General features: G+C 42.2%; 3 protein-coding genes and 1 long non-coding RNA gene across 8 annotated transcripts; 3 read left to right on the forward strand and 1 right to left on the reverse strand.

Moving 5' to 3' along the window:
* Positions 1-7,802: 7,802 nt before the first annotated feature.
* On the forward strand, positions 7,803-8,988 carry LOC311020779. The gene is made up of 2 exons (XR_014597937.1): positions 7,803-7,898; positions 8,712-8,988. It is a non-coding gene; the product is annotated as an uncharacterized lncRNA (long non-coding RNA).
* Positions 8,989-12,687: 3,699 nt separating this feature from the next.
* On the forward strand, positions 12,688-70,195 carry hspa12a (heat shock protein 12A). Of its 5 annotated transcripts, none has more exons than XM_084021638.1 (12): positions 12,688-12,929; positions 35,570-35,646; positions 36,515-36,642; positions 39,705-39,891; positions 42,221-42,325; positions 45,039-45,155; positions 48,029-48,209; positions 52,651-52,737; positions 56,047-56,151; positions 56,225-56,483; positions 59,292-59,395; positions 63,057-70,195. In XM_084021638.1, exons 1-12 carry the CDS (start codon positions 12,890-12,892, stop codon positions 63,686-63,688), a joined length of 2,022 nt encoding a protein of 673 aa, XP_083877764.1. In that variant the 5' UTR covers positions 12,688-12,889; the 3' UTR covers positions 63,689-70,195. The 5 variants fall into 5 exon arrangements, with proteins under 5 accessions (XP_083877764.1, XP_083877766.1, XP_083877765.1 ...); XM_084021640.1 differs by having other exon boundaries at positions 36,518-36,642; positions 48,029-48,200; XM_084021639.1 differs by having other exon boundaries at positions 12,689-12,929; positions 48,029-48,200.
* Positions 70,196-88,354: 18,159 nt separating this feature from the next.
* Positions 88,355-107,696, reverse strand: LOC311020737 (inactive pancreatic lipase-related protein 1-like; the record flags this gene model as incomplete). Its single annotated transcript, XM_084020942.1, has 11 exons — positions 88,355-88,424; positions 90,911-91,078; positions 94,063-94,177; positions 94,927-95,056; positions 97,761-97,879; positions 103,057-103,173; positions 103,472-103,591; positions 105,371-105,479; positions 105,991-106,125; positions 107,123-107,242; positions 107,514-107,696. 11 exons carry the CDS (start codon positions 107,694-107,696, stop codon positions 88,355-88,357), a joined length of 1,386 nt encoding a protein of 461 aa, XP_083877068.1.
* A 19,482-nt stretch (positions 107,697-127,178) lies between these two features.
* Positions 127,179-130,282, forward strand: LOC311020738 (uncharacterized protein; the record flags this gene model as incomplete). Its single annotated transcript, XM_084020943.1, has 5 exons — positions 127,179-127,246; positions 127,841-128,050; positions 128,200-128,301; positions 129,786-129,881; positions 129,969-130,282. Exons 1-5 carry the CDS (start codon positions 127,183-127,185, stop codon positions 130,280-130,282), a joined length of 786 nt encoding a protein of 261 aa, XP_083877069.1. The 5' UTR covers positions 127,179-127,182.
* Positions 130,283-144,179: the final 13,897 nt, after the last annotated feature.

Raw genomic sequence — 144,179 nt, forward strand, 5'->3', positions numbered from 1 at the left:
GACAGGTCCATGCGAGGGCAGTCTTTCCCTGGGATGAAGAGGAGTTCTGTTTTATTCAGGTTAAGCTTGAGGTGATGTGCAGTTGTCCAGACAGAGATGTCAGCCAGACAGTCCGAGATGCGAGTTGCAATGTGAGTGTCAGAGGACGGGGGAAAAGAGAGGAACAGCTGGGTGTCATCTGCGTAGCAATGGTAGGAGAATCCATACGATGTGATAACAGAACCTAGTGATCTGGTGTATAGTGAGAACAGAAGCGGTCCTAATACTGAGCCTTGAGGGACACCCGTGTCCAGAGAACAGGGTTTGGACATAGAGCTATTCCATGTGACCTGAAAGGTGCGATTTGTCAGGTATGATGTAAACCAGGTGAGAGCAGAGTCAGTTATGCCAAGTTCAGCCAGAGTGGAGAGGAGGATTTGGTGGTTGACTGTGTCGAATGCAGCAGATAGGTCGAGGAGAATGAGAACGGAGGAGTGGGATGAGGCTCTGGCGTCTCGCAGGGACTCGGTCACTATGAGGAGGGCCGTCTCAGTGGAGTGAGCAGTCCTGAATCCTGATTGATTAGGGTCTAGGAGGTTGTTCTGCGAGAGATAGGATGACAGTTGGTTGTAGGCGGCACGTTCCAAGGTTTTAGAGAGGAATGAAAGAAGAGATACATGTCTGTAGCTTTGGATGTCAGTAGCGTCTAGGGTGGGTTTTTTAAGGAGAGGCTTCACGGTAGCTGTCTTAAAATCCCCCTGAATGACACCTGAGGTGAGGGAGGAGTTGATCAGGGTGGTGAGGAATGGCAAGATGTCGTGTGAGATGTCCTGGAGAAGAGAGGAGGGAATCGGGTCGAGGGAGCAGGTGGTGGCACGGTTAGATGTAACAAGTGCGTGAACGTCTTCAGAGGTGAGGGGGGTAAAGCTGGTAAGACCATCCGAGTTGAGAGTTGGGGGAGATGTCTTCTGGGAGGGAATAGGCGTGAATGAGGAGCTGATGTCATTTACTTTCTTGGTAAAGTAAGTTGCAAAGTCATCGGCAGTAAGGGAGGACGGGGGGGGGGGGGGGGGGATAGGAGGGGTGAGGAGGGAGGAGAACACGGAGAAGAGTTTCCTGGGGTTGGAGGCAGAAGAGTTGATCTTTGCCAGGTAGAAGGCAGATTTAGCTGCCGAAACAGTTGAGGTGAAGTCAGAGAGGAGGTGGTGGTAGTGAGCAAGGTCCTCGTGCTGGCCCGATTTCTTCCATTTTCTCTCTGACGCTCGCAACAATGATCTGTTGGTTCGCAGAGGTTCAGACAGCCAGGGAGGGGAGGGAGATGATCGCGCAGGTCGTGAGATTGGGGGACAGAGAGTGTCCAAAGAAGAGGAGAGTGAGGACATCAGGATGGAGGAGGCTTCCTCAGTAGGCATTAAGGAGAACTGTTCTGAGGATGGTAGCGAGGAGATAACAGTTGAGGAGAGAGCGGAGGGAGTGAGGGATTTCAGGTTGTGGCGGCTGGTAACCATTCGTGGCGTAGAGGGGAGGGATGTGGTGGGCTCCATGGGGAGGGAGAAAGTCACAAAGTGGTGGTCGGACACGGTGAGCGGGGTAACAGAGAGTGCCGAGATGCCACAGGATCTTGTGAAGACAAGGTCAAGTTGGTTCCCGGCCCGGTGAGTTGGTGGAGAGTGTAAGGTCAAATGCGGAAAAAAGGCAATGAATTCAGATGAGTGCAGCTTTCCCGAGTGGATGTTGAAGTCACCGAGGACGACGAGTGGTGTGCCATCATCAGGGGAGCAGCTCAGGAGGGCATCCATCTCATCCAAAAAGTCACAGAGAGGACCGGGTGGGCGATAGATCACTATGATGTTGAGTTTGAAAGGAAGGGTGACAGAGACGGCGTGGAATTCAAGTGTAGATCGGGGTAGGTGGTCCAGAGGAAGGACCTGGTAGGACCATTTGGGTGAGATGAGGAGTCCAGTTCCTCCTCCTCGCCCTGTTCGTCTTGGGGAGTGTGAAAACGAGTAGGCAGTTGAAAGGGCAGCTGGAGTGGCAGTGTTTTCTGGGGTGATCCAGGTCTCCGTGAGGGCCAGGAAGTGGAGAGACTGCAGGGAAGCATAGGCTGAAATGGTGTCCGCCTTCTTGACTGCAGACTGGCAGTTCCACAGCCCCCCTAGTAATTCAAGTTCCTTACCGGTGGAGAATGGTGGGTAGCAGAGATTGGATGGGTTACAGCCTCGAGTGAAGGGTCTTCGGTAAAATCTTCTCCAGTGTGATGTCCTGACTGGGATAAGACACATGGCTGCGAGGGGGGGAGATGTTATGCCTACCTCAGTGGGCTTCCTCGATGGACTCCCACAGGTAGACTCCCTTGTCTTCGTTCTGATGGCCAGACGCTGCAGCTGACGCTGTAGTGACAGCCTTTTAAGTGCTCAGTTTACCGCAAGTACTGAGTGTGACCCCTCCCTCCAATCAAGTCTATTCACTACAGCTGAGCTGGCTGATTACTCACTTAGCATAGACAGTTTCACTAGAATTTCAACAACAAGCTATCAACACAAGACTAAATGTTACAACTAGCTTTACTCACACAATGCCTAAACCCTAATCTACAATTAGTTTCTGACTTACCAACAAGAGACAAAGCAGCTTCCTTCCTTTCTCCAGACAAAATGTGGTTTGAAGGAGATTCACTGGCAGTCCTTTAAGTTCTGAGTGTGACCCCTCCCTCCAATCAAGTCTATTCACTACAGCTGAGCTGGCTCAAACTAGTTGATTACTCACTTAGCAGAGACAGTTTCACTAGAATTTCAACAACAAGCTATCAACACAAGACTAAATGTTACAACTAGCTTTACTCACACAATGCCTAAACCCAAATCTACAATTAGTTTCTGACTTACCAACAAGAGACAAAGCAGCTTCCTTCCTTTCTCCAGACAAAATGTGGTTTGAAGGAGATTCACTGGCAGTCCTTTAAGTTCTGAGTGTGACCCCTCCCTCCAATCAAGTCTATTCACTACAGCTGAGCTGGCTCAAACTAGTTGATTACTCACTTAGCATAGACAGTTTCACTAGAATTTCAACAACAAGCTATCAACACAAGACTAAATGTTACAACTAGCTTTACTCACACAATGCCTAAACCCAAATCTACAATTAGTTTCTGACTTACCAACAAGAGACAAAGCAGCTTCCTTCCTTTCTCCAGAAACTTCTTCAAAGTTTTTCTGAAGAGCAGCCACAAGGTTGTTGTGATCTTCGTCCTGCATCTTCAGCTGGGCCACATGGTTGTTCTGGGATTGTTCCAGCTGTTGGAGAAGCAATGACTTCTCCTGAAAGCGGAGACTCTGAGTTTCAAGCAGATCTTTGGATTCTTTCAGATCTGCTGTTATCCTGCTGGTCTCCACTTTCTGCTGCTCCAGCTGGGCTTGATGGATCTTTGTAGCCTCCTCCTGTTGTGTTTGAAGAGAGGCTACAATCTTCAGCTGGGCGTGGTACTTGTCCTGTGCTTCTTTCAGTGTTGCAGTGAGGGATGACTTCTCCTCCTGACACTACAGCTGCAGCTCTTCTGACTTTTTTAGGTCCGCTGCAATCCTGCTGGTCTCTGCTGCCTGTACATCAATCTGGAATGAGAAGGAGGATCTCTCCTCGATCGCCTGGAGACCTTCTGTCCTTAGCTTATGCACTGCTTTCAGCAGATCAGCAAAGAGCTGACCAATAGCCTCTGTGTGTTCACTGGCCGTACAGTAGTCTCTGACAGACTCCATGTCCTCTTCACTGGGGCTTTTTGGTTGACTTTGTGCCTCTTTCAGGGCCTCTGCCAACCGGCAGGCCTCTGTCTGGCATCTCTCCAGTGTCTTCTTCATCTCAATCTCCTCTTGTTGCAGAGAAGAAATGACGCCGACGTGGAAAAGATGGCATTGGCCGGCCTCTTCCAGCCAGTCTGTGAGGAACGATGTCTCCTGCTGCCAGAGGACATGTTCGGAGTTCAGCTCCTGCTCCGCTTTCTGCAGAACATACGTGAGATTTTTGATGTTCTCCTCATGGTCGGTGATGATTCCCTGAGCTGTATTCAGCTTGGCTTTTAAGTCACTTATCTCCATTTGCATCTGTCTGTCATTGTTGTAATCTTGGTACTTATGAAGCACATGCTGCAGCACAACTTCATCGACTTCAAGAAGAACTCTCCCTTCTGTTTTGCTGAAGATGAGTCTTGCGTTGTCGTCCAAAGATAGTATTTGTTCCTCCAATGAACTGTGATAGAAGCTCATTGGGGTGTCACGTTCAATATCTTCCATCTCTGTGTCACACTGAACCTCGGTGTCCTTGTTCTGGTAGTTGCTCTGTGCACTTTCCATCAACACAACTTTGTCTCTGAAGTAAATTGGCTTCTGACTGTAAGTTGTATAAAAAACAACGTGGGCACTTCTACTTATAGACGTCCTCCGTGAGGAGGGTGACGGTGAGGAGGGTGACGTGAGGAGGGTGACGATGAGGAGGGTGACGATGAGGAGGGTGACGGTGAGGAAGGTGACGGTGAGGAGGGAGACGGTGAGGAGGGTGACGTGAGAAGGGAGACGGTGAGGAGGGTGACGGTGAGGGAAGAAAATTGACAAATTGTTTACCCGTACACAAATCAGATGGAAAGTGTGAAGTTGTTAATTTGCAGACGACACTACCCACTGTCATCAGCCTGACTACAAAAAGGAAATTAAAAGGGAACAAGCTACTCCTCAGTGTCAGTAAAACCAATGAGCTGAGTTTTAGACACACACCCTTTCTACAGCAATAGAGCTGAGTTCAAGTGAGCAGTTTTACATTTCTAGGTATCAGCATCACAAACAAACATGGTCATCACACATTATGTTCATAAACAGCTGTATTTCTAAAGGAACCATTTGAAGGTTAAGTTTTCCAGTGGAGGAAGAAAGAAAGCGTTCGGACTGGAAACATTACAACCTATCATGGGATGTTCACAGTCCAGGACAGGAGGGCTCTACAAACCATGAGAACATCACTGGTACCATCTACCAGCATCAGTGATATTGGTGACGAGAGGTGGCTGCGAAAAAAAAAAAAAAGGATATAAGAGTTTAACTCAATTGTTTACACACTCAGCTTGCAGTTCTAAATCACAAATATTTTTCAAACACTACACACCATTCTCATTTTGCCCAGTCTGTACGAATACAATCTCTTGTATTCACATGGATTGGCCTGCAATTCAAACTGCCAAGTTGAAATGTCCTACTATCCGTCTCAAACACATGCTGTTCAAATTAGCAATCAAACTTCGGCAATGAAAGGGCCACAGATGAGCTGCTCTGTATTGGAGCAATGGATGCCAACACACATACCTTCTTTGTAGTGGATTCAAGTCCTCAACAACATTAATCTGCTTTTAATACCAAGTATATTGTATAGTCATTGAAAAAACAACACATAAAAACAATTAATTTTTTCCACTTTTTACTTCAAAAATATGAATTACAAAATAAATATATGCAATCATTTGACTGAAAGAGAAGGAACAGAATTACTAATTTATTCACATTATTTTTAATAGCATCATGCTAAATCAAAGCCAACATTTCAGCTTATGCTTTCATCGAGGGCCAAACAGGAATATTGGGTTGAAAACCACGTTTCATTCATTTTTAAACGTCAGTAAAAATGCCCCGGGCAGTCATCTGTATCGCCTGTATTGTTCCATGTGTTTTACACATCGAGGCACAATCTTGTTAAATAAAAACACACAAATCCAGTCAAGAGAAACTATACTATATACTTATAAAAGGTAGCTGGATGACGTTTTCACGCATTCATAGAGAAATTTCACAGACATTCCACATGAAATAGGACCTATTATGCTTTTCTGCCTTTCCCACCTCCTTTATATCATTTTTCTACTTCACTCTTCACTCGTCTCCAAAGTTGCGATGCCTAAAGTCTCAATTGAAATATTGCCCTTTCTTGCATAAAATTGATTTCACCAAGTTACAAATCTACATATCTGCCCAGCCGCCAGTTTGATTCACCCTCAAACAAAGCTAGTGAAAGCGGAGCTGACCTGGCTATTTGGGAGGGAGGGGCAGGAGCGCAAGTTTCAGAGAGAGGGTGAGAAGAGCTGCTACACCACAGCCAAATAATAAACATGTTCTATTAGGAACCTGAATTACAAGTATGAATCAGATGAAAGAACATAATCGTCCTCTTTAAATTACCTCCATACATATTAAAGTCCCAGTCAGCAACATTTGTTTGATCATATTCACTGAAGCCGACACTATGCTCCGATAGAACAACATAAATCATCTGGTTTTAGGAAAAAAAGAGCACCTCTACGTGCACGTAGAGCCTGTTGTTAGTTTTGCAAAAATCGACATTGCCCACACTGTAACAAATTTCACTGTAAAATAACAGTAAATTACTGGCAGCAGGGACGCCAGTAATTTACTGTTATTTTTTACAATGCAACTACTGTTATTTACTTTAACAGTATATTACAGCACATGACAGTAGGATAACTGGGTTATGGTAATTTTACAGCGCATCTACCATTATTTATTTAACGGTATATTACCGTATATTGGATTACAGTACATGACAGTAGGATAACTCTGGGTTGTGGTTATTTTACAGTATATGCCAGTGTGTTATAAAATCTGCTATTTTTTCACCAATTTAAAAACAAAGTATGCAGGGCTTCTCCAATACCCAGCCCTACCACATTCATCCAGACAGACAGTCAACATCCAAAAGTCCTACAATAAACACACAGCTTGACTTTTCTTGTATTTTACTTGTCTTCTAGTGCTTAGAGCGGATCATAAACACATTCAGCAACAACATGCAGTTATCACTGTTCATCTGTGTGTGCTAACTGAAGAAAAGTAGCAGGAAAAGCTGAGGACACGGACCTCTCACTTGAATAAAAATGCAGACTATAAGTAATACGTTCGGGAACCCTGGTATAGAACACAAGAGAATATACATTCCATAACATTGCTGTAGTTTATTACAAACAAACAAGTATTTTGCATGTGAACAATGAAAAGTGAATGTGGAGTACTTGACTGGTCTCGTCAGTCACCGATGATGAGTGCCTGGAAAAAAAAAAAAAAAGGAATATATAAAATTAGCAACACAACGTACCTGGTCAAATTTAAAAATAATAGACTAATGGAGGGATTGTAGGTCCTTACTCTGTCCCTTTGGAAAGTCCTCTCGTCCCTTCACGTTTGTGGTTGCACAGTCAGTTCTATAAAAGCACAAGTTAACACAAGTGAGTTATATCTTCACAAAATTGCCGATTAACTTTAATAACAGAACAATCTCTAAGATGTCATTTCAACAAATGCCTGTTCAAGTTAAACTCTCGCCAATAAGCAACCTAGACTTTTTTGTGAATGTATACGAGTCAAACCTTCATGTAAATGCATAATTACGACGAAAGAGTCACTTTTAAGATTTACCGTTTCGTTTTGTGCAAAGGCCCTCTTATGCTAGTGTGGCAGGTCGAGGGTTGCTCTGCTCCACGCCCACTCAATCAGCACCACCGGTGCTTGATTGCGCATTGGTGCCACCTGTTGAATTACTGCGCTCCCTCGGGGCGCACTCTCTCTCTGGCGTTCACCTGGAAGGGCTCTGTTTGGCGTGCTCCGTTGGTTTGCCGTGCTCCGGTTTGCTTGGCGTGCTCCGGTTTGCTTGGTGTGTTTGGCGTGTTTCCTATGTGGTCATTCTCAAGGTAAGCGTGGGTGCTGCTACTTCATGCAACTTTATGGCACAGTATGGTGTGATAGCTGCCGGGATGTGTCACTTTCAGTGTCGTTGGCCATGCTGGTTGGGTTGCAGCATTGTGAGGAGTTGGCGTCTGCTCTCTGTTGTCACTGCAGACTGACTGGTTCTGGGGTGCTCAAGCTCTCTTCGTTCGGGTAAGTGTGCTCCCTTATTAATCTCTGTTGGCTGTAGTAGCCTTATGCTAAAAGCTGTTTGCCCTCTGCTCTCTGTCCTGCTGTAGCTGTTGAAGCCACAGCGGTTCCTCTGTTTCTCCTCCTGCACTCTGTGTGAGGCTGCACTGCACTGCCAGTGACGTGCACCACAGCGGCTATCCAAACGTAAACCATTCACGGCCTCCAGCCCTGGTGCAGTCGCTCCGTCTTCTGCTCCGTCTTCTGCTCCGTCTTCGACGACGTCCTTTTCTCACAGTCCACTGTGAGCTCCCGTTGCGGCTGTTGTCCAGGCAGCGCCGGATTCTCATCCTCACCACAACTTTTGTTTTGATTAATTTAGTTTGTTTATTTGTCTGGGTTAATTATTTAATTTGCTACTTATTTGGGTTTGTTTATGGTTTGAATTATTTTGTTTTTTTTTATTAGTTTCTTTGTGGGTTCGGGTCTTTGTGGGCCAGCTGTTTAAAACATTTTTTTTGTTTCTTGATAAATTTATTTCCTTTCTGAGTTAACAGTCTATCTTTAATTTGATTATTTAGTTACTTAGCTGTGGGGTTGTCAGTATAGCCGGGCCTATCACTACGCCTGGTCCCACCCACAGCTGAATTGTTGTTTCTTTTCAAGTAAATTTGATTATTTGTATTTAGGTTAAAATATTTATCTTTTCTGTTGGTGTGCGTGGGTGTGAGTGTTGTGTGTGTGGTTTAGTATAGGCCTTCTGTTTTAATCTTTGCTGCCTGTACAGTCGAACCTTTGAGTGTCCCTCCGCATAATTTTGTTTTCTTTTCTTTTCAGGACAGGAGTTGGTGCAGTGTGCGGCAGACTTCCCTGGTGGTGGTCCCATCTCACATCCCTTAATTTGTTTTGCTGTGGCACGTGGTGATTTGGTTTGTAGTATTTCTTTTTGTGGTTTGATTTGCTTTAGTCTGCCCGCCCCACTAACGTTAATCCTGTTCCTGTTTTGTTTAGTTTGTTTACTGCGATATAGCCGACACTCAGGTTGTAAAAGACATATGTGCTCATTTTTACCCTAGTAAATTATTGTTAAATAAAAACAATTGTATTTTTGGAAGTCCGTCTCTTGTCCTCTCTATAAATTGGTGTAACGAATCTGTGTGACCTACTGTAGTAGCCCCAGTACAGGGTTTGAGTGTATTTCCTGGGGCGCAATTCCCCAGGTGGCGTTGTTGGACAACTTCCCCCTTCCCCCACGTTCCGCCACACTAGCATCAAAATTGCTATTTTATAAACACTAAGAAGGCTCAACACAACATGACACTTTGCTCGTAGTATCACCAGGGTCTCTACACATGCAATGAGAACATTGTTTGTGTACACAGAGTTTACTAAAAATAAGGTTTTTAAACTGCTCACAACACCTGGCTAATGACCATGGCTAATTGAGGTCAAGCTAGCTACAGAGCTTGCTTCACTTAGCTCTTTAGCAACCTGAACTAATGAAACAGACCTAATGAAACATCTGAAATGTCAACAGTTCAATAATCATGCAGATAAAACAACACTGGACACTATCAATTTTGGGAGAAAAGCATAACTTTACTTTACCTGCTCTGGTGAACACATGGACTGGACTTGAGAAGGGCACATGTCTCCTTGACAGAAAATACTGTTTCATGCTGTTAAATTACATTTTCTTATTTTTTTTTACTGAGCATTAACTGTTAATTTACATGTAAGCATGAATATTTAACAGTGTTTTACTATTATTTACAGTAAATACAGTAAGATACTGTTGTAATCCACAGTCAATTTGTAGCAATTCAGTATAAATACTGTTTTATGCTGTTAAATTTCAGGTATCTGTTATTGTTAAATGACTGATTTAACTGTTAATTTACATGCGAGGGATGAATATTTAACAGTATTTTACAATTATTACAAAATACAGTAGGATACTGTTGTAAATCCATCGTAAATTTACAGCAATTCGTTACAGTGCAGATCATCCTGTCCAATCAGCACGCAGGACTGTGTTCGTGCACACACAGAGCCCCTCCCCCCTCGGGTCATTCCTCTATCACAGGGGGGAGGCGGAGGGAAGTAGCAACAAGCTTCTAATTCCTCGGTTAAAAACTGAAACGAGGAGGTCCAAAACAACCACCAGAAATCAGCTCTTAAACAGCCTCAGTCCACCATTGGAAATGTGAAACTGGCCCTAAATTAACTGATCTGAAGTAAGTATTTCTCTTGTTTCTTGTGTTGCTGATCTTGACCAAATACAACTAACTACCAGATCTGGAGTAGCCACAGGGGTGGCCAATGAGATTTCAGGGGTAAGCCCCTGCTCTAGACATCAGGACACGCAGGGCACGCAGGTGACCTGTAAAACACTGTTAGAGTATCAGGAGCAAATGTAATGTCCCTGAAGAGGGATATGTGAAATAAAAAAAGAACAGACACAGTGTTGAATCCTTGCCAGCTTCATTAACAGTGAACGAAAAACATCATCTACACATATTACATTCACATGTATTCACGTCTTCATTAACACACAATAATGAACACAGAACATTGTATTCATAGTGCGCACACATACTCATATACTCCACATTAATAAATAGTACCAGTGAGTATACTGTACATGTTCTCTACACACACGCGCGCGCACCCAGTATTCTTTCTGACGTAACAGACTACTCCGCAAGCCACAGGTGGCTAGCTAGCTAGCTCATAACGTACGAGCAGCTACACGGGGACTTAACAACAAATTAACATGCAAAATAACATTCTCCACACGACTTCGCTTCACGTCAGGGTATACATACATTGTAATTCAAATACAGCACAACCACATTATGCAAACCGTGTTTGTCGTACCTGAAGAGGGATATGTGAAATAAAGAAGGAAAGACACGGTGTTGAATCCTTGCCAGCTTCATTCACAGTGAAGCATCGCGCGGCAAGGGCTCCCCCTTCAGGCCTGTAGACAAAACTAATCGATCATCGAACGCATATCCAAAGTGCCTAATCAATCATCGAACACACATCCAAAGTGCACTGTAATGACTTTTTAATCACTGTACACATGTTTTATCACCTCAAATTAATTGTAACTGTTTTTAACTCTTGAACACATCTTTATAACACCTCAAATACTTGTAATAATTCTTTCACTCTTTTTAATCAAATGTCACTAACATATTTATTAGTATTTATTCTGTTTTAATCACACAATTACCCACACATGAAATCACACTATCACACAACCACGTACAACAGCGCTATGTTCAAATGAAGCAGAAGCATGATCACAGTATAATATCAAGATGATTACAGTGAAAGGAAGAAAAGCTATAGTTTGCTACAACAGCATCACAAATGTGTAGTTATGGCAATAAATACGAGGAGTGTAAAATGTTAACAAATTTGTTTTATCAAGTTTGGAGGAAGAAAAGACGACAGAACATTTGACTTAAAACATTTAACTTTACATAAGAAGAGGACGAAGTCATGGTGAAGTCACCCTTTGGGTTGTAGACTGTGGTTTTGAAGCATTTTGGTCGTTACCCTCTTGTAATTTTAGCAACCAGTGAAGGAAGTGACCATATTTGGACTGTAGAGGAGCAACAGGTGGATCTGATGAACACAAGCACACTGCTCAGCCAGGCCTGAGCACGATGATGTCATCACGTCTCAATGCGACACACACATGGCTTTACGTAGTTCCCAAGAAGTGCGGTCATCACAATGGACAACAACATGGAGAATATGACAAGTCACGTCTAGGAAACTCTCAACCGCTGCATCAGAACATGTGAGTGGAGCGTGATCAAATGGGGAGCATTTTGTAGAGAGAGCAGAGCAGCATTTTTATTAGAACAAGATGGAGCGTTGCTGGTGTCCCAGTCCACTTTTGTTCCGGTATGTGTGAAGCATGAAAACAATGCCAATGGAAAATCAATTAGAATACTTTTTGATGGTGGACACATGAATTAAAGGCTGCTAGTGACATAGTAGTAAACAGCGATGATCGGGCAAACAAACACAGGACTTTCATCCACAAGACCGGTGTTCGTGTCCCATGTTGTTGTAACCGAACTAAGAGGTGTCCTAAACCGAAATGTGTGTCCTTTTTATAAACCTAACCAGGGATGTAATCCCTCAACCTGAGTTTTGTTGCCTAAATCCAACGTGCATTTGAAAGTGGTGCTGAGAGACACTCAAAGAAAGGGAAATTCATGTCGATCAATTAATCAATAGAATATATTTCGGGATTATTTCAAAAACTGCAGTGCTGTCTTCTGTGGTGCATGGTGGAGTTTAAAATGCAAAAGCTTAAGTGGAAATTCTCAAATGTAAAGCTTCAATTATCAAGATGAATGAAGAAAAGGGAAACATCAGATATGCAACTCAAAATGGGAAATGGGGAATCTTAAATGGAATTATTGGCATTTTTTTAATTAGATATTTTCCATTTTCAATTTCATTTATTTCAATGTCATTATACATTTGAAATCATCATTCTGTAATGGGCTTTTGTCACTTTCCTTTTTAAATTCAAGTATGGCCGGATTATTCTGAGAAGTGTTTTTGAATTGTATCTCTTTTACATGTTTGTTTTGGACTTTAACGTCAGTATTTCTTGGATTTTTTAAATGTAATTATGACCAAATGCAGCGCTGCATTGGGATTCCTGGCCAGGACAGTGAACGTGGTGGGAGGGGCGGTCAGCAGTCTGGGGTCCAACATCCTCTCCGCCTCAAACCCCCCCCCTTACTTCCAAAGCCTCCGGACCCCAAATCCTCTCCATGTGCTCTTTAACGCCCTTTCCATAGAGCAGGGAGCGGCGAGGCGAGGAGCAGCTGAAGGGAGACATCGAGCTCGCAGCGCGGAGGCGGATTTGGTGGAACTTGTTTGTGCCCTGGCCCGGTATTCTCCGTTAAAGCAGGAAGATTGCTTGGTGCAGCTGCATCGGTGAGAAGGCTCGGGAGGAGGTGAAACTGCGGGATACGATGAGCGAGAAAGAAACGGCGGCGGAGAAGATCATAACAGGTAAGCTGCCTTCTGCTCTCTCTCGTTATCTGTGATAGGAACCACCGCGGCTCTCTGGTGTTTCGGTGCGGTGAGATTAGTGCGCTCATTACCGGTGAATAACGGTGCTAACGCGGGGCGACGGGCTGCGCTGGTGGCTTTCCAAGGGCAGCCGCAGTGTGCAGGACCTCGCCTACCGGCCTGCACGCAGCGGCGCTCTCCGCAGCAACATGGCGACGCTGCAACTTTATTGCTTTGCCCCGCGCTCGCGTGTCCGGCTGGGCTCGGCTCGGCGGTGTTGCGGAGCAGATGTTCGGTTCTCCGGAACGGCGCAGAGTTTGGTCACGTGACGCACGTCCCACCGGAGTTCTGACTCAATGCAGCAAAAAAAAGTCTGCACCATGTCCTCAGGTAACGCAGTGAGCATCAACGCCCAGCCCGAGCCCGGCTCTGCTGGTCTGGGAACAGCACCGAGCCGCCTCTCATTAATACACGTAAAACCTTTGGATGTGCTGGCAGATAACTTTGATATCACTTTCTTCTGGATGACGAGCTCTAAAAGCATGAACGCGCATTATTCCTCGTCACCGTGTTCCAACGCTAAACAAAAGTCAGCGCTTTACGTTCTGCGGGTCATTTCTGTAGACCAGCCATTAGGTTCCAATGAGGCCCAAAGATTCCTGTCTGGCTGGTTTGCAGAGCTTTAGGAGGACTCGGTTTTGGCAAGGCTCCAGTGTTATGTAAGGGGACTGGGAGAGGGACTGCAGCCTGATGGGGTCCTGCAGGGATCAGAGCCAAACACTTTGTGTGACTTAAACCTCTGAATCCTGACTGTGCACTATTGAGTTTTTCTTGGTTGTCATTGCAGCATGTTATTTAAAAACATAATTGAAGTTGATAACTTGAAATTACTAATTACCGTAACAACATTTCACAGACAACAAAAGCTGACTTTCTTCATCCAGCTGGATCGGTAATAAATAAGCTTGACAACTGAAGAAGTGGATGTAGTCATGATGACGTTATAGGATTGTGGACTACGGTTCTAAAGCCTCAAGTTTGGCATTTTTGCCGTCGTCATCTTGGATTGGACCAGTGAAGGAAGTGACCATATTTGGACTGTGGAGGAGCAACGGGTGGATCTGATTAACACAAGCACCAGAGCAGCACCCTTACTGGATCTGGATCCATCTGGATTCTGGTGTGCAGCTGTTAACAAAGTTAGCTTCATAATTCAAGGTCAACTTTACAGCTCAGTGTTAAAGTCATCTTAGGGCCCTTCCATACAAAGACGTTTTTTGTGCATAAACGCAGAAGTCTTGTGCGTTTTGGCCGGCCGTCCATATGGATCCGGCGTTTTCGCGGCCTGAAAACGCACTTTTTTTAAACCAGCTCTCAGGGTGAAAAAGAAAAAAATGACACCCCTCCGTTTCGTGTTCTTTTTCATGTAGACGGCAAAAACTAATACGATGGCGTCATCGCCCCGCCCCTCGATCCTTGAGCCTGAGTTCTTCCCCCGCGACGTCTCGTAACAACAACAACAACGGCAGTCTACGTGCTTGAGATCCTGCTGCAGCAGATATTCTGCTTGTCTGTACAACGGCGTATCAGGGCCACTCTAACAAAAAACCGGAGCAGAGAGGGGGGCAATATTCCGGGACTTTTTTACGATGCTACCAAACAACCGCTAGCTAACTCCCCATGAATGTAGGCATTTATTTGTCTAATTAATCCATCCCAACGTGTGACAACGCCTCGTCAAGGTCCTTAGGGTGACGGCTGTTGATGCTTATTGTTGGTTTTACTGCTACGGGACAAATTGTCATCTTATGGGTGTTTATTGATCGGGTGGAGATTGGCCGTTCATCTTCTTGACCGGCAAACATCCGGTCAAGCTCCGTCTCTTCAGAGCGCCACATAAGGGCCTGGAATATGTACTACAGCGCACTGAGTCGTTTTCAGTGGATTCGTCTGGATGCAGATTTTCTTGAAACGACGCCAAGGCAAAACAGAGAAAAAAGTTTGTTCTTAGTAGCTAACTGTATTGGTAGCGTGGTAGCAACCTGTCAAACAAAGTGCATTATGGGGAACTGGCGGTTGAAGATGCTACTTTGCCTCCGTCTCCCCTGTTTCTGACCACGCTGGTCAAAAAGTCAATCTGAAATGGATTTCAAAGAACAACTGACAATGGAGTTAAATAAATGTATAAATAGAGTGCCACATTTATGTTCAATCAATTGATGAATTAAATTCAAATGAACCGATCATTATTATTGAACTGAAATAGATTTACAAGTTGAAACAACAACTTAAATGAATGCAGAAATCCAAATGCACCAAAGTAGGAGAAGGTTTACACAACAAGGGATGTTCTGTGACGTTAGAAGAACACATTTTATTTTTTCTATGTTCATTATTTCCCCAATTCTACAGCAGCCTATTCCTATTTTGTAACTTGGAAGAACACGTTTAAACAGATTGTTAATGTGGTTACTTGTGTTTAAAGGTAAACTTCAAAGTTGTAGTTTGATAAGTGATGAGCTGTGTTTTCTGGGATGTAATTGTCACTTAGTTGTGGAGGCAGAGTTTTTACATAATGCAAGATGAGCTAAGTAGATACAGTGGCACCATGTGTAGCCTGAAGATAGCTTAATGTTGCTCCTTGATGCGGTTTCTTTGACTGACTGGGATTATTCCCATGCGGCACAAATGCATCATCACCATGCAGACCACACATCTCCCCTGCAGTGAAAGCAAACTGCATTCATTGGCAGCAGGATGTTGCACACACTCACATGCCACATGCTATCTGCTGCAACGGCGAGCTTGACTGATCACATTATAGGCTTAACGTCATGAAAGTGTCCGTATCTAATATTATTTACTGGGGCAGTCAATAACCTCATTTCTGTTTGTTTTGTGTTTGAACTGCAGTATTTTGAATGATAAAATCTCCCTTTTGTTCCTGATGAGTTCATATTGATGTCAGACTGAATATGAAGCAAGTATGCCTTTAAATGTCAAACATTCAAAGGGTCAAACATGCGTGTTTGTTGTCCCACTTGTCCACTAAAAAGGATGTAGACTGTTGGAGCCATACTGGGAGCTTTTGGATTGAGATAAATTGAGCTATTTTGAGTAATGCTGTGTCCAACACAAACTGATTTATTGTACTCTCCTTGCATGCGAAGTGAGTGCAAAGATGCAAATTCAGTTAAAATATTTAGCCTGGATTTTTTTTTCAGGCTAAATATTAGTTTAGTTACTCTTCACTGACATTTCTAGACCATTTTGGAGTAGATGTCACGTTTCTGTATTGCATTGTGGTGGCAGAAAAATGGCAGAAACTGACGATTTCTTCAGCTTGTTGTGTCGTAGGATGGCAGATCAGGAAAGAAGATCTCTTTTATATATTTTATAAAATACTGTCATTGAAGACTCCCTTTGATGGTTGAAATCCTCCTGAATTCTGGTCTCTGCAGCTCATTTAATTAGTTTCTCCTGTTTATCACTGACAATCACAAATCAATGATGGAGTTAATAACCATAAAGTAGGCTTGGGCGGTAATACGGTAATACGGTAATACAGTATACCACGGGTCTTAAAAATAGCAACGGTATCAGTTTCAATGCCGTCATTAAAAAAATGCAATGCACTTATATAGGAGAGAGAGAGAGAGATGGCGAGTCGCGCACCGAGTGACCTGGTCTCAAAGAAGAACACGACTTCTGCAGTTTGGCAGTATTTTCGGGTTCCGACGAAGTAGAGCTTAGTTCGGGCCCAGAAAATCAAGCCCGACCCGAGCCTGTGCGCGTTCTGTCCGAACCCGGACCGACCCGACACATTAACTGTAATTAAGAGCCCGAGCCCGATTTCAACCCGACAATTATTTTTCATGCATGAGGCTGTTGTATGTGCATATCCATGGGAAGTGGGGGTGCGGCTGCACCACTACTCAGTCACTAAAATATACAAATAATTTTATAGGCTACGTTAGTGCCGCGATTAGGATATGACTGGACAAAGCCGACACGTATGTTATCGCCTCCTCCCACTAGTCACTTGAAATGATCCCGTACCTCTGACTTTCCTGATGACTTGCTCAACGTTAATTGTCCTGTTTTTAATTCATCCTTTATGTCTCCAAGTTCCATGTTGCACTTTAGCGCAACTCCTTTATTCTTTGATTTAGCTGCACAGAACGGAACCGTTATGAATGATGCGTGCGCAGTATGTGTAGCGTCTTTTTTTTTTACTTTGTGTAACTTTGTACACATTTCTTACGTAGACCTACTCTGATAAACATATAACCAATAATATTTAATGTTTATGCCTAGCCTTCTCCTCAGATTAGGGGAGAAGGCTAGGCATAAATGCAATGATAGAAAAAAAGAAAAAAGAACGAACGGGTGTAGGTGTCGGGCCTTTAACTGGTCTCTTTCTTCTTTCATTCTGTCAGAGAAACAGACTTTAACACAACGTGTTCTCTCAGTGGAAATGCTGCTCCTGATTCCAACTAAACAAAATGTTGCAGACCATACATTTCAGTGTCATGTAGACTGGAGTAATTCTGTGTGTAATGCCAAGGACAGTTGCTCAACGCTTGTTGCCATAGCAATACAAGGTCAAGACCTTCCTTTCATGTTGTTATATGAAGCTGACAGAAATGATCATCACTAATATAACTCATGCATTAAGGTATAACACACAGAGCGACACACAGAGAGACCTGCTGTTAGTGTGAGTAACGTTACATCCTGGTGCCAACACACAGCGAGACCTGTTGTTATAGTAACGTTACATCCTGGTACCCAACACACAGCGAGACCTGTTGTTATAGTAACGTTACATCCTGGTACCAACACACAGCGAGACCTGTTGTTATAGTAACGTTACATCCTGGTACCCAACACACAGAGAGACCTGTTGTTATAGTAACGTCACATCCTGGTACCCAACACACAGCGAGACCTGTTGTTATAGTAACGTTACATCCTGGTACCAACACACAGAGAGACCTGTTGTTATAGTAACGTTACATCCTGGTACCAACACACAGCGAGACCTGTTGTTATAGTAACGTTACATCCTGGTACCCAACACACAGAGAGACCTGTTGTTATAGTAACGTTACATCCTGGTACCCAACACACAGAGAGACCTGTTGTTAGTCTGAGTAATGTTACATCCTGGTACCCAACACACAGAGAGACCTGTTGTTATAGTAACGTTACATCCTGGTACCCAACACACAGAGAGACCTGTTGTTATAGTAATGTTACATCCTGGTACCCAACACACAGAGAGACCTGTTGTTATAGTAACGTTACATCCTGGTACCCAACACACAGAGAGACCTGTTGTTATAGTAATGTTACATCCTGGTACCCAACACACAGAGAGACCTGTTGTTATAGTAACGTAACGTTACATTCTGGTACCCAACACACAGAGAGACCTGTTGTTATAGTAACGTTACATCCTGGTACCCAACACACAGAGAGACCTGTTGTTATAGTAATGTTACATCCTGGTACCCAACACACAGAGAGACCTGTTGTTATAGTAACGTTACATCCTGGTACCCAACACACAGAGAGACCTGTTGTTATAGTAACGTTACATCCTGGTACCCAACACACAGAGAGACCTGTTGTTATAGTAACGTTACATCCTGGTACCCAACACACAGAGAGACCTGTTGTTATAGTAACGTTACATCCTGGTACCCAACACACAGAGAGACCTGTTGTTAGTGTGATTTTTTAAACCTAAATTATTTTATTTTAAAAAGCGGTATTTTAGCTATGATGCAGCCATAGTCACTACACTCTGGTCTTTATTTTATTTACTTTAAATGGACAGTGTATATATAGAGAGATATAGATAATTATTTTTTATATCGTATATATATTCTTATGTTTCTATTTGTCATGTAGTACAGAGTGTTTTTTGCTGACCCTGTGATGCTGTGTCAAAATAATTTCCCAGTCAGTAATTCTTTTCCATTCTATTCTATTCAGGGAACTATGACTTCATTATAATGCTGCTGATAGCTCCCAGCTTTTTGTGTCACGGTTATGTTGAAAGGTTCAATTCCACTTTAAGAGTTTGTGTTAGTCTAAACCTTTTGACACTTTTTAAACTGCAGACAAACATAAAATATACAATTCCAGTATCATTGTCTGTCTCCAGATTGTTAATTATCGGTATAGGCCCTGAAAAAGTAATATTCCTTGACCCCTACATTTGATATCTATATATATTGAGATCTATAAATAAGGTTTTGCTCTATTACAAAATGTGTTGATAATATTGTATCATATGAAACAAAGCAGGTTAACGAGATGGACTCTGTGTTTCTAGATGGGTTGGTGGGTTTAGTCCCCTCCCACTCTGGACAGTCTGCTCCTCCCACTCAGTACAGATATGGGGTTCATCGTGCCATCAAGTGTGACGGGCCGACCTAGAATGGAGGTCTTTTTTTTATTATTATTTTTTTTTTATATTATTTTATTCCCAATATGTAAATAGTACAAGGCTTCCTGATTGCTATTTAACAACATAAAATACAAATACAAATGAAGATTTTGAGGAAGCAAAATAATATTGAAGCACAGAAAAAAACATTTTTGAAACCAGCTCCAGTGTTTCCCCTAGAATTTTTTTCAGGCCCGGTGGTACCCACCGAAAAAACCCTAAACAGACGTGACGCGTGGGATGGTGTATTGGTGCAGTTGGATTAAGTCAGGTGGCACAGCAAACAGTCTGCAATTCTGCAATTATTATATTTGCATTCAACATTTTTGTTGAACCAGAGTGTATTCAAGGTTTTCAAGGATTCAAGGAGAGAGTGACTTATTAAGGTGCCGGTTGATGGAAATGATCCAAAATTAGGGGCCGGAAAAATATGGCTGGAATATAATGAGCATCACATTAATAGCTACAGATACTGTCAAACACTATAACGACATATGAGTGCATAATGTCTTATTTTATCAAGTAAAATATAAGTTATAGGTTTACTCAACAGCCTGATAGTTCATAGAAATTCAGGTAGAAATATGTTAACTCAGAGTTCACAGCTTATCAAAAACAATCCTTATTTTATCAACATAGGCTGCCTAAGGGCGCGATCAGTAGCGTGCCTCGGCATGATTGTCCCAGGGGGGTCCACCGCGGCTTTGCATTCACACTGCTCCAGCCCAAACGGGCTTTGGCCCGTTAGCCGGTTGTACGTCATCACGTCCTAATACTACACACACATGGCTTGATGTTGTTTCGAAGGAGCGCCGTCTCTGCATATATTCCTATTAAACACTTGACTTGACCTGCATCAACGCATGTGCGCACGAGCGGATCTGTGCGAGCAGGCAGCGCGAGCGCAGCCGATTTTGGACGGAGACACACAGCGGCATTTTTATTATAAATGTACCGGTCCGGTCCGGTTCCGGTCCCGCTCACACCACGAGTCTGAAGAGTGCAACAGCTTATCAAAATACAGTGTCAACTTTCCGAGTTTAGAAAGTAGGAAGCGACATCGTGGTGGTTTAACGAGGCAGAACGGCATCAGAACAACATCAAACTCATAAAGTAGCCTACACGAAGAAGAACGTAGCGGGAGCGCGCGGCGAGGATTGTTGTGGCCGCGCGTCTTGCGGAGCAAGTCTACTGTGCTGCGCGGAGGCGCTCCTAATGTAAATGATTATTGATTTATGAATGATTTTTTTTTGACAGGCCTGTACAATGGTAGGGGAAACACTGCAGCTCTCAGGGTGAAATAGAAAAAAACAGCAACCCTCCATTTCGTGTTCATTTTCATGTAGACGGCAGAAATGCATACACTGACGTCATCGCCCCGCTCCTCGACCCTTGAGCCCGACTCTTCCCCCACGACGTCTCGTAACAACAACAACGGCGGCCTACGTGCTCGTGAACGTGCTGCAGCAGATATTCTGCTCGTCTGTATGACGGCGTATCAGGGCCACTGTATGAAAAACAACAGAGCCGAGAGAGGGGGGCAATATCCCGGGAGAAAAGTCGCAGATATGCTACTTTATTACGATGCTAACAAACGACCGCTAGCTAACTTCCCATGAATGTAGGCATTTATTTGTCTAATTAATCCATCCCAACGTGTGACAACGCCTCGTCAAGGTCCTTAGGGTGACGGCTGTTGGTTTTATTTATACGGGCTAAATTGTCATCTTATGGATATTGATTGATCGGGTGGTCGGGTAGATAGTAGCTGTAGCTTTCACTTGTTACCATAGCAACGGCCGGTCAAGCTCCGTCTCTTCTTCTGCGTTTTTGGTGTATTTTTTGTAGCAGAAACAGCGCCACATAAGGGTCTGGAATATGTACTACAGCGCGCTGAGTCGTTTTCAGTGGATTCGTCTGGATGCAGATTTCCTTGAAACGACGCCAAGGAAAAATGGAGAAAAAAAGTTTGTTTTGGTACATGTGGACGGGGCCTGAGGGTCTGAGGTCTTTTGGAGGGCTGAAAGGGAGTGTGCAGTCACTGTCACTGGTGTGTCAAACTGAATGACTGAACTGAAGAAGGGTTAGAATGTGAACTGGTAACTTGTGAGAAGCTACTATGAGAAGCGTCTGTTCATGCAATGTTCAAGTCGGTCTCTCTCTCACTATCAAAATAAATCAGCAATGTCAAAAATAATCATTTAAAACAGATCTTGTGTGGTAAAACATGAGAAACGACACATTTTTCACCAACCGTAACATAAATGGAACCAAGTGGATCCATTCACTACCGACCCACGGTTTGCTCACCCACAATGCAGTGAGTGAATACGCTTCATACATACATTACCATGAAAAAGAACATCTTGTTTCAGCCCCTATGCTTTCATTAAAAGCTGTGATGAGCTAACGACTGCCCCAGCTGACCCAAACAAAGCCCAAACAGGATGATGAAATGGCTCCGAGTGTTGAGGGGAAAGCAGGAGGCCATTCAGCATTGTGTCATGTCTCAGACATGAACCATGTGGAGGAGGAGGTGATCTGTGGAGCAGTGGGAGGTACAGGATGGGGGAGGTGCTACTCACAGGACATCAGATATAGGAGCTGCTGAAGAGGGAGGGAGGGAGGAAACGGCACCCATTTAGAAAAGGAAAACAATGTTTAGAAGCCTAAATATTTTTAGTCTCATTCTGTGGACACATTAAATACTTCCTTCCTACCAACTTTATAGGTTTGGATCTTTGCACACGGCCTTCTGCAGTGAGGTGGTGAATGGTTTCATATGTTGCTGTGGCATGTCAAGTATGTAAATTAGCATTCTGTAGTGTTGGCTCTGTTGTAAAAATCAAAGTGGTGCATTCCTTCTGCTTCATCCCTGAAGCTTTCCCACATTCAATTTATATAAACTCCATATTTCTTCTTCTCCTATGCAGTGATTTGTTGCATGGCTGTGTTTCCTCCCCAAAGGTCTCTTGTTTACGTCACTAATGATTTAGTGAAGGTAAACGTAGAGTCTACACTAGTGTTGCACAGTATACCAATACTAGAGAGATACTACCGCAATACCCTGCCGTAACTAGAAGTATGGAGGCAACAAATTAAAGTGAAAATATTCAAGCAGAACACATAATCCACCAAAGAGCCTGTTTCTTCATCAACATCTCACAGAACGCCAAAGTGCTGCTTTACCAAACACGTCTTATTAAACTCTCTGGTTGCCTATATGAAGTTAACTATCACAGAAACCACAGACAGCCAAGTCTAGGGAACACCAGAGTACTGCACGTCATTTAAATATGAACATGTTTTTAAATATCAACTCTTTTAAGGGAGTTGTTAGAATTGTGTTTGAGCAGGAAAGTTCCATTTTGTCGTGTATTATTCCATACATTGCTGTGGTGGCGTATCAATATTGGTGTCCAGATATTAAAGAAGGGTATCATATCAAAGTCACAATTAGGGAAGTCCCAATCCGATATTTGGATCGGATCGGCCGCCGATATTAGCAAAAAATGCATATCGATAGCATATTCCAGTTTTTTCCCCCAAAATCCGGTCCGCGTTTTCCAGCACACCTAGCGCACACCTCGCGACCTGTCCAGCATCCCCTAAACAACAACAAGATGGACTTGTGTGCATGTCCAGTGTTTCCCCTACCATTGTACAGGCCATAAAATCAATATGCCAAAAATAAGCCACCTATCAATTCATTCATAAATCAATAAACATTTACATTAGGAGCGCCTCCGCGCAGCACAGTAGACTTGCTCCGCAAGACGTGCAGCCACAACAATCCTCGCCGCGCGCTCCCGCTACGTTCTTCTTCGTGTTCTCATGCGCTTGATGTTGTTCTGATGCCGTTCCGCCTCGTTAAACCACCACGATGTCGCTTTCTACTTTGAAACACGGAGTTGACACTGTATTTTGATAAGCTCTTGCACTCTTGGTGTGAGCGGAACCGGACCGGTACCGGAACCGGACCAGCTTCCGCGCTGCCTGCTCGCACAGATCCGCTCGTGCGCACATGCGCTGATGCAGGTCGAGTGTTGTCGATAAATATATGCACTCCTTCATAACAACATCAAGCCATTATGTGTAGTATTAGGACGTGATGACGTGTGTACGGGCTAAAGCCCGTTTGGGCTGGAGCAGTGTGAATGCAAAGCAAGGGACTGTTGAGTAAACCTATAACTTATATTTTACTTGATAAAATAAGACAATATATGCACTCATGTCGTTGTAGTGTTTTACAGTATCTGTAGCTATTAATGTGATGCTCATCATTTTCCAGCCATATTTTTCCAGACCCTAATTTTGGATCATTTCCATCAACCGGCATCTTTAATCTTTAATACATGCTTGGATCGGCCGGTATCGGTATCGGCCGATACTTAAAGCTACAATATCGGTATCGGATCGGAAGTGCAAAAAGCTGGATCGGGACATCCCTAGTCACAATTGTGGTATTTTCTTTTGGTAACACTACAAATACAGATGTTGGTATTGGTGAACTGGTCAGGCCATTCAGGACTTTCCCTCATAGACAAACACTGACAGCCAGTTTGCAGTATCCAGTCCCTCTGACCTCCATGTCATTGGGGAACAGGATGAAGTCCAGCACAGCTGACCGCACGAGCATGCGTTCACGTTCTTCAGCTCATGTGCAGATTCTGATCTGTATTGGAAAAAAAGCTACACACATCTCTCTCTATGAAAACACACACACACACACCAACGCGATGCAGACAAATGCAACCTTTGTTATTTGAGCAACATTCTCCTTCCCTGGTAGCAACATCTCTCCCAACCTGTCCAGGACCTGGGGTTGCTAAGTAGTGCAGTAAAATATATTGCAAGTTTAAACTTAAAAACGTGTTTTTTATGCAGTTGTATCTGTTTTGTCTAATAAGATAAAGATTCACTCGGGTCATCTCACTTACTGCATAAAACGTCAGACAAGCAGACAGACTGACCAACACCTTTGTTTCAACCAACTTCCTGTCAATCAGCTGATTTTATCCATGATGCATCAGAAAAAAACTCTGGACTGAAAATGTGTTTTAATTTGTATTTTCCATATTATGTTATATTAGTTAATATAATGAAAGATTGGGTTATACTATGATGTATTGATTTCAATGAGTGAAACGATCTACTGGCAGTATGTTGATATCACATTACGATGGTGTCACAGACGTGAAAAAAGAAAATATTTATTTTCAACTTAACACTTCCATTTCAAAGTAAAAGCTCCCTGGCATTTGTCCTTGGGCAGAACCCCTTCATTTGTTAATACAAGGCTTTATTCTGAAATATTTGCCGATTTGTAGGACAGTGTTGAGTCGATATGAATATTTACTTTTTTAAATATCTCCGATGTGTTCTACAGATACATACTTCAGAAATGTAGTAGTTTTGCTGGTTTGATATCAATATACTGTCAGGGACAAAAACTATTGTAAAAAGGCTTTTATTCTGAAATATTTGCAGGACTGTTATTGAAAATGCAGTGGCTTCATGAATGAAGAGAGACCCGGCTTTTAAGTGTGAATTGTTATAATCTAGAAAGGAGCACACATACGTCTAAACCCTTTTTAAAATACATGTAAATGAAATTATGATGAAATGAAATAAAAGATTCTGGTAATGAAAGGCAGTGTGGTCCGTGCCTTAGACAGCATTGGACTGCAACTCAGCCAGATACTGTAAGTGTTCCTAAAATATGAAGCTGCACTGTTGAGCTGAGAATACTTCCTCACTGCTGAATTATTCATCAGCTGTTTAAAAATGCAGAATCAGACCTGCTCCAACCGGCACGCACCACACCAAAGACCAGTGAAGCCAGACTACTACGCAGGATGATGCGTTGACACGGATGTCAACACAATGGCCGTCTATTCGTGTCCAGGCTAAAGAACAACTCTCCACTAATCAGCAACTGTTTGAACGCAGCTCAGTTTTTTCATTTCAGACAGGCAGGAAGGAAAGCCATTGTTCAGCAGAGAGGGTCCAAAAGGCCGGCCCTCTCCAGGAACTCACTGTCTGCCTGTCTCTCTGTCTCACTGTCTGCCTGTCTCTCTGTCTGCCTGCCTCTCTGTCTCACTGTCTGCCTGTCTCACTGTCTGCCTGTCTCTCTGTCTGCCTGTCTTCCTGTCTCCCTGTCTGCCTGTCTCTCCATCTCCCCATCTCTCTGTCTCTCCATCTCCCTGTCTCTCCATCTCCCCATTTCTCTGTCCCTCTGTCTCTCCATCTCTTCCCCTGTCTGCCTGTCTCCCTGTCTCTCCATCTCTCTGTCTCTCCATCTCTCTGTCTCTCCATCTCCCTGTCTCTCCATCTCCCCATTTCTCTGTCCCTCTGTCTCCCTGTCTCTCCATCTCCCCATTTCTCTGTCCCTCTGTCTCCCTGTCTCTCCATCTCCCCATTTCTCTGTCCCTCTGTCTCCCTGTCTGTCCATTTCTCCATCTCTCCATCTCCCTGTCTCTCTGTCTCCCTGTCTCTCCATCTCCCCATTTCTCTGTCCCTCTGTCTCTCCATCTCTCCCTGTCTCTGTCTGCCTGTCTCTCTCTCTCTCCATCTCTCCCTCTGTCTGTCTGTCTGTCTGTCTCTCTTCATTGTTTTAGATTGAAGGTCTTTGTTATAATGAAGAAAGCCCAGCTCCGTCTGTTTCATTCAAACTAACTTGAAGATAGTGTGTGTGGGGGAATGAATGAGGTCCAGTAGTGTTGTTGTCCCATGCTGAATCGATACCACGGTAAATATGTAAATACATATCTAAATACAGAAACAGGAAAAGTGAAGGAGTAATTAAGGGGGATTGAAAGGGTGGACACACAAACCAGGTCATCCTGGTCCAGGTCTTCCTTCTCCTCTCACTGCCTCCATGTTTGTTCATGTGATCTGACCTCAGGTCTGTTGGTTAGTGGTGCTGAGCTGTATCTAATTAGTGTCTTTGTATTGCTTGCAGCTTCCAGGTCTGTTTGCCGTCTGAGGAAACGTGTTTGCACAACGATTGTAAAAGGTTGGAACGTATGTCTGATGTCAGAAACACTGTGGAGTGTTTTGGTGCCAAGCACAACATGCGTTTGTATCTCTGGTGCCTTTATTTAAGGTTGCAGAAGTTATTCTATTAACTCTCAGTTCTATTCTATATACTTCTATTCTATTAACTCAGTTCTATTCTATACACTTCTATTCACTCTCAGTTCTATTCTATACACTTCTATTCTATTAACTCATTCTATTCTATATACTTCTATTCTATTAACTCAGTTCTATTCTATACACTTCTATTCTATTAACTCTGAGTTATATTCTATATACTTCTATTCTATTAACTCTCAGTTCTATTCTATACACGTGTATTCTATTCATTCTCAGTTCTATATACTTTCTTTTCTAATAGTTTCTGTTATATTCTTTGTACTTTCCATTCTATAAACTTTGTGTTTCATTCAGTATACGTTCTCTTTCGTTGTCTCTTCTTGTAACTATCCCAGCAGTGTTTCTGACTCTAGACTCTGACTCTAGACTCTGACTTTAGACTCTGACTCTAAACTCTGACTCGAGACTCTGACTCTAAACTCTGACTCTAGACTCTGACTCTAGACTCTGACTCTAAACTCTGACTCTAGACTCTGACTTTAGACTCTGACTCTAAACTCTGACTCTAGACTCTGACTCTAAACTCTGACTCTAGACTCTGACTCTAGACTCTGACTCTAAACTCTGACTCTAGACTCTGACTCTAGACTCTGACTCAAAACTCTGACTCAAAACTCTGACTCAAAACTCTGACTCTAGACTCTGGACTCTAAACTCTGACTCTGGATGGCTTGATGCAGAGCAGTTACAGATGTGCGAGCTGCTCCACCTCCTCCTTGCTGGTCCCTTCTGAGCTCTAGTAACTGCCAAGATTGTCATGAGCAGCTCACTCAAATCCAGGCTAGAAAACGTTGATTCATTGTGGAATGTGGACGGCCTTCTGTGGGTGTGAAGATAGCAGCGAACTGTGATCTGCTTGTGATTCCCGTAAAGGTCTGAGATGACAGAACACCAGCGTGTCTGGTCTTAAAGGCTGTGTAGGATGCTGGTGTCCTGCTGCCCCGATGTATGTCAGTGGAGAGTGTCCATCAGCCTCAGTCAGAGGGTTCATGTTGTCCTCCTAAACCAACATGGACCACATTTTTCCTTTAAGTCCCAGTAATCACTGTACTGGGATCAGTCTGACAAACATGCACACAGGAGCTTCATCATTTTCTTTGACCCAAACAGCTGTTTGCTTTTACTCCCCACACACACGGACAAAGTAATAACTAATGTTATAGTGTTTGTGGGTGCATTTGTGTCTACAGAATTAAAACATGTTTATGTCAGTGTCCTACCTGTTGACCTAACAAGAAAAGTTTAGTTTCCTTACGGGACGACAAAGAACAAACAAAGAGGTAATCGTAAATATCATCACATAAGGCTGTCCAGGTAGACGTGGAAGTGGAAATTGAGACTGATTTAAAAAAACTGGACTCAAAACACACACTTTTTAAAATGTATATATTAACCTTTAAGCAGGAAAACCTTATGATTCATTGTCATCTTATTTCATATCTGTTTTCCCTAAAAGGATGTTCACTAAAAAAGTCTTTATCATTAATATATTTGTCATCAATATCTATGCTGCAATAAAACTTTGTGTTGCTTAACTAAATGTTAAAGTGATTTCTGTTTGTTTAAGTTCCATGTTAAGAGATTTAATTTGAGTTTTGTATTGTGATGATTATGGGGATAATATCATGAATCACATTTATTTTGGCCAGTATAATGGTGACATTTTCATTTGGTCCCATGACGTAACCGTTACACCCCTAATAGAACGCTCGCCATTGTCTGCTGCATGAACTGGACGCTCCAAATGTGTAGTCCACAAAGCGACGGGGCGACGTCACCATGACTACCACTTCTTCTATACAGTCTGTGGTCCAGAGAAATCATTCTGGGAGTATCATGGTTAAACCATACGGAGCTGCTAACCCAGCTGAACCTACTCCATGAGAGTCACCTCCATCAGTGAGACCGTGACAACAAGGAGAATTGAACATAAAAATCATTACCTGTAAGGTATTGAGTGTCTGCAAGCTTTTACTCATTTAAATCAAAAAGTGTGTGTGTGTGTGTGTGTGTGTGTATGTGTGTTAGTGTGTGTGTGTTAGCGTGACTGTGTGTGTATGTGTGTTAGTGTGTGTGTGTGTGTGTGTGTGTGTGTGTGACTGTGTGTGTGTTAGCGTGCCTGTGTGTGTGTGTGTGTGTGTGTGTGTGTGTGTGTGTGTGTGTGTTAGCGTGCCTGTGTGTGTGTGTGTGTGTGTGTGTGTGTGTGTGTGTGTGTGTGTGTGTTAGCGCCTGTGTATGTGTTAGCGTGTGTGTCTGGGCCGATGGCCAACTGGCCAACTGGTCGGTCGGGCAGAGCGGTGGAGGCGGCCGGCTGCATGAATGGGAGCTCACATGGAAGAAGAAACGGCACATTCTCTCCTGACTGGTCGGCCTCATCAGTGTGGTCCTTTGATAGTCTGCTTTGTTTGCTGCAGGGACGGTAATGAGGCCTCTCGTCTGCTGTTGGAGGTAACGCTCGCTGCTTTACTTATCTCATCCCAGTCTTACACACCACGGGCTTCTGTTGTCTCTGCAGACATCCTCACACACAGTTTGATGAGTGAATTACTGCAGTGCTGCACGATGCTGGGAGGGAAACTTCTAGAAACAGACTCTCTCATCCACAGACAACATAACTGATGAAAAGAGAATTCCTAACTGACAGACACAATGTGTTCACGTTAGAGTGCAGTGATTGGCACTGACTGATTGTCCAATCAAGGAATCACTGACTGCTGTCGTCCTATGAGAAGGATGACGACACAAGCAGGAACGATCAGGAGTGTTCACTAGGGCCCCGTACACACGAAGCAAAACAAACTTTTTTTCTCTGTTTTGCCTTGGCGTCGTTTCAAGAAAATCTGCGTCCACACGAATCCACTGAAAACAACTCAGCGCGCTGTAGTACACATTCCAGGCCCTTATGCGGCGCTGTTTCTGCTACAAAAATGCAGAAGAAGAGACGGAGCTTGATCGGATGTTTGCCGTTGCTATGGCAACACGTGAGCGTTACGGCTAATCTCCGCCCGACCACCCGATCAATAAACACCCATAAGATGACAATTTGGCCCGTATAAATAAAACCAACAATAAGCACCAACAGCCGTCACCCTAAGGACCTTGACGAGGCGTTGTCACACGTTGGGATGGATTAATTAGACAAATAAATGCCTACATTCATGGGAAGTTAGCTAGCGGTCGATTGTTAGCATCGTAATAAAGTAGCATATCTCTGACTTTTTCCCGGAATATTGCCCCCCTCTCTCAGCTCCGTTTTTTTTCATACAGCGGCCCTGATACGCCGTCGTACAGACGAGCAGAATATCTGCTACGAGCACGGAGGCCGCCGTTGTTGTTGTTGTTGCGAGACGTCGCGGGGGAAGAAGTCAGGCTCGAGGGTCGAGGAGCGGGGCGATGACGTCAGCGTTTTCGTTTTCGCCGTCCACACGAAAACGATCACGAAACGGAGGGGTGCCGTTTTTTTCTTTTCCACCCTGAGAGCTGGTTTCAAAAAAGTGCGTTTTCACGCCGCGGAAACGCCGGATCCGTATGGACGGCAGGGCGAAACGCACAAGACTTCTGCGTTTATGCACTTAAAACGTTTTCGTGTGGACAGGCCCTAGGGCTGCACAATCACAAGCGAGTCAGCACTAGGGATGGGACGATCGCGATCGTGGTGAATTACCACTATCAGGACAAACATATTGTCAATGAGTGGCTTGAAAGCAGTCTAGATCAATGTCATGATGAGGAAGTGATAAATTATTTTAGATGTATGTATCTGTCATTTCTTTGCAGGAAAACCTTCTGAATTATGGTCATCTTATTAAGGACATTTTATTGTTTTCACTAAAGAGGATATTCAGGAGAAAAAGAAAGTGATACCAGCATGTTTTAGTGCCATTTTAAGGATAATAATGTGGATCGCAATGATTTGGTCCGGTATAATGGTGACATGAACATTTCATAACGTTGCATTCCTGGTAAGGAAGAGTTTTATTTTGATGCAAATATGTATACATTTGCAGGAATGTAGCCATAGTGACTACAGCGACTCAAGTATGGTGATGACATCATATCATGGCTAGTGACTTAATGGTGATTATATGGTATTGTGGAGCTTCTGGTGATTCACACTCCCTATGACTGAACTTTTTACTTTTATTTATCCATCCATCCATCCATCCATTGTCTACCGCTTATCCTGTATTCAGGGTCACAGGGGCGCTGGAGCCGATCCCAGCTGTCATTGGGTGAAGGCAGGGTTCACCCTGGACAGGTAACCAGTCCAACTTTTATTTATAAAATATTATTTATTTATTTATTGGGCCGTTTTGGCCTTTTATTTATAGAGAGAGAGTGTGTGTGTGTGTGTGTGTGTGGGGGGGGGGGGGGGGGGGGGGGGGGCAGACAGATGGGGACAGCATTGCAGAAAGGGCCACCGGGCTGATTCAAACCCCGGGCCGCTGCGGTGAGGTCACCTAAGCCTCGGTACGTGAGGTGCCAACTCTACCACATAGGGGGGCATATGACTGAACTTTGACCTGGATGTGGAAACCTGCTATTTTTACATTACATAAATAGTGAAATTCTACAGACAAGAAAAAGCTAAATGACCAAAAGTAGGGCTTTTATTGTGAAGTAGATACAGGAAACGCTATAAATGTTTTGCCAAGCTGTATTAGCTATATTATTTTAAATCAATATTGGTCTATACACAACATGATGTGGGCGTATATTTTGGAGGATATCCTGTAAATGGTGTTGAACGTGTACATGTGAATGGAAACATGGAGTCGGCCGAGAGGCGTAGACTTGGCTTTCTTTCACCAGTTCTGAAGTGTACAATGCTTTGTATTTCACTGCTGTCTGGGTCATGGTTACTGAGGGTTGCCGGTGACATGCTTCCTCCCTTGAGTGCAGGCTAAAAGCACGTATTGGATTAGCTGCTCTTTTCATCAGGCAGAGCCTTGGTGAAAGTGACCTCAGTCCAACAGATGCAACAATGTCACCAGGAAATTCTCCTTTATTGGCGTGACCCTTTTAAAACGCCAAGGCAGCTGTTTTCAGTCGTGCTTAGACTAATTGATTTTCTTAGTCAAGTGTCTGATCGTTTTCCTGACGTGCTCTCAGGCCTCGGGCCTCTTCGTAGCAGCCGTCTGAGGAAGAGATGGAATGCGAGGCCAACAGGAAGTCACTGCTCCTGCTGAGAGGAAAGTCTTGACATCTTTTTCAGCTGCGCAGTCAGAGCTGCAATGTCAACTGGAGTTCAGCCGACTTTCAGACGAATACAACATGTCCTGTTTGATTTCAATGCTGCATTTCTACTTCAGCCCAGGACCCCGGACGTCTCCATTTAATATCTGTTGAGTAGAAGTTACGCACTTCTGTTTTCTATAAACTGTAGTAGGGTTGTCACAATATGAGAATTTCAAACTCGATACAACACACGAAAATACTTGATAGCATTTTTAATACAATGGAGAAAAATGACAAAAAATGAAGAGGCAGAATTTCTTAAAAATAAAGATTAGAAGAACACGAACAACATCAGTAACAGCACTTTTTAAAAGTTAGCTGACAGTGCAAAACAACACAGTCACATAACTGTAGGGTTTATATATGACGACTATTTTCACATTCTCTGGTGGTTTGTTTTATTGTGTTATACAGCCTGGTGATTTCTGTGAACATGACCTGTTGAACTTTGGATTCAGTTGGTGAATAAGTTGCCTTGAATAAGGCTGCTCCCCCAGTTGTGTGTGGAGATTTTACGAATCTGACCAAATTTAGGTATTGCCATTCTCCAGCTGGCCATCCTCAAAATGCACCAGAATACAGGAAATCACATCTACCAAATTCAGAATTTTCGGGGGGAGGGCACACCACGACTCCCCTCCCCCATTTGCACCCATTTTTGCACAAATAGGGTGGGGAGTGGGGTCTTTATGCATCTATGCCCAGGGGGACAGTAGTTCATAATCCATCACTGTATTAAAGGTCCCATATTATACTGATTTTTATCAATTTCACACAGTTGTCAGAGGTACAACAACACTGTTTTTGATATGCATTGCCCCAAACCCATCCTGGTCCTGAATTTCAGCTGTCGAAAAGTTGCTCAAATGAGCTCTGCTGAGAACAGGCTGGTTCTGTGCCTGCACCTTTAAATGCTAATGAGCTCCGTCTCTCATCGCCTACTTGGACAAAGATGGAGACGATGCCCCTTACGCTAGCGGTAGCATGCGTCAATGTTTACGTGGATGTATCGCTATGGCTCCTTGATGCTTAGGCCTGGCTTGGAGTTGCAATTGCAAATTACTTTACAGTAAACCAGACTTAAAGCCGGGTATGTTAGTGGTTAGTCTAACTTTGCCAGCCCTGTCTCCACAGTAGAAGGGTCTGGTTCTCCACAGTAGAAGGGTCTGGTTCTCCACAGTAGAAGGGTCTGGTTCTCCACAGTAGAAGGGTCTGGTTCTCCAAAGTAGAAGGTACTGGTTCTCCACAGTAGAAGGGTCTGGCATCTCCACAGTAGAAGGGTCTGGTTCTCCACAGTAGAAGGGTCTGGTTCTCCAAAGTAGAAGGTACTGGTTCTCCACAGTAGAAGGGTCTGGCTATAGCTTGGAGATGTGATATACTGTATACAGTATATCACATCTCCAGGATCGGGGAATCAAATGCTCTGGCTAGTTTGTATTTCTTTCAACCAATCACAATGGTCGTGGGCGGTGCTAAGGAAGCCGCTGTGGTTCGGCAGCAAAATAGTGTCGGGAGGAAACTTGTTTGGATGGAATGTCGAGCGCCGTCATTAACATGTCTGATTCCCCACAAAAGAAAACTCTGCATAAAACCTTAAAACACGTATGTGACCAGTGTTTTCGTCGTACAGCAGTACTCTGCTCCACACTCTTGTGTTCCTCCTGGTTCCAACAAAACAAGATGACGAAGGCGAAATTCCAAGATGGCGACGTCACGACGACTACACCCAATTCTCCTAAATGCTTTACACGAGTGACTGCAAACTATTGATCGGTATGACTTCATCGCTCCGCAGGTTTTGTATTGACTTCAAAGATGAATTGAAAGAATCTCCCAGAAAAAGTAAACAGTAAACAGCCGGCGTTTGTGAATGCCGAGGTAAACAAGTAGAGTAACAAAGGAAGCCTTGGCCAATTGTCTGTGATGCATTTGGTATTAATTATGAGAAGATACACACAATCACTTTACTTCTTTAAGTAGACTTTTGATTTCACTGGCAGCAGTTGGGAATAAAAGTGAAGGTTGTGAAGGTGGCTTTGAGAGTGAGTGGAGAGACGGGCTGGAGGGCCCCGAGGTGTAGTCTAGCCACAGGTGGTCTGTAATTCTGCACCGTAATTGCATGGCAAAGTGTATTATGGGTCTTCAGACCATTCATCCGCTCCGTAGGGGTGGCACAGAAAAAGGGTGAGCGAGGCGGAAAAGTAGGATGGATAACATGACGCCCCGTCGTGAGATGATCCTGCCAGACACTTACGATACGTTGAGGGAGGATTATTATTGTGTGCGTTCAAAGAACACTTTCTGTGAAGGCTATTAAGCCGGACTAATGAAAATGATGGCAGCAAATGGGGAGACGGTCTCCAATTCAATTGAAATGTCATTGTGTTTTACAGACAGGTGCGACAGACCTCGTGTGCTGTTTGAATGGAGAATCGTATTTCCTCCCTTCAGGTTTCTGACCCCCCCCGCTGGAGGCAGAGACTGATTTTGTTCTGGTGCTCTTCTTCTGGTGTTCATTCGGACTCTTCTACCTGACAGCTGAGCAAACTCCATCCAATAATAAAAGCTAAGAGATGGACATTGAGAAATTTTATCAAATGATCATTCCCAAGGTCAAGACTGAACTTTGGCACACAAATACCACAAAGTGTAGCAGGGCTATGCAACTGAAAAATCAATGGCAGGGGTTCCAAAGTGGGGGTCGGGGGTCGCGAGATGCCAATGGGGGGGTCGTGAAATGATTTTCATGACTTTGACTGAGATGTTCTGCTGCTAACATGGAAATGAAAGTATTGTGTCAAAATGAAGTTTGCACATGACAGCAACAATGTTCACTCCTAAGTTCCATGGAGATGACTGACTGAGATATTCTGCTTTTATCTGATAGTAAACTGTTTATGTAAAATCATATCATGGTTGTCAGGGTTCTGTTCCTTTGTATTGTTGTTATGCCCGTGTTTGGATACGCCTATTAGTGGCGTGTTTCAGTCACCTCCAGGGATATTGGGGGTCTCCAGTCTCTGGCACTGTTATTTTGGGGGTCGCGGGCTGAAACGTTTGGGAACCCCTGAGCTAAGGGACCAAGATGTTATTCTCGACCCCTCTCTGACCGTTTTGTCTTTTTTTTTTATCAAAAGACGTATGCCATTTTTCATATAATTTATCTGAATGTATATATTTATATTAATATAGATATTCAGTGTCTTTCTGTTCTGGAAGCCTCTCTGGCTCCCTGCTGCAGTACCACTCCTCACTTGAACCGTGCTGTTTGACAAAAAAAGTCCTATTAAACGCTGTTTCATGTGATATCTGGTTGCAAATATGAATCAAAGACATGACATAAACTCAAGTATAGGGGACATCAGATTACTGCATTCCATGTACATTTTAATGAATACATTAAAATGATTCATTAATAGGAAAACAAATTTAGTTCCACTTTCTGTCATCTATTATTCAATCATTTGTCCTGCCATTTTAGTTTTTTGTCTTGGTATTGTTATGTTAGTATCGGTATGAAGATATTTAGGCAGGTATCAAAGTCACAGTTTGGGAAATATGACAACATTAGAAACTTTATTACACCTCGGTGCCGGCTACAACCGTGTCTGGGTTTTTGGGGTTTCCATTCTCATGAATACGATATCTCAGAGACGCCTGGAGGGAATATTGGCTTGTACTTGGCCCAGTAGGTAGCACAGTATCAGTAGGCCAAGCATGTAAATACATGAATGATGGGAGATCAAAAGTTAAAGGTGTGTGACTGTGTCTTCCTCCACAGATGCGATGGCTAACCCTTCTCCAGCAAAGAGCATGGGAGACCCTGGAATCACCCCCCTGTCTCCTTCACATACTCAGGTGAGTCTCTTCTCTTCTTGCCTGCTCGTACTCTGAGCCTGGGATGCCTTCTCATGCTGTGCTCACACCAAGTGTCAAGCAGATGTTTCATTCCTATTTGTATACAAAGTCAATGCAAAGACATAGATTCATAGAGCGGGATAGACTCAGATGAGGCGAATTACACCGAATTTTAGGAAGGTCTAGATAGTAGCTCCCATTAGTCCAGAGACCAGACCAGACTATGTGGAGAAACCAGAGACTGTCTGTGGTCAAAACAACAAGGTCTCTGCCGTATTTAAGTCTAGATGACCTTATTTGGAGTGTTGATGGAGCAGCAGCAATGTTAGCATAGCCTAGCACCCATCAACCAGACTCCATTCAGAAAACCAGCATTTTAAAAGTAGTTATCTTGTGTTCCTGCAGACAGACCTAACAAAGCATGACGTCACACTTTTTACGAATAAACATCAGTATGGAGTTATTTCAGCATCCTTTTAATATGTTTATTGATATTAAATCACAGCTGAATAGTCTTTCTGGTTCATCCAGCTGTGGTAAACCAGCTGAAGTGTCTTGCTACATCCAGTGAATCCAGCTTGGTGAAATTCACAAGCACGTTACATTGTGCTCGCTGTATATGCCCAACTCAGAGACACACCAATCAGCTCGTCGTGCTGACCTCACTCTGCATTATGTGCATAAGCATTTACGTTTCAGCTCTGCAGCACATGTAGAATCTGCTACCATTTCAATGTATTCTCCTTTACATCCTGTGTGACAGTGGCTACCCTGTCATGGATCTGGATCCATTGTTCTGACTGTTTATGAAGTGTCACACGTCCTCACACGTCCTAACGCTGTCCAACTGTGTGTTGTCTCCGTACAGCAGAACGACACAGACCAGGTCCCGTCTGGTCCGGCCTTCGTGGTGGTGGTAGCCATTGATTTTGGCACCACGTCCAGCGGTTATGCTTACGCCTTCAGTAAGGAGCCAGAGTGCATTCACACAATGAGGTAGGCCAGCACTGCAATGCAGGTGACGGTGTGGTTCTCTGGAGCTGCATCAGCATGTACTTTAACGAAGGTAGCCTACACAATATAAACATATAGATTTTTAAGCAAAATAGAACAGATTTGTTTTGAATCCACCCTGAAAACGTATGATCTAAATCAACTCCTTAACGTGAGGGGTCATCCAACATGAACACGTTCTGAGAAAGTTATCTTTTTTCACCAGAGAGATATCTGGATGGCTATATTTCTCTGTGGTTGAAGATGTTTTTTGAACTTCACTTGTAGCTCATATTGGTCATTAATATTCAGTGGAGGGAGAAGCTTTACGTGTTTAAGCTTCGAGTGATTTCAGAGAAACAACCAGCAGTCAGATACACAACACAAAACCATACACATTGTCACATAGTCCAACATTTTCTGCATGTTAATTGGTGTCAAACATGTTGCCATGTTATTACCCCGGCGACTGTAACTTCAATAAAATGCAACTTTTTTCTACCTTGTATACCTTTTAAAATGTTTAAATATAGCTTTTTTTACACATTTTCTTCCATTTAAACTTAAGACGGGTCACAAGAACTATTAAACATACTTTCAGATTTTTGATATATTTTACAGTTTCTGAATGATTGAAGTTTACATTTCATGCTGTGCATTTTCATAATGTTGAGTTCATAATGTATTAATTGCATTCACATACATTTTCTGCAGGAATTTCCTAGTTTATGTGTAAAACCAGGTTTATAATGTGTGGAACCTTTAGACATTGACAGGAAAAATAACTACACACAGTTTACATCGTCATATTGAAAATAATTGAATTCAAAGTAAAAATGAATCCCCCAGTCGGTCCACTCTGTGTTCACCACTGTGAGGGGAAGACTTTGAAACCACCTCTTCATCCTCAGATCCTCGGGGTCAGCTCAGTGTCTCTCATCACAGCCTTGTTTATATTCTATCAAAACAAACTATTTCTCTGTGGATTCGCTTTAAGGAGGACAGGCCTCACCGGGTCATTACCTCCAGCCATCAGATACTAGTGAATCACATATTTTCACTGAGTGCTACTAGATTTGCAGTGAAAACGGCTCCGGACCCCCCTGATTGTTTGGTTTGGACGAGCCCCTCCTCTCCTGGCATCCTTCCCCAAACAAAAGCTGCAGGTTTTCAGTTTCCAGTTTCGTCAGAGGGGAGTATGAGACATTCCTCGGCCTGCAGACTGAACATTAGCATTCATCAGCTGAGCTCATTAGCTGCGAGGGAAACAAATGGAGCAGGAATAAGTGCTGAGTGCTAACAGCTCCACAGATGCAGACACACACACTGAGTCTGTTAACCCTGAGAAGAAGGATTCACTGGGTTTGTCCTTCCAGGAAGAGAGTCAACTTAAAGGATCAGACCAGAGTCACTGCATGACATCGTCCATCGAGCACATCGGACTCCTAGCTAACATAAACCTCTACCGTGTTTCCCAGTGTTGCTTTATTTTCCTTAAACAGTATCTCATACAAGTGTGTTTATCTCACTGCTTCCTGGTTACAAAGTCCAATCAGAGCCAGAGATCTTTTGGCCAATGGGATGCAGCCGAGGAAACACGTTCCTTGAGCCGAGAGAACAGCTCGTTATTGAGGTTGACGTGCACTGAAATGAGACTCTTGAACTTAATATTAGCGGCTAGCTCCACCCGGGCCACTGACCTGAACTGGAAGCAGCCGGCATGAACAACAAGTGATGTAGTATCGGAGCTCCATTGATGAGTTATCTGAGTTAAATGAACTACGAAACTCAGACTTTCCATCTCAGGGTTGGTCAACTCAGAATGGATGGCAACTCTGAGTTGACCAACTCCGAGATGGGCAACTCTGAGTTTTGGGTTCCAGAACAGCAGTTCTGAATTTGTTCAATCAACTCTGAGTAGGTAAACTCAGGTGTTTATGTAGAAAACGAGGTCATCCTGAGAAAGTAGACCAACGTAACTGCATCAAAGTAGAGATGGTTGGCGTGGCAGACATTTACTGCCCGATCTAATGCATGAATGAAACAGCCCATTGATCTAAAGTTATTTTCACGTTCATAGTGTGATACTGTGGTGTAACGGTTAGCAACGCAGACTACAGTTCAGAAGACAGCGGTTTAACTCCCGTGGTTCACGAAGTAGCTGTATGTAGAAAAAACATTTTCATAAAGGTGTAATCACACAAAAAGAAAGTGGCTGCAGCTGAAAATTAAGCATGAGAATATTGCACAAATACGTAGACCAAGGCATATGGTTTTAATCAGATTTCACATATTAAACAGAGTAAATATAAGCGTCTATTTCAACACAGAAATGTCCTTAAACATTTCAGAAAATTTGTGTTCACAAAAAAATCTAAATAGCTCTGCAAAGAATCTGGTCGCGGGTTATGTCTGCGAAAATGCAGAATTAAAGGCTTCAAAACCGTAGTCCACAAACCAGTGGGTGATCTTACAATAACTACGTCCACTCCCACAGTATGTTTGAGATGAAACCTTTTTTTTATTCTTAAAATGAATAATAAATAATATGGGGATTGGCTAGATTCATTCCAGGGGCGAGGGGGCCAACAAATGTGTGATCCCCGTTCCATTTCACATCAGGCGCTCTTATTGCGATGGCCTCCATAATCCCATCATGCATCTCTCCCACAGAGACAACACTAATAATAGCTGACCTTCTTAGTCCAGAAATACTCTGGTAGCTCAATTAACCTACAAAAGAAGTTCATGTTAACTTGTACAGAATGTAATGGCTGGTTTGATCCTCCCACCTTTCTCTGTGCGTATAGCTGGATGGATCAGAACTGCATGTAAAATGGTAAATGGCCTCATTTATATAGCGCCTTTCTCCAAAGCGCTTTACCCCTTGTGCACATGATGGAATGTCAAAGAGTGGTTAAACAGAGGTTTTGTGTGCAAAATGATTTTACAGATGACATATTCAATATGTTTCAGAAAAAGTCCAAAAGTCCATATTTGTTTTATGTACATAATCAGAAATAGAGAATGTATGGAATATGTATTGATAAGTGACTTCCTCCCAGGCGTTGGGAGGGCGGGGACCCGGGCGTGTCCAATCAGAAGACTCCTACCACGATCCTGCTGACTCCAGACAGGAAGTTCCACAGTTTTGGCTACGCGGCACGTGACTTCTACCATGACCTGGACCCCAGCGAGTCCAAACAATGGCTCTACCTGGAAAAATTCAAAATGAAGCTCCACACCACTGCAGTAAGGACACAAAGACACTGTGACACACACACAAGCAGGTTACTCCTCTTGTTACGAAGCCAAGTAGCAAGAATCCCCATCCTCATCTGCCTGAGCTGATACTGCAGCACACTGCTGCCAGTCCTTTACTGCTGCCAGTCCTTTACTGCCCATAACTCTGTGCAGGAAATAGTAAATGGTCTGGGTGGTGATAACCATCAGCAGTATAACTCTGTGTCCTCTGTGGTGTTTTAATAGATGGATGGATACTTTATTTGTCCCTGGGGGGTGAACATGAATGCATCACATGCTACAAAGAATCATGCATTTCCAATTATATTAAATTACTTTATTTATTTATAGTGTCGTATCACGACAGAAGTCATCTCAGGACACTTGAGCAGGACTTGAACACGCTCAAGATTTAATACATTTTCAGAAATCTCGACCAGACCAGGATCTTGGGTCCCAGCTGCATTTGGTGTTGGTAGTAGTCAGTGTTGGGCAAGTTACTTCAAAAGCGTAATGCATTATTCATCACTTGTTACTGTCATTTCAAAGTAATTAGTTACATTACAATATTACTGTCTTTGAATTGTAAGGCATTACACTACTTTTACATTACTTTTGCATTCTCTTATCCCGTTATTCGTTTTAAAAACGCAAAATGACTCGTTAACTGATATTAGATATTGTGTTCATGAATGGGATTCGGGGATGAAATAACAGTGCCATTTTTCATTCCAGATTTGCCGTTCGTCTTTTTTATTCGACCAAAAGCGTTATGACGCGGACATAAAAGCGGTTCAAAACCGACGGGGAGAATCGGAGCCTCAGCCTCCTCGCGGCCGCCCCTCAGCTGTTGATCCTAGGTGTGCCGGGTCGGCTGCACTCTGACCCGCGCCGTGAGTCGGTGTCCAGCTCATGGAGCCTGCTAACAACAGGGATTAATTAACATAGTGTAGAGTTACACGGCCGGCTTTCACACTTTTCCAAAATTGGAGCGTATGCCCATCTCGCAATCGCGAATGTAGAGTCAATTGATTTCGGGTTTAAAATGCATTGTAACGCGCGTTGCTGAGATTTGTACCGAGTAAAATATTTCCATTTTTTTTTTTGTAATGCCTTACATTACCGCGTTACAGCAAAACGTAATGCATTACAGTAATGCATCACTTTTGTAACGCGTTACTCCCAACACTGGTAGTAGTATAGTATAGTAGTAGTAGCATTAACAGTCGTGGTAGTATTAACAGAAGCAATAGTATGAACAGTAGTAATGTCAACACAAGTGCTAACATAAGACTTGGAAGGTATAAGGGTGTCTGTTCAGCATGTAAGTGTGCAAATTCTCCAGTGGGTCCAATAGTCTGCTCATGTACTTGTACTTGTACTTGTAAAGCAATTCTGATACAACCACACCGATCCAAGTCAACGTGACATTAACGTCAACAAACATGTGAAATCATCATTTACCAGCAGCATTGTGGGTACCGTTTATTTGTCTGTGAATACATGCTACCAGACTCAAGCTAAGTCTCTGTCCTTCGGCCAGACAGCTGTTAATTAACGTGAAGTGAGTTAGCCCTGAAGTTAGCAACAACTAGCTGCTCCGGCTCAGGAACACTTAAGGTGGGCTGTCTTTTAAGGTGGACCAGCACTATTAGCTTTTCAAATTCTTCTTCTTCTTCTTCTTCTTCTTCTTCTTCTTCTTCTTCTTCTTCTTCTTCTTCTTCTTCTTCTTCTTCTTCTTCTTTAATATATCTTCAAACTGTGCAACTGCTCTGTGTAGTTTACTGTAACTCTGCTGTTTGAATCAAGAAGACACAGCGTTGAATGTTAAAACGTAACACGGCATCATGTTGTAGTTTGATTTGTTACAGACAGAAAGTGAGGATGATCTGATGAACACAAAACATGTTAAAAATGAGTATGCATCAGCTAGTACTGACATGTCAGTCTGAAGTGGTTGAAGGTGTGCATGTTAGTAGATAGTCCCCAGCAATGCACTTTCTGAGGATCGTTGTGAAACTGCAGTCATCAGCTGATTGAGGAAATGACTTAAGTAGAAAACAGAGGGTTTGGAGCTAAGAGCCACAGGCAGGTATTTTCATGGGCTTTGTAATGATAAATGAAATATCACCAAGACCATTAAGAACCATCCTCTGGTGACCATGAATATTTTATGACAGTCTGGCTGTTGAGACGCCCAACTGGCTGACTAAAGTCAACGGGACAAAAAGAATCTATCCAGCGTAATGTGTCACATCAGCAGTATGTCATATCCTCACATGACCTCATGACCTCTTGTATGTGGGCTCTAACGTTAACGTCTTCCACCCACAAACAGAACCTGTCCATCGACACGGACCTCCACGCAGCGAATGGGAAGCGAGTGAAAGCTCTGGATATCTTTGCATACGCGTTGGCTTTCTTTAAGGAGCAAGCACTAAAGGTACCACACCTCTATCAGCACTCTGTTGAATTACACACACAATGCATTCTTTATTTTGATCAGTTTATATCTACGCTCTGCAGAATTTGGGCTGAAGCTGATGCTCACTTTGTTCCAAATCCTTCTTTTTAAAGTGCTAGTGTTGAAACGGTGACGAGTGCAGGTGGTGCTGTGTGACATGATGAACACCACAGGGGAAGATAATGCATAAAAAAACACAGCAGGCAGCGTCGGAGTGCAGCTTTCTGCAGTGGTTACATTTGAGGTGTGGTCATGTGGTTCAGACAGACAGTGAGTAACGTAGGTCAGCGTGTCACAGCACTCTACTTACTGAGTGTTGCCCGATAAAATGATGTAAAACTATCGCGACACCCTGCTGTTGAAAACGGTCTGATACCTCGATGTATTAGCAGCGGTACTTTAGGTACCAAAAACATAGTCCAGGTCCAGGATTCAGCGAGCAGAGCTAACGAGAAGGATGGAGTCAACAAAGGATGCTGAAAGAATATTAAAGCAGGACCCGCCCGCTGGTGTCTATCAGCAGAACTCAATAACACCAAGAACAATGCAGCTCTATTTACCGACCACATGTTCTCAAAATAGACTCATCATCTTTTCTGAATCTGTCCAAGCGTCTCCTGTAATTCATCCAATTATTGAATTATTAGGAAAGGTGAGTTTACGTTTCATGTTCTGTCATCTATTATTCCATGACTTGTCCTGTCGTAGGATCGTTGCAGTAGTGGGATCCAGATATTAAGGCAGGGTATTGTATATCTTATCATAACTTAAGTCGCCACTGATGTGGCATGTTATAATATAATAATAAAAATAATAATAATAACTTTATTTATATAGCACCTTTAAAAACAACAGTTTACAAAGTGCTTTTCACAGCAGAATTTAAATATGGTCAGGCAGGTATACAAATACAACAAACACATCAGCAGATATAAGGTAAAAAGACACTAAAATAAAATAAATAAAAAGGTAAAACGGGCGACATCACATAAAAGCAAGTCTATAAAAGTGTGTTTTAAGAAGTGATTTTAAAGAAGTCACTGATTCAGCAAGCTGAAGCTCCTCGGGCAGGTGGTTCCAAAGTCGAGGGGTTCTGGTGGACAAGGGGTCCTGGTGGAGGAGGGATCCTGGTGGAGAAGGGGTCCTGGTGGATAAGGGGTCCTGGTGGAGAAAGGGTCCTGGTGGATAAGGGGTCCTGGTGGATAAGGGGTCCTGGTGGAGAAAGGGTCCTGGTGGATAAGGGATCCTGGTGGATAAGGGATCCTGGTGGAGAAGGCACGATCACCTCTGGTTTTGAGACTCAACTTTGGAACAGTAAGAAGGCTCCACTTGAGGATCTAAGGCAAACAGGGTGGTATGGGGTCAGCATTTCTAAAATCTAAATGTGTTTCATTGTGTTGTTGTGTTTTTGTGAATCTGTTATTGTGAATGTTTTTTATTGTGAATGTTTTTTATTGTGAATGTGTTATTGTGAATGTTTTTTATTGTGAATGTGTTATTGTGAATGTGTGTTATTGTGAATGTGTTATTGTGAATGTGTTATTGTGAATGTGTTTTATTGTGAATGTGTTATTGTGAATGTGTTATTGTGAATGTGTCTTATTGTGAATGTGTTATTGTGAATGTGTTATTGTGAATGTGTTATTGTGAATGTGTCTTATTGTGAATGTGTTATTGTGAATGTGTGTTATTGTGAATGTTTTTTATTGTGAATGTGTTATTGTGAATGTGTTATTGTGAATGTTTTTTATTGTGAATGTGTTATTGTGAATGTGTTATTGTGAATGTGTCTTATTGTGAATGTGTTATTGTGAATGTGTTATTGTGAATGTGTTATTGTGAATGTGTGTTATTGTGAATGTGTTATTGTGAATGTGTTATTGTGAATGTGTTTTATTGTGAATGTGTTATTGTGAATGTGTCTTATTGTGAATGTGTTATTGTGAATGTGTGTTATTGTGAATGTGTGTTATTGTGAATGTTTTTTATTGTGAATGTGTTATTGTGAATGTGTTATTGTGAATGTTTTTTATTGTGAATGTGTTATTGTGAATGTGTTATTGTGAATGTGTGTTATTGTGAATGTGTGTTATTGTGAATGTTTTTTATTGTGAATGTGTTATTGTGAATGTGTTATTGTGAATGTGTTATTGTGAATGTGTTATTGTGAATGTTTTTATTGTGAATGTGTTATTGTGAATGTGTTATTGTGAATGTGTGTTATTGTGAATGTGTTATTGTGAATGTGTTATTGTGAATGTTTTTTATTGTGAATGTGTTATTGTGAATGTGTTATTGTGAATGTGTTATTGTGAATGTGTTATTGTGAATGTTTTTTATTGTGAATGTGTTATTGTGAATGTGTTATTGTGAATGTGTTATTGTGAATGTGTTATTGTGAATGTGTTATTGTGAATGTGTTATTGTGAATGTGTTTTATTGTGAATGTGTTATTGTGAATGTTTTTTATTGTGAATGTGTTATTGTGAATGTGTTATTGTGAATGTGTTATTGTGAATGTGTTTTATTGTGAATGTGTTATTGTGAATGTGTGTTATTGTGAATGTGTTATTGTGAATGTGTTGTCGACAGAAGGAATGAACGTGAGTCGGTCATGTTTAACAGCAATGATCTGATCCACAGTGAGGAACTCAACCGCCCTGTTGGTTTGGTTTCACTTGTCGTCCTTTAGGAGCTGAGCGATCAGACAGGAAGTGAGTTTGACAACAACGACGTGAGATGGGTGATCACCGTTCCTGCCATTTGGAAAATGCCTGCAAAGCAGTTCATGAGGGAAGCTGCCTATAAGGTAGGCAGAGAAGCTTCATTCCATCTCCAGCCTGAACACGACTGGATTCCAAACCTGGAATGAATTCTTAATGATGAAATTCACCACAATAAATAATGGTTAACGGGAATAAATGCTCTGAATATCAATAAGCTGTCAAATAGTGAGACATAGATATTTTAATGTCTTCAGGACTCAGAGGAGTCATAGAGAGGCTCCCTTCGTATGCACCACCATGGGACCTTCATTTATAAGATATGTACAGTAGTCAACGGGGAGAGATGAATTATTTTCTGATCTGGTATGAATTGTACCATGAAATACACGTATGATGTTTGTTCATTTAAAAAACAAGTTTCCACGTCAAGAAAGCCACGTTTCTCACCTTGAAATAAGGTTCCTTGGAGGACACTGGAAGGGGCGGGGCTTAGCCTCTCTATATAGGACGATTTCCAATTGTGTGATAGTGGCCCTACAATAGATATGTTATGTTGGCTATTAAGGGACTATTGGTCACACAGGGATCGTTCTGTGAGGTTTTGGTCCCCTTAGTGTTAGTCGCTACCAAAGCACCTCGTTTCTTCTGCTGCTCTTTGTCTGATTGGTGATGTGACATTTATCGCTGCACTGTTGTCAATGGAAGGTCCTCACAAGCAGAGCACTTTACACGTGTGTGTGTGTGTGTGTGTGTGTGTGTTCGCCTGGGTGTGGCTGTCTGTGTGTGTGTGTGTGTGTGTCAGCGTGATTTCCCTATTGTGTATTATCACATATTAGTGTGAAGACTTGGTTTTATGTGGATAATCTGAGGGGGTAGGACCAGAAACGTTTTTAACTTCTTCCTTTCCCTTTTGAACATGAACTATATTATTGGAGTCATGTATTTATTGCTTAGGATTCTTTTTCTTTCCTTGTTACTGCTCATTTGCTCTATTTAGTTTATTTATTTATTATTTATTATTTTTAACATGTTCAATAAAGGTTAAAAAAATGTTGAGTTAAGGTTTGGGTTAGGTAGTGGTTCTGGTTCTGGTGAGTCTCCAGGAAAATTCATCAATATAATGTCCCCAATGAAAACAGGACAACCAACTGTGTGCACACTCAAAATCACGCTCCCACAAGGCAGCAACCTCAGGTTTTGAAAAGTGAAGCCAATGCCGAAATGCATTATGCTTGTATTCTCTCTAACGGCCATCAGGGGGCGATGACGACGAAAGCAGTCAGTGTGTTTAAATGGGTCTGTAAAATGTTTGTAGTTGGCAGACTCCATTCACAATTGGGTGAGAAACTAAAATGCTAATGCAAGAGTTCACTAAGGTTTAAGATCTTGAAAGAGATGTGAACTATACCCAGGGTGTAATGGTACAGAAAATTCACAGTTTGGTTGGTAGCTCAGTTTCTGGCATGGCATGATATTGATATCGATCCTGTCATCTAACTCCTGGAAAACAAGCAAATTAGTGCATTTCTTAAGATATTGAACAAGAAATGATTTCAAAGTATCATCATATGACATCATCCTTGTGTCCCGGTCACATGGCTGGTGTGCGAGCTAAACGAGGATGAGGAGGGAGGGAAGATGTAGACGAGGGCAGACACAGACCAGGAGGAGAGCTTATTAGCTGTTGGAGGCGGAGGGATGAGCTGACGGAGGAGGATGTGATTAAAACACAGTGGCCTCTGCAGTGACTCAGCATAAGGGAGAGTGGATCATTTGATTGGCCGCTCATGGACAACAGGAGGAGGGACGAACTACTGCTCCTCCTCTGATCACGTCATCGTTAGTTCTCCATGACACAACCCACATCCCTCTCTCTTCCTCTTACACAGGAGCTGTTCTGCTCTTCTGCTTTTTCTCTTTTCATTGGGGTGTTGGATAGTTTTTGTGCATGTTGAAGGTCTGCAAAGTTACAAAGTCCATGTAAAGGAAGGTACTCCCAGTCAGCCACCTCTGGTTAGGATAAGTGAAGCCAAACTGAAGTGCCTTAAACATGCATTTTCTCTAGTGGCCACCAGGGGTCCCCCAGACCTCTACGATAGTATAGCTCACATTAATCCAGAGACCAGACCAGACTATGTGGAGAAACCAGAGACTGTCTGTGGTCCCCCAGAGGTCTAGATAGTAGCTCAGATTAGTCCAGAGACCAGACCAGACTATGTGGAGAAACCAGAGACTGTCTGTGGTCCCCCAGAGGTCTAGATAGTAGCTCACATTAGTCCAGAGACCAGACCAGACTATGTTGAGAAACCAGAGACTGTCTGTGGTCCCCCAGAGGTCTAGATAGTAGCTCACATTAGTCCAGAGACCAGACCAGACTATGTTGAGAAACCAGAGACTGTCTGTGGTCCAAACAACAAGGTCTCTGCTGTATTTATGGCTAGATGACCTTATTTGGAGTGTTGATGGAGCAGCTACAATGTTAGCATAGCCTAGCACCCATCAAGCATTTTAAAAGTAGTTATCTTGTGTTCCTGCAGACAGACCTAACAAAGCATGACTTTACACTTTTTACTGATCACCATCATTATGGAGTTATTTCAGCATTCTTTTTGTCTGGTTATTGATATTAAATCACAGCTAAATCGTTTATTTTTTGGATTCGTTCAGCTGTGGTAAACCAGGCGTTCTGTTTGAAATTCTTGAAAACTTAAGCTCAAAAACTTCACAACATGTACAAAGCAGCAATAGTGGTTATTTCAGCCATGTTGGATGAAACCTGGTTGGTGTCTACATGGAGGGAGCCTCCTTGGTGGTGTTTGGTGAGAACATTAGCCTGCTTCATTATTGTGGACCTCTTAACCATTTCACCATTGTGGGAAAGAAGTAGATAACAGCACAATTTTACGTTGGAAGTTAAGAGTGTTGTTTCCTCTCCTTCCTCCCTTCTCTCGTCTAGTCCGGTCTGGTTCCCCGTGAAAACCCAGAGCAGCTGATCATCGCCTTAGAACCCGAGGCAGCGTCCATTTATTGCCGCAAGCTCCGCCTTCACCAGATGGTGGACCTGGGTGCCCGTGCCACCCACAACGGCTGCAGCCCCACCGACAACGTGGGGAGCGGAATGACCCAAGGTACGTCCCGTCAGCACTGACACCGCCATGCTTTCAGACGTTGTTCAGCTTCTTCATGAATCGCTCACATTTGTCCGTATCACTATGTATTTACAGTTTCTCTGTCAAGACGTCAGTACTAACATTGTAACATGCAGCTTTTTTCTCCTGTTGAATCTTGTTCCTTCCATAGTTTCACCAGGTAAACATGCTTCCTTTTCACTTCACACATTAAACGCATGACTTTGTATTTCTTTCTATCACTTGCTCTTGCTTCTTTCCAATACAAATAAGTAATATTGATTTTGAATGGGAAGTTCATCACTGTCCTCCCTGCTCACCGTTGAATACACATCATACAGTTTGCTTTTGTTTAATACAAGTTGAAAAAATGTACCCACATTAAAATTAATAATAATTGTATATAATTATAATTATTATTATTATTATTATTATTATTATTATTATTATTATTATTATTATTATTATTATTATTATTATCATTATTATATTGTTATTGTTATTATTATTATAATTATTTTATTAAAAGTATCTCAGTTAACAGATTACACACAAACTGGACTTGTGTTACTTAAACAAGGTTCAGCTTATTACCTGGTTATTTATAAACCATATTGCCTTCAGGGAATTTGAGTTTTCATGACTTATGGGGACATTATATTGATGAATTTCCTGGAGACTCCCCCTAACCAGAACTGCTACCTAACCCTAACATTAATCTTGCATTTCTTGTCATAACATAATTTCATTATGCATTTTTTGGTCATTATTCTTTAATACAAGAGAGCTTTTGAGACGTGAAGCAGCAACAGCAAATACCCACCTCTCCTCCCCCCCTCTTTAAAAGAAGAAAAGTCTTTCACTTGTATTTTGTTTTTGCTCATCACCACAATCAGAAAGGAGGATTCATAACTTTCCTTGTGTTCACTCGTCACATCATATGACAGCAGACACCTAAAAAATAAATCCCATTTATTGTTTCTTTTTTTTCTCATACCATCAGATATGAATTAGTGAATCTTATGGACATGTGTACTCACAAACTCAACAGATGTATGAAGACACGAGACAGAGACAAGAAAATTGACATTTTGTGTCCCTGGACACAAAACCAATAGATTGTTTCCTGACTATTTCATGAGCCTGGGCTGAATACTGAAACCCCCAGCGGCTGTGTGGCCTTGTTTGTCTTTGACTCATGGTGATGTCAGCAAACTCCAGCTCTAGATCCAGGGACAACAGAAAGAGCAGGGGACTTTTACATTTATTTTAGATTTGCAGCATCGCTGTCGTGGCTCGGAGCATGTCGGACACAGATGTGAGTTTTCTGTTTTTCACAGTCCTTCATGCTGGACACCTTGTTACATGTCCTCCCAGTCTCTGAGGTCATCACACTACATGTGAGACTCCCTCTTACATCTGTTTGCTCTCTGTCCTAGTGCTGATCTCTTCATCTTCATTTGTCTTTTTCTCTTTCAAATGAGTACTTCATGATCCGATACAGCAGATTTACAGTATATGATCTACATCATACGTCTGCTGTGATCACTGGTAAAAGATGAGGGTGGGCTTTAAGAGTTCACCCCATCACCAGAGAACAGGAATGGACACTAGGACCTATTTGACTGGTTGGACTATCGCTCCAACTACAAGTCAGACTACCATACAACACATGTGCTTTAGATATGAAGCATAAGTAAGCAACCTCCGACCTTTCTTGTAGCTCCACCATCAGGCTAAACTGTTTACTTGGAGACATTAGATAAAAGCCAACATGTCCTTGTTGTGTTCCATGTGGAGTTACAGCTGCAGCTCCAGGCTGTGGATGTCTTTTAAAGCCAGGTTATTAGTTTACCTAGCAGATGGCTAATAAGCTGTTTTAGCTGCACACTGATTGGAGGATGGATGACTTGGAGCAAAGCATGAGGTCAGCGTGTTGGGAATGTAATCATTCTGTTGGACAACTCTGTCTGAAAGTGGTTTTGAGGAATTGAATACAAATGTTTCAGAAGAGGTTTTAGTCACAAACTGCTAATCGAACATAAAAGCGTATCCCATGTTCTGTAAGAAAGAGGACTGGACTACATGCAGTGGATTATAAACTGTCATTAGTTGGACATGTAGTGTTGTAATATGGTACTGATGTTCTCTAACTTTTGTTGAAAAATAGGTTACAAGTTCCACATTTTGGCACTGGTCTTGGTTTTTCTCCGTTGCTGTCTTTGTTTTTTTGCCTTTTTGACCGTCTTGGTTTTTGCCATCAGCATCTTGTTTTTGTTGCAACCAGAAGAGAGACTAGAAGGTGTCAAAAATGCTCAAACTTTTAGGCTACCAAAATTTTACAATTAACTTTCATGTATTGAAAACACACAATGAAAGAGTTAACATAAGATTAAAACACAGACAACTCCAAGACTGGACAACATTGTGAAGCGACCTGTCAATCAGCAGGTAGCCCCGCCCCCTAAAGCATCCCCTGCTTTCTGGTCTGTTGGACTCTGAATGGACCATAATGTACTAAATGAACATCATGCTGGATTGAAGAAGACTTGAAACTAGAGATTGAGACCATAAACTCATGTTTACAATGTTTACTGAGATAATACATCAAGAGAGAAGTAGGACCATTTTCTCATAGACTTCTATACAACCAGAGAGGAGTGGTAATGACCCTGGTGGTCATTAGAAAGAATGCGGCATTAAAGTGCTGCAGCATTGGCCTCGCCTTTCACATCCTACAAAACAGTGATTTGGCTGATATTGCTTTGTACTGTATATATAAATAGTGATAGATTTGCATGATACACTTCATCTTGAGTACATTTAGTTTTAAATGTATTATTCATCCTGAATCCAGGTGCAGTAGAACATTTAGTAGTACAAGTCAGTGTTTCAAAGGGAGGTCATGATGTTGTTGTAATGTCACGCTGATGCAGTGTTAACTCTCGACCTCTCTCATGCCCTCTGCAATACTAATGAGAGTTGGACATTTTCTGTATTGTTTCCTCTGTGTAGGAGGAAATGTCCCTCTGACATTTCCTCCTGCCAGGTCTTCCTGCTCCTCCCACTCAACCTCAAGTCACATGGCTTCACTGAGCAGCAGTGTTACTCAGCCAGAAAAACATCATGAATGTTTGTCAAAAGTTTTTGGTATTTTTAGAGAAAATGTTCTTTTAATCAGAAAGGGAAAAAGGTAACGCCTACACATTACTCCGTGCCACAGCTTACTGGTTGACGACGTTTCCATCCCGCTTGGATTTTCTTCTGGTCAGAATGTTTTAACAGGAAGAGGAGGCGATTTAACTCCCCTTTTACTCCAAAGTGAAAGTTATTCTAGTTTGACTCTTCAATCTCCTGAATCAGGAGTATGACATCAAACATTTTCTCTTAAATAAATCATTATATCGACAACATTAAAACAATATTTTTGATCATAAGTGATGTAGTTTCATATATATTTGATAGTGTCTGGTTCGTGATGATGAATATGAGGTATTATTGAAAATAAAATGTTTAATATTGGGAGGTATGGAGTTTTTTTATTGCTATGTACTTTTTCTGTGTACTTTATTGAAGTGGGACGATAAGAACATTTCTTGTCATGCTTATCCTGCCAAAATAATTATTATCGTGAAAATCATCAAAATATGCTTAAAACTCTGAAATGGCAGTTAAACAGACTTGAATCTCTTCTCAAGACATGTCTTCATCAGGCAATACAAATATTTGTTTCTTAAGAAACTGTCATGATTGCCAGGATAATATTGTGAATTGCAATTATTTTGGCAGGATTAAAGGGACATGGCATTTTCATATTGCCCCATGCCTAGTTGGGTTCATTAAATGTAAATGAGGCTGTGTATTCCTTTATTAAAACACTTTGATTTGATGAAGGTCCAAGCAGGATGAAACTTTGTCACTGTAGCATAAATTATGAGTCGTGAGCAGGTGTTACCTGTTTTCCTAATGATGCTGCATGTCACCTACGTAATATATGTATAATTCAACTTTTAAATGATACCTTTTAATCAAAAAGAATATTCTCTTATCTGTCTACTTAAAAACTCAAAACTGATCCAGTGAACTTGCCTTAATGCTTCTTCCCATTTATGGAGCATGAACCTGTACCTGTTATCGCTTATAGAGAAGATGGATTTACTTTTTTTCCCCTGTCATTTTCACTGCATGTTAATACTATGAGAAACATGCCTGATGTGACAGACTCTCCATCTCTGCACTGGTGTATACTCCACACATGTCCCATTTAAATCCAGCTGTTAGACTGAATGAATATTACATTCCTATATCCTGTAACTCTTGCTCACAGTGTGGATCCATGTTTGCTCAGCTTGCTGCTTGCCTCACTCACACAGCCTGTATCTGAGAGTCACAGCAGAGCTTCACGGCTTCACCACACTCACCACAACATTCTCTCTCTGTTAACAACCAGCAAAGGAGCATGTCCGGCGCAACCGGCAGAGCCGCACCTTTTTGGTGGAAAATGTCATAGGGGAGCTTTGGTCGGAGCTGGAAGAAGGTAGAGTCTTTCTCTAATTTAACTCATTTCCTTTTCCCCACCCTCTAGGTTAATGCTCTTGCTGTTTCATGTGCTGCCAATCTGTCATGTTCTAGCATAGAAATAGAACAGGAGTAGAACGGACTGAACAGTTTTCAGTGGACATTTCACTAATACAAAAGAAAAGGCCGAGTGTTGTTAGTTAATATGGTGAAAGCGGGTGTCTGTAATGTGATGTCACAGCTCACCAGGAAGAGAGAGGCCCCGCGACCCGGTCCCGGATAAGCGGAAGAAAATGGATGGATGGATGGATGGACAATGAAAGAACTAGCAAGCTCTCCACTAGTTAGCTACCCAGCTTGTTAGCTTGCTAGCTGGGCTGCTTTAATGTAAATATGTTACATGAGCAGAACAAAGTTGTCAGTCATCTGACAATATCATGTTGATTTCAATGAGAATGTCCGTTCTACTCTTGTTTTATTTCTATGGATTTTAGCATCAGAGGTTGGATCTCAATAAATGTAGAGCTAGCGATATTATTCATCATATTTTCCATAATTAATTTGTTGTTTGATAACCGAGAGACCATGGAGAAACCAGAGACTGTCTGTGGTCCCCCAGAGGTCTAGATAGTAGCTCACTTTAGTCCAGAAACCAGACCAGACTATGTGGAGAACCAGAGACTGTCTGTGGTCCCCCAGAGGTCTAGATAGTAGCTCACTTTAGTCCAGAAACCAGACCAGACTATGTGGAGAACCAGAGACTGTCTGTGGTCCCCCAGAGGTCTAGATAGTAGCTCACATTAGTCCAGAAACCAGACCAGACTATGTGGAGAACCAGAGACTGTCTGTGGTCCCCCAGAGGTCTAGATAGTAGCTCACATTAGTCCAGAGACCAGACCAGACTATGTGGAGAAACCAGAGACTGTCTGTGGTCCAAACAACAAGGTCTCTGCTGTATTTATGTCTAGATGACCTTATTTGGAGTGTTGATGGAGCAGCAGCAATGTTAGCATAGCCTAGCACCCATCAACCAGACTCCATTCAGAAAACCAGCATTTTTTCACCAGATGTCCCACGATACGAGATGTATCGATATGTTCCCCCATCCATATATATTAATATACAAAAGATCATTTTGTGCCTGAAGTATTCCATCAACTTATAACCATCAAATCTGAATCAATGATATGGTTTCTTTGTAAAGATTTGAATTTTACCCCGATGAGCCTTTAAGTCACTAAAAAGCCAAACTATAAGTCCAGCCGAAAGTACATTTACAGCATACAGCAGTCATATCTGGTTTGAGATATAGAGTTTATATTTAATATTTTGGAGAATCTGCTAACACCAGCAAGTCAGCTGTAGTTCACTGAGCCAGCATCAATCTGTTAAATGGTGCTTTCCTCACTCTGTCTTACATGCAAAAGACCTTTTTTACTCCATTCAGTCATAAAGCACATGAACGTAAATATCACTCGACAATATTCCTGCTAATCTGTTTACATGGCTGATGAAAATGAATATTCCACTAATATTCCCTTTACATTCCAAAGTTGTCTTTTTCCGTATTCTTACATTCCATTTTGTTATCTTACCATTTGAGGAACTCGTCATCACAACCTCTTCACCGGTGCCCGGCACGTCGACGCCATTCTCTGCTGTTCGACGGCAATAATTATGTCTATATTACGTCAAAATATGGAAAAAAGGAACGGCTGGAGCTGCTTATCACATTTAGATACTTTGAGTAAAAATAGTTATTTTCAAAGTAGTCCAGCAGTGGTTGTTGGACTGTGTGAACTCTTTCATTCCTCCGTCTTGAAGAGGTCGGTGTTGTGATATGTGTTCATATGCAATCCTGTTGATATCCAGTCCTTAGTTATGATCTAAAAGTAGGTGAGTTTCACCTTCTTTTCATTTGGTAAACGAGAACAGTTAATCATCACAGTATAACACCAAGTCTACAGGGATATTGATCTGTTCATCTAGGAAGCTCAACTGATTGTGGATCAGTTTCAGCTGTTTTGGTGTTAATGAAAGGGACAACAGGAACAACGGAGGCAAAAGCAAGAAAACCCCCAACAAGGAGGTTCTGATGTGGAGACCCCAGACAGCTGCTCTCTGCTTCTCCTTCCTGACTGGTTGTTCTCTGGTTCTGGTTCTGCTAGTGTCCTTGTCACTACTTGGAGCATGATGCAGAACCTGCAGCCCAATCAGGTTCACAGGTAGTCCAGCTCCTCCAGGATCCACGTTCATACATGAGGTACAAGAAGGTTTGCTGTGACTCCCAGCACAGTCTCAAGAGCCTGGAGGAGGACCAGGAGACCTGCCGGTACACGAGGAGAGATAGACAGGACCGTAGAAGGGCATCGACCCACCACCAGGACCAGTATCTGCTCCTTTGTGGAGAAGGACCAAGAGGGGACTGACAGAGTCCTACAACAAGACCTCCAGCAGGCTGCTGGTGTTCATGTTCCTGACCAAACTGTCAGAATCAAACTCCATGAGGTTGGTGTGAGGGTCCCAATCTTCTAGTGAGACCTGGTCTCACAGCCCAGCACCATGCAGCTCCATAGGCATTCGCCAGAATCAGTTGGTCCTCCATTGGACAACATCATGAGTTGGTTTGATGGACTTTAACTTTACTTTTTGGTATGATTTTGAATCCAATCAGTGGGTTGATGATTTTGATTTCCATTGAACGTCATTTTATTCTCAACAAATTATACAAAGAACATCAGTGAAGATTTTTGAATAATCCTTTGACCAAAATCTGATGTGGGTTTAAGTGTACCCTATGTGTTCTCATGTTGATGGCAGAGGCTGCCATAGAACATGCCCACCAGGATTTCTTGTCCATTTCGGGATGGAATTGCTGATTTCCTGATGGAGGATGACCTGCTATACTCTTGAGCCACAGCCATGCATCTCTAGTCCAGCATTACAAACTGTTGTCTAGTTGGTTGGTGTCCAACACAGATCTGGAAAGGGGCTGAGTGACGCAAAGTGACGGAAAAAAACCAGTTGAGACGCCTATAGTGAACGTTCTATGTACATGCTCAAAGAATGCTACAAAAACTTGAATATCAACATATCATGTCTGAAAACCCTTCAGTCAGAATATCCAAACAGAATATGTTTACATGACGCATATCAAATTTGGAATATTGTCATATTGGGAATAATAGTGGAATATGAGTGTGCATGTAAACATAGTCAGTGTTCCTAATAATACAGGTTGGTGGAGGAGAGAAGCGGTGAGTCCAGCAGCATGCTGTTAGATAACTAACCTGTTAGAAGCTAACTGCTCACAACCTTTCTTCGGCAGGTGACCGTTACGTGGTGGTGGACTGTGGCGGAGGAACAGTGGACCTGACCGTCCATCAGATCCGTCTTCCAGAGGGACATCTAAAGGAGCTCTACAAGGCCTCAGGTAAGAGGGCGCAACATCCCATGATGTCTCTCATGCAGCTGGGGTTTCCTCTCACGTTCCCCTCTTTTCCCAGGAGGCCCCTATGGCTCTATCGGCATCGATTATGAATTTGAGAAGCTGCTGTGTAAGATCTTTGGCCAGGATTTCATCGACCAGTTCAAGATCAAGAGGCCGGCTGCCTGGGTGGACCTGATGATTGCGTTTGAGTCCAGGAAGAGAGCAGCTGCCCCTGACAGAACCAACCCCCTCAATATCAACCTGCCCTTCTCCTTCATTGACTACTACAAGAAGTTCAGGGGTCACAGCGTGGAGCACGCCCTGCGCAAGAGCAAGTGAGTACGACAGCTCAACGATGTATCTGTGGGCAGATTTAACAACGGATCTTAGCATATAGGCTGATATGTGCTAACATTCATTTTTTAAGAATCTAATATAGAAAGTACTGCTGGAATAATTCCGAAGTTGTGTTGTTACATAGGTTGCACAACAGAGTGATATTTTCAATAGCCATAAACCTGTATTGATGTCACACAATACAGAGGAGCTGGGCCCTGTCGCTAGAGATGGGATGGTGTGGGATTAATTATGGTGAATTTGCAATATGGGTATAATCGTGGCATTTGTGACGAGGGACTTGATGAAGCTGTCTAGCTCACAATCATGGTGGAGAAGTGAAAAACAGAGTCGGACTTCAATCAGTATACAAAGCTACATTTTAAAAATGGATTCATCCTTATGATTTATGATCTAATAGGATGTTTTTTTCCAGTGAAAAGGATGTTCACTACAAATCTGTGATGCAATAGAAATATTTTCCTTTCAAAAATGTAAAATCATACCAGTTTTAAGCGTATTTTGATGATTATTGGGATAATATCATGAATCCTAATGGCTGTTGAGTGACAACTTCAAGATACGCCATTCATTTACATACGGGTGAAGATATACACAGATATGGAAAAGAATAGACTGAACTAAATGTAAACAGAAAATAATACATTGGAAACTAATAAAATATGAAAATAAATGAATACAATAAAAAGTAACTATGTACTTAAGTATACTAATAAATACATTTGAAATACATAGTATTTCTTTTTTTTATATATATTTCTGTCCAAATAATTCATTTTCACAGAAAGCAAATGTTTGGGCATCAATGAACATTCGGTAAAACAGCTTCATCCTCCATCTTTTCACCACATTAGCAGCTTAAATCTTTATATATTGACAATATTAAAACAGGTAAACCTTTTCTACCAACATGATTTCTGCTTCAGAGCAGACGTTGGTGCTCTCACAGGCCGTTTGCAAAGCTAGTCTGATTGCAGATGATGTGTCTAAAGCAGTTGTGGCAATATAGTGCTTATGGATAATTCTAGAAAGCAAAGTGGACAGGAGGTTTGAGCAGTGGCGACTCCTGAAAAGAATCTCATGGGGAGCAATTTTTCTGATGATGATAAAGGTGACCCATTCAATAGGATCTTCAGGGCTCCAGACTAACTTTTTCATTTATGTGCACACAAACATTTTCACTGCGTCATATGGCATCATAATAATAAACATATTATACCTTTTCTTGACAGTTCCCACATACACTGGTCATTAAATAAACAGGAATCAAATAATTGTTTTTTCTTAATTTAAATCTCAACACAAATAATAAACTCAGAATGCTCTCTTGGGTGATATTATAATCGTGTTAAATGTTCTTATCATATCTGACTCCTCGCTGCATCGGCACTGTGGGGGGGGGGTCTCGTGTTTCTAGTGCTTTGTTTGGAATGGGAACAATTCGATCTCCGCCCAGCGTTGGTCTTGAAGGGAAAACGATCTACAGTTCTTCATTTGAGCTGCTCAAGGAGGAGAAGGATTACTACAGGTTCACATGTTATATTAAGGCTTACACACACAATTTATTTGAGCGAAGAAGAGACCGGGGTCAGAGCCATCAGAGACGACGGCCTGCCCCTACTCTGCCTCTGATTGGCTGTGGTGGTGTCTTCTTCTCTGTATGACGAGGCGAGCCCTCCCGGAACGGATCCCATAGAGATTTCATTGAAAGCTCTGATATTTGAAAAACATGGATTTTAGAGTCTATGAGAGACTGCTGGGGCAATGTTCAACCTGACTGAAATCGCCCCCAAAGAGGCGGGACCATTTGAAGCACGACTTTAGTCTGATTGGACAATGATATTTTTGGCACTTTAGAACACTGTTGCTGTGATAGAACCGGTTAGATAAAAGTTCCCCCCTTTTCCCCGTTGGTAGTGCGTCGCCCAATACACAAACCGCCCCTGGGTTTCAGCATACGTCTATCACATTGAAATGGAAAACATTTATATATGTGTATATATATATATATATATATATATATATATATATATATATATATACATATATAAAGTGTGCGCATGCTTTGATCAGGTAAAGTGGAGCAGTCAGTCGAAGTTGAGAAAGCAAGGCACCACTTACTATAAACGGTCCCCTCCTGACTGCACAAAAGAGCATCAGAACCCTGCGTAGTCTAGACTTTAATAGTCCTGTCTCATGTCTGTGTGGATGTTTATAATCCTGCACAGTGAAGGACATTAAAGATATTTACATGGCTGAAACCGGAGCCCTCAGTGGCCCCCAAGCTCCTCTGACGCCTGACTGGAAGTACTGGGTCTGTCTGGTTGTGCTGGGTGCGGCCATCATGAACACGGTCACACCCTTACATGTGCATGAATCACACACATGGGATCACAGCAGATGGATACTACCCAGGATTAATGATTGATGACAGACGGCATCAGGCGTAGCGAGATGTGCTTGTAGGCTCATGAGACATGACTGAGGGAAGTAACCCAGGATAAAATCAATGTCCCAGCTCCACACAGAGCTGGGAAAACTTCACTGATCTGAAAATACCAAAATCACTTTAGGAATGTATCTCCAGCTCTGCAGCAGCACAACCATGCTCCATTTGGATGAGTGTTTGCTCATCGATGTGTCCAGTGCTCTTGTGGCATTGACATGGTAATGTATTCCCCTTCAAATCAAAGGAGCAGGATGGGCAGAGCAGTGGCCATTTTATGTTGATATTGCACTGAATATTGATATTGTATACTCATCATTCTATTCATACCCTCTCATAGTGTGGACTTTGTGAAGTGGTCGTCTCAGGGGATGCTGAGGATGAATCCAGATGCTATGAATTCCCTCTTCAAGCCCACCATAGACCACATCATCCAGCATCTCAGTAAGTTACACACACACACAGTTAGTCAGAGGTGATCTGAGTACAATTCACTTTAAGTAACCAGTCTATCACAGGGCCGACATGTAGAGACAGACAGGTAACCAGTCTATCACCGGGCTGACATGTAGAGACAGACAGGTAACCAGTCTATCACAGGGCTGACATGTAGAGACAGACAGGTAACCAGTCTATCACAGGGAGACATGTAGAGACAGACAGGTAACCAGTCTATCACAGGGCTGACATGTAGAGACAGACAGGTAACCAGTCTATCACAGGGCCGACATGTAGAGACAGACAGGTAACCAGTCTATCACAGGGCTGACATGTAGAGACAGACAGGTAACCAGTCTATCACAGGGCCGACATGTAGAGACAGACAGGTAACCAGTCTATCACAAGGAGACATGTAGAGACAGACAGGTAACCAGTCTATCACAGGGCTGACATGTAGAGACAGACAGGTAACCGGTCTATCACAGGGAGACATGTAGAGACAGACAGGTAACCAGTCTATCACAGGGCTGACATGTAGAGACAGACAGGTAACCAGTCTATCACAGGGCTGACATGTAGAGACGGACAGGTAACCAGTCTATCACAGGGAGACATGTAGAGACAGACAGGTAACCAGTCTATCACAGGTAGACATGTAGAGACAGACAGGTAACCAGTCTATCACAGGGCTGACATGTAGAGACGGACAGGTAACCAGTCTATCACAGGGAGACATGTAGAGACAGACAGGTAACCGGTCTATCACAGGGCTGACATGTAGAGACAGACAGGTAACCAGTCTATCACAGGGCTGACATGTAGAGACGGACAGGTAACCAGTCTATCACAGGGAGACATGTAGAGACAGACAGGTAACCAGTCTATCACAGGGAGACATGTAGAGACAGACAGGTAACCAGTCTATCACAGGTAGACATGTAGAGACAGACAGTTAACCAGTCTATCACAGGGCTGACATGTAGAGACAGACAGGTAACCAGTCTATCACAGGGCTGACATGTAGAGACAGACAGGTAACCAGTCTATCACAGGGCTGACATGTAGAGACAGACAGGTAACCAGTCTATCACAGGGAGACATGTAGAGACAGACAGGTAACCAGTCTATCACAGGGCTGACATGTAGAGACAGACAGGTAACCAGTCTATCACAGGGCTGACATGTAGAGACAGACAGGTAACCAGTCTATCACAGGGCTGACATGTAGAGACAGACAGGTAACCAGTCTATCACAGGTAGACATGTAGAGACAGACAGGTAACCAGTCTATCACAGGGCTGACATGTAGAGACAGACAGGTAACCAGTCTATCACAGGGAGACATGTAGAGACAGACAGGTAACCAGTCCATCACAGGGCTGACATGTAGAGACAGACAGGTAACCAGTCTATCACAGGGAGACATGTAGAGACAGACAGGTAACCAGTCTATCACAGGGCCGACATGTAGAGACAGACAGGTAACCAGTCTATCACGGGGAGACATGTAGAGACAGACAGGTAACCGGTCTATCACAGGGCTGACATGTAGAGACAGACAGGTAACCAGTCTATCACAGGTAGACATGTAGAGACAGACAGGTAACCAGTCTATCACAGGGCTGACATGTAGAGACAGACAGGTAACCAGTCTATCACAGGGAGACATGTAGAGACAGACAGGTAACCAGTCTATCACAGGGCTGACATGTAGAGACAGACAGGTAACCAGTCTATCACAGGGAGACATGTAGAGACAGACAGGTAACCGGTCTATCACAGGGAGACATGTAGAGACAGACAGGTAACCAGTCCATCACAGGGCTGACATGTAGAGACAGACAGGTAACCAGTCTATCACAGGGAGACATGTAGAGACAGACAGGTAACCAGTCTATCACAGGGCCGACATGTAGAGACAGACAGGTAACCAGTCTATCACAGGGAGACATGTAGAGACAGACAGGTAACAGTCTATCACAGGGAGACATGTAGAGACAGACAGGTAACCAGTCTATCACAGGTAGACATGTAGAGACAGACAGGTAACCAGTCTATCACAGGGCTGACATGTAGAGACAGACAGGTAACCAGTCTATCACAGGGAGACATGTAGAGACAGACAGGTAACCAGTCTATCACAGGGAGACATGTAGAGACAGACAGGTAACCGGTCTATCACAGGGCTGACATGTAGAGACAGACAGGTAACCAGTCTATCACAGGTAGACATGTAGAGACAGACAGGTAACCAGTCTATCACAGGGCTGACATGTAGAGACAGACAGGTAACCAGTCTATCACAGGGAGACATGTAGAGACAGACAGGTAACCAGTCTATCACAGGGCTGACATGTAGAGACAGACAGGTAACCAGTCTATCACAGGGAGACATGTAGAGACAGACAGGTAACCGGTCTATCACAGGGCTGACATGTAGAGACAGACAGGTAACCTGTCTATCACAGGGAGACATGTAGAGACAGACAGGTAACCAGTCTATCACAGGGAGACATGTAGAGACAGACAGGTAACCAGTCTATCACAGGGAGACATGTAGAGACAGACAGGTAACCAGTCTATCACAGGGAGACATGTCGAGACAGACAGGTAACCAGTCTATCACAGGGAGACATGTAGAGACAGACAGGTAACCAGTCTATCACAGGGAGACATGTAGAGACAGACAGGTAACCAGTCTATCACCGGGCTGACATGTAGAGACAGACAGGTAACCAGTCTATCACAGGGCTGACATGTAGAGACAGACAGGTAACCAGTCTATCACAGGGAGACATGTAGAGACAGACAGGTAACCAGTCTATCACAGGGCTGACATGCAGAGACAGACAGGTAACCAGTCTATCACAGGGCTGACATGTAGAGACAGACAGGTAACCAGTCTATCACAGGGCTGACATGTAGAGACAGACAGGTAACCAGTCTATCACAGGGCTGACATGTAGAGACAGACAGGTAACCAGTCTATCACAGGGCTGACATGTAGAGACGGACAGGTAACCAGTCTATCACAGGGAGACATGTAGAGACAGACAGGTAACCAGTCTATCACAGGGAGACATGTAGAGACAGACAGGTAACCAGTCTATCACAGGTAGACATGTAGAGACAGACAGGTAACCAGTCTATCACAGGGAGACATGTAGAGACAGACAGGTAACCAGTCTATCACAGGGAGACATGTAGAGACAGACAGGTAACCGGTCTATCACAGGGCTGACATGTAGAGACAGACAGGTAACCAGTCTATCACAGGGCTGACATGTAGAGACGGACAGGTAACCAGTCTATCACAGGGAGACATGTAGAGACAGACAGGTAACCAGTCTATCACAGGGAGACATGTAGAGACAGACAGGTAACCAGTCTATCACAGGGAGACATGTAGAGACAGACAGGTAACCAGTCTATCACAGGGCTGACATGTAGAGACGGACAGGTAACCAGTCTATCACAGGGAGACATGTAGAGACAGACAGGTAACCAGTCTATCACAGGGAGACATGTAGAGACAGACAGGTAACCAGTCTATCACAGGGAGACATGTAGAGACAGACAGGTAACCAGTCTATCACAGGGAGACATGTAGAGACATGTCACAGCCACTTGTTTTCTTCATCGACCTCCTGTCTTTCTCCTCCAGCTGAGCTCTTTGAGAAGCCGGAGGTGTGCGACATTAAGTTCCTCTTCTTAGTGGGAGGTTTTGCTGAGTCACCTCTGCTGCAGCAAGCTGTCCAGGACATGCTGCAGGGCCGCAGCCGCATCATCATTCCCCACGACGTCGGCCTCACCATCCTGAAAGGCGCCGTGCTGTTCGGCCTGGACCCCAGCATCATCAAAGTGCGCCGCTCACCCCTCACGTACGGCGTGGGTGTCCTCAACCGCTTCGTGGAGGGCAAGCACCCACCCGAGAAGCTGCTAGTGAAGGACGGCACACGCTGGTGCACCGACGTCTTCGACACCTTCATTGCTGCCGACCAGTCTGTGGCACTGGGCGAGATGGTGAAGCGGAGCTACACACCCGCTAAGCCCTCCCAGCAGGTCATCGTCATCCACGTCTACTGCTCAGAGAAGGAGAAGGCGGGCTTCATCAGCGAGCCCAGCGTCAGGAAGTGTGGGACACTTCGCCTGGATGTGAGCGGAACGGAAAGCTCGGCGCCACGCCGCGAGATCCAGACGCTCATGCAGTTCGGCGACACAGAGATCCGAGCCATGGCGGTGGACGTGTCCACCGGACGCACCGTTAAAGCTAGCATCGACTTCCTCAGCCACTAGGAAGGCAATGAGAGAGCCGGGATTGTTGGATGCAGCGAAAACGGAAACACACACACACACACACATATATACACACACACACAGTCACATATAAAACAGGCTGGGAAAATATACTGGAAAGTGGTTAATGATGATGTTTCCCTCAGTCACTCTCAGTTTAAAGTGCAGGGGTAGACAGTTTGAATGAAAGAGTTACCTTAAAACTGTAGAATCCATGACACGACAGGGACAAGAAAAGGACTGTGTGGGTGCGTTTTAGGTGCGAGGAGCTCCATAGTGTTCACACTCACAACACACCCATCCACCGTACATTCTGAGGCCACAGCTACAGGTTGATGAGCTCCTGACAGGAAAGATAAGAGCTTACTCACTTCTCAAGCATTTTCTCTCTGTGCATTCCAAAGGAAAGGCTTTCAAAGCCAGGAAAAACAAGACTCACAGTATAATATAGCAACACTAACATGGTGGATCCACTTTCTTTACATGCTTCGGTGTCTGTCTGTCAGATGACAGCACGTCATTGTATATCTGTACACTACGAATCATTTCAAATCATCGTGCGAGCTACAAGCATGTGGTCTTTGTTACATTATTCTCCAAAACACCAGATGGCGTAAATAGAAGACATACTGTGAAGAAGAGTGTTAAGGTGTGTTCACACTAAATGTGAAGTGAATTTTCACCTTGTGTTACTCATATGAGTGTGACTGCGTGATCGTTTGTGTTTATTGGCATCACTTACACCAACAAGGTTTCATCCATCAGGGCTTAAATCACCACTGTTGCTGCTTTGTACATGTTGAAGTCCAGGATCCACCATCCTGTCTGATTTCATGACTTCATCCAGAGGTGCTCGGTGGATTTCACCAAGCTGGATTCACTGGATCTAGTTAGAAATACGTCAGCGACCTTCAGTCTCTGGTTTCTCCACATAGTCTGCTCTGGTCTCTGGACTAATATGAGCTACTCTCACGTCATTCGTGCCGCCCCTGTCTTTGCATTGACTTTGTATGCAATCGTGCCGCGCCAAATATTTGCTTTGTGTTTGGTGTGTACACAGCATCACTGTCAAAACGCCACGAGCCAACGTCCACGATGCCGAGGGGGAATTGTAACTCGTATTCATGGACATACTTTATCGCCTCATACTAGCTTTGTAAAGAAAGATGTCTGGTATTAAATACAGTATGATGAAACAAAGGTTGACTATCCTGTAAACAATTTGATTTGGCAAAATATTTAATCTAATGTGGATATAAAAATTGTAAGATTGTAAGATGTGTAACTAGTTTCTTTATCAGTAAACTATATTAGTGCGTGCACACAAGGTGCCCCCGTATGAAAACTGAGATTATAGTCATACTTTTACAAGAAAAAAAGTAATGATTGACAATATAAAGTCATAAATTTACGATAACCTCCGGTTCGTAAAAGTGAAGCCAATGCAGAAAATTCAAAGCACCAAACAAACCATGCATAACATGTCATCAAGCTTGGATGGAAGGTCTTTGCGCTCTTCATGTGCTCCAAAACACCATGACAGCTCCACTTCTCTGGTGGTTTTGCATGATTCAACCCTTTGAACACTATCACCCTGCTTCCAGTCATTCCCCCAAAACGCTTATTTCACATTCATTTACCTCACTTAGAAACTCTTTAGTCACAGTGACCAGTGCAGTGAAGGAGTCGTCCTCAAAGTCTGCAGGAGTTTGCCATATCTAGGACCTTAACTGGTTACACACAGTTAGCTTGTTAGCAGATCTGAAGTGGACCAGAGCCCGCTAGTTTAGGGTCCTTTCTGGTAGTTGAACAAGGACTTTATGTGAAAACACCCTACATATGGATACATGTTTCCAACTCACTGTTCGTTATGAGTCATTCCTCCAGAGTACTGAAGCATCACTGTAAAGATAACAAGGAAACTAACCATAACATCAGCCTCATCCAGGGGTGCCTTAATAGCACTTGAGGCCCCTGGGCTATGGAGACTTTTGAGGCCCCCCTTTACCTCTTTTTTTCCTTTTCTGAGCTCCACTTGGATGTGAACGCTTCATCTTCATCAACGCTCCTCCGACGTCTCCTCGACCGACTCGCTTCTCCTCTACGGCTTCTGTCGAGCGATGTGCTTGGTAGTACCTCCAGAGTCCACGAATACAGATGTTTATCATCATTATTATTAATAATTATAATTAAGACGATTGATCAAGTCCCCTGGCTGAAGCTTAGGAAAGCCCGTGCATTAAGGCGCCTCTGGGTACATCCAAATCATGCAAAACCACCAGTGTGTTCCTTTAAGATGATCCAAAGTTTAAATCTGAATCTAGGAATGCGAAACGTGCTCAATCTGAAAAGCAAAGTACAGCCATCAAATGCGCTTAATTGTTGCCTTTATTTGTTTATGCTTCTGACTATTAGATGTGGACAACTTGGCCACTTGAATCCAGGTGTGATTGTACACAACGGTGCAGGCCAGTTGAGACAAACGATGAAGTATGTTTATTTCTGTAAATACAGTATTTAAATATTGTACAGATTTTTTTTGCATTGTTTCTGCAGCTTTAGAACCAATAGTGTGTGTGTGTGTGTGTGGGTGCGTGTGCGTGTGTGTGTGGGTGCGTTTGTGTGAGTGTTTTGGTGCTTTACATGGCCATCATTTTTTCTCACCAGCCACAGCATGAGAGGCCGAGGCAGGTTCCGTTCATTCAGAGACTGGATGTGTTTCCTGTTACTCTTTCCTTTTCTTTTTTTTTTTTGCGCTTACAAAAAAAAAACTTGAATACCTCCGTCCTTAAAAAAACGTTAACATTTTCCATCCCACCTGCACCACTGTAGGGTACAAATGTCTGCAGGAAATTCATAATATTTTATGACATGTCCAGTGGAGAAATATGAAGACAATATATTTCCACCCTGTGAAGAACTTTAGCCATTTCATTTTTGTTTCTTAATTTTGTTTCTTTGTTAAAAGACTGTGGCATAGTCAGCAATAATCATACAGGTAAAACACAAGATTTCCATCTGATTTTGTTTATGAAGTTTTAAGTAAAAGAGTGCCTAGTATGAATAAAATATGATGTCAAGATTAATTTGCCCCCATCTGAGCATACACTCCTAACAATATACTTTATAATGTGTCACGTTTTTCCTCGTGAGAAAAACCTCCCAGGTGGAATGAAAGGGGCTTTGCTGTGTGTTACCTCTGCTGGCAGCCAGGAGAAACTACATGGGTTGAAAACAATCAAGCTTGGTGACCCCACCACGCACTATGTGGCTGTGGCTAGTTTCATTCAAGGCTCTTTAGGGCCTGTAAAGAGTAACTTAACCCCCAAATTCAGCTGAATTTAGTTGTTCAGTTCGATTGAATCCGGTCTTGATATTTAAGTGTAAAGTTTTTGAACTCTATTCTTCCATTTGTCTATAATTACAGACAGTGGCTGTCCTCTGCTTGTTGAAAACTATTAACATGGCATTTTTTTCAATTGGGCTGATCTGGAGCCAGGTGATGTATATGGAGGCAGCTTTAGACAACAACCAATGAACCTCCATCTATAAAACCAAGGTCTCTTGCAGACTTTGGAGAGAGGATTATTAGTGAAGAGCAGCCCTGATCCAGTTCACTTGGCCTGTGAAACGCAAATGCTAATTGCTCATGCCAATGGCTAGCATAAACATCTTATCCTTACATGTATGTAACTCAAATTCACAAATGTTTAGAAGAGTAAACTATATTTTGTCATAAAAACAAACCTTTACAGCACTGACCTAACCATGATCATAACCATAGCTTGCATGCTAGTGATTAGCTTTCGCTACTAGCTATTAGCTTAAGCTAATTGAAAAGTCCATCATGAATGGTAAATTAAAAACATGTTAAAGTAATGTACATGTAAACGAAGCCCAGCAGTTCATGTGGTGGTTTTTATGTTCTCTAACTGCATGGAATCAGCAATGAATTAGCCTGGTGGTCAGGGCGAGCTCGCTAACTAGCCTGCCCTGAAATTAGTGAAATAGAACAACTTAATGCTTCAACAGAGAAAAGGCCCGTGCTGTGATTGTAATGACACACTCGTTGTGGAAACTGAGCCGACTATAGATGTGACTGGACATGGACCTGAAACTTTTTTTCACATTCATGGCACTTTAGCTGGAACTGTGGGGTTAGGTTACTCTTTAAAGTGGTACAGATAGCGATAGAGTACTTCATTTGATACCCATCATGTGAATGGAACCTGTGTCCACCAGGCAATCCCAGCGATCTGGTCTGTAGCGCCTGCGCTAGTGGACAATCACATGTAAATCGAGGAATGCTTTTCACAGCAAAGCCATACAAATATAATGTTTTTTAGTTCTGGGTACAAAAAGGATTAAATGCAGGTATTGTTTCAATATGACTTGATACTGGGTTTTTTCAGCTGATACCTAAAAGGCATTGAAGGTATAAAAGGTCCCACTAATGCTCTGTTAGCGGTACTTCTCATTTGATAGCAGGTTTTTATGAAATTGGAAGGAAATATGATAGCTTCCTCTGTTTTGGTCAAAACATTTTGCTATCATCAACGGTTGAAATATGTAAAGGTTCCAGTATGCTTCAAAGTAAGTACAGTTGGCAGCAGCCTCATCAACCTCTGTCCAATAGCTGTGTAAATTGTCTGTTTATAAGTTGCAAACATTTGAGGATATTAAAATCCATAGAAATAAAATAAGAATACAGTGGAAATTCATAATGTGCTATCACATTACAGCTAACTAACGTGTTGTTGACAATAATCACCTTTTTATTGCGTACCAGTCAAATAACCACTGAAAACATTTCAGTGTCTGTTCTACTCTTGTTCTATTTCTATGTAAAAAAAAAAGCACTTAGTTTGTAGCATACTAAGTCCCTCAGTGTTCAAGTCGACACGAAAGCACTGCAGGGATAATCTTGAACTGAACAGATTTTGGCTTCACAAGTCTCATAGCTAGCTGATTAGCATGGAGCTAGACATGAAGCATCCCATAAAGAGGCAGGAAGAACGATGAACCTCCTGTAGATACTTGTAGATGCTTGTTTGCCTCAAGGAAAAGGCCAAGTCATCTTCCAGTCATTGATATTGACCCGCAGCCCCTAATGGTATACTAGTAATCAGCCTGGTTTCCTGAAAAATGGCATTCCCACACAATGAAACAGCATTGTGAATTATGTTTTTGTCGTTTTCTCTGGACGCAATTGCAAATGAGTTTCAAAGGAGTCTGTGGAAGTCCACATAGGGAGGAGGTCTGGGTAGTGGATGGATCTAAAAACACAGGACTTTCACCAGAAGACCGATGTTAGTGTCCCGTTAGAGCCAAGTCATTTGTCGTGGGTTTTTTTTTTTCAGATTTCTTAATAAACACCAATATGTTTTTTACCAAACCAAACCAAGTAGTTCTGTGGAGTTTTTAGTTTTGTTTAAATCACATTTTCAAAGTGAGACTGACAGTTTCGTTATATGGGAACATCATTTTGCAGGAGACGGCGTTTCTTGTGTGACAGTGTTTCCAGGATCTTGAAATCTTAACGCTACGATCTAATAGCCAGTTTTTCTTCCGATTCTTTGTTTGAGCTGTGAATCAATGCCTGTCTCGCTTTTCAGTGTCGGTGTAGTCACACTAGAGGCTGTCTTCGGCACTCTGCAGTGCATGTTTTGCATGTGTCACATAGGAATGACTAAACAACAACGCACCATACGTTTACTGCTGTTACTAATACACAACATCAAGGTTTACCGATGATGATGATGATGATGATGATGATGATGAGGTGGTGGTGGTGCTTTCTGGAATAACCAGTGTGCTCCTCAGCCTGTTGACTGGCTGGCCTGTGTATACTCCCCTGCTGCTTTCTCAGCTGATCTAGTTGATGTTAATGCTCATAACTACCATAGCAGAGCAGCTCTTCACATACTGATAACTAACCTAATAACCTACACGTCTCTGTACTCACAGACGATGGATATCAAGTGGAAAGATTAATAACACCATGTTTCTATTGTTTCTTTGGTTGAGATAGTTATAATGTGCAACCTTGAGTTTTACGCTGTGCACAGGATACTGTTATTTAAAGCTATGATGAAATGATATGAAAACATGTTTAGCCTTCTATTGCCGCTGTGCCGGGCTACATTTGATCTTTTGGCTGAGATGTCCAATCCGTCTGGAGTCAAGTGATTCAGTGGATGTGATTGGAGGTAGCTAGCTTGCATCATTTACAAGTATCTGCTTAACTCTTATCTAAAATAATAGACAATAATTCAGAAAATGTTAACGCTAGAATGATTGAGCTTATAGTTAGGATCATTCCTGAAATGCAACACAATGTAAACTTTGTTCTTTTAGTTCTTTATTGATGATGCAGAGGAGTTTTTTTTTATCTTGAGTTGCTTAAATGTCTTGTTCTCTTGCAATTTTCACACAGTTATGGTGTATTTTGATCAATGCCAGGTATTCACTGTCAAGACTGTCACCAATAAAATGTATGTGTATTTCAAAGAACTGGGTTAATCTGGGTTTTAATTTGATTTCCATGCCGAGGAATCATATAACTCACAATATATATATATATATATATATATATATATATATATATATATACTATATACTACTTTTATATATATATATATATATACTATATATTACTTTTATATATACAGTATATAGGAACCTAAGGGCCTTCATCCAGAACTCGATGGAAATGTGGAAGACAACCCTAGAGGCCAATTCAAAGTCGATTGCCCAAGTCAACATTAAGTGCGGCATATACCAGGGAGATGCACTATCACCACTGCTGTTCTGCATTGGCCTGAACCCCCTCAGTCAGATCATCACGAAGAGTGGCTACGGGTACCGATTCGGGCAACAATCAGCCATCTGCTCTACATGGATGACATCAAGCTGTACGCCAGGAGCGAGCGAGAAATTGACTCACTGATCCACACCACCAGGATCTACATTAATGATATAGGGATGTCATTCAGATTGGACAAGTGTGGCCGGATGGTCTCAAAGAGAGGCAAGATGATCAGGACTGAGGGGATCGACCTACCAGAGGGCAACATAGGTGATATCCAAGACAGCTACAAGTACCTTGGCATCCCACAGGCTAATGCAAACCATGAAGAAGCCACAAGGAATTCAAACTCAGCCAAATACCTCCAGAGAGTAAGGCAGGTCCTGAATAGTCAGCTGAATGGTAAGAACAAGGTCCGAGCCATCAACATGTACGCACTACCAGTCATCAGATACCCCACTGGTATCATAAGCTGGCCAGGGGGGTTAGCTCAGGAGGTAGAGCGTTTGGCTGGCAACCGCACGATTGCCGGTTCGATCCCCGGCTCCTCCTAGCTGAGTGCCTGGTGTCCCTGAGCAAGACACCTCATCCTAATTGCTCCTGACAAGCTGGCTGTCGCCCTGCGTGTTTGACTCCGCCGTCAGTGTGTGAATGTGTGTGTGAATGGGTGAATGTCAGTCATTCCTGTAAAGCGCTTTGGAGAAAAGCGCTATATAAATGAGGCCATTTACCATTTACCAAAGGAGGAGATAGAAGCCACAAATATCAGGACTAGAAAGCTCCTCACCATGCACGGAGGGTTTCACCCCAAGTCCAGCACCCTGAGGCTATACACTAAGCGGAAAGAGGGAGGCCGAGGGCTAGTGAGCGTCAAGGCCACTGTCCAGGATGAAACATCGAAAATTCGAGATTACATAGAAAAAATGGCCCCGAAGTGAATGTCTCAGGCAGCAGAACCCTGATGAGAGTGCAGAGGAGGAGGAGCAGACAACATGGAGGGACAAGCCCCTACATGGCATGTACCACCGTCAGATAGAGGAAGTGGCTGATATCAAGAAATCCTACCAGTGGCTGGAAAATGCAGGACTGGCACAGACGCACTAATTGTGAGGGACCCAGTAGTTGACACAGGGACGCAGACTCAGGAGTAGCAACAATAGCTTAAATTTATTTTTCTTCAAACTCAAAATTAACAAAAGATTTAGGGCCCTTTAAAGGTTAACGTAACAAAACCAAAGAGACAAAACACAAACACACCCTCCACCTATCTTCTTCCAAATGAAACAAAGGAACTGCTTAAATACTACTTGACTAAACCAAAATAAATGACAGGATAATTATCAAATCAATTAAGCTTACAAAAGAACCAAAAATTGTGAAAAAGACAAACTAAAGATTTCTACAGAAATAACCTATTTAAACTAATACTTACATATATACACAAAACAATCCAACTCAAATTAAACATAACAAAATCCCAACAAAATCTTAAATCCCCCCCACGACTGGACAGCAGTTGGATCATGCCGAGCAGGTCTTAAACTGGCGGAACCTTTCTCCCCGTCTTTTGGCTGGTTTCCGCCCGGACCCCAATTGTCGCCGCACGCCCCACCACGACGCCGGAGTTGGCCAGACTCAGGACCCCCGCAGCGGGCATGGTAAATAAAGCAGAACAAAAAGAATTAATAACAAATAACAGCAAACCCATAGTCAACACAAATGTGTGCACTTGCAAATGTGTGACCATGACGTGCTTAAAGTAAATAAAGTCTATATGAGGTATGAAATCAAAAGACTATGTGTCGTGTGTTTATTTGTTTACATATGTTCAACGATGTATGTCGATCCTCATAGTAATAATAATAATAACGTGCAGGAATAAACCTAAATGTGCAAATTATACTAATGATTAAAGCATCAAAATGTGAGTGAGTGCAAGGGGAGGGGTTACCGACAGGCAGACTGTGTTTACTGTGGTGTGGACGCGTCTGCGGCCATTACACACTCCCCCCCTTCTGGAGACATGGGAGCGAGACAGGAAGTCAGCTGTGGCATTGGACTTCCCTGGGATGTGAGCAACAGTAAATCGGTAGGGCTGCAATGCGAGGTACCATCTTGTAATGCGCCCATTCGTGTCCTTCATTCATGCCAGCCACTGGAGTGCTCGATGGTCGGTCTCCAAGACGAATTCTCTTCCAAGGAGATAATATTTGAAGGAGTCAAGAGCCCACTTGATTGCCAGTGCTTCTTTCTCCACCGTAGATTATCGAACCTCCCGGGGTACCATCTTCCTACTGATGTAAGCCACTGGATGTCTGTCCTCTGGCGGCCCCTGCAGGAGAACACCTCCAAGACCTCTATCAGACGCATCTGTCTGCAAGACAAAGGGTTGATCAAAGTCTGGGCTGCGCAATACAGCGCTCTTACTCAATGCTTGGCGGAGGTCGTGGAAAGCTGCTACGGCCTCCTCTGACCACTGGACTCTGTTGGGGCATCTTGATCCGACTCGGTCCGTGAGGGGGGCTGCTCTGGCCGAGAAATGAGGTATGAACCGCTGGTAGAATCCTGCCATGCCGATAAAGGACCTCAGCTGTTTCCTGGTCTGGGGGAGAGGACAATTTTCAATAGCATGCACCTTTTGAAGCTGAGGTTTAACAGTACCTTTACCAACGGTGAACCCCAGGTACTCTGTTTCAGCCCGGGCGAACACACATTTGGAGGTGTTGATCGTTAGGCCTGCAGACTGGAGGCGGTCCAGGACCTCCTTCAGATGTTCCAGGTGATCCCCCCAGGTGGTGCTGTGGATCACTATATCATCCAGATAGGCAGATGCAAAATCAGACAATCCATAAAGTACTTTGTCCATCATTCTTTGGAATGACGCTGGAGCACCGTGCAAGCCAAATGGGAGTACAGTGAAGTGGAACAAGCCCCAAGGGGTGCGGAAAGCAGTCAGTTCACAGGAACTCTGGGTGAGTGGAATTTGCCAGTATCCTTTACATAAATCAATAGTTGTCAGAAACTGGGCTTTGCCGAGGCGCTCTATGAGGTCATCGATTCTGGGGGTTGGATACGAATCGAATTTTGACACAGAATTCAAGTAGCGGAAATCAATACAAAATCTCACACTACCGTCTTTCTTTGGTACCAACACCACCGGATGGCACCACTCACTCTGGGAGCGCTCGATCACTCCCGACGACAGCATGAGATCCACCTCTTTCTTCAGGGACTCCTGGAGTCGCTCTGGGATCCTATAACTCATGCGTCTCACAACCGCATCAGACTTTAACGTGATATTATGTTCCACCAGGTTAGTTCTGCCAGGATTCTCAGAAAAAAGGAGAGGGTTGCACAAGGCTCTCACCTGGGACTGTTGTTCATCGGCCAGATGTTCCAAGTCCAGAACCACTGGAGCGGCCACAGGTAAGTATTGGTCATCCATATCCTCCTCTTCATCAATCCTCCTAATCAGCATCACCTCTTTCCCTTCAGGTCTAGAGATCCACTCCTTGAGGAGATTAACATGCAGCACCTTGGTAGACCGACCTCGACCCGGAGTAGCGATCTCGTAGGTGGTGGGCCCGAGTCTCTTCTGCACCTCATATGGCCCCTGCCATTTTACCAGCAACTTGCTTTCCTGGCTAGGCAGCAACACCAGCACCTTCTGTCCAGGGCTGAAGATCCGGTGTCGAGCTGTCTGGTCATACCAGGTCTTCTGCTGCTTTTGAACATCTGCCATGTGTGCCTCGGCCAGAGCGCTCATCTTCTCCAGCCTCTCCCTCATCTGTAGGACATAAGACACAACATCCACAGGCTCTTCACCTCCCCGGCCCCCCTCCCAGAGTTATTTGAGCAGAGTCAGAGGCCCCCTCACCTCTCTGCCATAGAGCAACTCAAAAGGAGAGAAGCCAGTGGAGGACTGAGGCACCTCTTGATATGCAAAAAGAAGGTACGGTAACCATTGATCCCAATTGGAACCCGTCTCATTCACAAACTTCCTGAGCATATGCTTAATTGTTTGGTTGAACCTTTCAGTCAACCCGTCAGTCTGGGGGTGATATGGGGTTGTGCGAAGGCTCTTGATGCCCAACAGATGGTACACTTGCTTCAACAGGGTGGACATAAAGTTCGAGCCTTGATCTGTAAGGATCTCACAAGGAAAACCCACCCTGGAGAACAGCTGGACTAAGCACGCTGCCACGTATCTTGCCTTCACAGACTTCAGGGGAAACACTTCCGGATACTTTGTTGCATAATCAGTAATAACAAGCATGAAGCGGTTACCTGCTTTGGTTTTCTCAACTGGCCCCACAACATCCATCCCGAGCCGTTGAAAAGGGACACTGATGATGGGCAGAGGTTGAAGAGGAGCCCTGGGAGGCCCCTTCACTGGCGCTTGCTGACACTCGGGACAGCTCCTGCAAAACTGAGCAACAGAACCCCCTATCCCAGGCCAGAAGAAGTGACGCTTGATGCGTGCTACAGTCTTGTTCTTCCCCAAGTGTCCAGCCCAAGGTATGGAATGACCTAGAATGAGGACTGTCCCTCTAGCGCCCTGCGGAACCATCAACTGTGTAGATGGCCCACACTGGCGGTAGAGCACGCCGTCTTTCAGGAAATACCACTCTCCAGCATCCTGATCAGGCCTAGGCTTCCCCTCTTGTTCCTTAGCCTTCTGCATATAGCTTGCTAATGTTGGGTCATCATTCTGCAACTCAATGATATTCACAGGCAGTTTAAATTCCAACGGTGGTGTTAGGGGAGATTCAGAAGACTGATGGCTGACTGTGTACTGGAACTTATCCTCTCTTCTATGACTGCGTGACTTCCGGGATCTCCCGGGTGCATTCTCCAAGTCTGCATCATAGAAAGGCAAAACACTCACCCATGGGGGAGACTCCTCACCCTTCTTGGATTGGGACCTCGTCATTGCAACATTGCACGTCTGCTTCCGCTGCAACAGGTCCGGCAGTACTGGCAGATCTCGGCCCAGCACCACCGGGAAGGGGAGGTTGTCTGCCACACCCACGGTCATGAGGTAAGTTTGATTCTGTACTTTAAGATAGACATCAGCAGTCGGTATTAGCTTCTCATCTCCATGCACGCAACGCACTGGAATACAGTTATTATTCTGAACAAGATCATATGCAATACATTCCTGATGCACCAATGTTTGGTCACTCCCAGAATCCACAAGTGCTTGAAACTCTTTGCCATGCACTTGCACATTAATCATATGAGGCATCTGCTGGACTGTCTGGCCTGACTCAGCCTGTGGCCTAGGAACATGGCATACATGATTTACCTTTGCTGCCCCCCTCGGACATCTTGGCTTTATATGTCCCTCTTCTCCACACTGATAACAGACAGGGACTCTGCCAGTGGGCTTTGATGCAGAGGTAGGAGTTTCCTGGAAAGGAGGCTTACCCAACCCCTGGGGGTACCGCTGCATATGCTGGCTTTGGGGCTTACGTGGCTCTCTGGGGGTCCTCCAAGCATTATAGCTCCACTGCTGGCCCTGACCGGCGGTTTGAGGCCCTCCGACAACAATTTGGCTTGTTGCGGCAGGACGTGGCGGGGCAACCTCCTCCAGTGCCACTCGGGGAAGCTCGAGGTGGTCCAGCATACGAGGTAGGAGGTGAAGCGGATCCAAACGGGCCGCCTCCACGCGGTCCCCGGCCAGGCCGCTACGCCGAGCCAAAGCTACAAAAGTTGTCCGACGCAGATGATGTAGAACATTTTCTAATAACTTTTGAGCGTGTGGCTGCCGCTTGCCAGTGGCCAAGCCAAATTGTTGTCGGAGGGCCTCAAACCGCCGGTCTTGCTCCCCCAGCTCTTGGGTGCGCTGGGTTTCCCGTGCCTCCTGAGCCACGATGTGTGTGCGTAGCAGGTCCGCCAGTTCTCGGAGAGTTGTCTCTCCCGAATGGCTGGCGTTCTCCTCTTCCCCGCCACTGCCATCCTCAGAGCCTCTCGCTAGCCCTCCACCAGGAGTTACTGCTGCTGCTGCTCCTCCTCGCTGGGTGCCACGCCCTCTGCAGTTACGCTGCATCTCGTAGGAGGTTGCACTCACAAAAAGGAGAAGAAAAATCGATGAAAAATGAAGGAGGGGAAAAAAAATACAAGTCTGCGCCCCCTACTGGCTAAATCCCACCACTACCACCATATGTGAGGGACCCTGTAGTTGACACAGGGACGCAGACTCAGGAGTAGCAACAATAGCTTAAATTTATTTATTTCAAACACAAAATTAACAAAAGATTTAGGGCCCTTTAAAGGTTAACTAGTGATGTTACGAGATGCGCCGAGGCTTCGAAGCGTGTGTCGAGTAATGGAGGGGGCGTTTCCGCGAAGCGCGTTTCGAGGCTTGCTTCATTTAGGGGAGGGGCCAAAAATGATGACGTCCGAAGCCTCGCTGCCCGGCTGTACCACGTGACTGCTTCGGAAAGTGGTTCAGTTTGCCGCGAGGTTTTACAGCTATATAGAACCCTCAGGCTCCATTCAAAATGTGGGTTTTGAAGTAGAGTTGCGGTCAGTTGAGAGTTTGGATAGTTTGGATACTAGAGGTTGAATAGCGTTTATATAATTTGAAGATAGTTTGGAGAGTTTAGGGAGAGAGAGAGAGATTTAGGAGAGTGATGATTTTACCATTTGGGGAAAATTTACACACAGAATACATTCAAACAATTTATTATACACATATGTAATAATTTATCTACAGAAATTATTTCATCATGGTGCGGCCAGTGGCGCAGTGGATAGGGCAGCCGCCTCATGTACAGAGACTCAACGTCCTCGACGCGGCGATCACGGGTTCGACTCCTGGCCCGGGATCAATTTCCCCCAATGTCTTCTCCCTGTTACCACACTGTCTGTATATAATATTATAACAGCTTGAATGATCTTTGAGTAATTATTTGGTTATCCATTTTTTGTAATTCATAGTCATTCCCAACAGACATAACAGACACAAAAATTCAATGCATCACACATTATGTGGTTCAGATACCGCTGCCTGTGATTATACACTTGGCCAGTAGGTGGTATCGTGTGCACATGAAGCTTCGAGAAATGAACCCTTTCTCGAACCAATTGGCTCAAGTGGTTCGATGCCTCATGAGGCTTCATCTCGCCATCACTAAGGTTAACGTAACAAAACCAAAGAGACAAAACACAAACACACCCTCCACCTATCTTCTTCCAAATGAAACAAAGGAACTGCTTAAATACTACTTGACTAAACCAAAATAAATGACAGGATAATTATCAAATCAATTAAGCTTACAAAAGAACCAAAAATTGTGAAAAAGACAAACTAAAGATTTCTACAGAAATAACCTATTTAAACTAATACTTACATATATACACAAAACAATCCAACTCAAATTAAACATAACAAAATCCCAACAAAATCTTAAATCCCCCCCACGACTGGACAGCAGTTGGATCATGCCGAGCAGGTCTTAAACTGGCGGAACCTTTCTGCCCGTCTTTTGGCTGGTTTCCGCCCGGACCCCAATTGTCGCCGCACGCCCAACCGCGACGCAGGAGTTGGCCAGACTCAGGACCCCCGCAGCGGGCATGGTAAATAAAGCAGAACAAAAAGAATTAATAACAAATAACAGCAAACCCATAGTCAACACAAATGTGTGCACTTGCAAATGTGTGACCATGACGTGCTTAAAGTAAATAAAGTCTATATGAGGTATGAAATCAAAAGACTATGTGTCGTGTGTTTATTTGTTTACATATGTTCAACGATGTATGTCGATCCTAATAATAATAATAATAATAACGTGCAGGAATAAACCTAAATGTGCAAATTATACTAATGATTAAAGCATCAAAATGTGAGTGAGTGCAAGGGGAGGGGTTACCGACAGGCAGACTGTGTTTACTGTGGTGTGGACGCGTCTGCGGCCATCACACTAATCATGGCAGCACAAGAACAGGCCATAAGCACAAGAGCCATAGAGGCCAGGATCTACCAGAGCAGATCAGACCCAAGATGCAGACTGTGCAAAGAAGCCCCTGAGACAGTCCAGCACATAGTAGCAGGGTGTAAGATGCTAGCTGGATCAGCGTACATGGAGAGGCACAACCAAGTGGCTGGGATAGTACACAGGAACATCTGCAACCAGTATGGAATAGAAGTACCCAAATCCCAATGGGCCATACCACAGAAGGTGACTGAGAACAACAGGGCCAAGGTTCTGTGGGACTTCAGCTTCCAGACTGACAGCTGCTGGCTAACCAACCGGACATAGTGGTGGTGGACAAAGAGCAGAAGACAGTGGTGGTGATAGATGTGGCGATCCCAGCTGACGCCAACATCAGGAAGAAGGAACACGAGAAAATTGAGAAGTACCAAGGGTTGAAAGAGCAGCTGGAACAGATGTGGAAGGTCAAGGCTAGCGTGGTCCCCGTGGTAGTGGGGGCACTCGGGGCAGTAACCCCCAAACTGGAAGAGTGGCTCCAACAGATCCCAGGAACAACATCTGAAGGCTCAGTCCAGAAGAGTGCAGTCCTAGGAACAGCCAAGATACTGCGCAGAACCCCCAAACTCCCAGGCCTCTGGTAGATATATATATATATATATATATATATATATATATATATATATATATATATATATATATATATATATAATAGAGGCAGAGGAATATTGCTTCACTTTGTAAGCTTGGCTTATCATCATCACACCACAGACCTTTAACATGAGCCAAATATATCAATTCTATTAGTTATGCTTGTAAAACAACACCGCCTGACTAAGAATATAGACTGTGTGAGATGTATGTACATTTGTGAGTTTTTCACTCATTAATTTAATCTCAGAAAATATATGTAATTTTTCTTGCATATTTAAGACTTTAATCTCTGATTATCTCTATTAATCTCTGTTTCTTTATGAATATTATCCTTCTACCCCGCCCTCCCGGCTCAGTTTTTTTTTTCTTCTTTTTTTAACTACAGTGGCCCTAATACACCATCATAACATTGTGATTTTCAGATCATCCAACTCTGCCAGGAATGACGTTCCGGTGAGGAAATAATGAATCTTACTTACTTAAAAGACCCCAGGAAGAATAGCTGCTGCGTGGCAAATGCTAATGGGGATCTAAATAAACTAAACTAAACTAAACTTAATAAAATAATAATGTAAACTCCCTCCGGTTACCTACACCAGAAACCTCAGAAAGTGTGGAAGTTACAGTACTGCTTGCAATTAAACCTAGAAAAGAAGGAGGTCATTATTAATTGAGATGTCTGGTAATAAAGCAAAATGCAACCAAAACAAAGGATAAACTACAGCCACCCAGCCTTAGATAAACCAAACCGTTTTCATGTTGACATCAAATGTCCTTAAATCCTGGATTACACAACATTGCAACACTAATAAATGGATTGAAGACGTATGAAGCAACACTGCCACCAAGTGGATTGAATGAGGAATGACATTCACATATGTTTGTCAAAGTATCAAATACATATTTATAAATTATGAAAGTCTGAGTGTCCTTCTGGGTAAGAAGCCCCCAGTGGACACAAGTGATTGGCTACGCCATCTTTAATAAGTAATGATCTACAAAAGTGTCATTATATTCAATCCATGTATTTATCAGGAGTCCTGTGATTGCTCCTTTTTACAATTGAATAAAAGCTTGATGCAGTAGCTTTCTGACATATTAGAGGTGTTGTCATAAAACACTAACATAGTAGACAGTACTTATGATAACTCTTTAATGTGTGTATTGAAATCCCAAAATCTACTATCATTGCCTTTCAATCTTCTTCGATGTCCTACTGGCAGCCAAACTCTTCTCTACCAGAAGTATGAAATAAGATACTGTTTGAAATAGTTTTTTATTGTTTGTTTGTTTTTTTGTCTAAACATAACTTTGGTTTTGTTACTACATCTAACATTGGTTTGTTGTCTAAACCTTTCGTTGGTTTTGTCGTTTGAACCTAGAGTGGGTTTTGTTGTCTAAAGCAAACGTTGGTTTTGTTGTCTAAACCTTACGTTGGTTTTGTTGTTTAACGTTGGTTTTGTTGTTTAAACCTAACGTTGGTTTTGTTGTTTAAACCTTACGTTGGTTTTGTTGTTTAACGTTGGTTTTGTTGTTTAAACCTAACGTTGGTTTTGTTGTTTAAACCTAACATTGGTTTTGTTGTCTAAACCTTGCGTTGGTTTTGTTGTTTAACGTTGGTTTTGTTGTTTAAACCTAACGTTGGTTTTGTTGTTTAAACCTAACATTGGTTTTGTTGTCTAAACCTTACGTTGGTTTTGTTGTTTAACGTTGGTTTTGTTGTTTAAACCTAACGTTGGTTTTGTTGTTTAAACCTAACATTGGTTTTGTTGTCTAAACCTTACGTTGGTTTTGTTGTTTAACGTTGGTTTTGTTGTCTTAACCAAAAGTTGGTTTTGTAACCTAAACTTAACTGAATGGCAGTCTTTTTAACAACTTGTTTACCAGGTAGGATTAAAGCTACTCTGATCATCAGTTTTTCCAGGTTGTTAGATGAGACAGTCAGTTCTCTATTGGATCAATTACTAATGATGGTGCTAAACATGGCAGGATTTGTGGCTAGAAGTAGATTTTTGATTTAACTGAAAGCCTCTAATTAAAAAAGAAATTAACTCTGTTGTTTCTACAAAAAAACTCCCATACAGGAACACTTTTCCATTTAACTCAGTTATTCTTCTTCTTTTAGTTCCCCTCCAACACCCCCACCAATGATTCAGCCAGTAGAACCCAGTAACCAGAATACATTTACACAGTGAGTGTATTATTCTAACAGAAGTGGCAGTAGAGAGCCACTCAACCCTTTCCAGGGCAAGGTTGTTTTTAGCTTGGATGTGGTGTGTGTGTGTGTGTGTGTGTGTGTGTGTGTGTGTGTGTGTGTGTGTGGTGAGAGGGTTGAATAGGTGTGGCCGATTTCCCGCAAATAGCTATGAAGTATAGTAGTTGCTACAGCAATCTGAAGGGACCCAAACTCTCCAAGTGGCCCTTTAGTCGCCGGCTCAGCTGCCCTCCCACATGCACGCTCTCTTCCAGTTAATGGCAGGTTTCAGAGCCACATGACGAACCAATGAAATCATGGGACGATAACAGGGGGCTTGACACACTTTGTGCTTGTTAAAACTTCACTTGGTTGAAAACACACAGAATATAAGTTCATTAGAATTTGTTTGTTTGAATTGAATATTTGTGTAACCTTCTTAAGTGTTCCGGTCTAAAGGTACGCCAGAACACTTAACATGCACACACACACACTCATCCACCCACCCCCACACACACATACACGCACACACACACACACACACACACACACACACACACACACACACACACACACACACATTCAGACTGGTGTTGACTGAATGAGTCAGACTGCTGCACACTCCAAACAAACCTTATTGTGTTTTCAGACTGTTGAACATGGTATACGCCATAGAAATAGAATCGGAGTATGGAGATAGAGGAAGGGAATGGAGCTCTGGAGACGGATGTCTGGCTCGTAGCTAGTTATCTAGATATCTAGACGGTAGTTGTCTCAGCCTTCGCCCAATGATAGCTGGGATCGGCTCCAGCCCCCCATGACCCTGAATACAAGATAAGCGGTAGACAATGGATGGATGGATGGATAGTTGTCTCAGTAGGCTATTTAACAGTGGTAAACACTATTACCTTAGTAATATTAGCCAGTTAGCAGAAGACAGTTTAGCTTGCGAACGTTCTAACAGCAGTCATACAGTAGGACTCTCTCTGTGATGTGACATTTACTTTCCTCAGCTCAGCTTTGGGACTTATAATTTCATTAGTGTTCCAATGTGATGACTGAGGACATCGTCATGATGATTCTCCAGAACGCAAACATCATTATTGAACATCCTGGACACGACGGCAAAGAACGACATTCTACGAGGCAAGAGATTTGTAGAGATACTAGGTTGTTTTTTAGTAGAGATACTGGGTTGTTCTTTAGTAGAGATATTGGGTTGTTCTTTAGTAGAGATACTGGGTTGTTCTTTAGTAGAGATACTGGGTTGTTCTTTAGTAGATATATTGGGTTGTTCTTTAGTAGAGATACTGGGTTGTTCTTTAGTAGAGATACTGGGTTGTTCTTAAGTTGAGATATTGGGTTGTTCTTTAGCAGAGATACTGGGTTGTTCTTTAGTAGAGATACTGGGTTGTTCTTTAGTAGAGATACTAGGTTGTTCTTTAGTAGAGATACTGGGTTGTTCTTTAGTAGAGATACTGGGTTGTTCTTTAGCAGATATATTGGGTTGTTCTTTAGTAGAGATACTGGGTTGTTCTTTAGTAGAGATACTGGGTTGTTCTTAAGTTGAGATATTGGGTTGTTCTTTAGCAGAGATACTGGGTTGTTCTTTAGTAGAGATACTAGGTTGTTCTTTAGTAGAGATACTGTGTTGTTCTTTAGTATAGATACTGGGTTGTTCTTTAGTAGAGGCACTGGGTTGTTCTTTAGTAGAGGCACTGGGTTGTTCTTTAGTAGAGATACTGGGTTGTTCTTTAGTAGAGATACTGGGTTGTTTTTTAGTAGAGGCACTGGGTTGTTCTTTAGTATAGATACTGGGTTGTTCTTTAGTAGAGGCACTGGGTTGTTCTTTAGTAGAGGCACTGGGTTGTTCTTTAGTAGAGATACTGGGTTGTTCTTTAGTAGAGATACTGGGTTGTTTTTTAGTAGAGGCACTGGGTTGTTCTTTAGTAGAGGCACTGGGTTGTTCTTTAGTAGAGATGGGTTGCTCCATTCTAGAGATACTGGGTTTTTGGCCATTTATTTGTTGCAAATCTTGGAATTTTTGCTCTGAGCCATAGTCACCTAAATGTAGTCATACATACACTGATGGCAGATGGTGCTGTCAAGGTGATACCGGAAGAGATGAGGGTCAAAGCACCTATTAGAAAGTGACCTACTCTCCTGTCCCTGGTACATTCCTTGAAATACACCGCATTCCAAATTATAATGCACATTGGATTTAAGTGCCATTAACATTCATTTTTTTAGTTTTTCAATTAAACTCATGGATGGTATTGTGTCTCAAGGCTCTTTGGATCATTGAAATCAATCTCAGACACCCGTGATAATTAGTTTGCCAGATGAGCTCAATCAAAGGAAAACTACTTAAGAAGGATATTCCACATTTTTAAGCAGGCAACGGGTTTAAGCAATATGGGAAAGAAAAAGGATCTCTCTGCTGCCGAAAAGCGTGAAATAGTGCAATACCTTGGACAAGATATGAAAACATTGGATGTTTCAAGAAAACTTAAGCGTGATCATCGTACTGTGAAGAGATTTGTGGCTGATTCAGAGCACAGACGGGTTCGTGCAGATAAAGGCATAATGACGAAGGTTTCTGCTAGACAAATTCGTAGAATTAGGAGAGCAGCTGCTAAAATGCCATTGAAAAGCAGCACACAGGTATTTCAAGCCGCATAAACACATTATTCGGCCACCCCTAAACAATGCTCACAAGCAGAAATGGTTGCAGTGGGCTCAGAAATACATGAAGACTAATTTTCAAACTGTGTTGTTTACTGATGAGTGCCGTTCAACCCTGGATGGTCCAGATGGATGGAGTAGTGCAGGGTTGGTGGATGGTCACCATGTCCCAACAAGGCTATGACATCAGCAAGGAGGTGGCAGGATCATGTTTTGGGCTGGAATCATGGGGAAAGAGCTGGTAGACCCCTTTAGGGTCCCCGACGGTGTAAAAATTACCCTGCCTTCCGTAGCAAAATAATCTTCATGCATTGAACAATGCACCATCTCATGCTGCAAAGAATACCTGTGTCATTGGCTGCTATGGGCGTAAAAGGAGAGAAAGTCATGATGTGGCCCCCATCTTCCCCTGACCTCAACCCTGTTGAGAAACTTTGGAGAATCCTGAAGCAAAAGATCTATGAGGGTGGGAGGCAGTTCACATTAAAACAGCAGCTCTGGGAGGCTGTTCTGACATCCTGCAAAGATATTCAAGCAGAAACTCCAACAACTCACAAGTTCAATGGATGCAAGAATTGTGAAGGTGATATCAAAGAAGGGGTCCTATGTTAACATGTAACTTGGCCTGTTAAGATTTTTTTTTGATTGAAATAGCTTTTGATTTTTGTAAATACGATCTCCTGATGCTGCAAATTCAAGAAATTACCATTTTAGTTCTCTTTACAACCTTTGATATGTTCTGATCTCTGTTGTGCATAATAATTTGGAACAGTGCATTTTGAGTGTTTTTTTAATCTGTTATCAATAGGAGATTTGTTAAATACCTTTTGAATTATACTCTAACGGTTGATGACTTGAAAATTATACTGACTGTCATTTACATCGACTATTCAGGAAAATCTGAGAAAAATATAATTTGCATAATAATTTGGAATGCAGTGTAGCTACAGCCAACTCAACATTGACAACTGACGCCTTCTACCAATTCTGCATTAATAATATATATTTTGGATAGACAAAGTTTTCCCTGATGCGGTATTTTGAATGTTGTTGTTGTTGTTGCAGTTTACATCATAGACTGTAGGCTATATAAGAAGAGGGTGTAGTCATTGTGACGTCACCCATTGGTATGTGGAGTACAGCATTTTGGTTGGTTTTAGCTATCGCCAACATGGATTCTTTGATCACCATCTTGGATTTTGGTAAATGGTAAATGGACCTGCATTTATATAGCACTTTTCTAGCCAACTAGCTACTCAAGGCGCTTCACATTACATTTGGTCTCTTTTACCCGTTCACTCACACATTCATACACTGATGGCAGAGGAGCAGGCACCTTTACTGGATCTGGATCCATCTGGATTCTGGTCTGAAGCTGTGAACAAAGTTAGCTTCATAATTCAAGGTCAACTTTACAGCTAAGTGTTAAAGTCATCTTAGTAGCTAACTGCATTGGTAGCAAACTGTCAATCAGCAGGTAGCCCCACCCCCTAAAGCATCCCCTGCTTTCTGGTCTGTTGGACTCTAAATGGACCATAATGTAGTAAATGAACATCATGCTGGATTGAAGAAGACTTGAAACTAGAGATTGAGGCCATAAACTCATGTTTACAATGTTTGCTGAGATAATACATCAAGAGAGAAGTAGGACCATTTTCTCATAGACTTCTATACAACCAGAGAGGAGTCGCCCCCTGATGACCAAGTGAAGAGAAGGCAAGTTAAAGACACTTCAGAATTGGCTTCACTTTTCAGAAATGGAGGTTGCTACCTACCCAACAATAAAAACCCTCAAACCCCAAGAATGTGTGGAATCACACAGATTATCAGTATTCCTATTATCAGTGAATGCATCACAAAGACACCTCTTGAGTTATGCGCAAAATTATGAATATCAGCTTGGGCCAAAAAAGTCATCATCTGCTTCATAAAGACTGTACTGAACCTTGTCTGAACCTTCATACTCACCATAATAAATTCCTTTGTATACTCTCACATTTGTGTTGAATCAATTTATTATGAAGGTCAAAAAAATATTGTGGTATTCAAAAATGTTTAACTATGTGGGTCGAATAGACTTAACCTTTCTTCGTGTGACGGCTTCAGGAAGACACTGAACAATTGAAATCCTCAAAACCCTTTGCCAGTTTACTGTTTCGCTCTGCGCCTTTCAGCATTGTCTCTCATATTATAACATAATGTAACATTTGTGTTACGTCCTTGCTATTGGACATTCATTTCTTGTTTTTGACTCAACTCTGCAACAGCACACGTGAATTCTTTACCTCTCTGTTCACGCACAATTGTTCCTGACAACAATACAACATCGCTAACGGCCAGGGGTTGAGTTTGTTGTGCAAGCTTTCCCCAGGGGAGCTATTTTTCTCTTGCCACCTACATCCATACCTCAGTAATTCATGACCTGTCTGTAAATGCTTTGTTAGTAACAATGCCACCCCCGAAGCTACTAACTTAAAGATCAGAAAAAGAAACGCTGTCATTGGCAAATTTCCTTTGACAAACACATAATTACAGGAATTAGCCCGCTATTTTGTCATTAGCCTTCACTTTCAATGAGCCAATAATGAAAAGAGAAACAAGAGTCAGAGACAAAGACGGATGTCTTCAGAGGATTTCAAGACACTTTCTCCCCCCACCTCTTAGCCCACACATTCAATTTGCCGTTTTATTAATATTATTAATGTAGTCAAGCTTGAAGCTTTGAAGCCGAGAGTTTTCCCCTCTGATTGGTATTGTGTGAGCGCTGATGGCTCAGCTCAGGGGAAGTCAGAGCCATTTGAAATGCACTTTGTTAGTGCCATGATGAAAATGGCAGCTCGCCTTTTTAAAGCTGTGTATTTGCGAGCGTGATTACAGGGTGTGTGTTCAAATAAATGAAGCCAAAACAATGACGCACAATCAGGACTTCATAAGCCACTGAAAGGCCATGGACAGATTAATAAGTGCTTTGTGCGCACACACACACACACACACACACACACACACACACACACACACACACACACACACACACACACACACGTATGCATGAGAGGCCTTTTGGAATTACAGATATATGTGACACATTAAACAAGATTGTGTCCGGGACCATTCTGTATCCAAATGAGCCGGAGAAAGCCGTGATCTCACCATGTAATTTACTGTTGATTTGTGTTTGCACAAATGGAGCCTGATGTCTTTCAACATTAATAAGGGTAACATTTACCCTCTCCTTGTCCTGACAGGCCGTCGCAGTGAGGAACAGTTAGCTTTGTGAAGACAGAGAAAGACGAGGGAGGCTTAACAGCTGGACATGTGAAGTATCCCTCGTACTGCTGCTCCTGTTGAGCCTGCTAAAGTGACAGTAATAACACTGCAGTGATGGGCGACTATAAATAGCAATGAAGTTGTCAGGGACGGGTTTATGTGAATTTATGTGAATTCTCGCTCAACTCTCGAGACAAATATTTAATTGTGATTTTGTGCTTATATTTAAAGATGCACTCTCTGGTTTGGTCCCAGCTCACAGATCCTTTGAGAATTGGCCGTGTTTGCACATTGACAAGTGAACTTAAGTAAATAAGTAGGTGTATATTATACGTTATCAGTCTGTTTGTATCTAAGTCCTACTTTGCCGGAAAGTGGCTTCGCAGGGACTTGCTGTGTCCGGATTATGAGACAATGGGACGGCAATGTAGCAAGACTGAAAGTACCACACAAACCAATGTCATGGCTTTTATTTAGCATTTAATTGTGGTGGTTTTGTGTGTCTTTGTGGAAATGTTGTGCGTCTTTGTGGTGGTTCTGAGTCTTTTCAGTCATTTCACGTGGCTTTGTCCTAGTTTTGAGTCTCCTTGTTGTTGTCTTGAATCTGTTTGTGGTCATTTTGCGTCACTTTTACATTGTTACAATAAAATGTGTTTGTCTAGACCCTTTATTTTCTTACAGTGTCTGCTAAAGTCAAAGTGTTACTGGTATTTGCCAGTTGACTTTGTCCCTATATACAAACCGGATCTTCATGCTGATGGATGGAGGCAGGACTAACTTTATACTTTTTATACTTCATATAAAGCATATTTTCTGTATCAAGGCCAGAACTTGTGGCTTCAAATGTTCCTCTTTCATAATTCCTAATATCTCAGGTCAATACAAAGAAGCTGTAGGGAAGCAGTTTTTCATCGGTTCATCACCGCCTCATTGTCTGTTTCTTCAAGTGACCTCCCAGCTGATTTGCTTCAGTCCTCTGGCCTTTCATGGTACTCCTTTCATTATCTGACATTCATAAAGCTGTTACATCCCGCATGGCACAAAGGAGCAAATGAGGCAGCTGAAGAGGCCTGAATGTAACAACTTTATTGAAAGACCCTGAGTTACATGGTGATTGTGGCTTAAGCTTGGCATGGAAGCACATTCTGGATGGCATTCTCCACCACTCTCTCTGTACCACAGAAGGAGAAGCTGTGAAAGAAGAAAAGATCGAGTGAGACTTTATAGACGACAATCTTATCTATTGCATACGAGGAGGTCTGAACCGCAGAGTCTCCTCTCACTCACTTAAATTATTACTGAAGAATGATTCAAACCTAGTTCACACTGACGGTGGCAAATCTGTGTAAACGTATTAACTATTAATTCCAAAAATAATACATACAAGTGGAATTAAAATAGTTTTCATTTGTATCCAGCAAGAGCAAAACCTTTAGAATCACAGTCACCTTTATTGGCCAAGTATTTGAGCATATCTCTCTCAATGTTCACACAGAAATAGACATAACAGCTGGGGAGGAAGGCAACTAAGCTGCACAGATGAAGATAAAGAATAGAATGAATAATAATAATGTTTATATAAAATGCACCAATGAGCGACAACAACATGCAACGTGAAACGTATGCAAATCAAGCGTTCTGTAAGTTGCAAAAAATAATGCAGAAATAAAACCTGTATGGGACTTATGAATCATCACACATTATCACCATACTTATGTCACAATAAGGTAATTTCTGTGATATGCTGAGCGTTGCCATTTAGATGTATTTCCTTTATTCAACTGCACATGATGCATTTTGTCAACATCTGTTTAATCTAATGAGATAAAGTTTTCATCTCACTTAGTCAGTCAACCAGACACCTCAATTTGTCCTTGCAATATTAAAAGTTTTTATATTAAAAGATCAATACTTGGCATCCGTGTATCAATACACAATTGCCATGCAATATTGCGATACTATGCTAAATGGAATTTTCTCCTCCACCGCCACTGACTGGATATACTGGATGGTTATGTACAGTACGGACATGTGAGGATGTCTATTTACTGTATATATGTTTTATTGATAGTGACGGGTGATATGAACATACTAATCACAGTGACAGTCTACAGAAAGCAACTGTTTCCTGTCTGCATGTGTATTAGTCCTGGGTGGAGGGGAAACTGTCTCTGTTCTTCTACTCCATCACTATGTGTCTTTATTTCTGTGGATGGATGCATTGTTATGATATGAAAGTAAAAGCCAGTCTCTTGCTGCCCTCTAGTGGAGAGCAACGAGAGTTGCTCCAGAAACACAGCCAGGCCTTCACCTCCTCTTACTCATTCCTTTACCTCTTCCTCCTCCTCTTACTTCATCACTCCCCCTCCTCTTACTTCTCCACCTCCTCCCCTCCTCTTACTTCTTCACCTCCTCCTCCCACTTCTTCCCCCTCATACTCTTACTCCTTCACCTCCTTATCTTCACCTCCTCCTCCTCTAGTTCTCAGCCCTCCTCCTCTCCGTCAACATTGTCCTCTATTGTTGGACCTGTGGTCTATTGAGAAAGCTCAGCTCTTATTGTCAGTAACGCATCACCGTGGAAAGTCGACTGTTAAACTAGTGAAACAAGGTGGAGAACAAAGCTGAGAGTTCAGCTAGAAGTGTGTTAGAAAAGGATGAAGTGAGTGTGTACCTGGGTAAATACATTGGCTACAAATGTTGTTAATAGTTTCACAGAGGTGCTCCAAGATTCCCTGTTAAGAAAGAAACTGTAAACATCAACTCTTGACCTTTTACACAGACGCCCAGAAGGGAGAGCCAAAATATGCCACGAACCGGACCGTTTAGATATAACTTTGTTTACAGTGTAACGCGGTGTCTCCATTAATAGAACCCCTACTTTGTGGATCGAGACGGCGTGACGTACGCATCAGCGTCTATGTGACGTTTTAAATAAGCGCCGGACCTGAGCAAACCATAACAACAATGGAAGGGGAACAAGAACGCCATACCGCCCTGTCTCACCTCTGATGCGGCTCTGTGACGACCGTGGGGTCTCAGAGGCGTAGTGTTCTGTTACGCCTTTCTGCCTCAGCGAGCATTACAACGGGGCGAGGAAAGGTGTGATACTCCCGCAACGAAAAGGCAGTGCAAAAGGGGCTAGTGATTCTTGAAGTACTTTTAGCCCACCATAGACTGTGTACTACGGTTTTGAAGCCTCAAGTATGGCATTTTGGCTGTCACCATGGCAACCAATGAAGGAAGTGACAATATTTGGACTATGATGGGGCGACGTGTGGATCTGATGATCATGAGGCACCTTAGGCAGCAACCTTACTGGATCTGGATCCATCTGGATTTTGGTGTGAAGCTGCAAACAAAGTTAGCTTCATAATTCAAGGTCAACTTTACAGCTAAGTGTTAAAGTCATCTTAGTACTAACTGTATTGGTTGCGTGGTAGCGACCTGTCAATCATCATGTTTACAATGTTTACTGAGATAATACATCGAGAGAGAAGTAGGACCATTTTCTCATAGACTTCTATATACAATTAGAGTTTCTTTGTTCATTTCCAGACTGGAGGTGCTTCAGGTAAAACTGTTTTAGTAAAGTGTTTTAGTTACTCTTTTAGAGTAGTTTAGTTAAGTGTGAGGGACGCCACCTGACGGTCAGGTTGACAGAAAAATCAAACTTACATCTTGCTGTCCTTTCCTCTCTGCAGCTCCACCTTGGAGGCACCGTACTTCGGGTTCAAGGGGTTAAATATGTGGTTGTTCCACCGAAACTTAACCTCTGTCACATCACCCACATCTACCTCGGCGTCGATCACGACCTCGTAGGTCCTTCCAGGACTCAGTGTTCCCCTGGAGAAACGAAACACACCACAATCAAAACCAACATTTTTGACTGGTGTGCACCATTAATGAACACTTTTAAATATAGTCATACAAATAAAATATGAATACAAAGGGCATTCCTATTCAAATAAACATAGCAGGACAGTCAGTGCAACAGCCATTTTTATATGTACCGTTGTCATTGCAGCCAATGTAGCAGGCTAATTCTGTATAAAGTAAACCAATTACAGCAAGTCGTGGATCTCACTGAGGTTTTTCAGTAACGACTATCAGTGGAGTGGTAACAAGAGGAAGCAGAAGAGACAGAATAAATGAGTAAGGTATAACATCTTACTGCCTCATCCATACTCTGATCACACCGCACCGTTTAGCTTAGCAACAGCAAGTGCAACAGTAAAGCAATGGAATCAGCAATCTAACTGACTAGGGGACAATTAGCTAGCTAGCTAGCTTGCTTATTCTGTCCTTCTTTATAATGCTACACTGGTTACAGAAAATGAGTCGAGCAGCAGGCAGTCGACCAGCAGCAGTGATGGGTATACGGCCCCAACCTCAATCCCCACCACCCCGGAAAAGGACAAACTAATTTACTAACCAGATACCTTGCTAACTAGATACCTCACTAACTAAATACAGTTACCAGTTAATTCGCTAACTAAATACCTTGTTACCCAGATACATTGTTAACCAGATACCTCGCTAACTAAATACCTTGTTAACCAGATACCTCGCTAACTCAATACCTTGTTAACCAGATACCTTGTTAACCAGATACCTCACTAACTAGATAGTTTGTTAACCAGATACCTTGCTAACTAAATACCTTGTTAACCAGATACATTGCTAACCAGATACCTCACTAACTAGATAGTTTGTTAACCAGATACCTTGCTAACTAAATACCTTGTTAACCAGATATCTCACTAACTAGATAGCTTGTTAACCAGATACCTTGTTAACCAGATACCTCGCTAACTAGATACCTCGCTAACTAAATACCTTGTTAACCAGATACCTCGCTAACCAGATACCTCACTAACTAGATAGTTTGTTAACCAGATACCTCGCTAACTAAATACCTTGTTAACAGATACCTCACTAACTAGATAGCTTGTTAACCAGATACCTCGCTAACTAGATACCTCACTAACTAAATACAGTTACCAGTTAATTCGCGAACTAAATACCTTGTTAACCAGATACATTGTTAACCAGATACCTCGCTAACTAAATACCTTGTTAACCAGATACCTCGCTAACTAAATACCTTGTTAACCAGATACCTTGCTAACCAGATACCTCACTAACTAGATAGTTTGTTAACCAGATACCTCGCTAACTAAATACCTTGTTAACCAGATACATTGCTAACCAGATACCTCACTAACTAGATAGTTTGTTAACCAGATACCTCGCTAACTAAATACCTTGTTAACCAGATATCTCACTAACTAGATAGCTTGTTAACCAGATACCTTGTTAACCAGATACCTCGCAAACCAGATACCTCGCTAACTAGATACCTCGCTAACTAGATTGCTTGTTAACCAGATACCTCGCTAACTAAATACCTTGTTAACCAGATACCTCGCTAACTAGATACCTCGCTAACTAGATACCTCGCTAACTAAATACCTTGTTAACCAGATACCTCACTAACTAGATAGTTTGTTAACCAGATACCTCGCTAACTAAATACCTTGTTAACCAGATACCTCACTAACTAGATAGCTTGTTAACCAGATGCATCGCTAACTAAATACCTTGTTAACCAGATACCTCGCTAACCAGATACCTCACTAACTAGATTGTTTGTTAACCAGATACATCGCTAACTAAATACCTTGTTAACCAGATACCTCACTAACTAGATAGCTTGTTAACCAGATACATCACTAACTAAATACCTTGTTAACCAGATACCTCGCTAACCAGATACCTCGATAACTAGATAGCTCGCTAACTAACTTGTTGTTGGTTTCATTTGGTTTGTTTGTCACTCTTACTTGTAAATTGGATCGATGGGAACAAAAGGCCACAATGCAAAAGGCAAGTTGTGGAACTGAATATGGAGTTTTCCATTTCTGCAATGTTCAATGATGTTTTTTAAAAACTAAATCAAACATGTACTTTTGTATTATTCTGTTTACATAAAAAGCCATTGCATCAGTGCATTCTGTCAAGCTTTTCAGGCAAAAATCTCCCGGTCCACTGATATAAATGCCTCCTCTAAAGACTAGAGTGACATTTTGAAGCCTGGACTTGTGATGGTTGTTGAGATTACCACTCATCATCAACTTGTTATCAATATGTCACCATTCTATTTCAGTCACTATCTAAGGAGAATGTATGAACAATGAGGATAGCCTTTTGTAAGATATGCTAACCATAGTGTGAGGATTTGTTGCACTGAGTCACGTGACATTACGTCCATAGATTATGATACCTAAAACATGTACTTTTCAGACACACTATGATCATTTTTTCTGACCAAGTAGTTTTGTTGCCTAACCACAAACCTTTCACAATATTAACCACATGTTACTATTCAGATTCATATGATATGATATAGCCTAAAGCAGTAAAGTAGGGGATCTTCATATTTCAGAGGCTGGAAACAGCATTGTCAACTATTTTTGCATGAAATATTATGTTTAAAGATCTGTTGACTACCAAAATAGATGTCGTTGTTTTTCTGTCAGTCAAGTGGTCGACTAGTCTTTGCAGCTCTATTAGTCTATTCTGTTATTTTGTTTTGATATTGATTTTCTTTGTGAAATGTCTGTTTTGTTTTATTCTTTTGTTTTTCAATATCCATAGCTGTCCTACACAATGGTGAAAATGTTTGTGAACTTGGAATAACTTTATGTAAAAAGGCAATTGAAGCATTTCTGATTAGTTTCGGAACATAGAAGGTAACACAAGCCCTGTGATAAAGAGTCTTTATCCCAAACAGTGATGTCACATGGACTAAGGTCTAATGTTCTTACATATGGAGCTGGTGCTCCTCGGTGCTCTCAGAGTCTCCAGCCAGGGCCACGTACATGAAGCCTGGGTTAGGCCAGCTGGGACCGTCCAGGGTCAAAGACATTATGTAGCTGTAACCTACAATGGAAAGACATAGTGAGTAAGAACACTCACATTATTTCACGATAGTGTCTTCACATCTTTATCATTTTCCATGGTTATCTAACTAACTGTTTATTTGTCTAGCTGATTTGATGTAACGTAAATGACATTATAGCGAGCAACATTAGCTTGCTGTAGCGCTAGCTCACCAGCTTGAATTCTTCGCTATAAGCATCTGTGATGACGTGTGTGTGTTATGTAACATTGATCTTACATTTATTGGTCATGGGGAAATGTACAAGATATTACATTTAGTTTTACTAAAACAAAGTAGCAGTCTGTTCTGATTATATGCCTAATTTAAGCTGAATACGTCTTGCGTACATATATCAATATTATATATATTTTTAAAAATGTTGCTAAGCGGAGGCGCTAACTCCAGTTTACTTTATAGAGACGGAGTCCTGTCCTTTCTCAATTTAAAAGATGAAAACTAAATTGACAAACGAAATAATTAATGTCCCAATTCAAACAGAATTAAAAAAAAGATTTGTCTCTTGCCATTGAAATTACTCTCGTGAGTTTGACCGCAGGATCATTTGTGGTCATTTGTGGAACTCATGCTAGACACGCCAGAGAGGAGGCAGGGCTTTCTATGTAGACACCTACAACTCAAAAGTTTTTAACTCAGCTGAAAGTATGAAAAATACCCAAATTGGATTTACCAGCTTTTCTCTGGATGTATGTGTACAAGTCATGCTTCCAAGGAAGGGCAGGCTACTTACGACCGAAGGGCTTTGAACTGCCTGTGTTGAGGAAGTACTTTGTCTTTGAAACGCCATCAGTCAAGGTGAACCTGTCAGCGAAGTAGCCCATCGTAGGACATTTGTTGTCTGCACATGGGAAACACTTTCTCTGCGGAGACAAGGACATGAGGTGTGAAGAATGAGCTCATCCACCGATGGAGTGTTTGAGTCAATGAATAGTCATGGAAAAGTCACAAGAGCTTTTCACCCCTTTAGGGAGGAAAAGTCAGCGGCCTAACACGGGAACTTACTTCATGAAAAAGTTATGCACAATAGTCAATGGCAGACACAAATCATTTCCATATTCCATTTAGAACGCTACCACAAATGACACATATGTTTCTCAATTTAAATGATAATTTAAAAGTAAAAAAATGTCTTGGTTTGTCATATAATTGTTGAAGTATAGAACTATGAAAATTCGTAATCATAAAGATGCCACACGCAAAAGTGTGGTCTCTCTCTGTGTGTTCAGTACCAGGATGTAATGTTACTATAACAACAGGTCTCTCTGTGTATTCAGTACCAGGATATAACGTTACTATAACAACAGGTCTCTCTGTGTGTCGGGTACTAGGATGTAACGTTACTATAACAACAGGTCTCTCTGTGTATTCGGTACCAGGATATAATGTTACTATAACAACAGGTCTCTCTGTGTGTCGGGTACTAGAATGTAACGTTACTATAACAACAAGTCTCCTCCATCTTTCTTTTCCCGGCTGATAAAAATAGTCACTAGATGTAACACATCAGCTACGATAATGTTAGCTGAGTCCTTTTAAGGCTGAACCAAGCGATCTCGGAAATGAGATGTTCTGGTCTACAGAATATTTGCTGTTTGTGCCACCACCTGTTCCCCATCACCTAGTAACCAGCTGCGGTTGACCACTGCTGATCCACTCGCATGCCATGTTAATTAAAATCTAATTGTGATCGACGTGCAATGAATCTTGCAAGTTGGGCCGTGAAAGATCCATCCGTTGGATCCTCTTGATTCAGGGAAATGAAGTCTGCAATTCTCAGCTGTATCTGATTCTTTGAAACGGGACAGGCTTGTGATGCATTCGGTCTTCAGATGAAGCCTCTGAAGGATGAGGCAAACAAACTGAGACTGTTTCTACTTAAAAAATGATCTCTTAATTTGCTAAACATAATATGTGTAATTGATGGTGCAATTCAAACGGGATAAAAATGTGGACTTCCGTCCATATATTCTTTATAGAACATATATAGAACAGTGCTGGTTGTGGGAACAGGATGACTTTGGGACTGTCAGCTATGGTTGCAGGAATAACACCAGAGAGCGTTTATGAGGTGAACAACCAAGGTGCTGTCATATGAGGTCATGCTCGGTGCCCCCCCCCCCTCTGCTTTCTTTGATCGGGACATGTGTCCAAAGCAGGGATAAACTGTCATTAACACCAACAGCTGCAGATACAAGCGCTCCCCATGGAAGACATGAGGGAAGCCCATTTGCATCGCCCCCTCAGCTGCAGCAAAAATCCAATCTTGCCGAATCAACTTCTAAAACCAAAGAAATGGTTCACAGCCATATCAGTGTCATACAGCAACAGGTGGCAGTCCCATACACATGCTGGGATGGTGGAGATATGGCCCCCGGCTCCTTCTGAGCCACTTTTTGAATTGAAGACACAAGATGCCTCCCAGATTCCTCGTCTGTGGCTTTTGCAAAGAAGCTCTAGACACTATTTTATATAGGCTACAAATCCAGATACATTTTCAAGCAACTGTAGCCGTGACAAATACCCTGTTCTACACTGACAGTTTGAATCCATTGACAGAAATTCATTTCAGGAGTTTTATATGGTCACTGGGGGGCATAAAACCGACAGCACTCACTACACATTTGTGACCAGCATTTGTCCCATAATCGCTGCAAATTTGGTGAACTTTAACATGCTTTGGACAAATTCCGAACCAGTTAACAAAATTTGCTGTGTCACACCACCCAATTTGATTCGACCCTGCTCTTCCAATAATGGTGTCCCATACAACAACTAAACTGCATTGTGAATTACGTTTGGAGGGAGAATTCAAAAATGTTTGATCTGGACGTATCCGAAATTTGTTTCAAATGAGTCCTTGGAAGTCCATGTGGGAGGAGGTCTGGGTGGTGGACAGGTCCAAAAACACGGGACTTTAATCAGGAGACTGATTTCATTGTCCTGTTAGAACCAAGTAGTTTTGTTGTGTTTTTGTTTTATTTAAATTTCATAGTCATTTTTATCCATACCATGTTTTTTACTGAAAGTAGTAGTAGGTTTTGTTTTGTTCGGTAACACTGTTTCAAACTGTGATTGTTTGGTCTAGGAAGATACAAATGTTTCCCTGCAAAGGTAATTGAGAGTGTAGTTTTGTAGTATGGCATTTTTTGTTTTTTTCATAGACGGGGCTGCCCTGTTCTGTTAGCAAGCATGCTCGCTGGGGTTTCTGTTGTTCTGGTTAGCTCGCCAGTCACAGTAGCTTTACAAGTAGCAATCTATCATTAATAATACATTTTAGTTGTAAATCCCTTTCATTGTTAAAAGCAATCCCAAAGTGCTACAGAGTAAAACAAGATTATGTTTAGTGATTTATGATTTAAGTTTAGTGACAGCAGTATTAAGTCTTATGGTAAGGAAGCATTGAAGCTATATTTCTTAGAATCAGGCAGACATATCTCAATGCTATGGTACTTCAATAATTAAAAGTTGCCTCAGTTATTAAAAAATATTTTTTACCAACTGAAGAACATTATGCAAAGTTTGCAAGACCACTTGGACATGCACTATATTAAGCCAAATACTTACATCAGCAAAACTGTTGTAATCAGGGCAGGGGAATGCAATGAAGCCTCGGGCTTTGACCATGCTCTCACTGTAATATTCGTAGGCTCTTACATGGTTGCAGTCATTGAACTTCTTGGTACCTAATGACAGGAAGAGGAGAAGAAGTGAGAGGGATATGGCGTTAACAGAGGGTTATGTAAGACTGTTGACTTTCAGAGAGCCAGGTCCTCATGACCCTCGAGACAGGGTCATTATCCATCGCTGAGCACAAGAGTTAAATTGTAAACGTCCTGCTATAATTGTGAATGAAATCAGTGGTGGATGAGTTAAACAAACATTCACCCAGGAGACAACCGTTCATGTCCTTTATGAAAATCCCAAATCAAAAGTTATGTCACGTGACATGGCATCACGTGACATAATGTCATGAGTCGCATCACGTTACGTCAGTAGCTTGAAGTCCCAGTGAAGCGGACCTTAGAGCAGCTTTATCTTCCGTACTGGGAGTATTCCCCTGTGAAAGATTTAAAATATTAAAGCTGCATAGTTAGTAGGGATTTCCTTTCCTTTCCCAAATCCTTTGCATATGATTGGATTGCTCAAATATATGTAGGCTTCCAATATAACGTTCCACACACAACCTCCCTGCTTGTGCAAAGTTACAGAATGTTTGATGGATGGATGTCAAATCATTAATTTAAATTGGTCTAGCTGATGTCATATGTTGTTTTACAGGAAGATTATGACTGGATTTTGATATAAAAATACAAAGGACTATTTCTTTTGGTTGTTTCTTGCGAATGTAACCGGATGGTATCTATTAATTTCGGTTCTTTGGTGTCCTCGTTAGTCTGTTTTGCGACAGGTATGGCGATCGCGGCAGGTGTGAAACGCCCCTTTCCGGCACCTGTAGTGCCGCCGTGGCCTCGGCCGCTAATGCGGGGTGGTTTATATACCCCCCAGTTGTTTAGTCTCTCTCTCTCTCTCTTCTGCCGTGTTGGCAGCTCCGCCGAGCCATCGTATCCCGGCGTCTGTGCAGTGTTCCGCAGGTTGGCGCGGTGGGCCGAGATGGTGTGTGTGCGTGTGTCCCCCCCTGTCCGGTTAGCTGCCTCTGCTGCCGCCGTAGCTGCTAACAGCTATAGGCGCTGATGCATGCTCGACGCAGGTAACCCGTGCTATGAGCTAAATGCTATTCTTCTCTGCTAGTGTGTTTAGGTGTTGTCACTAACGATTGCTTTTGTTTTTGAAGCTTGTCTGGCGTTGGGCTGCTGTGTGCCCTGCCTTGCCTCCAAACTCTTGCCTCTAATGCCTAGCCTCTCTTTTAACTAGCCTTGCTCTGTGTATTTAGCCTCTGTTTTATTAGCCTTGTTCTGTGTAGTTAGCCTCTGTTTTATTAGCCTTGCTTTGTTTAATTAGCGTTGTTCTGTTTAGTTGTAACTAGTCGCGTAACTTGCGTAAGTATAACCAGTCGCGTTGCTCTGCGTACTTGGCTGTAACCAGTTGCGTTGCTCTGCGTACTTAGCGTAACCAGTCGCGCTGCTCTTGTCGCATAGACAAGCTTTGAAGCTACTGGAGTATAATCTTGTCCGCTCATATCACACCGTGAGTTGTCAGTGGGGTTAGAGGGAAAATATTGCAGCAGTGACAGTGAAGGACCTGCTAAGTATATATATGTTGCATGGTTTATCTTGGTTTTCTCATTTGAGTTTCCAGTTGATTTGTTTCTTTGTTTTTTTGAGTTTATTTAAGAGCAGTGACCGCTGCTGGAGCTAGCTGTTTATCGGCCCCCTTTCTTTTAGCTGGTCCGCTACGGATGGGTGTAAGTGGAACACCATATTTTGGCTGACATTAAAGAAAAGAACTATATAAATGTTTTAGAGCTAACTTAATAAAAATTGTTTACTGCGAGAAATAAAGATTGTTAATTTATACATCATATGTGCCTGTATTCATTTGTGTGCGGACCTGTGTATGGGATGTTTTCGGGAAACCCCCTCTGAGATATTAAAGTTAAAGGAGTATACTCTTTAGGTGAAAGTCCTAAGGTGGCGTTGTCGGTGTTATATAGATTCTCTAGATCTGCTGCTCACAGTTAGACGGGGCCAAGTGCACGCCGCGGCGGCGACGGGCCACATTCTTAGCGTTGTCGGCATGGTCAGGCCACACATACAATGTATCGTGGGGCTTCTTCTAACCCTCACAATTCATTTTATTGCATAAACCTAACCATGACCGTTACAACATTAACCACATGCATCCCTGCTGCGTTTAGATGCTGCGTAACAGTCACTGTGGCGGCGGGGGCTTTTGCAGAGGTGGCAAAATATGACGAGTAGAAATGTGAGATCACGTTGTAATCTTGGAGTAGGAATGTGTGGCAACAGTGACAGACTGTTGTTGCTCTTCCAGTGCTGGCCAAACACCAGGCTCCTCCAGTTATGCAGGCCTGGCTCCCACTCGCCCTCTCTTATCTATAGGATCAAAAGTAGCAGATTCAGCTGTGCCAACACCCCCCCCCCCCCCCCCCCAACCCATCCAGACCCAGGCTTGGAACCAATGCTGCTACTTGAACTTCGCTGCTCAGCGGCACATGTCAAAGGAAGGCCGTCGTCATCCATATGAGAACATATTTGCTCAGATCGGTCCAGCAGGAAATAACTCCTGCTGGGGTTTCTTTACGACCTTTCCGTTGGGGCGACTCCAATATTCCCCAGGGGGCTCTGCATTGTAAGTTGCATGGTTGAGGAGATAGGATGTATGAGTCATTGTGTTATGTATAGGAGGCATGCCAGTGATGAAGCCTGTAGACTCGAGAACACTGGAAGTGGAGCGTGTAGAATATATCAAAATAGAATATCAAAAGGTCATAACCTGCAATAAATCCTTGCTTCATGAAGGTTCTGCTTTTGAAAACTCTGTTAGAGAGGTGTTGATTCATCTGTACGATCACTTTGGAGGAGTTTGTGGTGCTGTGCGACTGCTTCAGCAGCAAAAGATGCTGCCTTGAAAATTACTTAATTGCAATTGAGTTAACTCTAGCGAGCATCAGTGACATTGGTGACAACAGGTGTCTGCACAGAGCCCAAAGGATATTAAAAGCCCAAACCCACAGTATGTTCAGCCTGCTGCCATCTGGAGGAGATACACAAGTATCAGCCGGCGTTCCACAACCAATCAGAGCAGCTTCTCCACCGTTCACAATATGATATAGTTAGTTGGATATTTTCAGCCCAGTCTAATGGCATGAAAAAGACAAGAAATGCAATCTATTGGTTTTGTGTACAGGGACACCAATTGTGTCTCGCAGGACGAAAACCTTTTCAATGGGAAGTTAATGAGGATCCTTTTTGGTGTAAGACTACATCAACAAATCCAACAATTCAGGACTTTCAACCAGGAGACTGGTGTTGGACACTGCATGTCCAAAAGTGATGCATTTGTGGCGGTTTTACTAAACCTAATGTTGGTTTTGTTGTCTAAACCTAACGTTGGTTTTGTCTAAACCTTACGTTGGTTTTGTCTAAAGCTAACGTTGGTTTTGTTGTCTAAACCTAATGTTGGTTTTGTCTAAACCTAACATTGGTTTAGTTGTCTAAACCTAACGTTGGTTTTGTCTAAACCTAAGGTTGGTTTTGTTGTCTAAACCTAACGTTGGTTTTGTCTAAAGCTAACGTTGGTTTTGTTGTCTAAACCTAACGTTGGTTTTGTCTAAACCTAACGTTGGTTTTGTTGTCTAAACCTAACGTTGGTTTTTTTTGTCTAAACCTAACGTTGGTTTTGTCTAAAGCTAACGTTGGTTTTGTTGTCTAAACCTAATGTTGGTTTTGTCTAAACCTAACGTTGGTTTAGTTGTCTAAACCTAACGTTGGTTTTGTCTAAACCTAACGTTGGTTTTGTTGTCTAAACCTAACGTTGGTTTTGTCTAAAGCTAACGTTGGTTTTGTCTAAAGCTAACGTTGGTTTTGTTGTCTAAACCTAACGTTGGTTTTGTCTAAACCTAACGTTGGTTTTGTTGTCTAAACCTAACATTGGTTTTGTCTAAACCTAACGTTGGTTTTGTCTAAAGCTAACGTTGGTTTTGTTGTCTAAACCTGACGTTGGTTTTGTCTAAACCTAACGTTGGTTTTGTTGTCTAAACCTAACGTTGGTTTTGTCTAAAGCTAACGTTGGTTTTGTTGTCTAAAGCTAACGTTGGTTTTGTCTAAACCGAACGTTGGTTTTGTCTACAGCTAACGTTGGTTTTGTTGTCTAAAGCTAACGTTGGTTTTGTCTAAACCGAACGTTGGTTTTGTCTAAACCTAACGTTGGTTTTGTTGTCTAAACCTAACGTTGGTTTCGTCTAAAGCTAACGTTGGTTTTGTCTAAAGCTAACGTTGGTTTTGTTGTCTAAACCTAACGTTGGTTTTGTCTAAACCTAACGTTGGTTTTGTCTAAAGCTAACGTTGGTTTTACTGTCTAAACCTAACGTTGGTTTTGTCTAAACCTAACGTTGGTTTAGTTGTCTAAACCAAACGTTGGTTTTGTCTAAACCTAACGTTGGTTTTGTTGTCTAAACCTAACGTTGGTTTTGTCTAAACCTAACGTTGGTTTTGTTGTCTAAACCTAACATTGGTTTTGTCTAAACCTAACGTTGGTTTTGTCTAAAGCTAACGTTGGTTTTGTTGTCTAAACCTGACGTTGGTTTTGTCTAAACCTAACGTTGGTTTTGTTGTCTAAACCTAACGTTGGTTTTGTCTAAAGCTAACGTTGGTTTTGTCTAAAGCTAACGTTGGTTTTGTTGTCTAAACCTGACGTTGGTTTTGTCTAAACCTAACGTTGGTTTTGTTGTCTAAACCTAACGTTGGTTTTGTTGTCTAAACCGAACGTTGGTTTTGTCTAAACCTAATGTTGGTTTTGTTGTCTAAACCTAACGTTGGTTTTGTCTAAACCTAACGTTGGTTTAGTTGTCTAAACCTAACGTTGGTTTTGTTGTCTAAACCGAACGTTGGTTTTGTTGTCTAAACCTAATGTTGGTTTTGTTGTCTAAACCTAACGTTGGTTTTGTCTAAACCTAACATTGGTTTTGTCTAAACCTAACGTTGGTTTTGTTGTCTAAACCTAACGTTGGTTTTGTTGTCTAAATCTAACGTTGGTTTTGTTGTCTAAACCTAACGTTGGTTTTGTTGTCTAAACCTAATGTTGGTTTTGTTGTCTAAACCTAACGTTGGTTTTGTTGTCTAAACCTAATGTTATTAACAATCGTAATCAAAACTGACGTTGTGCTCATAGCTTTTCAATTTTGTCTATTAGAATGTGTGGATTTATCGCTTCATCTCACCCTGCCAAATGGCGTCCAGGTCAGTGGGTTTGCCTTTGTTGGCAGAGCAGCCGGGCATCAGTTCTCCTCCGTTGGGGTAGAAGTCAATGTGGCCTATAGCTTGTGACATCCCCAGACCTGAGAGGATGGAAACAGAGGTTTTTTACAGAGGTAAAATAAGAAATATTTCTCAGGTGAAGTCTTCCCTCGTGCCCCTTGGGACCTTTTTTCGGGGGGAAAAAGATTTGTTTCTCACCGTTGCCTACTGTACACATTTTTCAGAAATAAGGTCCCATTAGGGGCACTGGAAGGGGCCTCAGTTTGTTTTGAAGGGCACTGAATCTGATTTTACTTCTAGTTTGGACAAAGGTTTTGGGCAGCAGTAGGCGAAGAGAAGACATTGATATCATTTGTTGTGATCAACAGTGTTCTGTACCAAGTTTGGAGTTGAAAGGAAGTCCATCGGTGTGAATGACATCCACAAAGGCGGCGTCGCTGGTGTCCAGGCGAACGGAGACGTCAGTGCCCTGGAAGTAAGGTTCAGCTGGGTCGAGTCCTGAGCACAGAAGCAAAGGTGATAAATCCCAGAGGGTCCGGTACTCTGTCTGATCCTGCTACGGCCCCAGCAGTCGCCGCTCATCATTTCAGTTTGTGGAGCTTCTTAATTTCAAACACGTTGAAATTGCATAAAATTTTTTATAAAATTACCAATATTTGAAATCGACACAGTTCATTTGTGGCTCAAAAAATTCTCAAAATGTATTTAAAGCAACACTAAAGAGTATTTAGTGCCTTAAAATAATGTTTCCAAAATAGTTTCAGTGGTTCATCACCTCAAAACCGGGTGAACGGCACTTCAGCATTCGCTCTGCAGCCCTCTATTGGCTGTAACCGCACTATGTAACTTTGCCTCGTCGGCTGGTGTTTTTGTAGTTCTAATGAGACTACGAATTTGACCTGCTTTACGGTAAGCATTACAAAAGCCGGTAGGTGGAGGCTCTGCGTAGAGATCAGTGGGAGAACACCCGGCAGGTGCATGGAAGATACCTTGCAGCTAGGTAGTCTTTAAATTGGCATCATGGCAGAGCCTGCAAAGAAAAGGAGGAGTATAATGTCCGATGAGGCGAAGAAAAGAAAACGGGAGCATGACAAAGAAAGAGCTCGAACGAGAGTGAATATCGGACCGGCTCACACTCGTTGGTGAGAGCTGAAGGAGGCTACAAGATACAAGACGGATGGTGACTTGGCTTTGTTGCTGCTGGACTTGTAAATAATACCGGTAATTATTTTTTTTTCCAACAGTGTGCATCTGTGTACAATACATTGTTGATTATTTTATTGGCTCATGTTTGCTAGGGCTTTAGCTATTGTGCTAATATATATGTAACTATCGCTATGGCTCATGTTGGCTAATCTTAGCTAAGGCGTTAGCTGCTCTACCTTGTCACTGGACATCGTTCAAATCATTCATCGTTTCCAGAGCCGGTTCTGCATACAAACCAATAATGTGCGTGCGACGGTAGGCTGCGGTAGGCTAAATTATTTACGACGGCAGTAATGGACAATTCCCTTCCAACCTGTAGGAGGACCGAAGAGGAAAAGTTCTTAAGTGTTGCTTTAATAATGAGATGGCATACAAAAATTGTAAAATATACTTGTTGGCCGCTGTTGTGACCATAGACCATTCAAATGCTTTGCATTGTGGGATACAGTAGATTCTAGATTTTCAGTACAAGTTAGGCATTAATAGTTATTAGTCCAAATACAATTTCATAATACAATAAAAGTTTTTTTAAAACCTAAAACTCGATATAATTGAAGAGAACATTTATACTTTCACAAAATGCACTTCTAAATCAATGTCATAAAAACCTAAAGAATATACAACATCCACGTATTATTGGTAAACTGTAGATTTGTTCCTTCATTATCTTATTTTCATCACATTTTTTTCTGTTGCGTGTATATGATGTTTACATTGTTCTGCATTGTATTATGTGATATTATGTTGATGTTATCCACCTTCTTGCCTGCCTTTTCATAAAAGACATCAAAGAGATGTTTAAAAAAATAGATATGGGCTGATTGACTGATTAAATGCATTTTTTAAAGATAGATTAATGTTTACTTCTACCTATATGTTCATATTATTAGACATGATTAGGCATTAATCCAGTACAGTTATACAAAATACAATTTAAGTGTTGTGTTTTTAAAACTCCCCAAATAACCCTAAATGATTTTAGGTTGTGGATACAAAGACTAACCAGTTTATACAAAAGCTCTGGTTTCTAAATTGCTGTCATGTGACCCTAAAGAATGAAGGCAGGTTCACCTGTGATGCGAGCGACGCCGGAGATCCTGCTGCCGACGTCTCCGGCAGCGTGAGCTCCAATGCTGTGTCCGATGAGATGGAACCTGTCAGCCTTTTGCTTGTAGTTGCCCTGCGTCATACAACACGCATGTATCAGCCAAAGACACTGCATCCAACCATCTAGCATACATAGAACATACAATAGCCTCTCCGCTAACAGTTGTGTCTGTCATTTAACTGGTACACACACACATACACATATATATTCAGAAAAAAAAAGTCGCAAATTTGTGACTTTATAAACGTTTGACAACGCCTCATTAAGGTCGTAGCTTTCACTTGTTGTCATAGCAACGGCAAACATCCGGTCAAGCAATGCGTTTACTTCCTCTGTAACCTCTATTATAAAGTAGCACATTTGCTCATTTTCAAAGTAGCAAATTTGCGAATTCATAAACTAACAAATTTGCCACTTTTTTCCATGGCTCAGTTTTTTTTTTTTTTTTTTTTCTCCTACAGTGGCCCTAATACACCGTTGTACAAGTGTAATCCACCATGTGTGGGACATAATATTTCGGAGACATGGTTGCTTGAGAAGGAGTCCTGCGTAGGAACAACTCCAGCATCGATGCTGTATTTACCATGAGGAACGTGATCATGGATGCCACCTGGGCAGCCAGCACCCTTGCGTTATTGACAGCCTGAGCATACTGAGTCTGCACGCCTTTATTCCACTCCACAGCGATGCAGTTCACACTCTCCCACTGCAGCATCACCTACAAACACAACACACACTTGATGAAATTTAGGGTTGAATGAATGAAAAATCATCTAATATCACATATTATCATAATATCACAGCTGACTCTGGCAGTCTGTATTGTGCTGACGCAGTGCTACATGAGAGACACAGGGTCAGTAGAGGCATCCAGCTGATCATCCGAGTACAGTGCATCTACATCAGCCAGCTAGCTTACATAAACCTCTACCACGTTTACCATGTTTATGTTTGTTTGTTTGTTTATGTTTTTCTAATGCTGAACGTTTTAGAATGTTCCTGTAGATTTAGTTAGAAATTCAGTTCTTGTAAGGAACTTTTTCTTTTTCAATAAAATTCAGCCCAACAGCTGTCTAGGCTGTCAGGGCACCTTACGAGCTAGCTTTAAAGGAGGTGAATGATTGGCTGAAAGTTACACCTCGGGCTTGTGGGAATTTCTGGCTCGTACTGATTCAAGTCAGCAGTCGCCATGCATGAATGATGTCCATCTTCTCCCAGTACGTCTTCCTCATATTCATACTGGGAGTGTTGGGAGGTTGTTCGTATCTCATGCAAGCTTGTTTATCTGTTTCCTGGTTACATTTACATTTACATTTAGGTAATTTGGGAGCAGGTTACAAAGTCCAATCAGAGCCAGAGAACTTTTGGCCAATGGGATGCAGCCAAGGGAACATGTGTTCCTTGTGTTAGAGAGTGTGCATTTTATTGTGGTGGGCGTACATTGTCAAATAAACAATGCAGTGATTTTCACAAGGTTGAATGCCATAAACCCAGAGACTTAACAGTCTATAAAGTAACATTGCAGACTCTGATGCACACAAGATGGGTTGACAGGAGGAATCTCTTTTGATGGAGAGAAGTCAGAATTAGATTGGTATGGTCCTTTAACACATGCCGGAAGGCCGGAGCCAAAGTTTCAGTAACATCCCACAGCTCACTTTACATGAAGCCTCTTGATCAAACCGTCATCATGTGTTCTTCTGCTGCTTTCTTACCTTACACATCTCCTGTGGCCAGTCCTCGTCTCCTTTTTTCAGATAACCAGGGATGATGAACCGAGTCTTTCTCATCCCGTTGTAGTTTGATGCCTGGATGGTTTTGTCGGCTTTGATCTCCTGACAGTTCCAATAGAAAAGCAAAGATGAATACACCCAGCGTGTAAAGGGTTGGTTTAGATTGATAATGTTTTGCTTTTTGGCATGAAACGTGCCATACAAATGAAGTTATCATACATATATATATATATATATATATTGCACAGAAGGAGCACTGTGGGCATTGCTTTGTGTGACATTTGAAGACCAATGACCCTTTTAATGAACATATGAGCATGTGAACATACACATAGAGCTCCTTGTCAGCTTTAACACTCAAAGTGTGTCTTGCCTGGTAGTAGCGGTTCTTCTGGGTGAAGAGGAGGAAGCGGGTGCCGATGTCCTCAGGCTGCCAGGGAAGTCTGGAGACTGGCCTCTCAGGCGTACCCCCCCAGGGAGGCAGGTCATGAAAACAGCCCAGCTCATTAAAGCACACCTCGGCCGCTGTGGACACGCACAATTCATTCTTCCACATGGATTGAATTTTACAATAATCTCATGCAGTTCTGATAATCATTGTATTTTCAAGCTTTCCAAACTGGACATGTGCTACACACAGAACTTAGTTTCTATTTATTTATTATTATTATTTATTATTATTATTTTTGTTAAAATGATGATAACAAAGACATTTGGAATATTGAAAGGATGAATATCTGACTTGGTGTAAATTTCTATCACCGTCTCACTTCAAACATGTCAAGTAACGCAACTTTGTCAGAGCAAAGCTTCAAGCTAACACTGTACGTTCACCTCTAGCATCACTTTTGCACATCAGCAGTGACAGCGTGTCAATATACGCTTGTTACATGCATAGTATGCATCTAAACTATAATCCATCCATCCATTGTCTACCGCTTATCCTGTATTCAGGGTCGCGGGGGGCTGGAGCCGATCCCAGCTGTCATTGGGCAAAGGCAGGGTTCACCCTGGACAGGACGCCAGTCTATCACAGGGCCGACATGTAGAGACAAACAACCATTCACGCTCACATTCACACCTACGGGCAATTTAGAGTCATCAATGAACCTATCCCCATCCTGCATGTCTTTGGACTGTGGGAGGAAGCTGGAGAACCCGGAGAGAACCCACACTTACACAGGGAGAACATGCAAACTCCACACAGAAGGAACCCGGGCCGACCCGGGAATCGAACCCGGGATCCTCTCACTGTGAGGCGAGAGTGCTACCCACTACACCACCGTGCAGCCCATATAAACTATAATATTAGACAAGATTTTATGACATGAATGTGGTGCTTCTAATATAATAGAATATAATAGAATAAATTGGAATAGAATAGAATGTATCCATCCCTATAGGAAATGATTGCATGTAGGATGATTTTAGTCTCATTCTTTCTGGTGATGTACCATGGTGATCTACCTGGTAAAAAGTGAACCACCATCGTAGGACTGAAAACCCAGAGTTAAACCTGAAGTCACCTCGCTAACCTCAAACCCTGCTTCCTAGTCCAGGACTATGGACTAAAGTCCTGTGTTTGTTTGACCCGTCCACCTCCCCTCCCTCCCTGTGTGGACTCTCCATCTGTTGCTCTCCCCATAGTGCAGCAGGTGGCTTCGTCAGGTATAATCAGACTAAATGAGCGTTGCGTCAGACACCAAGGAGACCAAGCTGAATATTAGATGCTTTGGCAGCAAGGACGGGTTGTTCTGGGAGTATAAAACAGTTTCACTGTGTAAAAATAACCATCATAAATACATTTGGAATATTTGTGGCTGATTCTTCGGTCTGAATATTTCGCTCAGTGCAAATGTCACATAATGTAGCGTTAATGCTGATCTGGAACAAGCAGATATACAGTCTGTGATACCATCAGACAAGATGAAGACACTTAAAGGGAAACCTGCATGTTATGGTTGAACTCAAATAGAAAAAAACCTCTGTTGCTTTCAGTGAAAGTGAATCCAGAAAAGTCAACCTACCATATGATGTGCCAATGAGGAAGCAGAGCAGACTCCATAAGTGTGCCATCTGTGGATGTAGAAATATCTTAGCACTTATCTCTTGATAGACTGTTGCACTTTCTTCCAACAAATGTACTTATTGTGACTCGCTTTGGATAAAAGTGTCTGCTAAATGCCTTAAATGTGAATGTGAATGTGAATGTAGAGTCCCACGAGAATGTTTGGTTGTAGAGAAGACATGAAGAGGACCGTGCTGCGTACTCACCATGATGCCGGACAGGAAGCTAGTGGATTAACTGAACCGATGCACTCGCTTTAAATACTGCAGCCAGATGTCCTCTGTCCCGCGTCGGGTTGGGAATCGCGACAGGTGACATGAACAAACAGGTCAAGGACGGGTCACTTCATGGTGCATGTGTGCTTCATACACTCTTAGAAATAAGGGTTCCAATAGGGTTCTTCTACAAGGGCTGAGGTTCTACCTGGAACCATTTGCTTCTGAAAAACCCTTTCCCGAAGAAAGGGTTTTTCAAGGGTTCTTGGTAACATTAATGGTTCCAGTAAGAACCATTTTGATCGAGAGAACCCTTTAAAACCCCTTTCCTGAATAAAGGGTTTTAAAAGGGTTCTTGGTAACGCTAAGGGTTCCAGTAAGAACTCTTTTTATCCAGAGAACCGTTTTTGGAAGAAAGAGTTCTTCAGGGATTTGTGAAAGCATGGGTATAAGATCCTGTGTCACCATGGACATACTTCCTGATAACACTTACCAATAATGGTGCAAAATACAATTCCTTGTGACTACTGATACAAATACTTTTCATATCCATTTTTTGTTTATTTGTTTTTTTCTTCTTCTCCAGATCCTGTTGATCAAACTGCAACATAATTGCCCATCTTGGGATTTGAACACCTGCCACCCAGTCTAAAGTCACTGGCCGTAGTGGAAGAATCATCAGGTCCACCATACTAGTCTATTACCTTACACATTCTGATCAGACATACAAATAATGAAACTGAAATGTTCTGTTACCAATTTATTTTCACAACCATTAATTATAAGAACGCAAGACCTTCATCAGCAAATCTTGTTGACCCAGGCAAAGATTAGCTGTGACTGGGATTTTAACCCCCACCCTCCAAATCTAAAGTCTGTACCATTACCCACTGAGCTATCCAGCAGAATGTGTAGATCAGGGCCTCCTCTGACTCGCCACACTCACTCGCACAGCCAGGTTGACAGCTCCTTCATGTCAGTGGTCAGACAGTCAGAGGGAGCTGATGTGTCTGTTTAGCTCTGTCTGTATAATGTGTGACTTCTGCTTTTAGGTCACAGTATCAATTCCCATGTTGACAGATATCATACCTTGCTGATTGCACTTCCAGTTGGCTAGGAGCTGGTTCTTGGTGCCAGACAATGTGGGTTCAAGCGCCAGCAAGGGTGATAATGGTAATACATCAAAATACCTGGTAGTTTTTGTGAAACAAATGTACAACATTTTAGAGTCATGGTAGATGATGTTTGACAAAAACATATCAGAATTTTACCTCAAACACTGATTTTTGACTGTGAATGGCTTAGTCAATTTGTGAAGCCACAGTTGAGTTGCCACTTGCCAATTAGCTCAGTGTGATAGAAATAATATAATTGTGTTTATTTTTTAACGTTTAGTTACACTACTCCCTTCTTTAGGAGGAAATGACACACAGCAAAGAAGCAGCGAGGGGAATCGAACCCTGGGTCCCTATAGCAAGGATATAACCCCTCTTTCTGGGGCATCTAAGTGAGCTATACTACTCACTGGACAAAGGCTTTTGAAAGTGTGTTACAGGTCAGGTGATCTAGAGATACAGTTTGAGGTTGTGAGTTTAAGGCCTGGTTGATGCACAGTGACCAAGGTAATGCCTACTGAGGTGATGTGTGGATTAGTGACAGACAATTTGAAAAATATTAAATACCTATTTTACAGACAATTTTACTCATGTATTTGTCTCCTCATACTTTTCCATGATCGGCCTCATCCCATGGCTGCTGTACCCTGCTGACTGGCTTAGTCAAGTTGTGAAGCTGCAGATAAGTTCAGTGATAAAGGAAGGTCTTTGATGTCAGAGGCCAAGCCTTAACTGATGTTAAAAAAAAAATCATATTGTAATGCTGACTTTGGGGCTAATACATCAGGGATTGTTGATGCCGGGAATTGAACCTTGATCTCCCAGGGGAAAGGGCGAGGTTTGGTGTGTTGGGCCTGGGAGCTGGCCCCATGGTGGCTGTCATGTGTGAGTTAAGAGCTGGTTGCCCCATGGATTGCACCATATAGTCTGGTCTTCACCCTCTACAAACCAGGTGTGACATACCAATAGTGATTACTGCGAACAGAACAGAACAAAGAAGAACAGAAGAGAGAGACACCAGAAGAAACTTCAGAGAATGTAATATCTTATTTCAGCATGCTTAACCCTAGCTGAGGACTTTAGTGGTGAAAGGTGGACTAAGCATTTGTTTCTTGTTATGTTTTAATCGTTTGCTTGTTTGTTTGTTTTCTTGTAGAAATGACTTACACAGCTTGGACGAAAGCCGAAGTGTGCCATTGGCTTGAAAAAGAGGGTTTTGCTGAGATTTCCATTATTGTTACAATACGTAACATTTTGAGTACTTGTTACATAACACTGAAAAGTATTTAAACATTATTTAAATCAATGTGAAAACTTTGTGGGGTTCCCTCACTTTCTCTTGATTCTGTTTCACTGTCACAGTTACTATGTACAGTATGTACTCTGATTCCTTTCATTGGACCATGCATTATTTTATTGTTTGTAGATAGCTTACAATAAGGCGAAGTAAGTGCACCTTGGATTGATGGAACTAAAGCTCTTTTTTGTCTCCCCTTTCTGCCATGTCACCGTTGCTGGAGATTACACAAGTTCACCTACTGAGGACAGCATGATGTGTCTGGCCTGTCATGTTGCTGATTCCACCGGACCTATGCTGACTTTTGACAGCCTGTTCTGTTGGACTATCTTTAAATAAATGTTTTTGTCATTAAAATGTTTTGAATGTTTGTTTAATGTCAACATGATAAATGACCACAATATAATATGAACTAAACTGATCTGTAGAATACAATATGGTTCTTTATAGAACCCTCAGAGGACAAGACAGTTATTTGTGAAAACCTTTGAAAAGGGATGTTTTTAGAACCCCCTGTGTGAGGTCTAGATGAAACCCTTGAAACATGAAAGGGTTCTTGGTGGAACTCCTTTTGTAGGTTCTAGATGAAACCCTTGAAAAACGAAAGGGTTCTTAGTGGAACTCCCTGTGTGGGTTCTAGATGAAACCCTTGAAATATGAAAGGGTTCTTAGTGGAACTCCTTGTGTGGGTTCCAGATGAAACCCTTGAAATATGAAAGGGTTCTTAGTGGAACTCCTTGTGTGGGTTCTAGATGAAACCCTTGAAATATGAAAGGGTTCTTAGTGGAACTCCTTGTGTGGGTTCTAGATGAAACCCTTGAAATACGAAAGGGTTCTTAGTGGAACTCCCTGTGCAGGTTCTAGATGAAACCCTTGAAATATGAAAGGGTTCTTAGTGGAACTCCCTGTGCAGGTTCTAGATGAAACCCTTGAAATATGAAAGGGTTCTTAGTGGAACTCCCTGCGTGGGTTCTTTGTAGAACCTCTCATTGGGGGTTCTGGGTGGAACCTTACACACACAGTTCTAGGTATAACCCTTTATGTTGGGTTCTCGGTAGAACCTTCCAAAAGGGTTCCAGGTGGAACCTTTATAAAAGGTTCTACCTGGAGCCAAAAGGGGTTCTCCTATGAGGACAAGCCGAAGAACCTTATATGGTTCTACTTAGCACTTTTATTTCTAAGAGTGTATACTGTACATTCATGATGCACTAATGTTGAGTTCCAGTACATCTGGAGAAACATGTCGGTCTCTTCAATCATCTATCTATCTATCTATCTATCTATCTATCTATCTATCTATCTATCTATCTATCTATCTATCTATCTATCTATCTATCTATCTATCAGTCTTTTCTGGGTCAGCACCTGGAAATAATCTCATTTACACAAGCAGCGCTTTGTTTTCAGCACCATGAGAAGAGAACCATACGACTCCTTCTCTACGCAGTAAAGTCCACGTAGGTGATATAATGATAAATTATTATTATTATTATTATTATTATGAGAGAGAGAGAGAGACAGAAAGAGAGAGAGAGAGTTGATTGAACTGAGTATTACAATTGATTTATTGACATTGCACAATAGGAAAGTTGATTAAAAGTCAACATTATCCTCAGACTCCCTTTCATAACAATTTAATTGATTTTAAACGCTTCTGAGCACAAAACTAGAGTGTATGAAACACCAAAACAATTTAATTAAAAACCTAATCTGGCAGAGCGAGATTCAGGAAAAACGCACCCAGAGAAGTCCAACACTCTGGTTGGCATACGCACCAACAAGGCTTCTGTTGCAAAAAATGCTTCAATATGCCAAATTGAATGAATTTCATTGAGCTGTATTCACAGTGAATGGCAAGCCACATGTTATCTGGTTTAATACATCTGGATGAACCCAAATCAAACAACTTTGTTTAATTTGAATTGCAATAAACGGATACAAAGTTTTGTTCAGTCTCTGTATGAAATGTAAGGTTCTATCGTAGAGCTCTGGGAGAACAAAGACCGCTACGATGTGTTTCGTCCCCAACGCTGATTGGTTTACGTCACATGCAAATTATTCACTCAACATATAAAAATGTAAAAAAAAATGCCTCATTCACACTGGCTGCAACTTTTTTCCCGCAACTTAAGTAACACTGTAAAATGATATAAGGCAGCAAGCACCCTTACTGGATCTGGATCCATCTGGATTCTGGTGTGAAGCTGCTAACTTTTTTACTTTACTTTACTTTTTACTTTATTTTTATTTATAGAGCACTTTTCCTACAAAGACATGTAACACAAAGTGCTTTAAACACATAAAAAAGAAAATAGAAAAAACGATTACAAATAAAGCCCCTCCCTCCCACCCTCCATACTACACACGCGCACACACACACACAAACATACACACACACCTGCACACTCTCACTACTGACAATAGGGAGACATGGCATGACACTGATGATTGAGGAAACGCTATCTTTGGGGCCATCCACACTGGGAGGAGTCGCAGGCTGTGCCACAGGGGGCACCAGTGCCCAGACCCCCGACCCCGACAGACAACAGTCAGCCGAGCCGAAGGGACCCAGGGACAGCACCCCCAGCAGCAGCCCAGACACAGCTCCCAGTGTGGAAGACCCCCCTGAGGAAACACTGGAGTTAAAGCTAAAAACTAAAAGCATAAGATAGGATTAAAAAACCATGAAAAAATAAGTAAATAGAGTGACCAGCTTAAAAGGATAAAAATATATAAGATAATAAAATAAAATAATACCAATGATAAGTAAAACAACTAAAATGATTTAAGATTAATCATCTTAAAAACAAGATAGAAGCAAAACTATAAAATAAGATAGAATCACATAAGAATCACATAGAATCAAATACTAGTTAAAAGCCTGATTAAAAAGATGTGTCTTTAACCTTCCTTTAAAAATATCAACTGTCTCTGCGGCCCTGAGGCTCTCTGGCAGGCTGTTCCACAGGTGGGGGCCATAGTAGCTAAATGCCGCCTCACCATGGGTTTTAGTTCTGGGTTTTGGTATGGATAAAAGGCCGGTGCCGGTGGACCTCAGGGTCCGCGCGGGTTGATATGGTAAAAGCAGGTCAGCTAAATAAGAGGGCGTGTTACAACCAAAAACGTAATAACGGCCAATAACGTAATAACAGCCAATAACGTAATAATTTTGGCCATTTCAAATGTAATAAAGCCAATAGTGTAATAACGTGCCAATAATGTAATAAAACTTTTGAGCCAATAACGTAATAACTTTTTGCCGATAATGTAATAAGGCATTACATTATTGGCTGGTTATTACGTTATTGGCCTGGTATTAAAAAAAAACTTTCAAAATGTAATAACTGGTGCCGATAATGTAATAACACATATATATGACAGCAGCTCTTGGAAATAAAGGTTTTTTTTGCAGTTTTTGGGCAGTTAGTGGATGACATATAGTCGTCATATTTATTCATCCAAGATATGTTCTCTCTCCCTCTCTCTCTCTCTCTCTCTCTCTCTCTCTCTCTCTCTCTCTCTCACTTTTATAATTGTGTGGTATTTCCCCTCTTTAGCCAAATAGATATTCATAGATATTCTTGTCTAAACAGGCAATTTTTCATGTGTACCATGCATATACCATAAAATCAGTGTCTCGTTGAGGGTGTTGAGGTGTCAAATGAATTCACCATATATTTTCCTGGACTAGCATTATTATTTATTTCCAATCCAAAAATCTGAACTGCAGTGTACAATACACAGGATAGAACATGAACAATCAAAATTAAATTAAAACTGTTCCTTCTCAAATGAAAAGTAGCTTTCACTCATTCACAAATGTAAAAAAAATATGGAGCAGTAATATATTAGTATATAATAGTAATCTATTTGTTGATTGGTTAACAGTTGCAGCAACAGAAGTGTGTTACAAGCGTCCTGAGGCTTCCTCCCTCTTCTTCTTGTTTTTATTATTATTTATTTCCAATCAAAAAATCTGAACTGCAATATATAATATACATACAGCAAAAACATGAACAAAAAAAATAAAAACTGTTCTCAAATGAAAAGTAGCTTTCGCTCATTTACAAATGTGAAAAAAAAACTTAAAATAGTTGACAAAGGAGGAATCATAACAGACAACTGGCATTACTTCTTCCAGTATATGTCTTTGATTTTGTACTGCCCAAAAGTAAGAGGAGTGAGGACTATCCAGGCTTTCATCCATCGGCTGTCCTTGCTATACAACTCCTTTATTCTTGTGCTGAGACCACTGTTGCGTCCAGCAGCCTTGTACAGCTTCATAACACTAATAGAACAGTCATTTTCTTTCTCTAGTTCTAGGCTCTCCTCAAGTGTTTCTCTGATATAGAGGTTGGGATGAAATGGTGCCGATAGTGCCTGGAATAAGTGTGAGACCCGATTAAATGTCCCCAGCATGGACATATCTTGAATTAAAGCAAATTCAATAATTCTTGATAAAATCTCTGGAGGCAGGTATTGGCCTCCCAGCTCATTTCCAGCATCCTCAATGTCATTGTCAACCAAAGGGTTAGCCATAGACTGTTTATCGGAATTATGTTGACACCCAGCTTCAGTTTGAAACAGAAAGCCAGGTTCATCAGCTATACAAGCAGGTTCATCCGATATAGAGGGGGGGTCGGGATCAGACTGAGAGCCAAGTTCAGTGTCAAACAGAGGTCCAGGTCGGGGCACATTGTGCATCTCTGCCTCTTGAATAGCCTGAATATATGGGTGAATAAATCCATCTAAACTAACATAATGCTCCCCCTGTCCCTCAGCAAAATGTCCAAGAGTCAAAACAGGCAAGCTTTCAGAGTAACCACCAGGTGGTGATATTATAGTGGTGGCATCCAAACCAAGAGTCGACACAATAAGGAACTGAACATTGAATATCTGGGATGTTCTCTGAAGAGTTAGGTGGTCTCCATACGTGCCATGTTGTGCCATCCTCTGTAAATATTCATCCCGTGTCTCCTCAACATACTCTGAAAGGGGTGTCCCATCCACCCCATAGGGATGTAATGTTAGGTTAGCCACTATTTCTTCACGCAATGTTGCTGCAGAACAGAAAATTCCAATGGTGGCCAATTGATCTGAAAGAGCAGCAAATTGGCAGTTGCCATCAGGGATTGGGTCAAAGCGAATGTTCAGGTTTGATGATTCAAAATTTTCCAATCTGTCCTCATGTGAGAAAGGTATTCTCAGGTCCACTGTTTTGGGCTGAGACTTTGGACGCTGCCTTTCTTCCAATCTTGTCACACTGGTCACATCAGAAACTGGGAACCACCTTTGTGTTGGAGTGCGGCTATATGGCATTTGAAACTCAACCTTGTATTTGTGCAACTTACGGTTTCTTGCCACAACCACACCTGGTATCACAAAATGTTTCTGTGAGACTCTGTGATGGGCACTCTTCACCCTGACCAACACATGATCATGTATCCTATATATCGAGGGGACAACTTCCCAGATAGGGTCTGTCGACGTATGCAATGTTGGGTTGCTTTTTTTGCCCTTTTCCTGATCCTATTTCGTTTGTCCTCAAATAAAAGTCTCTGCCTTTGGGTGGGCAATGCTTTGTTGCCTGGTGGACAGGGTTCTTCAAGAACTTCCTGATTGGTCCATGCATGACTTTGCCTTCCATAATAAACCTGAAAAGGAGACATCCAACTCAAAACTTCCTTTGGGTCTTCATTCATTATCTTTGCATAAATTGGCAAGTGGTTAACCCAGTTGACTCCTCCTCTTTGGTATTGGACTAGGTCATACATTATCTTCTTCCTTAGAACACGGTGACTTCTCTCCACTTTACCCTGGCTCTGAGGATGGTATGGCGAGCTCTGAATTATTTTCATTTGTAAGGACTCCATAAGTTTTTTTACAGCACCTTTGAACTCCTTCCCTTGGTCATGCTGTATGACTTTTGGTGGACCATGCTCATTGTAAATTTCTTCAAGCTGTCTAGCATCTCTGCACTGTGTTTACCTTTCAGGGGTCTTAGCCATACATATCTACTGAACACATCTATTACAGTCAGGATGTACCTATATGTGACCCGGCCATACTTGACCCTCCATCCAGCCATGTCAACAAGGTCTACCTGATGTCGCTCTTGAACTGCTTTGGCCCTGGTCGATTTTGAAATGGATTTGTTCCGGAATGTTGCTTTGTGAAGTTGGTAACGTTTTGATCGGTCCAAGTTGTTTTTCACACTTGCTCGGCTGATGCCAGAGTACTTTCCCCTTAGGAGTAGGCTTAATGTTCTTACACCAGAGCCTTTTGTTTCATCTAGAGCCTTATTTACAAGTGCAGAGATCGATGACTTCCTGGGTACCAATTTTCCATCAAATGTAAGTGACTGACCATCCTCACTGAGCGCGTAACGTTGCTTGTTCCGCCACAGTTGAACGAGTGCAGAGCGTTGGATCCTGGATCTCTCTGCTACAGGAACATTAAATTCCCCCTTAAGTGCCTTGAATATGACATTGTAGGTCTCATCGGACATTGGTCTCTGTCCATGTCCTCCAAAAGGATGCAGGAGAGGATAAAGACTGTTTGCAGTATTCTCATTTTTTCCAGATATGTCAAATACCTGCAATGGCATTAGAGACAAAGTTATTCCCTTTTTCACTCTAAGCAGAGGGTGATACAGTATGACCTGATAATGCTACAAAATAAAGTATGCAAGACACAGGCCCAATGTACTGTTAAAGTCAATATTTCATGGTAAAGCAGGCTGATGAACCCATCAGGTTATAGTACATATTGTTCACTTAGTCTTCATTTTGTTATTAAGTTTAATTTTTGTACCAGGTTTAGCTAATGTGGCATGATTAATCTTTGAATGTACACATAAACATACACACAAACATAACTCTCAATTAATCTTCAATACACATTATAATACAAGTATAAGCATACACATGCATCATATCATCATATCTTAAGAGTTGTAACACTAACACTATTTAATTCATTTTCCTACACTGCAACACCTGTTGGATAAACCTAGCCTCATTTAGCCATCTTATTGCAGATATTACTTGCGATAATACACAAAAAAACACAATATTTACTGATATATCTGATACGGTAGCCTACAACTGTGCACATGTGATGTTAGCATTTTTGCTAGCTAGCTATTTTTCTGTTGTTATGCTCTCAATGTTTATATGTCCTTAGCTTATTATATTTATGAAGAGGGGTTCCAACGAAATTAAGAGTGTTAACTGTAGTAGCTAAATCATATAATTATTTACCTACCTTTCCACACAGTGCAACAAGTTCCCCAAGTCTGCAGAGAAAGTCTAATGTCAGTCACATCACCTGGTTATCGTGACATGACTTTGCGACCTAGTGGTCAACCATGGGTACTGTGAAAGAAAACTTTTCTTTGAGAAAGAAATTTCTGAATGTGTATTTGTGCTGCCACTTTATTTGGAACTTCAGATACTATAGGTGTTCTGGAGATAACCATCAAGTTGGACAAAAAAACAATAAAAAACAGATCAACTCCATTGCTCCTCCGAGCCATGCTGGGATTATCACATTCCACACTGTATATTTCCAATAGTTTGTCTGAGGCAGGAAGTTGACTGAAACATAAACTGGCTGGCAGACGCCATTCAATACACACGTTTGGTTATGTTTTGGAGGTTGTTGATAGCCTACAGTGCTTACTTCTTCTGTTTGCAAACATATCATGGTAGAAGTGAGTGAGAGATCGAGAAAGAGAGAGGTGAAAGTACATATCTTGGATGAATAAATATGACGACTGTGTCATCCACTATAGGCTACCTATTTTTGATTAGCAAACTGCACAAAAACTTCACAAAAGCCTTTATTTCCAAGAGCTGCTGTCATATTTATGTGTTATTACATTATCGGCACCAGTTATTACATTTTAAAAGGGTTTTTTTAATACCAGGCCAATAACGTAATAACCAGCCAATAATGTAATGCCTTATTACATTATCGGCAAAAAGTTATTACGTTATTGGCTCAAAAGTTTTATTACATTTTTGGCACATTATTACACTATTGGCTTTATTACATTTGAAATGGCCAAAATTATTACGTTATTGGCTGTTATTACGTTATTGGCTGTTATTACGTTTTTGGTTGTAACAGGGCGCAAGGCCGTTTAAATTTAAAAACTAGTAAAAGAACCTTAAAATCGATCCTGAAGCGTACGGGGAGCCAATGCAGCGATGCTAAAACTGGTGTAATATGCTCCCGCCCTCGTCAGTACGCGTGCGGCTGAGTTCTGTAATAATTGGAGATTTAAAATACTCTTTTTGGGAAGACAAGAGAGCAGGGCATTACAATAATCTAAACGACAGGAAATAAAAGCATGCATCAGCACCTCCGTACTGGCCTGGGAGAGAAACGGGCGGACTCTGGCTATGTTCTTAAGATGATAAAAACCTATTTTCGTCATATTTTTGATATGTGGAATAAAATTCAGCTCAGAGTCAAAAATCACGCCCAGATTTTTTACTGACTGTGCTGGTTTAAGATCTTGTAGTTTTGGTAAAAGTTTCTCTCTCTGACCTTCAGGACCTATAACTAAAACCTCAGTCTTGTCCTGGTTGAGCTGTAGGAAATTCTCTGCCATCCATGCAGTCCCGGCGGCATGGGCGGGCATTGGCGGGCCGTGCCCGCCCACAGAGTCAGCCGTGCCCGCCCTGGGCTGGAAGCTGTTTATGTGGCCAACTCTCTATATTATTCCTATCTTGGTTTGTCGATCACACAATTCAACCAATCCAATCAACGAACAAAGGCAACGTGCTGACCAATTAAAGGTGTTGGGGGGGGCGGGTCACTGAGTCAAACTCATGAGATATCCGTATTTTTTTCCCAAAAAAATACGTGGACAAGAAGTGACGACGCGAACGGGAGCGCGCAGGAAGCAGCGATATTCACTTCTACTGGAAACGTCAGCACTGAAGTCAACAGTAACACTGGAGTAAACATTCATACTAGGAGAGGTAGCGCCCTGCTGTAGCTACCTCTCCTAGTATGTATGAGTTCAGTGATCAGGTTGACATCAGTGCTTCTGTTTCCAGTAGAAGTGAAGCTGTATGGTGCTATCTGCATGCCACAACCCTTGTTGCTGGTCTTCTTGAATAAATGCTTGAGTTGAATAAATGGACACAGCATTACACTATTTTGTTTGTTTGTTTTTTAGATTTTGGGATGAACTGCCCCTTTTTAGTAAGAGGAAAATTACTTCTCTGCACTGTAGGAGTGGTCACAGAGCCATTGTTCAGCCTGAAGCAAATAAAATGTATGTTGAAAAGTTTGCCCCCCTGAAAAAATGTAATGCCCCCCCTTAATTTTTTTTCTGCAGCCGGGTCTGTATCCATGACTTAATGTCTAAAATACAATTAAAAAGGGCATCAATTGGCCCTGTGTCATCAGGAGACACGGCGATGTGCAGTTGCGTATCGTCAGCATAACTATGGAAGCTGATGCCGTGCCTCCTGATGATGTCCCCAAGGGGCAGCATGTAAAGATTAAAAAGAAGTGGACCTAAAATTGACCCTTGGGGAACCCCACATCCAATTTCATGGGTTCCTGAGGAACATGTATCCATACTTACGTAACAGCATCGGTCTGTGAGATAAGAACAAAACCAGTTAAGAACAGTACCAGAGATGCCCACCAGGTGTCTGAGCCTATTTAATAAAATGTGATGGTCTACTGTATCAAAAGCTGCGCTTAGATCCAGTAGAACCAACACTGTGAGCTTTTTATTATCTAAATTCCACCTGATGTCGTTTAAAATCTTTAAAAGTGCTGTCTCGGTACTGTGGTTTTTCCTAAAAACAGACTGATGCTTCTCTAAAATGTTATTTCTGTTTAAAAAGTCGTGGTAACACTTTCTATGAAGACCACATCTATAGTGCATTATGAGCACATTCATAGTAAATTATAATGCTCATCATAATCAATCATAATGCATTACAACTACACTCATAGACACACATAAAGCTTTATGATGCACTATATCAACAGTTATAAATCTAGCTTATACTGACTTATAAATCCAAGGGCCTTATGAGTGCTCTTGACCGGTTATAAACTACAGGCTGGCTGCTGGGACTTATAATACATTATAACTACTTATACCCCTCTATACACACACTCAACAATCAACTGTTATAAGGACTCATAGGATGCCATAAGTATATATAAGTTATCAATGTATGCTTTAAGTAAAGTGAGGTTCATATTGATGCATCTATAATGCAGTATACCTAATCATGATGTTTCATTGTTGGCGTTAAGTAAAGTGTAACACATTTGCATGCATTTAAAAGAAGCTATGCTGCATCATAAGTCATTTTGTCAGATACCAAATATAGAGAATTACACTAAGATTAGGAATATAACTGTAAAGCTTGGTTTCAACCTGTAGGGGGCAATCCATGTGCATATTTTGACCACAAAATGTAAATTTTGAAGATTTACAGATTTGGACCTGAATCAATCACCAACACTACTAAATACAGACATAATAGTTTACAGCTGAAAACATTGGTTTTGGGGTTTAGTTACTGTTTAAGGTATAAAACACAAAAAGGGAGAAAAAGACATAGTACATTTTTCAAGCTTTATTTTACCAATGAAAACAGTTGTGTTAATTTCACTGTTAACTGTTCTACCATCTGAAACGTTAAATGCGTAGGATTTAGATGCATCTACTTGTGAAACTATGCAGCCACTGGTCTCTATTTACATTCATGAGTGTTGAATTTCCTCCTATCACGAATGAGCTGGCGGTGAGAAGGTGAAAAATCCAGGTTTTAACTTCTTTCTTAATAAACTGTAAAGTGCAAACATGGGCATGGAAACTACTTCAAGCCACTACAAATATACAAATGTAACAAAATCCAGGTTTTAACTTCTTTCTTAATAAACTGTAAAGTGCAAACATGGGCATGGAAACTACTTCAAGCCACTACAAATATACAAATGTAACAAAATCCAGGTTTTAACTTCTTTCTTAATAAACTGTAAAGTGCAAACATGGGCATGGAAACTACTTCAAGCCACTACAAATATACAAATGTAACATATTACATACTGTAGGTGTGAACTGCCAAACTAATCTTTAATACAACAATTCACATTGTTTGGGTGGCAATTGGAAGCAGAGTGCCCTCTTCCTTCATTTTCAAAATCTTTTCTTTGACCTCTGGGGTCATGGCACTGCGGCACCTATCAATGAATGTTGACTGCTTTTTTCCCTGCTCATTCCAGGCCCCCACATGAAACTATGCCACTGTAAAGGTCTGTCTCTATTTACATTCATGAATGTTGAATTTCCTTAGATCATGAATGAGCCGGCCAAGGATGCCATATCTGTGACATCGTCCAAGCCAATATTCCCACTCAATAACTCGTAAATGTTCTTTTAAAAGCGCTGTACTCCTATTTCCTCTATGACGCCAAACATCACTTTTAAAGGTTTGCCAGGCTCTCTCTAAATTCTGTGTGTGACCTCTGGAAACAGGATCTACAAAGTGTCTCTTGTGGCAGACAGTATGATGATCGTATCCTTCCTCTGACAGTGCTCTCTTGTAAGCTCTCCACTCATCAGTCACAATGCTTGATCCTCTCTTAACATGGTGCTTTATGATTGGCAGAAGCTGGTCTGTGGAACGCCTCCTCACGATCTTGAGAATGGGTCTCCTGGTGGTATGTGATACTTCCAAGATGCCAAAGACCCATTTTTTATTCCGTCTCCATGCTGGTCCCATCCTCCCACGGTTGTACTGTCAAACATTGTTAGGGATATAGTACATCAAATTAATACAAGCACTTTGAAATTCAATTTACATGGGTGTTCAAAAGACCTGAGTCTAACTTCATAGTACACAGATGGATTATTAATTTTGCTGGTCAAGGAATAAATCATAAGGTCTATTATTTGTTTACTCATTTCAGTCTAACAGCCATAACCAACAAAAAACAGCACAAGTACAATCAACTATCAATTTCAAATGGGATGATTTACTTTGTCATTTGAAAACTGGTTCTATCAAATAAAGTTCCACATATTGAGCAAATGTATCTTACCTTCCTTTTGTGTGAGAATTTACTTTCATCCAGCATAACAAAGCTATGTCGGCCGCCAACTTTCATTTTACCCTGACTGCGCAACTTGTGAATAGCACGTCTGCAGACCTGCATATAGGAAAACACAAAGCACAACATTACTAACTGCTAAATACTAACTGGAAAGTCTGGTTTCTGACATAAGAGAATAATGTATAGCCAACCATATTTTTTGAGCAATGAAGGATCTCTAATTACCTTGATGTGGCTTATAAGCCAGTTTACCAATGGTATTTCTAATTTTACTAAAGGAAAATGTGGTGTGACATACTTTTCTCAGAGACGAAGCCATCTTTGTTAAGGTTCTGCTACTTGCTGCAACACCGTCCTCGATAAGGTCAACTTGTCTCAAGCGCAGTCCTTGGGAAAATCTACAAAGACATGAAAACAAGAACAGATCACTAGCCCAATGGATAAAAACTGAATATAAAAACTCACACTGATTGTTTTTTTTAATTCTAAGAGCCCGAGGCCTATTCCAGAAAGTAGAAATGAGAGGAGAGAAACTCTGGGTTTTCAATTATATACCACCAACTTCAATAGAGCACATTTTGAAACAACAAGGTTGACTAAAGTGCTGCACAGTAATAACATAAATGCATTGTTGTAAACTCTGGGTCAGTTACCATGGTAACACATTGTCTCTGTCTCCTCCCTCTTACAGAGCTGACATACTGTTTTTTTTTACCCATTGAGTCAGTCCATAGCAAACTGCATATTGAAGCATAGTAGTGGTGGTATCCTGGTTGGATATCAGTTTACTCGGTCTTCAAGTCCACTTTTATGTCCTGTCACTTTCAGAATAAAACACCTGCATGTACTCTTTACCTTTAAGTGATATCTTAACACTGCGCAGACAAGATAGCTTTATTTAGTCATTGGTCTGATTTCAACTGAGTTCCATTAGCAACAGACAAATTGCAACTATTTGCGTTACTGTAAAAAAAAAAGTAGCTTTATGTCAAAGAATTTGGATTTTTCTTGTAATGAGATGGCAAACTGTAGTCTTGTAGTTACTCCTATAGTCGCGTAGCGTGTAGTCTTGTGTATAATAATTGAGATTGCATTCTCTGCACCTCGCATGCGGGAATAATTCAAACTTGAGGAGAAATTCTACAGTGGGAGACGCTGTGTCTGTCATATATCACAAAACAGGGTCAGAGCGCACAGCAGTAGACATTATGACGGCGAGACCCCGGTGCCTCGAGCCGCCGGGCCGTTCATCATCATCATCATCACCACCGTCTTCACCATCCGCGCTCCACAGCTGCACCGGATTCCCGTCCAACACCAGAACGGCGGGACGGTGGGACACCGGGGACCGCGTGGCCTTCGCGCGCCGCTCAGACCAGCAGCAGCCCCAACTCCGGCTCCAGCTCGCGGCAAGTTTGCACGTTTCTCCACGGACAACAGGCTGCCGAGACCAGGCACGAGCGGCGCGCAAGCAGAACACGATCCTGACTTTTTTTTTTAACCGACAACCGACAAATTCAATTCATAGTAACGCACCGCATTTAACGTTCAGTAACGATAACGGCGTTGTAACGACGGAAACAGTAATTAGTTAGATTAAAAAATAACGGCGTTACCTAATGCCGTTATTTTAAACGGCGTTATTCCAAACACTGGATGGCAGTCTGGCGAGGGCTTGGAAAAAGCAAAAGTCAGCACTCTCAGTGGAGGTTGACGTAAAACGGGTCAGACTGCAAGGCGTAAATAATATGGTATAGCAAGACCAAATATCAATATATCAAAAACAAGACAATATATTTTACAAACACGAGCAAAACATTTCCACTAACGTTAGTCTTGTTGAAAGTGGCTAGCTAGCTTTTCTTACCAGTGGAAGCCGTCCTGTCTTGAAACATGCACAGCAGTCATTGGAGTATCACATGATTTACACATCATTTGGCGCTTCAAGAGTCCCTTCCTCTGCATCCAAAGAACAATCTTTCTTCGATTGTCAACAGTATCTCTTGCACGCAATAAATCGGTTAATCCTTGCTTTAATTCATCCATGTTGAGACTAGAGCACTGCAAAAGTGCTCTAGTTGAGACCACCCTCGCTTTTCGTTTCCCCAAATGGCGCTCAGTTTGAAAGTTGCGGGCGGTTCTCCTCGCGCATGCGCATTGCGCCCAATCAGGAACAGCTCTCTCTTCTTCTTCACTTCTGGCGTCGTGTGGCTGCAGACCCGAGACCGCAGACCAGAGAAGTGTGCGTTTGTGAGCTGAAAAACGTGTAAGTGTCATACTTTTTTGTTTGCCACAAACTTTGCTTTCTACTGTTAGTTCAAAAAATCAGTTTGCTTTTAGGAAGGAGCCAAGACAGGTAACTTCCTTTTTTTCCCCCTTTCTCATGGTTAGTCTTTGGTGAAGTCTGACCTCCTGTCACATTTGAGTTACTTTCCTGCACGTGTTCAACTTGAAAAAGGTGCATTGACTGGTTGTATTGGTAAGAGATGAAAAAAAAACAGTAGCAAGACAAATTAAATATGTGACTCAAGATAAACGAAAAATAAAATCACCTGCAAATGCAGACTGCGAACATACAACAGACCGAGCTAACGTTGAGTTTGCTTGCTAGCAAGGAACCTGCTAACTGACACTGCACATATTTTCTCCTGTGATGAGCTTGTTGTAGGATATTTCATTTTATAGCTGTTGTTATTTTTCAAAATAGCTGAAAAGCTCAAAATTGTATTATTGGGTATAAATTGGGTATATATTGGGTATACCCGATTTGGGTATACCCGAAATCGAATTATGGTCATCCTAGTTAACCTATAGATCCTTTTTTTCCTAGTTAACATCTATAGATGTTAACTAGGATGACCATAATTCAATTTCCAAAAAAATAGGACTAAGTTGACCCCCTCCCCCCACCCGCCGCCCCAGGGTTGTAAAAAGTGGACATGTCCCAGCAAAAGAAAACTGGCATAAATAGCCAACTATTTTTATTGGCATCTTTTATATTGTTTCTATATTTAGATTGTCATAGGTATTAAGAATTTTCATTCATGAAGTGCATCCCTCATGTTTTTGTATATTTGACTGCTGCATGTACAGTATGTAAATTATTATTATGTATATGCAAGTTAATAATTAACAGGTAGGCTAATGCATCTGTAATAGATATCATAATGCAGAAATTTTTGTAACAATAATAGCATTTTCTTGAAACTGTGCCTTGCTTTTTATTAATCTAGCTCGCTTCAACCATGAGTCGTCGCAAGGTGAAAGCCAATCCCAAGGCTGAGTCATCTCCCCAGAACAGCATAAAAGGTCTGGTAATATCCTTTTTTTCTGGTATTGTAACTAATTGTCGAGATGTGGGTCATTGACTACCAAATATTAATAACAGCATTGTTTTTAATAATGTGTGGCTCAAGGTTTTTACAATACTGTATAGTGTTTTATACTGTACACTGTGTCTTGCTGCTGTCACAAGAGAATTTCCCAGTTTGGGACCAATAAAGTAGGTTCTCAGTATGGTCCATGTCTATGGCTGATGCCGTGGCTGTTCAATACATTGTTTCAGCATCAACATCACATAAGCAATAGTCATATTGTATTACATTTTTGTATTTATACATTGTATAAAAAACAAAAAAAAGCAAAACTGAGAGGGCAGGCAGGTGATACACAGATTCTACATGCACAGCAATTACAAAGAGTGTATAGTGACACAATGACCCAATTGCAGCACACAATTAGTTACATCTTAGAATCTTTGAGACCTTTGTGCATAGATACACAATCAGGGATTCTTAATTTATGTGTTGCAATTATACATACCTCCTGTTATTATTTATTCCTGTTATTATTGTAAGAGAAATTCTTATGTAAGGGTTACTTCATTTGTAATTATTTCAACAGTCTCACCAAATGAAGTTATGGAGGTTCAAAAACTCAAAGAACTCCTGGAGGCAGAGAAAGAGAAGGGGCAATTTCGTGATGAAACCATCTCCCTCCTCAAAGATGATAAGACTTACCTGAAAGGAGAACTTCAGAAAAAGGATGAGCTCATCCATCAGCTACTCTCCAAGAAGGATGAAGATAATTCCACAATCATGCCTGGCAAGTCAGGTGAGTAATTATCCATTCACATTCATACAGTACAAGTATATTTTTTTCACTCTCAGGTTTTCTCCAGTACACAGACAAAATGTGTTTTCATATTTATTCCTTTCTCACAACTAGATCACTAGCCACAGAATTTGTTTTGTTATTTGCAGGTGTCAAACGCAAGCATGGGAAGAAAGCCAAGCAATTAATGAGCATTGCTTCTGACAAGGAAGATGAAGACTCCAGTTCTGTTCTTTCTGATTCATCTGAAGGTAACAAAGGCACATACAGATGAATCAAATCCCACATTTTTTCTCATTGTCTGGTAGGGTTAGGCGATGTATCGGTATTAAGAGTTATACTGATATATTAATGAATAATTAGTGGTAGGTCACACTCTTCATTTTAGCTTTTACTTGTTATGCAGTGATCTGCTGTCCACTGAAAGCTTGACAGAAGGGCTTTGCCTTCACTGTCAGTTCTGCAGGCCATAATGTCATATTTCCCTTAGTGCATCTGCTTTATCAACAAGTTTTGGTTGGTTGGAAGAGGCCATGTTTATCACTCTCTCACCTCAAACCTGTTTCATTTAATTGACACATTCAGATGCATGTCTTCATGATGACATTTTTTTTTATTACCTGAGCCTGTACTGCCAAAAACAATCTCTAGCTACCCAGGGGGCAAAATCCCAGTTTTTTTTTGGAAAACGGACACGGAGCGTTGTAAAAGGTTTGACACCAGAAATGATATCGAGGAACTTCAAGGATTAAAACCTGGGTGGACAACCCGGTCAACTAGCTGCTGGAAAGCTACAGGGGGGCCAAAACCCCTTTCTTGGGTCATTTTGCTGGCGAAATGATGTAAATGCAAATATTTAGGTACTACAATGGCATAAATAGTCATACAACTATAACATTTGGCAGAGAGTATCTTGACACATAGGGGGAGGCATGAAAAAAAGATTCTGGGGTTTGTTGCAACTCGATTTTAAGATATCACCCTCAACATCCCAAAAAAGAAAGTTTTTTCTATCTCAAAAGCCCCACTTGCTGTGGCCAATGGTCTTCTCTATCTATCTGTTCACTTTGGGGAGACCAGAAATAGAATGGTTTCTGATCATGCCAGTTAACATGTAGTTTTTCACAATAGGTGTTGCATTGTTTGGAGACAGCCTGTAGCTTTCCAGTAGCTAGTAAAGGCTATCTTGGACTCAAATGGAAGCTTATGAATTAAGGACATTTTCTATATACATGTTAGGCATAGATATTCTCCATAAAGTGCTTAAAAATAATAATTTTTATGAGAATTTGTCAGGCGAACAGTACTTTTTTTTGTCTTTTTTGGGATGTTGAGGGTGATATCTTAAAATCGAGTTGCAACAAACCCCAGAATCTTTTTTTCATGACTCCCTCTGTGTCAAGATACTCTCTGCCAAATTTTATAGTTGTATGACTATTTATGCCATTGTAGTACCTAAATATTTGCATTTACATCATTTCGCCAGCAAAATGACCCAAGAAAGGGGTTTTGGCCCCCTGTAGCTTTCCAGCAGCTAGTTGACCGGGTTGTCCACCCAGGTTTTAATCCTTGAAGTTCCTCGATATCATTTCTGGTGTCAAACCTTTTACAACGCTCCGTGTCGGTTTTTTTGCTTTGCCCCCTGGGTAAGCAGCTTATTCCATGGCATTTGTTTATATTTTGAAAGTTGACACTATAATGATCTGTTTTGATCCTCCCTTGATTTCTCTTCTAGATTCATCCATGAAGAGCTACCGAATGAAATCTCCACCCTCTTCCTCCTCTTCCCGCAAAGTTAAACCCACTGATGACCTGATGAGAAGAAGAAGAGGTAATTGCTCATTACAGTTTTAACAAGTTTGCACATTTTGACAGCAAGCTTTTTAAACACAATCTGGTTTTAATGTACCATTTACAGCCAGAAACACCAGGAGCATCGTAGCACGATACAAGATGGCCCTGGATGCCTTCAACCGAGGGGGATCGATGAAAGCAGCATTTGAGACCATTGGTGCTGACAGAAACACCGTGTCCAGAACAGCACCTATTGCTGAACTCAGCATTGCTGCACCGGAGATATTTAGAAATGTGGGGGCCTGGGATGAGCGGAGAGAAAAGCTGTCAACATTCATTGATAGGTGCCGCAGTGCCATGACCCCAGAGGTCAAAGAAAAGATTTTGAAAATGAAGGAAGAGGGCACTCTGCTTCCAATTGCCACCCAAACAATGTGAATTGTTGTATTAAAGATTAGTTTGGCAGTTCACACCTACAGTATGTAGTATGTTGCATTTGTATATTTGTAGTGGCTTGAAGTAGTTTCCATGCCCATGTTTGCACTTTACAGGTTATTAAGAAAGAAGTTAAAACCTGGATTTTGTTACATTTGTATATTTGTAGTGGCTTGAAGTAGTTTCCATGCCCATGTTTGCACTTTACAGTTTATTAAGAAAGAAGTTAAAACCTGGATTTTTCACCTTCTCACCGCCAGCTCATTCGTGATAGGAGGAAATTCAACACTCATGAATGTAAATAGAGACCAGTGGCTGCATAGTTTCACAAGTAGATGCATCTAAATCCTACGCATTTAACGTTTAAGATGGTAGAACAGTTAACAGTGAAATTAACACAACTGTTTTCATTGGTAAAATAAAGCTTGAAAAATGTACTATGTCTTTTTCTCCCTTTTTGTGTTTTATACCTTAAACAGTAACTAAACCCCAAAACCAATGTTTTCAGCTGTAAACTATTATGTCTGTATTTAGTAGTGTTGGTGATTGATTCAGGTCAAAATCTGTAAATCTTCAAAATTTACATTTTGTGGTCAAAATATGCACATGGATTGCCCCCTACAGGTTGAAACCAAGCTTTACAGTTATATTCCTAATCTTAGTGTAATTCTCTATATTTGGTATCTGACAAAATGACTTATGATGCAGCATAGCTTCTTTTAAATGTATGCAAATGTGTTACACTTTACTTAACGCCAACAATGAAACATCATGATTAGGTATACTGCATTATAGATGCATCAATATGAACCTCACTTTACTTAAAGCATACATTGATAACTTATATATACTTATGGCATCCTATGAGTCCTTATAACAGTTGATTGTTGAGTGTGTGTATAGAGGGGTATAAGTAGTTATAATGTATTATAAGTCCCAGCAGCCAGCCTGTAGTTTATAACCGGTCAAGAGCACTCATAAGGCCCTTGGATTTATAAGTCAGTATAAGCTAGATTTATAACTGTTGATATAGTGCATCATAAAGCTTTATGTGTGTCTATGAGTGTAGTTGTAATGCATTATGATTGATTATGATGAGCATTATAATTTACTATGAATGTGCTCATAATGCACTATAGATGTGGTCTTCATAGAAAGTGTTACCAAAGTCGTTAACTTGGTTAAAAACCAGTTTTTCTAAAATTTTACTTAAAAATGGTAAGTTGGATACAGGTCGGTAGTTATTAAAAACACTTGGATCTAAATTGCTCTTCTTCAGAAGGGGCTTCACCACCGCCGTTTTAAAGTGACTGGCGTGGCCAGGTGCTTCCAGTTGAGGTTGAGTGTAAAGGATTTGTTGCCAACTCCACAACCAATCTTCTTAAGGGAATGGGAGTGCGAGGACAGGCCTTCCGACAAGCCGTCAAATCACTGTCAGATGTTGCCGAACAAAGCAGAGGCTGGCTATGGATCAAGAGAAAGGACTCCAACTGGGCTGCAAAATGACCATTGAGGGGTAAAAGCAGAGGGGGGCACATCTGGGATGCCAGGTGTGTTGAGCCATTTGGAGGTGTCGTGGGCCTTTCAACGAAACACCAATGAAGGAGGGTGCCCACCTAGAGTCTGCGAGAGCGGGGGCAAAAGATGACTCATGGGCTGACAACCTGGTACCCGACCCTGGAATGAACATGACGACGAATCAGATAATCAGCACAAAACAAACAACATCAGCTGAAGGACCGGAGCTCAAAGTATGTAGCTGTGGTTGGTCCAAAGTAACATCCATCAGAGACCTAAAAATACATCAAGGGCGGATTAAGTGCTTGCATTGACCATTATCTTTTGAGAGAAAGGACAAGTCAGGAGAGTGAAGCTCAGCGGCAGGACTTAAGCCACAGTCCACCGAGCATCAGCACCCCAGTAGCTGACAGTAATTTAAGCGCAACATCAGAGAACTTGAAACCAAGTCACTTGCAACCTGCTCGGGAGAAAAACATTCAAGGCCACAGACCTCAGGTAAAGTGGCCAAAGTTTAGCAGCAAGACAGTCAAGTCAAGTCACAATTTATTTATAAAGCACATTTAAAACAATCTCAGTTGACCAAAGTGCTGTACAATTGCAAAAGCACAACAGAGCTAATCACAACACTACAACAAACAATTAAAACAACACAAGGGATAGTGGTCAATTTATCACAAAGTTTTTAGGAGTGTTTTAAAATGTTCAACAGACTGTGCAGCTCTAACATGGAGAGGTAGGAGCCGTGACTGAGAAGGCTCTATCTCCACGAGTGGAGAGTCTGGACCTGGGTACTGCCAGGAGCAGCTGGTTAGATGACCTAAGTGCCCTAGCAGTGGTGTGCAACTGTAAAAGCTCAGATAAATAAGGTAGTGCTAGACCATTCATACATTTAAAGGAAAACACCACCGCATTTCCATACTGGACTATGTTCTGCTCTGATCTTAGACGAGGTGATACATACCTCCCTCTCCTCTGTGCGTGCACTCAATGGCTCTTGCGCGCACTCCGCGCAGCGCTAATTTGCTAGCATGTAGCTTGTCCCAGTATATTCCTTAGGATCCAAAGGGGGGTGAAGTTAGAAGCGACCAAGCACTTCCACGTTGCCCCTATTTAAATACGGTTACGTGAGTAGTTACACACCCCAAATTTGGTTACACAAAATGAAACTTCTCCAATTTCTCTAAGCGGATAACAAGGATAACTATACAGTATGGCGGAATAACAACTGGAAGCACTTGACGTCGGCGCAGTAATATCTTCACTCAAAACATGACGGGACTATATACCTTCTGCTTGTTTTCACAACCCTGTACGATGCACGTTATAACCATGATGTTTGATTGTTCACAAACTATCTTACTACAACCTGATGCTTCCTCAACTGTGCACAAACTACTACAGGTAGTGCAGGCGACGGCGTGCAGGTCACGTAGGTTCTATTGACGGAAGTAAGAGGGGGAGCGGAGTGATGATATTACTGCGCCGACGTCGAAGTGCTTCCAGTTGTTATTCCGCCATACTATATAGTTATCCTTGTTATCCGCTTGGAAAAATTGGCATGTTTCATTTTGTGTAACCAAACTTGGGTCGTGTAACTACTCACGTAACCGTATTTAAAAAGGGACAACGTGGAAGTGCTTGGTCGCTTCTAACTTCACCCCCCTTTGGATCCTAAGGACAAGCTACATGCTAGCAAATTAGCGCTGCACGGAGTGCGCACAAGAGCCATTGAGTGCACGCACAGAGGAGAGGGAGGTATGTATCACCTCGTCTAACATCAGAGCAGAACATAGTTCAGTATGGAAATGGGGTGGTGTTTTCCTTTAAAAGCAATTAATACAATTTTAAACTGAATCCTTAAAATTAATAGGCAGCCAGTGCAAAGATGCAAGGACAGGAGTAATGTGCTCGCGTTTTTTCTTTCCAGTCAGCAGGTGGGCAGCCGCATTTTGAAAAACCTGCAAGCGGCACAGTGCTTTCTGGTCAAGGCCAACAAACAAGGAATTACAATAATCTAAACGAGATGTAATAAAGGTGTGAATTAATCTCTCGAATATATTTCTTGGGAGATAGACCTTTGCTTTTGCCAACAGCCTTAGTTGGAAGAAGCTTGTCTTGGCTATGGAGGATATCTGTTTGTCAAACCTAAAGTCACTCTCTAAAATGACACCAAGGTTCCTTGCAAAAGGATGACAGTAAAACTTAAGGGAGCCAATGGCGCTGTCACATCCATCAAGCAGATTTTGTTGCCCGAATAAAATGATTTCAGTTTTGTTTTTGTTCAAAGACAGAAAATTAACTTCCATCCAAGTTTGGATATCTTTAAGGCAGTCTAGTAGAGCCTGAACAGAGGCTCGCCCATTTATCTTTAGGGGTAAATAGATTTGTACATCATCGGCAAAACAATGAAAAGAGATGTTGTACTTTCTAAATATGGATCCCAGAGGCAACATATATATAGAGAAAAGGAAGGGGCCCAAGACAGAACCTTGGGGACCTAGAGGCCTAGAGGGGAAGTGGCCAAAGAATGCTGGCCCAGCTGGACAGAGAAGCTCCGGTCTGAGAGGTAGGCAAGGCAAGGCAAGGCAACTTTATTTGTATAGCACATTTCATACACAAGGCAGACTCAAAGTGCTTCACATCATATAACAAAGTGAAAAAAAATAGAAGAATTAAAAGAAAATAAAGGCAAATTTAAAAATGCATTACAGAAAGAAAAGGAGAATAAAAACATATTTGCAATAATTAAAAACAGTGCAGACATTAAAAGATTTAGCAGAAAGCTATGGTGAACATAAAAGTTTTCAGTCTGAGTTGGGGCAAGTCTTACATCTTCAGGAAGTTTATTCCAGCTATTTGTTGCATAGTGACTAAACAATGCTCTCCCGTGATTATTGTTTACTCTGGGAATCACTAACAGATTGGTCTCAGAAGATCTTAGTGGTCTAGTAATAAAGGCATGTACAAGTTTTTCTAAGTCTTGAGCTGACATGAGCCCTCTAAGTCTTGCTACATTTTTTAGGTGATAGTAGGCTGATTTTGTTACTGATTTAACGTGACTGTCGAAATGTAAATCAGAATCCATAATAACCCCAAGATTTCTGGCTTTGTTTGAGGTTTTCAGGGACAGAGAGTGAAGGTGTTGAATTACTTTAAACCTTTCTTTTTTAGCACCAAAAACAATTATCTCAGTTTTGTCCTCATTTAGTTGTAGGAAGTTTTGGCACATCCAGTCTTTGACTTGCTCAATGCACTGGCACAGAAGATCTATGGGGCGATAGTCGTTTGGTGATAGTGCTACATAGATTTGGGTGTCATCGGCATAGCAATGGTGGTCAATGTTATTATTTTGCATGATTTGTCCTAGTGGGAGCATGTAGATGTTGAATAAAGTTGGCCCCAAGATTGAACCTTGGGGGACTCCACACGTTACATTGGTAGGTTCTGATACAAAGTCGCCAATGGAAACAAAATAGTTCCTATCTTGTAGATATGACTTGAACCAGCTTAAGACTGTGCCTGAGAGCCCCACCCAGTTTTCCAACCTGTCCAAGAGTATTGAGTGGTCGACAGTGTCAAATGCAGCACTGAGGTCTGAGGGGGGTTTAGCTCAGGAGGTAGAGCGGGTTGGCTGGCAACCGCAGGATTGCCGGTTCTATCCCCGGCTCCTCCTAGCTGAGTGCCTGGTGTCCCTGAGCAAGACACCTCACCCTAATTGCTCCTGATGAGCTGGTTGTCGCCCTGTGTGGTTGACTCCGCCGTCAGTGTGTGAATGTGTGAATGAATGGGTGAATGTCAGTCATTGTTGTAAAGCGCTTTGGACAAAAGCACTATATAAATGAGGCCATTTTCCATTTACCATTTAGGTCTAATAGCATTAATATTGAAGTTTTGCCAGAGTCTGTGTTAAGACGGATGTCATTTACAACTTTAATAAGGGCCGTCTCGGTGCTATGAAAAGGTACAAAGTCGCCAATGGAAACAAAATAGTTCCTATCTTGTAGATATGACTTGAACCAGTTTAAGACTGTGCCTGAGAGCCCCACCCAGTTTTCCAACCTGTCCAAGAGTATTGAGTGGTCGACAGTGTCAAATGCAGCACTGAGGTCTAATAGCATTAATATTGAAGTTTTGCCAGAGTCTGTGTTAAGACGGATGTCATTTACAACTTTAATAAGGGCCGTCTCGGTGCTATGAAAAGGTCGAAATCCTGACTGGAAGTTGTTGTGGCAGCCAGTTGAAGCCAGGAAGTGATTTAGTTGTTGGAGGACAACTTTCTCAATTATTTTACTTATGAAGGGTAGATTTGAAATTGGTCTGTAGTTGTTGATAATAGAGGCATCTAGGCTCCGCTTTTTTAGAAGAGGTTTAATGACTGCAGTTTTGAAGGCCTTTGGGAAATTGCCTGATTGAATGGAGTTATTAACTATTTGCAATACGTCTATTGATAGGCAGTCAAAAACATTCTTAAAAAAGTTGGACTGAAAGGTAGGACTGAAACCACTTCAAAACAGTGCCCCTAATGCCCACACAGGTGTTCAAACGTGACAGAAGAATTTTATGATCCACTGTATCAAAGGCAGCTGTCAGATCTAAAAGGACCAGGACAGCAGAGTTACCAGAGTCAGCTGTCAAAAGAAGGTAATTAAAAAATTTAAAAGCGCTGTTTCTGTGCTGTGGCGTGACTTAAACCCAGACTGGAACTTCTCTGAGATACCATTGATCAATAAAAGACTGAAGCTGTTCATATACCACCTTCTCCAAGACCTTAGAAAGAAAAGGAAGCTTGGAGATGGGCCTAAAATTTGATAAAACTGTTTGATCAAGGTTATGCTTTTTGATGAGGGGCTGGACCACAGCATGTTTTAAAGCAGCTGGAACACAGCCGGTCATCAGAGAGAAATTCATCAGGTCCATAACACAGGGGCCAATAATATGGAAAACCTCCTTAAAAAGGCAGGGTGGGATGCTGTCAAGAGCACAATAGGAAGGCCTGAGGTGCTGTACAATATCAGTTAAAGATGGGAGGGAGACTTGCTCAAAATTCTCAAAGACAGCAGGGCATATAGGAGGGACAGCAGGATCTGATGCAGACGGCAAAAGAGAGCACCTAATATCAGAAATTTTATCAATAAAGAAATTCAAGAAATCTTCACACAGATTGCATGAAGGAATAATAGCACTGTGATCACAATGGTTCGAAAGATTATTCAAAGTACTAAAGAGAAACTGAGGCTTATGGCTGCTAGCTGACACAAGATTGGATAGAAACTGACTTTTAGCAAATTTGACAGCTTTTTGATATTTGATCAGACACTCATTTAAGATTTCTAAGGAAACTTGTAGATGATCTTTCTTCCACTTTCTCTCGGCACGTCTGCATGAGCGCCTTAACGTGCGAGTGGTGTCCAGTGGCGGCGCCAGGGGGGAGCTAGGTGGTGCTGTAGCTCCCCCTATAATAGCCATAGCACCCGCCCAGCACCCCCAAGAAATGTCTGTAGTTTTTTTATATTTATATTTTAATGTCATGCATGGACGTAATTTAGGGGGGGGGGGGCACAGGGGAAATGTCCCCTGCACTTTTTCAAAAGGCCGTTTTGGTCCGTTGCACTTTTTACCGTCCAAAAACAATGTTACGCTATAGTAAACCCGGTGACAGACGACATTGAAAGCTGGATTTAAAAACAGATCCCAATATTAACTGGGCAGACAAAAAAGCTAGAAGTAAACTGAAAAGTACTATGTCTAAACATGATTTTAGTCAAATAATTAAAGGGCCAACGAGAATCACTAGATCAACTCAGTCCCAGATAGATCTCATATTCACAAACAGGACTGAACGCATAATAAAAACGTTCAACCTCATAACAGGCTTATCAGATCACAATATGATCTTGGCAGCAAGGAAATTAAGAAACGTTTTGTCAATTATAGACTAGGCCTACCGAACGTAGATAAACTCATTATACCAAAGCAAGATCTACCAACATTGGAACACGAACTAAATGAAGTAACGTGGGACGATGTTCTGCAAAGTACTGACCCGAACACATGCTGTAGTGAACTTATGAATGCCATTAATAAAATTATCTCAAAGTTCCTCAAAACGTCTAAAAAATCTAATCGAAAAAATTCCCTTCCGTGGGTTAATTCATCTATTAGACAACTAATGAAACAACGTGATTTTGCACTCAAGGCTTGCCTAAAGAGTCGTACAAACACAGTCCTAGCCCTATATATAGGGCTCTGTAATAGAGTCACAAAAGAACTACGTGCAGCTAAAACAACATATTATATTTCACTTTTAACGGAGGCAAAGGGTAACAGTTCACTTATTTGGAAACAAATGAAAAGCTTAATAGAACCACAGAAAGCTCAAAGCACGGTGCAGGAACTCAAAATTGGAGATCAAACCCTCTCAGACAGTGGAACAATTGCGCAAACATTTAATGACTATTTTGTCGGGTCAGTTGAGGACATAGCCAGAACTTTTAAGACAAGTGTCTGGTCTGGCCCAACCATAGCTGAAAAGAAAGGCCAAATGTTTGAACTCAAACAATTATCTAAGGACCAAGTAGTTGAGATAATTAAAAAACTCAAAACCACCCATTCAAAAGATCTCTTTAATTTAGATATAGCTTTTGTTAAAAGAAATGTTAATGCACTGGCCGAACCGCTGACCCACTTGGTTAATACCTCCATGGTAAGTGGGATGTTTCCTGAAGCCTGGAAACAAGCAAGGGTAATACCAATATTTAAATCTGGAGCAACGGATCAGGTGAACAATTACCGGCCAATCAGCATCCTGCCTGCCCTATCTAAGATTTTGGAGAAGGCGGTTGCTACACAATTAACGAAACATCTCGAAAGCAACATATATCTACATCCATTGCAATTTGGATTTAGGGCAAAATTCTCAACAGAGAGCGCAAATTGTTTCCTTTTGGAACAAATTAAATCTTATATAGACAAAGGTAATTTGGTGGGGGCAGTGTTCTTAGATCTTAAAAAAGCATTTGACACTGTGAACCACAGCATATTAATATCCAAACTAGACAATTATAACTTTGCAGAAAAAACATTGGCCTGGTTCAAATCGTACCTTCTAAACCGTGAACAATGTGTTGCTATCAACAATGCCAAATCATAATTTTTAAAAACCAAAATTGGAATTCTACAGGGGTCGGTGTTAGGACCAATACTCTTCAGTATGTTTATTAATGACCTCCCTGATTCATGCCAAGGGGTTGACTTTCAAATGTATGCAGATGATGCGGTTATTTATGCCCATGGTAAAACAACTGCTGCAGTCTCCCATATGCTAAATGAACATCTAGAGGCTGTAGCCCTTTAGCTTCTCAAGTCCTGTCTGGCGCTTAACGTCAATAAAACTGTGTCAATTTGCTTTTCCTCTGGGAGGCGCCCTACATCAACTGCTCTAAATATTAATATCAATAATCAACCAATCAGCCAGGTCACAGAAGTTAAATATTTAGGTCTAATGTTGGATGCTCATCTCAAATTTGATAAACACGTAAAGAAAATCAGCAAAATGATCAGACTGAACTTATTTACCTTCAGACTAATCAGAGAATGTTTAACATTTGAAGCAGCCAATATATTTTTACACTCAATGATCCTCTCACACCTCGGCTATTGTGTAACTGCATGGTCCCAGGCAAGTCTTTCGGTAATCAAACCTCTGGAGAGACTTTACAACCGTGCATTAAAAACTTTAGGTAAGAGGCCGCTAAGATCTCATCACTGCGATGTCCAGCGGGACCTGAACATGCTCAGCTTTGATAGTTATATAGCTTTATCCAACATCAACCTAATTCACAAGTGCCTGCATGATCGGGCCCCTCAGGTTCTCTGCGACCTGGTCCAACCGATGCAGGTTGTAGGGCGGTCCACTAGAAGTGCTGCTGCAGGGAATTGTAGGGTACCTCACCGAAAAACCTCCTTTGGCCAGTCTTCATTCCTCATTAAGGGAGTTAATATATGGAACCGTTTACCCACCGAGCTCAAGGCAATTCATAGTCATGGACGGTTCAGGGGCAAAATCAAGGAGTTCCTAAAAGACAACCAGGTATGTAGCCATTTATAGGGAAATGTGGGTATTTTATGAGTGATTGTGTGTCTGTGTGTGTTTGTGTGGGGGGGGATTATTTATGTGTGTGTGTGTGTGTGTGTGTATGTGTGTGTGAGTGAGGGGGGGGGGGGGGGGGGGGGGGACAACGATGATGACTATGCATGCATATGGATGGATGGATGGATGGATGGCTGGCTGACTGACTGGAGGGATGAATGGACAGGATGCTATTGCTTATGTACAGATGGATGGATGGTTGATTGGAGAGACGGACAAATTGATAGGATGTTTTTCTTAAACATGTTCTTTTTAAGTTATTTTAAAGGCCCCTCTAGGGACGGGCATTGGAAACTAGCTAAGGCTATAAATGCTATGATGCTTTCTGTTGGATTGTTGCACAATCCACATGACTTGTATCTGTCCCTATCAAATAAACGTAAAATGAAATGAAATAAAAGATGCTACCCCTCCACCTCGGCCCGTGGATCGGGGGGAGCTGTTATACACACAATCCGAGGGGAGCAGTTCAGAGAACTGGATAGACTCACCGATCTGAATCCACGTCTCCGTCAGAAACATAAAATCCAATTCACGAGAGGTGAAGAAGTCATTCAGAATAAATGTCTTGTTTGCTAGCGATCTAGCATTCAGGAGAGCCAGGCTAACGATCGTCTCCCCGCCGGCCTGGTTGGATGCACGGCGCAGCGGCCGAAGGTTCCTGAAATCCACACCGCTGTCACGGACCCGGCGTCTGGGAGGGTGAACCTCCGCCAGCAGGTGAGAGTATGGGGCCGGGCACGGCGGAACCACAGGTCGAATCCAGCGAGGGTACACAGGTTGCCGGAGCAGCGCACACGATCCTCTGAGAAGATTGCGAGGATCCGTCCAGCAGGTAGATCGCTTTGGGTTCTTAATTTTCACCAAGACACCTGCCCTTTTTCTGCGTTTGCGGGGGTGTTTCCTCCGTGAAATGACAACCGGAGACCGCCATAGGTAGGCTGGTACCGCCGCCAGGGGAGGAGAAAGACCCGAGGTTTGTTCACCCCGATTCATTTCTGGCAGTGTGTTTTGACATGATCCAATGTCAAAAAGTACTTGACGATCATATACCAGCACGGCAAAGGAATCTTGGCACATAATAATGCAGCAGCAAACAAATATAGTAGAGTCGGTAGACGGCAAGCCGCACACGCCGGCGCCATCTTCCAAGAGTGGGCAACAATTGATGCAGACCTGATCAAGATCCTTGACAGGATCAGAGGAGCAGTGGAGAAGAAACTGGAGAAATGGGCGCTCTGATCTACTACTATAGAGCAGAAAGGTTCAGAACAAAAAAGACAGGAAAGAAGGACAAGACACCAACAACCCCTCCCAAGTCCAGAAGGCAGCAAGAAATCCAGCGCCATGGAAGAGAGAATCAGCGGAGGAAAGAGCGGGCATCGACCTCCTGCAAACAGACCTGAAGGGGTGTCTGGAAAGACTGGAAAATCTCAGGACTCTACGAAAAAAGGAAGGAAAGGGTGAGAACATCATTCTACAAGGATCCCTTCAGATTTGTGAAATGTGTCTTCACAAAGGAGAAGAGTGGGTCATTGAAGGTGCCAAAGAGGGAGTTAGAAGATCACCTGAAAACAACTCGCACAGACAGCCAAAGATTTGAACAGAGGAACAAACCACCTGACATGCCACCTATTCCTGAAGAAGGATGCCTCAAACATCGATCAGTTCTGAGGCCGCACAGCAAGCAAAATCTGCTCTAAGGCATGGAGACATTGTAGGACAAGTGCAGCATGGAAGAGGTGGGTTTGGACTTGGGACAAGTCAACTCACATGGCACAAGGCAACATCGACCCAGAGGAGAAAGCTGGTGGTTTCTCAGGTGCAGCAACAAGAGGAGGCAGACAGATGCGCAAAGGCAGTCTCGCAGTCCAAACAGGGCCAACGGACTAGCTGGGAAAACCTGGAACATTGAAAGCTAAAATGGAAGGATCTTTGGGAGATGGAAGGAAGCCTAATTAACTTCATCATCAGAGCCACCTATGATGTTCTTCCCACACCCACAAACCTAAACCAATGGTTTCGTGAAGATCCTTCTTGTGCGCTGTCAAACCCTTCCGACAAGCCATCAAATCACTGTCAGATGCTGCCGAACGAAGCAGTAGCTGGCTATGGATCAAGAGAAAGGACCCCAACTGATCTGCAAAATGACCATCGAGGGGTAAAAGCAGAGGGGGGCACATCTGGGATGCCAGGTGTCACCATTGAGCCCTTTGGAGGTATACACCTTTGTAAATACTGAACAATTATACTAAAGAGCGGGCTGGCAGACCCAGTGATGGACACTGGAGCGAGCAGGCCATGTTGGAGCATGGACGAGGAGTGGCTGGGTGAGTCTGGAACACAGCACAACCCCTCTCAGCTGTAGGGAAGAGTCACACTCACCCAGGCCAGTTTAGGTCTCATTCTCAAGTCAACTCAACACGCAGGGAAAGGAGACCAGTGAGAAAGGTTATGTGCTAGGCTAGCCTCTATTAGCTGGGTTCCTAGTAGTAGTACAAGCCTAGGTTGGCTTAGCATGCCATATCATGGACCATAATGTACTAAATGAACATCATGCTGGATTGAAGAAGACTTGAAAGACCATTTTCTCATAAACTTCCCTGCAGAATTCTTTTTACAACTAGAGAAGTCGCCTGATGGCCAGAAGAGGCATGCGAGTTTAAGGCACTTCAGCTTTGGCTTCACTTTTCAGAACTGGAGGTTGCTGTCTGGTATTTTCCTTTGTCAATTTCAAGTCGTCTTAGGGCGCACTCACACTAGGCCATCCTTAACGTACTCAGGCACATTTAAGCCCCAAATTCCTATTTCTTTGACTCCCTACCGTGCTGTAGCAAGCTACGCTTCCTCAGGCCCGGCACACTTGGAAGAGGTTGATTTGAGTATGGTACGGTTCATGCACAAGCATGGGTACACAATGTGGACATGATGTGTAATCTCAGTTTGACTTTATGATTCAACATCTGATTGGACTCATTGCAGCTCCTTACCTATTGTATTGAACTCAATTCACTAACATTTACATGAAAGCAACTTCAAATGTAGAAGGAAAGAAATCCATAATTTATGAGAGTGTACTAAATATATATGCAACACTATAAAAGTTTTCATCTATTTAATTGTCTTTTAAGTTCCTATCTATAAAAGATAAGTGAGTTAAAACACTGGTGCTTGATCACATGACCCACTAATGAAAATAGGCTTGTTGGAGATGAGCCAGGCCTGCGCAGGATCGATCGCCGGTGATCGCCACACAATGCATGCTGGGTAGTTTTGTTTCCGACTTGCTCCTAACTTGCTCTGACGTCAACACGTGGGCAACAATAATCTCACGAGATCAAGGCGGCCGCAGTTTTTAGCATTATCTTGTCCACTGAGTCCATGGTAAAGTGGTGCCATTCCCATATTGTCCATTTACTTCCACATTCACTTCTAACCTGTGCATTTTAGTTTCCAGTACTGCAATCTTCTTAATGCCTTTTTTTAACATCATCACATCATACAGAAAGAGTGAGTTTTTAATATAAACAGTCAACTTGATCAAGGTTTTATGGACACAGCTAGTGTAATCACCATATTGACCCTTATAATTTTCAAGCAGCATATTAAGATTTAACATAAGATATACATTTATTAACCCCAAAAGAAATTCTCTATTAATAAAGTTGTGCATTCTCTTGAATTATGTTCAATATCCATATGGTTATTTACTGGTTTATAACAATGTTATGCAGTTCTAAGTAGACATAAGTGCATTTAGGGGGCGAAGGCAGGGTTCACCTGGACAGGTTACCAGTCTATCACAGGGCTGACATGTAGAGACAGACAGGTAACCAGTCTGTCACAGGGCCGACATGTAGAGACAGACAGGTAACCAGTCTGTCACAGGGCCGACATGTAGAGACAGACAGGTAACCAGTCTGTCACAGAGCCGACATGTAGAGACAGACAGGTAACCAGTCTGTCACAGAGCCGACATGTAGAGACAGACAGGTAACCAGTCTATCACAGGGCTGACATGTAGAGACAGACAGGTAACCAGTCTATCACAGGGCTGACATGTAGAGACAGACAGGTAACCAGTCTGTCACAGGGCCGACATGTAGAGACAGACAGGTAACCAGTCTATCACAGGGCTGACATGTAGAGACAGACAAGTAACCAGTCTATCACAGGGCCGACATGTAGAGACAGACAGGTAACCAGTCTATCACAGGGCCGACATGTAGA

Source organism: Eutrigla gurnardus (assembly GCF_963514095.1).
Source record: "Eutrigla gurnardus genome assembly, chromosome: 11".
NCBI classification, from domain to species: Eukaryota; Metazoa; Chordata; class Actinopteri; order Perciformes; family Triglidae; genus Eutrigla; species Eutrigla gurnardus.

What these genes read in the sequence shown, in the direction of transcription:
- hspa12a (XM_084021638.1), top strand. Translation starts at nt 12,890, where the DNA reads ATGAGCGAGAAAGAAACGGCGGCGGAGAAGATCATAACAG. An exon ending in TGAAGCTCCACACCACTGCA is followed by an intron (nt 39,892 to 42,220) that starts GTAAGGACACAA and finishes ACCCACAAACAG; the next exon opens with AACCTGTCCATCGACACGGA. An exon ending in GGAGCTCTACAAGGCCTCAG is followed by an intron (nt 56,152 to 56,224) that starts GTAAGAGGGCGC and finishes CTCTTTTCCCAG; the next exon opens with GAGGCCCCTATGGCTCTATC.